The sequence below is a fragment of the Choloepus didactylus genome, chromosome 10 (assembly GCF_015220235.1).
Source record: "Choloepus didactylus isolate mChoDid1 chromosome 10, mChoDid1.pri, whole genome shotgun sequence".
Lineage (NCBI taxonomy): Eukaryota > Metazoa > Chordata > Mammalia > Pilosa > Megalonychidae > Choloepus > Choloepus didactylus.
This window is the reverse complement of record NC_051316.1, coordinates 33034357-33178535: the sequence shown is the minus strand read 5'-3', so window position 1 is coordinate 33178535 and position 144179 is coordinate 33034357. Positions and strand designations below refer to the sequence as shown.

Below are 144179 nucleotides of genomic sequence, written 5' to 3'. Positions count from 1 at the left end.
AACTCATCCCTTTTGCATGATTTGGAGAGCATCTAAAATGCAGTATAGTTTGTGGGCAAGAAGTTACAAAACTTAGATTGCAGAAATATGAGCCTGTAATTGAAATGCAATTAAATTTTTACTCCACGATGTCTATGGAGTAAAAGTATTCAATAGTACCTTGTTCCAAAATGTCAGAAATAGAATTAGAACGGCACTGAATTTGTTCTTATTTGGCTGTTTTAAAGACTGTGGCCGATTTAGAGTCTTCTAAACCTGGAGGCTTGCCAGATTCCCTGAACTCTAAGGCAATGCCTTGGATTTCCACAATCAAAGAACAGGGTTCAGAATATTGCACACTTAGGGAAGAAAAGACCCTGTCAAATGTTACTGGTTGAACCACAGTCACTCTGCTCAGCCCTGACCTAGGCAGAAAATAAATCTGCCCACTCCTGAGGTCTGATGACAGGGTTTTAGTGAACAACCAAAGAATAAGCTAGGAACAAGATACATAATTTGCAAAAACAACTGTGCCAATGAGATGAGGAGCAGAAGCATGGGATGGTAGTCAAATTGGGGAATTATCAGAACAAAGAACTGCAAGGGTGGTAAGAGAAGGAGAAGGTGAGGATGTGCTTGTGAGGCCGATGACTGTCCTTTTACCTTACACCCAGAGAACAATTTGAATGAGGCCCAGAAACTCAACAGTTGGTATTTAACATATCTACTTGGACAGATAGATCTGTCAACCAAAAGTGACCCGAATTACCTTAGGTTTCACCAGTTTGTGGGCATACAGAACATTCTGAAAGTGTTAGTAGGCAAAAATTTGTTAGTTTGCGGCTCCCACTTATATAATTGCAACACAATAATCAATTGTGTAATAATTAATATGAATTATGCTCATATCTTGTCTCCCCATGCACTCACATATTGTCTCCCCCAGTACTTTCTGGGCATCCTCAGAGATGCTTTGCATGAGTTCTAATAGTGTGTGTCCTTTTTTCTTCCACTTTGGCAGCCACTGGGATGTCAGGCATGGACAAAGCCAGCTGAGGACGGCTCCTCAACCCTGACGTTGCTGCTGAGCCCTCCAGCAGAGAGCCACCTTCTCTAATGCTTAGTCTTCCAGGAAACCAAGAGTGGTTTGTTCCCTGATGATGGCAGGATGGCCCTCTGTGCCCTTTACTCTCCTTTGTGGCATGTGTCATGCAGAAATGCAGGGATGCTCCCCGTTCCTTAGGACAGAAGCCTGCTGGGGGTATGAACCTGCTTGCCTCCTTCATTTCTCTATCGCTTCATCCAAGGATCTGAACCAAAAATAACTCCAAATTCTGAAGGCATTAATGAAAGACAAGTGTGATCTGTAATTAAGGGCTTGGTATTAATAAAGTGGATTGAATCTCTCTTCTCAGAGCTTAAATTTTAAGACATATCAACAGAATGGAAATTTATGTCTAGACTCAGTGGTCATGCTTCCAAGGTTTAGTGGATGGTTCCTATGTCCAGGAATCATCCTCATAAAAATACTCACTTTTTATAGATGATGCAGCACAATTAGGGATGCGGACAACATGCCCCTTAATACAGAGTTTGGTAAAAGCACACTGACCCAGAACATAAAATGAATGGAGTATTTCACATGCATAACTGAACAAAAAGGACCTAGGGATTTTTAAAGCTTTTTTTTAATTTTGCTTTTGCTTTTCTTTGTTTCCTTTCTGTGAGAAACAAGCACTATTCCGAAAAGGAATAAACGCTCACCCGATTGTGGAGAAGAAAAGAATTTATTCACGATCTTGCAAGAACGGGCGCCCAACCAAAATGTGGGGGGTGGCGCCCAGAACAATAGATTCAGCAGTATTTATTCCCTAAACCTAACCGCAAGTCCCTCCCCTGTTTCTCCATTGGCTGGATACTTCAGAGGTTACATTCTATTTGACAAGCCTAACTAGCCCGCGCAAATTTGAAACATGCAGCCTGCCCAAATTGGAAACATTTGAAATACTTTTCCTGTGCAAATTTGCAACATTAGGAACTGTTGGAACAAATCCCCACCCCTGACTATAATGGTTATGCCCAGGCCTCTTTAGAGCCAGTCTGGGCTAGTTTGGTAACAAGCTATGAGGCTATTTTGAGAACCTCTATTCCAAAGCTCTACCCTGCAAGGATAGTAGATAGTGGGCAGATAAGCAGGGGGACTGACTGTGGATAGTGGACAGATAAACAGGGGGACTGACCGTGGATTACAGTTTGTCTTTTTAACCTTCTACCAATTCCTTAACTGCCCCACCCTGCTAGGCACACCTGTCCTGTGTGAAAGCTAAACTTAATCTCATTCTCACACTTTCCTTTAGGATATATGGAAAACTTTGCTAAGGAATGTGAACTTCTTTGTGCTCCTTCAGGCAAAAATACTGTATAGTCACATGTTCTCATATTTGAATTTGACATTAAATGCATGTTACACTTAACTTCTTTCCCAGAAAACCAAACACAAGTCCATAGTCACGTGAAATTGAAGTTGAGAGTCTCTCTCCCAAGACACTCTGGCTCAGGATAACGCTATAACCCAGCCATCACCTGGGGTAGCCAGGAGTAGCCCTTCTTCCCATGTACTGACTGAGCAGGTGTCTGTTAGAGGGAGTGGAGGATGCTGGGTAAAGCAGGCCAAGCTCTCCCGCTACCCCATGGCAGAGAGGGCTTACTGATGATATGGATTTCTCTATAACAAAGAGGCCTAAATATTTTCTAAAAGGTAGTTAGTGAGTACATTAGATAAAATCTAAAAATTTCTTCTGTCCCAATTACATGTATCTATAAACATAAATTCCCAGGAAACAAATAAAATCATCCAGAGAACAAACCCCCCTCTCCCCCCCCATCATGAAAAATCTTGTGATCTTCATTTGCAGTTAATTTTTTCAACACTTGTTGTGTTGAGAATCTGAGTGTAAGGAGACTACAAAAATAAACAGACTATATTTTAAAACTTTTCAACCATGAAGACCATATAAACCACCTGGAGGCTTTGTGGTAGCTTGAATCATTGTTTACAGTTATTTGCATGGATGGATAGGAATAAACATTATGTGTAATTATGTGTAATTCTATACATCCATGTCCTTTGTCCTGTGACTTAGAATAAGAATAGAGTTTTGTGGTAGCTTGAATCATTGTTTCTGCAATTATTTGATGGATGTACAGAATTACACATAATATAATTCTATACATCCATGTCCTTTGTCATGTAACTTAGCATTCCCAGCATGTTCCATTCATGTCAAGCCTAGCAGTGTAACTTGCTAATGGATCATGGGTATAAGAGACAGTGTTAAGAGTTCCAGGCTGAGGCTTTGGGTGCTGTCACTTGTTTCCACTTCCTCTCTTGCATTCCTCCCATTTTCCATTTGAAGAGCAAGCTCTGGATAGCAATAGTACAGGAAGGATGAGAGACTCATGGAGCAAACCTGAACCCAACCTGGGCCACAGGATGGAGACCCCAGAACCCAGCCCAGCCCAGCCAAAGTGCAGCCACTCCACTCCATAGACCTGTGAGCAAGTTTGGGGGATGCTGGAAATGCAACCTTGTTGCAGAAATAGCTGACCAATAAACTCCACACCCTCATCCACGCAGAACACACATATACGTACACACAGTCCTTCACCCCAGGTGGCTGAGTCCATGGAGCATGATTGAAATTTATTTATGATCTAAAACATTCTAGAAGCATCTTTCTCAATGTATGCAGCAGTGGTCAACCACTGGCTACTTTCATTCTACAGCACAAGCATGCAGAGAGGTACAGAAATTTGCTGTATGATTTTCTGTTTACTTCCACTTTGTGCCACTATATAGATTTCCTTCATCGCTACATTACTAGCTCATCATGAGATTACATGATCACTTAACACATCAGTTCTTCAAAGGGGACAATTTCAATTACATGGAACATTGTCATTAAGAAGGAAACATAGTAGGCAGCGGAATTCCAGGCTTGATGTTCATACAGAAGAACTAATGATTACCTCCCAAGTCCACATTTCTTTAATTATAGCATCACGTTCAGGGAAGTTAAGTCGTTGTCAGCTGTCTGCTAGAATCTCTGAGCTTGAAAGGTTTGTGCATTTATGGGGGAAGGGAATCTGTATCACTCAAAATTGATACGTTGTACAAGAGAAGGTTACCATCAAAATGGAAAGAAATAGATTGCACTGCAGTCTTCCTTTTTAAAATAACAAATTCTCCCGAAAGAAAGAAAACAGAAGAGCAAATCATCTATTATTACACATTTCTGCATCCTGCACTCTCATTATACATACCCAAAAAGAATTCACTTTACAGAGTGTACACTCAGACATGAAGCAACTTGATTGCTAGTCCTGACAACTGCATAAATTAATGACAACTCACCACCAAAAAAAGATTGAACTCGATAGTGTTTTGAAACAATGTCTAATTTTTTTTGCAAGGCCCAGATATGATATAATAAATAAGTTTAGCTGGTGCCTCTTGAGCTAGAAATGACAAGCTATGCCCTAAATGAAAAGAAATACTCTTGTTTTCTGTGATTGTTTCCTCTCTGAAGAATAAAACAAATCTAATCTAGGCTTTTTACAAGATTACGATATTATGCTGGGCTCAATACTTGCTCTAAAAACCGGAGAGCATTGACCTATGGGGACAGGGGGTGGAAGGACAGAGAAGAGAGAGGAAATATATCCTACTAAGAATGAATGGGAATGAGGAAGTTATCCAAAGTGTTTCCTTGTTTGTACCAGGTGACCCTGTCACTCAGCTGACCTGTATTTTCTTTCCACCTTTGTGAAAGGAGTGTGAAAGGAGAGGAGTGTTTGCCAGTGAAAGGATCAGGCTAAAGTAACATTAGACAGTACAGTTTGATGGAAAAGGGTATCAGCCCGGGGCTGAGGGGTCTTGGTTCCTGTCCTAGCTTCACCACTAATTTTCCTTATATCTTTGGGAATGCTCACAAACCTCTGGGTCTGTTTTATCACCTGTAAAATGAAAAGCACCTAAATTACTGTGGTGATGTGGGGCTGCATGTACACCAGAAAAACATGGTCTTAAACTTAATCTGTTCCTATGGGCGTGAACCCATTGTAAGTAGGACTTTTTGATGTGGCTACTTCATTAAGGTTTGGTCCACCTCAATCAGGATGGGTCTTAATCCTTTATAAGCGGAGTGAAATTCAGACAGACGGAGAGAAAGCCACAGAAGCAAGAAGGTGAAATTCAATGGAACCCGGAGGAGAATGGAGAGGCCAGGAGAAGCCACTGTGTCCGTTAAACTGTTATGGACCCCAGAAGAGCCATGATCTTTTAATCCAATCTTGTGGAGGGAGACTTATTAGTCTTTTGATTAGGGTGGAACCTTTTGATTGAGTGTTTCCTTGGAGATGTGACCCACTCAACTGTGGGTGAGACCTTTGATTAAATTATTTCCATGGAGGTGTGGACCCTGCCCATTCAAGTTGGGTCTTGATTCACTGGAGGACTTAAGAGAGCTCAAGAGCCAACACAGATGCTGATGCTTGGAGATGCTTGAAGACACAGACAGAAAGATGTTTGGAGATGCTAAGAGATGAAGGTCAGAGTTTGCCCTAGAGAAGCTAACAGAGGATCCCCAGATCCTTAAAGAGAAAAGCCCTGGGAGAAAGAAGCAAGGACACACAGAAGCTGAGAGAGGGGACTGAAGACAGAAGCCCAGAAATATTTTGGAGAAAGCCATTTTGAAACACAACCTGGGAGCAAAGGACCAGCAGACACCAGCCACTTGCCTTCCCAGCTGACAGATGTGTTCCGGATGCCATCGGCCATTCTTCAGTGAAGGTATCCTCTTGTTGATGCCTTAGTTTGGACACTTTTATGGCCTGAGCTGTAAATTTGTAACCTAATAAATCCCCTTTATAAAAGCCAATCCATTTCTGGTATTTTGCATAATGGGAGCATTAGCAAACCAGAACAACCACCATGTGCCTTGCCATGTGACAAGCTAAGGACCAAGGATCAATGGCAGCCAGCTACAGAAGACCACAGTCTTTGGGGAGAAAGCATCGCCTTGATGATGCCTTGATTTGGACTTTTTCCCACCCTCAAAACTGTGAGCTCATAAATTCCCATTTTTTAAGCCAGACCACGACATGGTATTTGCTTGAGCAGCCATGGAAACTAAAACAACCACCTACTTCCAATGAGTGTAGACAACCACTGAAAAAAGATTTGTAGATATTCCTATGCAAGCAATATTATTTTGGCTAAGTGATGCTCACCAAAAGTAAAATGTGCCCACTTCTGTATTTATATTTATGGTTTGGTCATATATTTTTATTAATAATGTGATAGGTAATACCTGACAAAAGGCAAATGAGTCACTCTAAATAAGTAGTTCTGGTTAACACTTATTAGAATCTATTTTTTTCTAGATTCCAGACACCAAACTAGTTTTATAATCTGGCCTTGACTTACTTTTCTAGAGTCATTCTCCCACACCATCCACCATCTTTCGAGATACAACAAACAATTGTTGTACCTCAAGTGTACATTTTCTACCTTGATTCATGCAAGTTTCTGCCAGAACTCTTTCCCATAATAACCCCTGTCAAAAGGCCTGTTTGGGTCTTTGGAGAGTAGCACCCCCACCCCTCTGTGAATTCTTCTTTATGTCTAACTTCTCCTCTCTCCTCCCCAATTGTTTCCCAGCTTCTCTAGTAGTATCCTCTTCAAGGCTTTCCTCACAGGTGTCACCGGCCCTCCCTCAGCATACACTAAACCTACTCCCACCTTGCTCCCAGCTTCCGAATGACAGGGGTACAGATCAGCCCCTTCTGTGTCCTCCATGCAGGGCTGCTGTTGGCTTCAGCTAGTACCCATGGAGTCTCTGCAGAATCAACCTGCAAGGAGGAGTGAATTCTCCTTGGGGGCACATCTGTGAATTAACTCTCACTCATCTCTCTCCACCAGCATTCCACAGGGAGGGTTGCCTCCTAAGAAACCCCCAGGCAAGCACTATGGGTGTGCATTATAATTCATCACCTTCTGGAGGCCACCTGGTCTGGTGTAGCTGAGCACTGCCCCTTCTACCTACACCTAACCTATGGAGTAACCCATAGAACTGCTCTTACAAGCACAACTCTAATCCAATACCTGAATAACTCTCCCCAGCCTTATTACCCTGAAAATGCACTTGCTGTTTTCTTGGACCAGTTTTTATTTTAGAGAAAATCCGTAATAACTCTGGAGAAGTTTTATGGATGGTGCAAAATTCCTTCCATCTCTCTGATCACCAAGTTTCTACCTTGGTAGGGGGATGAGAGCTTCAATTCATCCTGCCAATGAGGAATAATTTTAAGTATGAGTGTGTGTGTTTCATAAGGATGCACATGACCAAAATTGCTCATACACTTAACCAAAGAGACCTGGAAAGAGACAGAAAAAACTTGCTTGTAAATTCTCACAACTACCTTTTTTGAAGTAAGAGTCCCATAGGTTCATCAAGGGTGTATCTCAGGAGAGACTGGATAATGTGGATTCACCTTATCTCTCACCTGACGCTCTTGCCTTGAACTAATGGAAGATTTAATTTAGATTTTGAACATTTAATTGAAATATTCTTATGCTCAGAATGATCCAATAAAAACAACTTCATTGCTCCATGACTCAAGCCTGAGATACGGCAAATCTGAAACTTTCAGTGGGCCCTGTGTACACTTTCCTAAGCAGGTAAACAATGAGCATTTCTGTATCTTTCTCATAGAAGGGACATGGATGGTGTTCTAGTTTGCTAATGCTGCCGGAATGCAAAACACCAGAGATGGATTGGCTATTATAAAAGGGGGTTTATTTGGTTACACAGTTACAGTCTTAAGGCCATAGAGTGTCCAAAGTAACACATCAGCAATTGGGTACCTTCACTGGAGGATGGCCAATGGAGTCCGGAAAACCTCTGTTAGCTGGGAAGGCATGTGGCTGGCGTCTGCTCCAAAGTTCTGGTTTCAAAATGGCTTTCTCCCAGGACGTTCCTCTCTAGGCTGCAGTTCCTCAAAAATGTCACTGTTAGTTGCACATGGGATGTTTGTCCTCTCACAGCTTCTCTAGAGCAAGAGTCTGCTTTCAATGGCCGTTTTCAAACTGCCTCTCATCTGCAGCTCCTGTGCTTTCTTCAAAGTGTCCCTCTTGGCTGTAGCTCCTCTTCAAAATGTCACTCACAGCTGCACTGAGTTCCCTCTACCTGTCAGCTCATTTATATGGCTCCACTGATCAAGGCCCACCCTGAATGGGTGGGGCTACGCCTCCATGGAAATATCTCATCAGAGTTATCACCTACATTTGGGTGGGGCACATCTTCATGCAAATCTAATCAGCACCAAAACATCTGCCCCACAAGACTACATCAAAGAATATGGCTTTTTCTGGGGGACATAATGCATACAAACCGGCACAGATGGCATAAGCACAGGCATTTCATACATACTACCTTCTTCACAGAGAGGCACATCTAGGTTCAATGGTAGGAAGTTAAAGTTACAAATATCCTCTTATATGCTGATTATTCCACTTACATAACTTTGCCTCTTTTTGTTTTTACAATAGTAGAATCCTTGGAATCCCCAAATACCAGGATCTGTGAGTCAATGGTTAAGTGTCCTGGACTTTCAGAACTTCTTTTTAACATGGAAGGATAGAATGAAAGCTGAGATGAAGCTCTCGGATCCAGGCTTGATAACAGCTTTGCCACTGACCCAATGTGTGTGACTCCGGGCACATCACTTTCCCTCTTGGTGCCCGATTCCTTCAACTGGAAAGTGAAGGTAGGGTAATAAGAGCTCCCTCCACCACGGGGCTGCAAGCAAGGGTCACTATTAATGCATTCCCCACACTCAAAAGCAGAATCAGACAGCACAGCACTAAAATTCAAACCATGAAAGTAAGGTAGTTCAGGATTCTTAAGTTAATGAGCTAAAGTTTTACTTAGCTTTCAAATTCAATGACAAATATATTTCAGAAGTTGGGTGTTATTTAACCTTAAATTGGAAAGAAGAGTCTCGTCGTGAATGTGTTGGGTGGGGCATCTGAGGATGTGTGGACCCTCACTTTTACGGCTACCTCATCTTGGACTGACACAAACTTGGGAAAGCCACTAACCCTGCCAGTCATTCATTTTCCCCATCTTCAAACTGGTGAGTTGGATTTGCTGCTGCTAGGTTCCCCTCCAGGCCAGAAGTGTAAATATTTGTATCATGGTGAGGAAACTATTCCTTTTTCCATAAACATCAATAGAATTTACCTTATAGCTCACTTCTTGGTGGCTGGAGAGCCAATGGTAGGCCAAAATTATTTCTACATACATCAATCTGAGAATCTTTTTAAAAGAAAATATTCAATTTCTTTTTCATTATAAAGTAAATTCCAAATTAAAATGATAAAATGATAAAATCCTCTACTATAGGATTTACCCTTGGGAAGATGGTTGCTGCAAAGGAGAGGCTAGGCCTCCCTATAATTGTGCCTAAGAGCCTCCTCCCAAATGCCTCTTTGTTGCTCAGATGTGGCCCTCTCTCTCTAGCTAAGCCAATTTGAAAGGTGAAATCACTGCCCTCCCCCCTACGTGGGATCAGACACCCAGGGGAGTGAATCTCCCTGGCAACGCGGAATATGACTCCTGGGGAGGAATGTAGACCTGGCATCGTGGGACGGAGAACATCTTCTTGACCAAAAGGGGGATGTGAAAGGAAATGAAATAAGCTTCAGTGGCAGAGAGATTCCAAAAGGAGCCGAGAGGTCACTCTGGTGGGCACTCTTATGCACACTTTAGACAACCCTTTTTAGGTTCTAAAGAATTGGGGTAGCTGGTGGTGGATACCTGAAACTATTAAACTACAACCCAGAACCCATGAATCTCGAAGACAATTGTATAACAATGTAGCTTATGAGGGATGACAGTGGGATTGGGAAAGCCATAAGGACCACACACCACTTTGCCTAGTTTATGGATGGATGAGTAGAAAAATAGGGGAAGGAAACAAACAAACAAACAGACAAAGGTACCCAGTGTTCTTTTTTACTTCAATTGCTCTTTTTCACTTTAATTATTATTCTTGTTATTCTTGTGTGTGTGCTAATGAAGGTGTCAGGGATTGATTTTGGTGATGAATGTACAACTATGTAATGGTACTGTGAACAATCGAATGTACGATTTGTTTTGTATGACTGCGTGGTATGTGAATATATCTCAATAAAATGAAGATAAAAAAATGATACGGAAATATATTTAGAAAAGGACAATAACCTACTATCTTCTCTTGTCATAACAATTTACTATAATTTCCTCCATAGTTTCATAAGAATACACATAAAATCATGTATGATTAAATGTGTAATAAAAATGGGTTTACACTCTTTATACCTATTATGCAACTTGCCTTTGTTCTTAGAAACCATTCTCTGTCAGCAAGTATAGATCTATCTGATTCCTTTTAGCAAATGTATCATATTCCTGTATGATTCTGTACCATAATATAGTCATCCTTTTGATAAATTTGTTTGGGCTAATTTTCCCCAATCACAAATTTTCTGTTCAGAACATCTTTATACCTACATCTTTGTACACATGAATGAGTCCTGCAGAATAATTAACCCAAGAGGGGAGTCTGAAATCATATTTCGGGGTGTGTTTTGGTTTATTAATAAACCAACACGACGGAATCCACTGCTTATTCAAATACAGCACAACAGGCTGTTGTGTGGCAAACGAGGGATGTACAGGATATAACTTATTATAAATGTTAAAATCTTAATTAGCCATTTGCCTCGAAATGATTATATCTTTTTAAAAATATCTGCCTCCCTTGTTTGCTATAAATATTCATTTAAATACATAAAATATACTAGGCAGCGTCTTGTCTGAATCCTATCAAGCAAATCCACTGAAGCGTGAGGGCTATATAAGCAGTGGAGCAGAAGCCCACACTATTACATGGATAAATGCTCTGGAATTACTGAAGCAAGACAAAAACAATCGGGGAACATGGGTTTCTGAATATGCTGAAGCAGCCATGCTTGGGGGTGGGAAAAGGAAAAAGGATTGCTCGTATATAGGAAAAATATGGTTCCCATGATATTCTGTAAAATCCAATGTAAGCGCTTTGTTGTGTCAGATAAATTGTTATGCTAGTTGCCCATCAGATATTTCAAATTCATCAAGAAGCCATGGTCATTTAGCAGACATATATAATGGAACATTTTATAGGATGATTTTCTTTTAATCACCCCAAGGTCAAATAGGGTGGTTGGTCTGCTCCCTAATAAAATTTAAATAGCTTTTGCCTCAGGTCAAAGGAAAGTCGTCTGTCCTATGAGGAAGTCAACTGTGGCATCCATAATAGCTGCCCAATCCCAAGAGGCTATTTGAGATTAGAGATTCTGTCAGGAAAATAAATAACACACACACACACACACACACACACACACACACACGTGCACTGCAAGTACCAGTTTCGTAACCAAGACAAAATTTTTTCACTCTTGTGTCTGCCCTTTGCCTTATTACAGCTCGAGGGAACAGCACAGGCTCCTTCTAGGTCCTTCGGGCTTGGCTTACCTCGTGATTCTGTCCTTACCCCCTGCAGAGGCCAGAGTTTCCCTGTAAAAGAGACCATAGTCAGACCCAGCAGCTCTGGGACAATCTCCAGGCTCCATTCTTATCCCTCAAGCCCTTTTGGTAACCCTGTGGCTTCGCTCCTATCTCCCACCTCTCTGCCTCATCCATGCCTCTGCTGTAAAATCCACTTAGCATTTAGTGGTGGCTTCAGCCTTGGATTCCATCTCCTGGATCATCTCTCAGGCCCATTCCCCAATGCTGAGCCAACATCCCAGGGCCCAAGGCCCTTATCTGGGAGAATATTGGACATATACAGTTGATAGGCCTTTAATTGGTCAAGTGCACATACACACATACACACACACGATAGCAAATGTATTTAACCAGGAATGATTTAACCTTCCTATTTACTTTTCAAATAAAACTCAAAAGATTTCCCCAGGAGTAACTTCTCTCCCTCCACACTTTGAGTCTATTTTCTCCATGTTAATACCTTACTGTTCTCCTGGCAGTAATGGAAGATGGTTGTGGCAGCGCTGATCATCCTGAGTTCAAGTGCATCAAGAAAAAGTCTCTGTCCCTGTCCCTGAATTCCCAGCAACATATTTCATTGTGTTTTACTGACTCTGAATCCATTGCATGACATTCCCTGAATCAATTGTGTGGCCAGAAATTTTTAAGCACTGATTAGTTTAGACCTTAGTTATGTATTACTTCCCTGGCTTCTTCCAAAGCACATTGGCTTAGGAGTAGGTAGAAACTCCAGGGAAATTTTGGATTTGTACCTGGCAAAAGAGAGAATGAATGTTGAGTGAATGAATAAGTACTTGTGCATTAAGATAAACCAGATTGATTGATTGATATTTTTGTGCCAATTATTTTAATTAAGAAGTGATTCAATCAAGAGTTTCTAAAGACTCACAGAATGAGATGGTTGACAGCTTTAGCAACTGTCTAGTTCCTGGGTAGTCAAAATGTGCTTCCTGTACTAAAAATGACAGCATCACCTGGCAGTTTCTTAGATTTACAGAATCTAAAGACCCTTGACCCTGTTGGATCAGAACCTGTGGTTTAACAAGATTCCAGTCTGTACAGTAAAAATGAAAATGAGTGAACTAGACTTAACTCTCATTTTCCATATCTGGAAACTGAGCCAAGGCAAATGAAGAGTCTTGCCCAAAGTCGGAAGACTAACAAGTGATGGAATTTGAGCCAGAATTTGAATCCGGGTCTCTTGTCTTTTGGAGAAGGCTTTAATCCAAGTTGACTCTACTTCTCGTGGTGAATTTTTCTTTCACTCAGATTTATGTTCTCAATCTATTTTTTTGTTATCAAAACATACAAATCAGGAGATAAGGCACTATAAAATAATGGTTCGGAGACACAGCTCTGCAGTAAGAGCCTGGATTTAAATCTCAGTTCGAGCATCTTCTACCTTATGAATTTGGGAAAGTTATTTGGCCTCTATAAAATGATGTTTCCTCATCTACCTACCTCATAGAATTATTATAGGAATAGAGGGATATAAGGCAACTCGGTATATCATATATGTTAAACACTTAAGTAGCCCTCTGTGTACATAGACCCCAAAATATTTTATTTTTACTACTATTTTCCACAGCATAACTTTATCTACATTCATCTTTTTTATCCGTATCTTTTCAGACATCAGCAATACAAAGATGGATAAAAATGAATCCTGACATCAAGGAGCTTATACTCTATCAGAGGAGGCAGAATAGCAACAAATCAAGCCGAGACAAAGGCCAAGTCATCAGCATTAAAAAATCGCCACCAAAGCGCAGATGAGGGAGCAATTGATTTCTTCCACAAAAGGAGAAGGTGGCATCACAGAAGAATTTCCATTGGCCTGTGCTTTGATGGAGGCCTAGAAGTTCATCTAGGTATTCGATTAAATTTAATTTTTGAGGAATTAACATACATTTGATATTGACAGTTAAAGGAATTAAAAACTAAATAAGGTCACACCCCCAAAGAATCATGGACTCATATAATGTCCAGCTAACACTGACTTCTGAGGGAGGCTGAGATGCTCATAAAGTTGTTCCCAATTCCTGTGCAGTTAAGTGGGACCATGTGGCTGGTTGTGAGCAAGGGGGGTGGAGTGAGGCAGGAGTGAGGTGTGTCAGTTCTAGAACAGAGTGTAGACGAGAAGGCCCAAGAGCAGATGTTCCAGTTTGTGGCAAGATGGCGGGAAGCAGAGCCTCCTGCCACCCAAGTTACACATGTAGGCTGAGTCAAAAATAAATTTTGGTGGTAAATCCCTGAGATCTGAGAGTCATTTTTTTTTACCACAGCCTAACTCAGACCATCCTGACTTACACAGGATGTGAATGATCACCGAAAAGGACTCTTCATTTTATGGATGAGGAAACCACAGCCTCTAAATAAGGGACTGGCCTAAGATAAAGTGGGAGGTAGGGGTTTTTGCTCAATCCACCTACTTTTCTTTTATTACCCCTATTTCTAATCACATTTTCCCTGCTCACACAACAGCATATTTCAGATATTTAATCTTGAAATCCTAACAAGGACATGTAAGTCTGGTGTGGCCAATGAAACCACAATATGTGATTGGGCCATAGTGCATTTCAGCATTACAAAAACAGTTGTGATTGCCTTAAGCAAAACAAATCCATCTGTGTCTTTGCCTTGTACTTCAAAGCCACCGAGCCATCTGAAATCAAATGTCTTAGGAATAAATAGGCTGCAAAGTTGAGCCCCAGAGAGTATGTCACTTTTAACCTCTAGCAAATGTTCACAGCTGACTGGCAAACTCCTCCCAACAACGTTTCTAATTGGAGGCTGACACACTTCTAACTAAAGCAGTTCCAATGTGCCACTATAATAACCTACTTCTTTTGATTGCATTTATTTTTAATCATTATTTTCCCTTCATGCCAGTCCAATTTAAGCTGCCAACCCAGAGAGAGGGGGAGGGGAGGACACGGAGGACAGAGAACTGTTGTCTTGGGCGGCACTGCCACCTAGAGGTTCTCCTGAGGAACTAACCCACTGCTGTTGAGTTAAAATGAGACTTTTCTTCCACTGCGTGGGAGAAAGAACTGAAATGAATCCCTCGGTTTCACTCAAACAAAATTTGTTATGAAAAAATGCATGACCGTGGTTGGAGTCTGTGAAAAGTATTTTTGGCCTAAAAGAGAGTAGTCCTTTAAGGAATGATACAGAGGGACAATTGGAAAGTTCTTTTCATTGCAAAGGTTAGATTTGATTTGCGACTTAAACTGAGAATTGATAGAAAATCATTTGGAAATGGATCGTTACAAAAGTCTGAAGAGCTCCATTTGGTTGGAACTACAATTTGCGAAAATAAAATTTGTTCAAAAATTATTCAGGCTTTACTCAGAAGATGAGGTATTACGGGGATAAGAAAAAGGACACAGCCAATGACAGCATGTTGCTGCTTAAGTTCTGCAAATGACAGCATTTGATGGATGTGTTCCTGATAGGTGTCACTCTTTTGAGGGCAAACTCAAAAATGTTTTGTTGCTATCGTCGTTTTGCAAGGTCTGTATTTGACTTTCTCCTCAGGCAAGGCCAACTTGTTCACAAATGCAAGCATCTTAAATAAACACAGGGGACTTGTATTTCATCAAGTAGTTATTTCAAAACTATGACTACAGTGAAAACACAAGTTCCAGGAAACAATAAATGAGGAAGCCTTTTGCAAATGCAATGAATGATTTAGTCAATGTTATTGATAATACTGCCAACAAAAGATGGGCAACAATCTGAGAAAAATCATTGAAGATCTCAGAGATTTTCACCTGCAACAGCTTCATGACATTTTCAGTTATGATGAGCTTCTCTTTGAATGTATGGAGCACATAACATCCTACGGGTCACCTTAGATTGTATCAATTATTTGGGATCAAAAAATGATCAATGAAAAGGTCAAAAGATCGAAGGCAAAAAAAGAAAAAAGATTTTGTACCACAAAAATCTTATTTCCCATACAAGTAGAAAATTCAAAGCAAAGCGAGTTAATAACCATACTCGATGGAAGACGGTCATTTTCAGAAGGGCAAAACTAGTCACAATTAAAATGACTGCTTATTCTTTTGAGTACCTTACCAGTGTTCTGGGATATAATAGCTTTTTCTTCTGGATCCATCGCCGGTTGCACTGAGCCAGCCCATTAGTTAGTCACCCATGTGGAATGTCCTTTTCCCACCCAGTGTTTGTCTGTGCCTCCCCAGCCCAAGCCTTGGGCAAAGGTGACTTTACTGAGGTCAATTCGTATGCTACGTCTGAGGTAGGTGTTCAATAAATATTTGAATAGGATCAATGGGGTATTTCCATAGCTTAATCAAGACAGAGACATTTTCAATATTGATGGGGTCCCCGGCAGCACTTCTAACCTCTGGTGGCTGAAGATAGAAAGTAGTCGATTGAATTCTGTAGGAATTCCTTGTTCTCCCCAGGATACCCTCTGGGAGAACTGGAACGCTGAAAAGCCTCAATAGTAAGGATTTTGCTGGTTCAAAAAAAAAAAAAAAAAAAAAGAAAGGTGAGGGTGAAGTGGAGGTCATTTTATTATAACTCCCCAAAGCTGCCACTGTTCCTGCAACGTTTTGTTGACAATACACTTAATTTTTAAGTCTCATTGAAATCTAAATTATCCAGAAGGTTGGTGAAAAGGATTTGAGATCCCAAGGGGACACCTTTATTAATCCCATTGGAACATAGGTTCTGTTTTTCTTTCAGAGCTACTGAATGAATGAATGAATGGATGAGTGAAAAAAAGAACCAAAATACAAATGAATGAAGAAACAAGTTGATCAAGATCTCCAGGGCCAGTCAAAAGTAAATATTGCCATAGGCAGCCCCATCTGAACATTCAGCCAATGTGCTACCATGTGAGGGAGACCATTTCCTAATTGCTCCCAGGCAGTGTCTGAAGCTAGGAGGTAGCTGTCCAGTGACCTAGCCAGGAGTTGGCCTGCTGACTCCAGCAAGCTGAGCTCCACAGAGCTAAAGAACATTCCCAGTCTATCATATCCAAGAGAGAGTGCCAATGATAAAAGCCAGAGTAGCCTGTCTAAAATGGGTGTCACGACAAAGGAGAACTGTGGGTGGTACTGGGAGTCAAGGTAGAGAACCAAAGTGAGGATCTAAAGGTGTCACAGAGCCAGAGAGGTTGAGCCAAGCAGTTTAGGGTGGATGGGAGGAGGACAGTCTGTGCTATCCCTAGAGACCACAATTATTTTCTTGACAGGGCTTTCTTTGTACTTGTGTTTATTTTTCAAAGTAGGTAGTCATACATGCATGAGGAACAAATCCCAAAAGGGTATACTGAATGACAGATTATCTCATTCTCACTCTGTCCCCAGTTTCCCAATCCCCCTTCCCTGAATTTCTTCTGTATCCTTCCACATAGTGTATGCATCTATAAGAATGTATGTCTACATCCTTATATCACAACCCATATCATACTGTACATATCAGTCTGTATCTTTTTTTTTTTCCACATAACAAGACATATTGGAAATGGTTCCGTAACAGTATATGTAGAACTGATACCTTCCTTTTGTGGCTGTATAATATTCCATTGCACAGATGTACCATAATTTATTTGACCAGTTTTCTTTGATATATATTTAGGCTGTGTCTAAAATTTGCTACAGCAGGCAATGCTACAATGATGCAAGTTTTGGGGTATGTTTAAATATTAAAAAAAAAAAAAAAACCGCATTTGAAATTGGGATAACTATTGCCAAATTATCCTCCAAAAAGGTGAACACTGCAACTTACGAGTGTGCCTGTTTCCCCAAATACTTGCAAACACAGCTGATCAAACTCTTTGAAATTGCCATGCTAATCGGTAGAAAAAAACAGTGTCTTAATATGGCTTTAAGAGGCATTTCTCATATGAGTGACTGAGCAAAGTTTTTTATGATAAAAACCAACTGGCTTTTGGGATTTCTTGGCATCATTTCGTAAGTGTGCAGTCAAAGGGGCTGATACTCTGTGAACCAAAGGAACTGGATCTGGGCTTTGAAACAACATCCCACTGATGCAGCAATGACTATGTGCAGACACATTTGATCCTCACAACAAGCAGAATTTTGTTCTTCCACAACATTATTATTCATCTGAGAAAAACCGGTTATACGGTTTTCCTAAAGCCACACAGTTGATATGGGGGAAAGCTAGGATTCAACTCTAAGTCAGTTGGACTCCACATTCTGTGTTTTGTCCAAGGCTGGCTTTACTAAACTGCTAACCTGGAGTGAAAAGACCTGTGAACTTGATTGAGATCAGAAAATCTGAGTATGTTTATCAATCTGTGGCCCACTACCCACATGACCTTGGGTAAATCATATAACTTCTTTTTGGGGGGAATGGGGATGGATGGGCTCAGTTTTCTCAACTAATTTGTAAAAAGCTGGAGTTGTGACCCTAAAATCCTCCCAAGTCTCAGATTTTCACACTTTGTAATATCCCAAAAATTCAGACATCTTAAACGCAAAAGAAAAGCAAAAGTCTTGCACTGTCCAAATGCATCATCATCGCCATCCTCTAAAACTTGAGTGCTGATTATCCTCCCATACCTCACTTCAAAAACAACCAGTCTTCACTCCTTTCTGAGTGCCACCAGCCCTGTGCATGAGCTATTTTTCTTCTTTTGTTCATCTCCTTAGAAGTGTTTCTCTATCACGTCACTCTTTTTCTTTTTCTTATTTCTTTCTCCCACTGCCCATGTATGGAGTCACCTTGTGCTAAGGAAACACACTCATACACACACACACACAACTGAAAAGAAACCAATTTTCTTCTAGACATCAGTTCATTTATGAGTTGCTCCTTTATTTCAAACATTCTGAAAGTTTATGTCTTTTCATATTTTTTTTTCTATAGATCTCCAGTTTGGATTTTTGGATTCTCTGGAGAGGCCCTTACATTTGGCTCTATCTCCTGATCATCTGGTGAGAACAGGCAGGTGGGGGGGAAGCAAAAGCAGAGCTCAGTGCCAGGCCTCCCAGGGCCAGCAAAGCCCTTCAGAGAGTGAAATCATCAGGCTCTTTATGGAAAAGATGCTTCATGGAGGAAAAAACTCTGCAAATTAGTGGCTCACACTCATATAACTCCTTGACTTAACTGTCACATATCCCCTCCCATTTGGTGGTCTGTGAGGGTGGCGATGTAGCAAAGAGCTAGAAAGAACGTCAGTTTTCAGACTGACTAGGGATCAAGCAACAAGCAAAGTATTTAACTTACCTTACCTGTTAATCTAAATAGCCCTTAATATAGATAAGATAGATGAGGAAGGTAATACTCAAGATAGGTTATGGAAATCAAGGCAACATCTGGGCCTGGCTGATTACTCAGCCCACACTCTGTGCAGTGACCTCTGCCCCAACTCAAGGATTTTGATGTCGTGAAGTCAGTTCCCATCAAGATCATGAATTCTCAAGAGAGCAATATTGCCCCTAAGGGAGAGAAATTAGTTTGGAGGTGAGGGACAAAGAGAGGGGGAGGTGAGAAACTTACGCTTTTTATCTATAAAGCACAGATATTCATGCAGCACATAAACAGATATAAAGTATATCTGGGGTATTAAAATGTCATGGGGGATGCAATTAGGAAAACTATGTCTAAAACGAGTCCTTGGGCGGGCCAGGGCAGTGGCGGGGGGCAATAATGAAGAAAAAGATTGAGAAACAGTTCTAGACAGATCTCTGATCCAGTACTTCAGTGCCTTGTACTGTATCGCACAGCCTCCTGTGCATCAAATGTTTGCATTAGACATAAAACACTCCTCAAAATCTAGGGTTGCTAAATTTGAAATTATCTATTGGTGGACTGCTTATTTTAAAACAGGAGCATTTCACTAGTTACTGAAGTCAGCCTCCCTTGCGGTAAGGGCACAATTCCAAGCATCCACTGGGCTGACCCAGGCTGATCGCCACCGTTAGATTGGGCACAAACCCATCTCCTCATCTGGCTCTTCCCGCTCTCCCCTCCTCCCTCAGCCTTTCCACTCTTCTTTCCTCCATATTACTCTCTCTCCATCTTCTCCAAAGTCCATGTCTGGAAATGGTTTGAACTGGTCCTCAGAGAACAAAGCCAGCCTTGGTGAGTTCACTGGACAAAAGGTGGAACCATCGTGGATCCCCTCTTCCCTCTTTACCAGCTCAACTCTTATGTATAAGGATGAGATCCGGGGAAATTAATTCAACTTAATTTCAATGAGAATTTACCATATATATGGAGGGGAGTTGGGAAGGAGTGATGTCGAAGAAAGAGAGTACAATTCAGGTCCTGAAGGAGCTGATAGATCTATGCACATTTCCCCCTTGAATTCTGGCTAAAAGTATTTTCTATGGAACTTTCTTACCCTTTTCTCTTTGATTTCTTCAGTCCTCTTCATCTTGGTTACATACTACAATAATTCAAATAGAACCCTAAATATGACTACCATTCTTTTAAGAATTTGGACTTCATTTTTCTGAGACCAATCCCAATTGCTGCGTTACTCTAAAGACTTATCAGCATTTCCATTTCTCAAAGTCTTTCCTACAATTAATCCCTGCCATTGAAGGTGTAATACATAGTTGTCACCATATACACCATATCTGTCCCTACTGCTGTCCTGAAAAATGCAGACACCTGGAGTAGAGTCGGGGAATCACTAAGGGCCCTCTCCTTACTGCTAGACTGAGTTCTTGAGGTCACAGAGTGTGTCTTATTCATTGGTTTGGATCCCCCACCCCCATTCCCACTACTCAAATTTCCTGGCTGTAGCAGGCATTCTGGAAATGTTCGGTGATGATGAAAAAATGAGTAAAGGAAGGAAGTAAGAGAGGAAGACAGGAAGGGAGGAAGGGGGAAGGGAGGAAGGAAATAAGAAGGAAAAAAGGAGGGAAAACAAGCCAGCCCACACTCTCAGTTCACAGTCCTACAAAGCATAAGATAAGGTGGTGCCCTGAAATGTTGCCTGAAGACAGGAGACCTGGGCTCTGGATCCACTTCTAAAACCAAACAGACAATCACAGGCCACCCTTAATACCAGTTACCTCACCTTTTTTTTTTTTTTTAAGTGTTTAGAATGGATAATCTCCTAAATCCCTCCTAGCGCTGGCACTCTGTAATTTTATCCTAGGCATCCGCTCATGGATGTGGTCAATGGAGAGGAAAGTAAGTGTTCCTTCTGTGCACCAGCCAGTTGGGAAATCAACAACTGGTTTGGAGGAGAATTCGAGAGCTTCCAATACCCAAGATTGAAGGAGAAAAATCTCTACATGGACCACAGTCTTTCTAAAACATCGAGAACAGCAGGAGCACTGTTCTGCAACAGGAAAAGGCCCCTCTGATGGTCATCTAGAATTTGAAACAGAACATCAGCCACATAATAAAGTCATCCACCCCTTCCAGGCGTTTCAGCTTTGTGAGGCAAGACAATGCAAAGAAAAGATGTTTCCTGTGATTTTGTTGTTGTTGTTAGATACACCTTATGATCATGATGTTGCAAGATTGTTTTTTCCTCCAAGAGTATTAAGACTCAATACATTTTGGGTGATCTTTAAGACATATGTTGCCTGAGGCAGGGTGCTATAGTGGACTAGACACACTTGGGTTTGAATTCCAGCTCTTCCATTTAGTCCCTGATTCAATTTAATGAAGTCAATCATTCACCTTTGCTGAGCCGATTTCCTCATCTGTTCGAACAGTATAACATGCGAAAACATGTAAAAAGCTTTCAGGACACAGTAAACACTTTGGAAATATTAGCTTTCCTGTCTACAATATGAAATGTGCACCCTATCTGTGCCTTGCCATCTCACATTCTATTTGGTGGCTCCCGTGGTGCCACTTTTGAAGACATCTAAGGATCCTTCATGACGGACTCAATGTCTGACAGTGTATGCTATTGTCACATTTGATTAATAGTTACACTGAGCATTCAATTCTACCTAAATTTTGACAGCATTGCTTCATCATCCTCTAGCTTCCATACTACTGTTGAAAAGCCCAGCCCTACACTATCTAAGTCTTGATCCTTTTTATGTGGCTTTTTTTTTTTTTTTTAAGTTTGGGATTTTTCTCTTTGTCCTAGTGTTTGTAAAATTCAGCATGATATGCCTTGGATTTCCTTCATTCTGCTAGACACTCAACGGCCCCTCTCAATTTGGAATCTTATGTTTCTCAGATATGAGAAATGTTTTTGAATTATTTCTTTGGTGTTTTACTCCTGTTCTCTCTGTTCTTTCTAGAAATATTACAGTCTTCCACATTCATCTCATTTTTGCATATTTTCTACACCATTTCCATTTCTTTCTTTTTCTTTTTCTTTTTAGTATATTTCTTCAACTCTAAATTCCAACACTTCTTTGAGACATTTTGTTCTCAGAATCAAATTTTTAATTAGTTTCTTTTTAATTCTGTATCATTAATTTCTTAGAGCCTCTTGTTCATTCTCCATAGAAGCAATATCTTCTTTCTATGAAGATATTAATTGTAGTGGGTTCATATATTAAGTTTTATTTGTTTTTTGTATTGTCTATTTCTTTTAAAAATTTTAAAACAATTTTTGTGGGTACCTAAATACAGTACAAAATTTGCCATTTTAACCACTTCCGTGTGTTCAATTAAGTAATATTAATTACATTCCCAATTTTGTGCTACCATTACCACCACTACCAAAACATTTTCTTTACCCCAAACAGAAACTCTGAATCCACAAAACAACTCCCCATCCACCTCTCACCAGCCCGCAATATATTTTTTTAAATTTACTTCTCTATGTATTTTCTCAGTGTTCCCACTGAAATTCCACTGTGACTAAAATGCAGTCTCTCTGGAGTTGAAACTTCTGAAAGGACCATTTCTGTTTACAGCCATTTGAATGGCTTCTGGAATGATAATCGTACACATTAACTGAGTGGCTGGTGAAAAAGCCAGTGGAGGTTAAGGGGCTGTGGAGACAGAGATCAGCTTCCCTTTGTCCACAGTGGAGTCCCTCCCGTTGGAAGCACCAGTTACACAGGTCAACTGATTGTTCCGAGCCTGTCTGACCAGGGGCACGCACGTGGAGGAGGAGCCAGGCCAGCCTTTGGAGCGAGGCACGATGCTGGAGGAAGTAGACGCAAATGCAGAGCTGAGGGTGGAGAGGAGACAGGCACGCAAACAGGAGTGCAAAGAGTTGCAGGCAGAAAGCAAAGCATGAGTAAAGGGCCAAGGTGAGAAGCTGCCAGGCATATGAGGAAGTGTCCCGAGCTTGAATGTAAAGTTTGGAGTCAAGAGAGACGGGAAGGAGGTAGAATATGGATGGTCTTTATTTAGCTGGTTAGAGTTTGGTGTCAACTCACAACAGAATGTAAACCCCCTGAAAGTCTACCTTACCCACAAGTCCAATGTACAAGTTTCCAATTTCTCCACATCCTCACCAACACTTTCTCCTTTTTTTTTTTTTTTTTTTAATTATAGCCCTCCTGGTGGGTGTGAAGTGGTATCTCAGTGGTTCTGATTCCCATTTCCTCAATGACTAATGATGATGATGATTTTCCCATATGTGCTTTTTGGCCATCTTCTTTGGAGAAATGTCTATTCAAGTCCTTTGCCCTGTTTTCAATTGGGTTACTCGTCTTTTTGTTGTTGAGTTGTAGCAGTTCTTTATATATCCTGGATATTAATCCTTTATCAATATATGGTTTGCAACTATTTCTTCCTATTCAGTAGGTTGTCTTTTCTCTTCCTTGATAATGCTGTTTGATGCACAAAAGTTTTAAATTTTGATGGAGCCAAACGTTTTGTTTTACTGCTCATGCTTTTGGTATAAAGTTTAAGAATCCATTGCCAAACCCAAGGTCCCAAGGGTTTATCTCTACTATTCCTAGGATTTTGCATATAAAATTTTATCCTTCCCTGCAATTTCAAATTGTGGTATTTTTGCCTAAATTTCCAGCTATGAAAATGTATATTAATATCTAGGCCTGGAAAGAAAAGATGCAATTTTTATTTTAAAGATTTAAAAAATCTGCCTTCTTGGGGATTCATTCCTAACTGGGATTTTTGAAATATGACCACTGAAGAGCCTTTTCAACAGGCTCCTTGTTATAGTATAAGCACAAAGATTAGTTTGCATTTAGAAAGAATCCCATTAACCCACCACCAATTTTACTGTCATTTAGATTCAAAGCCCCAGCAGGCTCTGGACTTTTCTTCATCCCTTCAACTATTTAATCCAATCAGCCCTTAATAAATGAAGATCCTACCTCTATAAAGACTCCTTTCATACCTGTCCATTCTAAGTTCCAGGCCCTCATTTTCTCTCTTCACTTGTTTCCTTCCTCCTTTTTAGTCCATCTAATACTATATCCCATCTTATATCATGTCCCAACTTTGTGTCCACTGAAATACCAGTGAGGGACTGTTATCATCCCTATTTTACAAAGGAAGAAACTGGAATACACAAATGTTGTCTCTTGTTCAAAGTTATCTACCTATTGGTTTGAAGCTGACTTCCAACCCAGGCAGGCTGGCTGTTAAAAGCTCACACTCAAGGGCAGTACAATACGCTGCTTCTTATTTACTTATACTTTCCAAAACCATCGTGTCTGTATGTCTGCTGAGTGTCTTTGCAAAACCTGCCTTATTTAAGCAGTTAATACTTAGACAATCCATTCAACAACTAGTTCTATTAAAGGACCAACATAGGGCAGTAGCAGCAGGCGAAGCAACTAAAGGGTTGGAGTGTGATGTCTCATTAAACAAATCCAAGGGCAATGAGGATGTCAATGAGCTAAAAACAGTGCTTCAGGACATAAAACAGGAACGCAGTATAATTGTGATTTAAAAAGCTCTCTCAAGAGAAATAATAAGCAGGGAGCCTCATCTCAGTTTGGAGGTTCAGGGAAAAATTCCTGGAGGAAGTGATGTTGAAGCTAAAACAGAGGATGAGCAGGAGTATGAAGGGGAGTGGGTTAGCGGTAGAGAGAGGTTGGGAGGTTGGCCGGAGCACATCCTGAGCATTTTCTACAAAAGTCTCGCTGTTCCTGGCTGCCATGCCCCAAGCTGGGCTACCTGCTGTCCTGTTGGCCAAGACGCCATGGTTGTGACTTGCAACTGAATGCTAGGGTCATTTTCTCGGGGAGATCTGGCACCCTTCCCTCCCCCCAGCCAGCTTGCCAAGACCAGAGAAGCTAAGTGTTTTGGAGACACGCTTTCATAAAGCCACATCCTAGAAGTACAATTACTTCAGGAATACAAGCAATAAAACTGAAGGAGACATCCAAAAGGCCAAAGGAAGCATACTTTATTGAATTTACAATTCAGAAAATATTTGTTGTTCCTCAGACATTTGCATTGCCATAAAATTACCCTTTATGCTATAATTATTAACGGTTTGAAGAGAAATAAACAGTAGAAACGAAATATGGCCCATGCTATGAAAATGTAAACCATATAAATCAAAATCATAAAACAATTACTTAATACTCAGAGGCCTACTTTATATATACATATGAATTTTCTTACACACATATACAATAAAAGGCCACAAAACCATCAGTCTGATCTGATCACTGTACAAATATGAAAATAAATCTCTATGTTTAACCTCAATTTTATCTCCAGCAGGAGGGTTGTGCAACTTGGGTTTATGCAAATCACATTTAGTATTAAATAATCAAATGTCACATATGTCATATAAAGCAGCAAGCAGAAAAAATAAATTATGAAAATGTATGCAGCTAAAAGTTAATAGTGAAAAATGTCTCCTCATCAAACATTCTTTTCCATGATAAAATTAAAATATTATCCAATGTGTCAGGACACATAAAACAGGAATGCAATATAATTGTGATTTTAAAAGCTCTCTAAAGAGAAATAGAGGCAAGGCGAGTTACTTGCATAAGAATGTAAAAATGTATCAAATTAAGTCTACGATACAGACATTAAATACTTTTGTTCTTACTGAAAATACATAAATTTGAGAACACCTTCATGAAATCACTATATTTGTAGTAGTCTCCCAGCAATGAAGCTGAAAGAGCATAAACAGTTTTTCTCTATTAAAAAAAAAACAAAAAAACAATTGCTAACCACAGCAATATGGTCTCTAATTTGGATTATGTTGCCAAAATACATATCCAGTTTTAAACAGTTAAAGATGATTGCTTTGTCCACCACAGGCACATCTCCTAATAAATTTGGGTGTACTGGCCCTACAATACACATGCATAAATCAAGATAACACTTCTGCATCAAATGTATACTCTTATTTACAGATTGTAAGACAAAAATATAAAGGGACACTTTAGGGGGAAATAAATAAAGGTAAACAGGATAACATTTATACTAGCACAGTTTTGTGCGATTGCATCAAACAGCCTGACACATGTCCCATATGTCAGCACATATTATCTATCAGCTTCATTCTAATCTCGGCTCAAGAGCTAACTATTGAGTCAAACAGCAGTAGCAAAACTTTTGTTTCACCATGTTTCACAACGCCACAAAACAACCACTTCCTCCCCTGTTTATATCAACAATTCAACACAAATGTCAAGTAATTCGTCCTTTTCGTGAAAAATGTTACCATTCTGGGACCAGAAAAATCACTTTTCTTCCATGAAATAGCTATTCATGGTGGGGCTGCTAAGGATAGACCCAAATTTTCACTCAAAAAAAAAAAAATTACTAGAGGTCCTCAATAGAGAGAGCTCTTCGTCTAACATACCTGGCCAATTTTCTTTTTTTTTTTTTTAAAGTGAAGCTTGGGGAACTTAAGGCTTGATCACAAAAAAATCATGAACATGAGAAAGTCTGCTACGTGAAATTATTTTAATTCAACGAAAAGAAATATTTTGAGCTTTATATAATACAGCAAATAAAAGCTACTGTTTAAGCTTCTTCAGCAAGTTACTTGGGACCTGGAACTATACAAACCGAGGTGAGTGAAATGTCTTGCTGTGAATAATTTAATTGCTTCGGGTGACTGAAACCTTGAGTCTCTGACCTGCCCTGAGAGCAGGTGTGACTCCTTGAGCTGCTAGACACATTTCCTGGGAAGGGCGGGAGGCACCTTCTCTCACCTCAGGTAAGGCAGAGTCTTACCTTTCTTAAAGGCAACTCCTATTTTAAAGATACCATCTTCCAAAACTGTTAAGTAACATTTCTTTCTTGTTTATTATTTAAGGGAGTTATTGCTGGCAACTAAGAAGTCCGGGGATTTGCATTATATTGGAGATTATGCTTTTAAACCATGGGAAGGTTTGAAATAAGCGTGCATATTTTTATTTGGCAAAATTTGAAATTGCTAAATGCTACTGTATTATTTTAATGATATAAAACAATACCCTAAAATGCACCCCTTGAAAGTGTACATTTCAGTGGTTTTTAGTGTATTCACAAAGTTTTACAACCACAACCTCTCTCTAATTCCCGAACATTCTCATCTTCCCCCCAAAAAACCTTGTATTCATTAGCCGTCACTCCCCATTGCCCTATCCCTGCTGGACCCTGGCAACCACTGGCTACTGAATTTTTGTTTTTAAGTGAAGAGTGACAATTTTCCTGGGCCTTGTAATTTTAGTAGTATATGACTTTAAAATGTTTTCATTGAACTATCTAAGATTAATTTAAATAATGAACTTCATAGCATTCTGAGACTATAAAACACCCTTTTTATATACTTCTATTTTGTATCAAAAAAGCTTTCTTTATACAAAATAAATAGATTTTTCTATTTCCATAAGAGCCTAAAACTACCATTTTTTTCTCAACTAATTTCTGTTCTTTTTTCAGGTGTGAGAAAAATCAATTTCCTGATATTTAAAAATCTTGGATAATCAGGGTCTTCGGTACCTGCAGGCCCTCCCACTCTCCTTCCCTGTTTAAGCACTACAGAACTTGAGAGGGCCCAGGGCCTGCAAGGGCTTCAAAGCCAAGCTGCTTGTTTTACAAACGAGGAGACAGATCCACTATAAGCTGGTGACATGTCCAAGACCACAAGACTATTTAACAGCAAAGCTAGGATGAGAACCCCCTTTTACTAGCACTCTAGCATTGAATATTTTAAGAAAATGGCGTGTTGGGTTATCTGCAAAACCAGCTTACTAATTATGTCAGTGTATTACTATCTTCTATAACTTTGATCTGAGCATATGATTTTTTTCCAAGTTTAAAAACATTTACACTTTACCTTTTAAGACTCTCTAAGGACAAGACCACATTTAACCAGAGGTCTCAAGTAGTTCATTGAGATGTGGCGAAGAAGAGCTGAGGGTTTGGAGGGACCACCGAGTATGATGAGATTGCCCACGGTGTAACTCTCCAGATGAAAGTGGCCTTAGGATACACCACTCCGTGTAAAAACCAAACAAGTCATGGAAATTCAGTACTCTGAAAATGAAGGTTTCATACGGCAAGGAGGCTTTGGATTTTTAACCATTACAACAATTCTTCATCTGTGATGACTTTCTGGAAGTGGCCCCAGTCAGGGTGGTAATGGATTTGCTATCATCCTCATCGGTTCTTTTTTTCACTTCCCTGAAAAGAGAAAATGAGAAGAGAGGAAGCAAGGGAGAGGGGGGGAGTGGGAAGTTAGAATGGGGTGGGGAGGAGAGAGAGAGAAGTATTACTCAACTCCAAATGTCCGTGTTGAGATTTTAAAAAAGTAATGCTGAGTGGCTGCCACAAATGGGCACTGTTCTAGCCGCTTTGCAGGGGTTGACTTATTTAATCCTCACAAGAACCATGTGAATTTTTTGTGATCCATTTTATATATGGGGAAATGGAGGCAACAAGAGGTTAAGAATTTTCCTTTAAGACACACAGAGAAGCAGCAGAGCTCGGATTCAAACAACGTAGGCTGATTCCTGTGTCTGCGTTTTGCACACATATATGCACACATGCACATACATGTACGCACACACACACCCCACCCCCTCTCCCCTGTGGTTTCAGGATGCTTTATAATCTGCCACAAGCACAGTTCAGAATGGGTCTAAAAGTCTATCTCCAATAACAGGTCCACACATGCTTCTTCACAAACTGCTTCCACAGCTCCTTCAAGTCTCTGCTCAGCTGTCACCTTCTCACTCAGGCCTTCCTTGACGATATTATTTAAGTTACTTCTGCCAGCACCACCTCTCCTCTTTCCAGCTTTATTTTTCTCCATAGCATGAATCACCTTCTAAGGAGGATATAATTACTGATTTATTTCATTTGCTGTCCGACCCCCGTCGGCTCGCATGCATGCCCCAGGAGGTCAGGAACGTCTGTCCTTTTTTTTTTTACTCATTGCTGTGTCCCCAACTCCTAGGATCATGCATGAGGCAGAGCAAACGCTCAGTAAGTATTTGCTGGGGGAAAGAGTATATGGATGAATATTCATATTATGATAAACTTGATTCATTTATTCATCACCAATCAGTTCCTTGCACTCTGCTGGTCACCGAGGATACACTGGTGAATAAATTGGACATAGTCCCTACCTCGGTGGAGTTTACAATCTAGCGTGTGTTGGGGGGGGGGGGGCGCTCAACAATAAATAAATGAATAAATAAATGTATAATTATAAATTGCACTAAATGCCATAAGAAAGGCAAATAGGGCCAATGGCAGAGAATAACAGGTATATGTTTGAGTGTGTGTGGGGGTGGGGTGGGGTGGGATCACAGCACAGCCTGCGGTCCCAGAGAAGAGCTAGAAAATTCCCAGGCCAGCAGGAGACCTTTCTCACCATGTACCTGCCCCTGCCCCAGCCCTTGCCCACAAAGCACCAGCTACCCCTGCACCTGGGAGTATCCTCCAGCTGCCTCACCTTTCTACACACTCTCCTTCTGAAGTCACAGTTTATCCCTAGAGCTCAGGTGAGGATTCTGCCTCTGGTGGCACCAGCTCTGCAAGCTTTTCACAGTCGAACGTTAGATAATTCCCAAGCTGCAGCACGCTCACTCCACGAGGGCCCCCAGGAAAGGAAGGCTCATGGTGTGCTCCTGACTTGAGTGAAAGACACCCCCATGTCCCTCAGATGAGAAGCTGAACCCGCTGCCTCCTCTTCTCCACCTGCTCACCCCTTAACACTCTGGAACCCGGCTTCCATCCCCAACTAATGCTTGTGACCTTAACAAAAATAATGAGGAAAACCACTCTTTAATGACATATGATAATGTAGACAACAGTGGATGGCTAAAATCCAGAAACAAAACAAAACTAAACAAAACAAAACATCTACCACTCCTTAAGTTTCTTTTAGAGTTAATGGCTAGAGGCAACACTGGGGGAAAAAGAATGCCTTACTTTTCATGACCTTATGAAAGTCCCCTAAGAGAAGATTCCTTCATAGTGTAGCCCCTGGGGTTGCTTGTGAAATAGGCAGATCCTGACGTCCCACCTTAGACAAAAAGGACAATCTCTGTGGATTTATCCCCAGAGATGGTTCCAAACAATTCCATCCTTCCCTGTTGGTGCGTGGAGTACCCCCCCCCCCCATAAACACACCCACATCAGGACGCGGAGCCAATGTCACCTTGATCAGGGCTGGTTCCATGTCTGCTCTGACCATCAGAATATGGAGGAAATGACGTTCTGGGATTTGCAAGCCAGGTGTTAAGAAGGCCTGGCCCTGGGAGCCTTGAATGGCCAGCTACGATGCCAGGGGCTCCTCACTGGGCAGAGGCCAGCACCAGGGCTCCAGGGCACAAGAGACCTCATGGAGCAAGACCACAAGGAAGACAGCACTGGCCACATCCAGCCTCAGCAGCCCTGGGACTGCCCCCGTGGGAACCATCCAGCTGAGGTCCAGACAACCCTGGTGATTGTGAAATAAGACAAAATGGTTGCTTTTGTAGGCGACTAGTTTTTTTGACTAGTTTTTCCACTATGCCACAGCGGAAAACTGAAACTACTGGCAAACTACATATTAATGCGCTCTCTAGAGCAACACTGTTCAACAGAAGCAATGCAATCTAATCATGCAATTTTAAACTTTCCAGTTAGCCACCTTAAAAAAATCTAAAGAGAAACATGAAATTAATTTTAATAACATATTTTATTTTAGCCAATATATCAAAAATATCATTTCAGCATGTAATCAATGAAAACATTATTACTGGGATATTTTACATTTTTTACACTGTCTTCAAAACCCAGTATATGCTAAAGACTACAGTACAGCTCCATTTGGATTAGCCACATTTCAAGTGGTTAGTGGTTACGGAACTGTCCAGCATACCTCCAGAAGGTGCTGCTATAGCCTAATTTTTAAAAACTACTGTACTATGAGTTGGAAAAAGACATCTTAGCAGGTGGGAAAAACAAAAAAGAAAACTAATTTTTGCTGAAACCCAGATAACAAAACACTATGCTAAATGTTTTCATGTTTTCTTATTTAATACGCGCACACACACACATGCTCACACCCACACACATACACGTACCCTGCCAAGCAACAGCGAGCATTATTATCCTCATGTGACAGATGAAGAAACAGAGATGGAGGGAGGAAAAAAAAAAGGAGACAACATCCCGTAGATAAACTAATCACACAGCTTTAGCCCTAAGATTTAAACCCCCAGAGCAACACCCTGGTGGACCTTCTCGATCACTGCACAGTCCATGGCCAAAAGTAGGCACTCAGTAGTTGGCTGAGTTATATACCCTGGAAAAGACATGTTCTTAGTCTTAATCCATTCCTGTGGGTGTGAACCCATTATAAATAGGAGCTTTTGAAGATGTTATTTTTAGATAAGATGTGGTCCAACTGACTGAGGTTGGGCCTTGGTACTATTACTGGAGGCTTTATGAAGACAAAGCCACATGGAGGAGAAGCAGCTGGAAGTCACGGGAACCCTGAAGAGAAAGGAGAAGATGCCACCATGTGCATCGCCATGTGATGGAAAAGCCAAGAACCGAGGATCACCAGCAGCTGGCTCCAGGGCGAAAGCATGGTCTTGAATAAGTCTCAACTGCAGACTTCTCCTAGCCTCAGAACAGTCAGCCAACAAATTCCTGTTGTTCAGTCAACCCATTGTATGGTATTTGTTTTAGTGGTCAGGAAAATAAGACATACTCATTAAATATTAGCTAAATGTTAATTAGTTTAATCCAGAAGAGAATCTAGTCTGTCTTATTGAACAATGTGGAGAAACCAAGGGTCCCAAAGAGGTACAGGGACTTGTATGTGAAAGTGGGGAGGGGGAGACTGAGGCTGGGGGTGGACAGGAGGGCATTTCCACACCTCGATAATCCAGGGTCATGGGTTAGAGCTTGTTAATTATCCTCTAAGGGCAAAAGATAGGGCAGCAAGAAAAGAGGACACTGTCCTCGCCTGGGTTATTTACAAGGGGTCAAGACCTGTGCTGGGCACACTGCATTCATTTCTCACTTATTCCTCACCCCAACTCCATGGGGGACGTTTTACTAACTCCATGTCATAGATGACAAAAAACTGAGGCTGAGAATTTTCTTCCTCCAAAACCCCTACTGCAGAGTACCTCAGTATGGAGGGCAGCAAATGAGTCATTGGAAAACGAGTTCCGTTTTTGGACCAAAAGATTTTTGAAGTGCCTTTAGATTTTTCCTAAGAACCCTCTATTTTAATACTTACCCTGAGTTCCTCTTTCTGTTCCAACTGCTTCACTGAAGTCCCCAGGCATAGATTACTATTACACCTGCCTAACTGATAAAGCTTTCTCCAAAATGCTCCTGAAATCTTCGTAAATCACTCTTTTAACATGCCACTTCCTCTTTCTCAGAAACCTACAAATCTTCCCCCAGAGCTCCATGATGGCATTAAGGCCTTATAGCAAGAAAATTGATGTTTGCCTGCCATTTCCTCACCTACAGTGTCTGTATGAGGTTTCTATTGCTCCCTAACAAATTACCACAAACTCAGCAGCTTAAACAACAAAAATGTATTACCTTTCAGTTTTGGAGGTCAGAAATCTGGCTGGGCTCACTGGGCTAGAATGCAGGTACCATCAGGGCTGCATTCCTCTCTGGAGGCTCTAGGGAGAATTCCTCTCCTTCCTTTCCTGGCTTCTCGAGGCCGCCCACATTCCTTGACATGTGGCCCCTGCCTCCATCTTTGAAACTAGCAAAGGTGAGTCCCGCTCACATCACATCACTCTGACCTTCTCGTCTGCCTTCCTCTTCCACTTAAGGACCCCTGTGATTGCACTGGTCCCACCCAGACAAACCAGGAGAATCTCCCTTTTTAAGGTCAGCTGATTAGCACCTCAATTCCACTTTGCCATGTAGGGAACACAGTCACAGGTTCCAGGGATTAGGAAATGGATATCTTTGTGGGGAAAAGGAGATTATTCTGTCTACTACAGTCAGCCTTCTGGCACCTAAAGACACAGATCCTCCCAAATTCAAAATACATTTGGTTCATCCCAATGTCCTCAAAATTCTCATTACAGCATTAATTCACAGTTCAAAACCTCCTCTGAATCTCATCAGCTCAAAAGTCCCAAATATCAGCATCAAAATCATCTAAATTAGGTTCAGGTGAGACCTGGGGAATGCTCTATCCAGGGGAATAATCCTGTGAAACTAAAGAAACAAGTTATCTGCAGCCAAAATACAGCAGTGGGACAGGCACAGGATAACAGTTACAGACGTTCCCATCCAAGAGGGGAGAAAATGGAAGAAGGAAAAGGAGTCACCAGTCCCAAGCAATTTCAAAATCCATTTGGGGAAGCTCCATTGTGTTTCAAGGCCTAAGAGTAATCCTCTGTGGTTTGCAGCTCCACCCCACGACTCTTGGCTCAGCCTGCTGGGCTCACAGCTCTTCCCCTTAAGGCACTCTGTTTTGTTTTTTCTCATGAAAGGAAGCAATGTTCCCTGCTGAGTGGTCTAATCAGCATGTTCCCTGCCTATTGAATGTTGGGGTCTGACAGCTGCTTTCATTTCAGATTCTCTGCCCATTTTGGTCAACGCTGGTAGTATTGCTGCTGATATGAAATTCTGGGGAATCTTGCAGGTTTCCCATGTATATCACAGGGATACACTCCACTAGACAAGAGGCTCTTCCACAGATCTTTCCTAGATAATCCCATTGCTATTTTTGACTTTGGATGAAGGGCTCAGAGCTATATGAGCCACATGCTTAATGTCTTCAAAGAGCCTTTTGTTGACTGAATATTCTGATCTTTTGCTCTTACTGAGATATTAGCAAAATGTTGTTCAGCTGCAATCTCAGCTTTTTCTCCAGAGCATGCTCTCCTAGTGAATTTCTTGATTTTAGTGATGTTTTGTTTTGTTGGGTTTTTTTTTTTTTCAATCCAGATAGGCTGAGAAATTTTCAAATCATCAAATCCTGGTTCCTTTTGGTTTCACAGTTCTTTCCTCAATCTAGTTCTTTCCTCTTGCATTTTACTATAAGCAGCTAGAAGGAACCATGACACCCCTTCAACATTCTGCTTGGAAACCTCTTGATGAAATGTCCAATTTCATCATTTACCAGTTCTGCTTCCCACTTAACTGTGGAATAAAATGCAGCTAAGTTTCCTGCCACTTTCCTGCAGTTTCCAATAGCACGTTTCTCATTTCCTTCTGAGCCCTCACCAGCAGCATCTTTATGCTGCTTCTATCAACAGTCTGTTTATGACAACTCAGATATTTTCTAAAATGACATGTATTTTCTCTACTATGCTCCTCATTTTTTTATGAGTCCTCCCTAGTGGGGATATTAACATCCATATTTCTATTAACAGGGTTTCTTCTGTCTAACTCCTCAAAATTTTTCTTCTAGACTTCCCAATGTCCAATTCCAAAGCTATTTCTACAATGTGAGGCATTTGTTCCTACAGACTGCAGCATCCTACTTCCAGTACCAAACTACGTATTAGTTTCCTGTTGCTGCTATAACAAATGTAGCAGCTTAAACAACACAAATGTACTATTTTACAGTTCTGTAGGATAACCTGCTTTTGCTGACTTTGAAGTGAAGAAAGGAGGCCAAAAGTCAAAGATTGTGGGTGGGCTCCAAAACCTAGAAAAGACAAGGCAATGGATTCTCCCCTAGAGCCTCCAGAAAGGAATGTGGCCCCCTGCAGACACTTCAATTTTAGCCTGGTAGGACCACGTCAGGCTTCTGAGTAAGACTTCTGACAGTAAGAGAGTAAATTTACATTGCTTAAGCCACTAACTCATGGTAATTTGTTATAACAACAGAAAATTAACACAACTTCCGAAATCAAACTCTTGGTCATTTAGTCATTCATCAAATGCCCAATCTATGCCAGGCTCTGGAGCCCTCAACCAGTGAGCTCTTGAGGGAGAGAGAGATGTTGAAATAAATGAATACAAGGTCCCAAGAGAGGTGCTAGCAGACATGTACGATGTGTTGCAGGAACGCAGGGGGTGAGGTATGGCTTCATGGAAAAGGTGCTTCAGGGAGCCCTCGATGTTGGAGGGACCTCTTGAAACAATCGGAATTTACCTTCAGTTACTGAGGGAAGGAGCATTCCAGGTACAGGGAGCAGAATGCAGAAAGGCAAAGAGGCTTGAAGAGCTTGGCCACGATTGGAAACTAAATTCACTATGTCTAAAAATTATGATTCATCTGGAGAAAACGATAAGAGACACAAGCAGAAGGGTCGTTGGGATCAGGCTGTGAAGGACTGTGAGCCACATGCTCGGGAACGTGGACTTTATGTTGAAGGTAGGACTCCAGTGTGGGGCTGTAAGTAAAAAGCCAGTATGAATTGGATTTTTATTGACAAAGATTACACTGATTACAGGGCAGGGGGTGAACTGATGGTGGGGAAACTCTGAGGCAGAAACTTGGGTGCCTCCTGCACTAACTGGGACAGGAGTTTCTAAGGCCTGGACCAAAGCAGAGAGAGGGAAATGGATAGATTCAAAAGACACAGGGAGGTCACTAGAGGCAGGTTGGGAAGAAGAAGGAAGCAGTCAGTACTGACTCTCTAGGTTGCTATTCATTTATTGTAATTTGGTACAGTGTGTGATCGTTAATTTTTTATAACAACCTGGCTGGGTTATGGTGCGTAGTTGCTTGGTCAAGCAATGGCCTGGTTGTTACTGTGGGGGCATTTTGCAGATGAGACCAGAACCTACAAGAAGCTGACTTTAAGTAAAGGAGACTACTCTCAGCTCTGGGGTGGCTCTCATCTGATCAGTCGGGGATCTTAAAAGGGAGAACTGGAGGTTTCAAGAATCAGAAGGAATTCTGCCTCCAGATTGCACCCGCTACTCTTCCCTGGCCTCGCCTACAGAGAACTGGACTACAGACTTCAATATCACTCCTCCAGGAATTTCCAGCCTCCAACCTGACGTTCAGCATTCAGACTTGCCAGTCCCCATCACCGTGTGAGCCAATTCCTTGTAACAAATGTCTTAATACATACATATATATCCTTTTGGTGCACTGTTCCTCTGGAAAACCCTGACTCGCAGAGAGGAAATACAGAATGGGGAATGTTTTGTTTTGTTTATTGAGATTGTTTACATACCACACAATTATCCAAAGATCCAAAGTGTACAATCAATTGCCCATGGTACCATCATACAGCTGTGCATCCATCACCATTAATAATTTTTTTTCAATTCTTAGGACATTTTCACTACTCCAGAAAAGAAACAAAGACAAAAAAAGGAAACTCAAATCCTCCCATACCCCTAACTACCCCCCCCATTATTGAGTCATAATTTTGGTATAGTACATTTGTTACTGTTGATGAAAGAATGTTAAAATACTACTAACTGTACTATATAGTTTGCAATAGGTATATATTTTTTCCTATATGCCCCTCTATTATTAATTCTAGTTATAGTGTCACACATTTGTTCTAGTTCATGAAAAAGATTTCTAGTATTTGTACAGTTAATCTCAGATGTTGTCTACCTCAAGATTCACTGTTTTATACGTTCCCAACTTTCCTTCTGGTGACATACGTGACTCTGAGCTTCCCCTTTCCACCACATTCACGTACCATTCAGCACTGTTAGTTATTCTCACAACATACTATCATCACTTCTGTCCACTTCCAAACATTTAAGTTCACCCTAGTTGAACATTCTGCTCATAATAAGCAACTGCTCCCCCAGAATGGGGAATGGTTTTAAAGAAAAAATTAATGCATGGAGATTTGGATAGACTAAAGCAGCCACATCTAAGGAACTTCCAGTGGATGGTTGTTGGGAATATGGATATAGAATTTTAAAAAGAGGTTGGGAGTAAAAATGCATAATGGCTGGTTCCAGAAGCCATGAGTATGGAAGCTAAAAAGCCAAGAGAGAGGGAGGGAAGGAGAGAGAAAGAGGGGAACAGTAAAGAGGAAAAGAGTGCAGAATGGAACCATAAGAAATACCAACATTTAAGTGGCAGATTAGTAGTGAAAAACTTCAACTTTGCCACTCACTTGCTCTGTTACTTTGAGCAAGTCAATCAAACATTCTAATTCTCAATTTTTCTCATCTGTAAAACGGGTATAATAATAACATGCTCACATGATTGCTAAGGATGAAAAGAGATAATGTGAGGAAATCATTTAGCATGAGCCCAATACAGCAAGCTCTGCATAAAACATCAGCCACTTTACTTACTTTATTACTTATTTTATTTCTATTATTTTATTATTCTTTCACTTACCTTTTTTTTTTTTTTTTTTAACTGCTTATTTCTACTTATTATATTGTCAGGGCTCACCTGGAATAACCTCCTCTTCTACACTGATTCAAACTTGGTCTTTCCTTGAGACTCAATTCAATTGCAACATCCAGCACTGAGCCTTCAGCACAATTTGCATCTCTCTCTTCTGGAAGCTAGAGGGGACTTCATCAGCTACATACCATGTGGCAGCCTGGTCATATGTTTCTGTTTTTTGTTGTTCTGTTTAATGATAAATTGCAAGGCCTGTCTTCTATTTCCTTGATACCGCTATTGAAACTAGTACAAGGCTGTGACATGCTGTGCATTCAGAACAATATGGACATTGTTGACCCTGAAAGCAAATATTGAGGGGGAAAAAAATATTATACCCACCTCTTCCACCTGGCCTTCAGTTTCTTTAATCCATCAAAAATGCAGGCCTGCTCCCCTTTAAGGAAATCAGATCGATACAATTCCAAACACCTTAAAGGTTTAAATCCAACCAAAAACTATCACATGCTTAACAACAGATTTTTAAATGAGTGTCTTGTGGGCTGATTCACATGAAGCAGGCCCAGCTCTTGGGTTCTGTTGCCACATCACACTGAGCTTATTTGTATTTTTCTCAAACTTCAAACCAATGATCAATTGAATGCCTACTGAACTTGAATCTATTGCAAAATGTTTAAAGCCTATGGTTCTGGTAATGGCAAATGTGCTTACCAATACCACAATGGTTGTCCTATCAGTGCAACAGGGAAACTGCATTTCTAGGAGAAACTTTTCTTGGGATTGCAAAGTTTTCCAAGAGAAAGCAGAGTAGCTGAATTGTTAAGCAAACATTTATGGCCTCTCCCTTCAAAAATGAAATTCCATTTGAGACAGTAAACCCATAAATTCTTCTAGCTCAAGTTTTATGACATAATACGGTGGTTGAAGGAGACCGTGTTTGGATTTCTTTATGAGATCTAAATCGAGAACTTGCATGCTTTGCATTATATGTAACTTTCTAAAAGCTGTAAAACTTTTACAAATGATCATTTTATCTGTGCAGACTACAACATTTCCATTTAAGACTTAGGTACTTCGACAAGCAAATCTAAAGGCAGAATAAAATTAAAGTCTTTGCATTTTTATTTATAATTTTTATATTTAACACACCACTAACATAACTAGAGACCTCAAAACAGGCCATAATGCAACAACAACAATAAAAAATAAACTCCTTGATAAGTGATTCAAAAGAAATCTGTCTGATTTCTTTAATTCTCTGAAGCTTGAAAAAAACAAGCAAAAAATAAAAACAAAAACAATACTATAATTTGTCATAGCACAATCAAAGGGCAAAGTGCTTTGGTTATCAAAATGTCTTCACATACCAGGTATTTTAAGCAAATGAACACAAGCCTGCATCTAAGTGACCCCTAAACAGGGCTGATCTGACACATCACACATGGGCACATGAGAAGAAAGGCACAGGTAGCTTGCGGCTTCTCCCATTTTTATGATGCAATAAAGAGAACTAATTCTGCTCTCCAGGAGTGATCGGGGCACTTCGGAGATATCGAACTTTACTATGACCCTGTAAGATATATCAGCATCAACTGGTGATTATGCTATTCAATGGAGCCCCACTGAAATTATACGTAGAATCAGAGAATATCAGAACCCAAAAAGGCCTTAGAGAGTTTTTTATCAGCCCCTGCCCTTATTTCACAAATTAAGTGATGCCTAAAGTAAGACAAAGGGACTTGGGGGCAGATTTAGGATGAGATGTTGAGTCTCCTGACACCACAATCCTCTAATATGCTGGGTACCAGCCAATAACCAAGTACAAGGCCTGACCCTGCAGCAGCCTCTTCCTGCTGAACCTGCCAGAGCAGCAGTTCAGAGCTCCACCACCTTATACTGAGGTAGCACTGAGCTCTTCTCTAGCCTTGGGCTGAAGATGTTCTAAAGATCCATAGGTGTTAATGTAATGATTTCCCCACACCCATCTCCCCAGAGGATACCTGTCACTCCTGTGCCAGTTTGGATATATTATGTTCGCCCAAAAAGACATGTTCTTTAATGCAATCTTGTAAGGACCAACTGATCAGTCTGTTGATTAGGGTGGAACCTCTGACAGAATTATTTCTGTGGAGGTATGGACCTCACCCATTCAGGGTGGATCTTAATTAGATCACTGGAGTCCTTTAAAGAGAGTTCACACAGAGAGCAGAGAGGACAAATCACTTAAGGGAGGCTGAGAGAGCCCCAGGGTGAAACTAAGAGCCAACACAGATGTCAACACTTGGGAGATGCTTGGAGATGCAGAGAGAAGGATGTTTAAAGATACTAAGCTAAGAGATGAAGCCCAGAGTTTGCTCCAGGGAAGCTAAGAGAGGACCTCCGGATGCTTAGAGAGAAACGCTCTGGGATCAAGAAGCAAGAACACACAGGAGTTGAGAGGGAGGAGGTGAAACACATCCTGGGACCAGCAGACACTAGTCATGTGCCTTCCCAGCTGACAGAGGTGTTCCAGATGCCATCAGCCTTTCTTCAGCGAAGGTATTCTCTTGTTGATGCCTTAGTTTGAGCATTTTTATGGCCTTAGAACTCTAAATTTGTAACTGAATAAACCCCCTTTATAAAAGCTGATCCATTTCTGGTATTTTGCATAATAGTAGCATTTGCAAACCAGAACAACTCCCATCCAGGAATCCTCAGCTATAAATTAATGAAACACCAATGCAACTGTGGTAAATTGAATTACGCCCCCCAACAAACTCGTTCTTAATCTCAATCCCCATGCCTGTGGGTGTGGACCCTTTATAAACAGGACCTCTTGAAAATGTTATTTTTAGTTGAGGTGTGGCCCAACTGAATGAGGGTAAGTCTTAATCAGGAATATGGGAGTTCTATAAAGAGGACCTGGAAGTCAAAGAAGAAATGGGGGTACAGGAAAATGTGACAGGAAAGCCAAGTAACCCCAAGATTGCCAGCCACCAGCACCAGAATGCTATGGTCTTCAGGGAGAAAGGAAGCCTTGCTGATATCTAGATTTTGGACTCCTTAAGCCTCAAAACCATAAGCCAAACGAAGACAACCACCATTGAAAAAGGGAAAATATCTCCAATTTGGAAATTATTCTGTCATTAGGAAAGTCAAACATTACATTTCATGAATTCTCCTCCTTTTACTAAATGTATCCTGTTTAGCCAAAATGGCTGGTGTTCTCTATGCCCATTATTTGATCCAATATGTGAAAGTTTTTGCTTGACCAGTGTGATCATTAACTCATGACTCTCTTACTAATAGCAAAAAAAATTATGCAATTCAATGGACTCTAAACATTTGAAAATGTTTGTCTTTTTTTCTGTCTATTCTTGGTCACACTCAAAATGACCACTGCTTGGCTTTAAACAAAATGGCTATCTCTTTTTGACTGATATCAAAGGAACGTCTTCTAAGCCCTGCCACAAACTGCGTAAACTCAAGCAACCACCTCACTCCTCATCTCTCTCAGGTGAGGGCAGTCGTCTACACCAAGCCCTAGCCCAAGAATTTGATAAAGCACTCTAAACACCAAGTCATTAACTGGGTTAAGATTCTTGAAAAGCCTCACAAATAATCAGGAAAATAATCACATGCTTTGTCTGCCATTAAAGATCATTGGCCTGGATTTTTTAATGCGCATTTTGAATTCTGTATATTTAATCCCTCTAGGCTCTTTAGGAATCACTTTTCCATTTGAAGCAGAAAACTGGACAGAAGAGATAGGAAACAGATTTCATTATTTCCCAAGAATATCCCAAGGAATTAAAACACTTACATTTACATCCACGTTCTTTAGCAATGGCAATTTTCACTCTAATCTACATCCCCAAATGTTATTTATTATTAACATTACCACCTTAGCTCAATAATTACCCAGGTAATAATTTTTGACAAAGTGTTTCCAACTGGCAAAATATACAATTTGCTTAGTTGGAGGGGTTTTTTTTTCCATTTGCCCTGGAAAATGTCACAATACATGGCTGTATTTATAACAGACTCTTGTGTTTAATGTCTGGTTCCTGGAAATGATTCACTCAAGTCACCTGCTTTGTGTGGAAGTACAGGGATTTTGCCAATGTTCACAATAAGCAAGCAGCATTATCAGTTTTTATAAAATCTGTATTTATTTGCTATGCCTGCCAGGAATGAAAGACGGCGCTTTCCAATGTATATTCTAACTACAGGTTCTGGTCAAGAAATTTGAGATAGGCACGAGCTAAATGAAAATTTAACCCAATATCCCATTTTCCAAACATAAGGCAAAACTTTACCGAGCAAGATGGAGAACAGCTTCCACTATATTCGAACCATCTTTGGCACTTGTTTCACAGAATAATGCCCCATACGTCTGTAGAAAAGAAATATACGCAATCAAATGAAGTTTAATTGGGCTTCCTAGAATTTTAGCTTTTAAAAATGAAAATATAACATTTTCCTGTTGAGCATGCCAAGAGTGACTTTTACATGAGAAACTGGATTCCAAGTTTATATATTGGAAAAAAAAAAAAAAAAAAAAAACTTTGGGCATATTCATTCCAGGAACAGTTTCCAGGTCAAAGGATTTTCATTTTAAAAAATCATGTTTCATGGTTCTCATTTTCAACAGCCATACACAGGATGCTAAATGTTCTCGATCAAATCATGAGAGCGAAAAAATGATAGGCTAAGATAACTGCTCACTAATTAAATATCCATCAAATGTATGTGTCCTTTAGGCCAGCAGCTAACCCTCTTTCTCCTTCACATCTTTCCCTATTGGGATCCGGTAACCTTCGTGTTGCTTAAACTGATGGACATTTTCCAGTCCTCTATTATTCAATCTCTTAACAATTATGCAAATGATCATGAATCATATCACTCTGATGCTTCAAACCTTTCAATGTCTCCCATTCCTCTTTGGGTAACATTCAAAAGCCATGGCCAGTAAGGCCTGGCTTATAGGTGGCCCCAGCCCACTGCCCACCTTCCCCCCTCACTCACAGTGCTCCATACCCTGATCTTCCCTCTGTTTCTCCAGTGCTCCAAATTCTCTGCTGCCACAGGGCCTCTGCACATGCCATTTCCATTGCCAAGAGTATCTCCCCACCCCCATCAACACGCTTCACCAGAATGAATCCTTTTGGGTTTTTAGGTGACCCATTCATGGAGATCAAATTAAGTCACATCTCGAACACTCAGAAGCCTACATTAGGTTTTCCTATTACAAAGCCTTATAGCACCTTGTATTTTTTCCACATAGCACTTCCACAGTTGTAATTTATAAAGTTATTTTTGTGACTCCTTGCCTAACAAGCTGGAGACATTTTCCCTTAGGAAAAAACAGAATGTGCCGGGGTCTGGGTGTGTTAGGAAGTCCTGTGTGGGGCAAGGGGAGGATCTGATGGTTGCTCGGGAGCAGAGAGAGCAAGGAATAAACAGCTGCAATCGAATCTTTACCTTGAGCCCCAACCTATGGGAAATCTATAAAAAGTCATAAAATGAATGTATTTCTTATAGGAACAGGTAAGGCTGTTGAGTTCTATATACAGGATGTTACGGGGTGGAACAGAGATTGACTCTGAGGATATGGAAGGCTGGAGGTCATGAGATGCTGAGACAGACAGAAGCCAACCCTGGGAACTCTGAGAAATATGAGAATGGAATAAAACTGGCATGCGGCCAGGAATTACTAGATCTTTAAGGGGCCATGGGGACCAGAGTTGGGATTACATGAGTAATCATGGGGATTACATGAGTTGATGTCTCCCTCAGATGCTAAACGAGGTCAGGACAAGACTGCATCTGTTTTGGGCTCTGCTCTTTGCTCAGCACACAATGAAGTGTTTGTCACATGGTAGACACAGTTAAACGTGTTGAATGAATCTCTTCCACATTTCATTGTCTATTCTTGATGTTTATCATATTTGGGTTGTAGTTCTAACATTTAAAAACAAGAAAGAGTTTCTAACTTAATGTGTCAAAACTGACAACTTCTCTTTTCTACACCCACAGCGTAGTCCTTTCATGATGCCGGCAACAGCAGGATACCAGCATCAAATCAGGCTGTTACTATCTGAACTATTTATTTGACCCAAGGTACATTATCTGAATCCTTGAACAGGTAAGACAAGTCATAAAAGGGCCACACAGCATTTTAACACAGTGATGATAATGGGCCAATAAACCTTGTCCAGGGTAATAAATCTAGACAGGAATGAGCTTCATCCTCAAAACAAATGCAAAAATAATTTTAGTCTGTTCCAACTGAGCACAAACCTTAGGAAAAAAAGAAGTCTCCCAATTCCATTCTACCTTCTCTGTCCCTTGACAAAGTAACCCTCTGGAACCAAGTCCATCTTTTCAAAATAGGACACTCATTCTTTTTCCTTTACCTAGATTCTAGGACCAGAGAAGGATTCTAGGAACTGGGGGTGTGGGGAAGAAGACAGGGTAATTTAGACTCTTCTTTGTCAATGATACTCAGTAGGGAAAAATGACTAAGCAAATGTTTTACTCACAAGGGGCCTAGTCCATGCGGTGATTACACACTTGAATAGGGAGAGATTCCTGGGGGTTTTGCCTCCCAGGACAGAAGCCAAGCCTCATCCAACAGGGTGGAGGTTTACTCAAAAAGCCTCTTAAGCAAAGGCAGACAAAAGTGAAAGGCACTGGCCCCAGAGCTGGTGAGCTCCTAAGGTCACCTCCAGTTTGGACCCACTCTCACGCTTACCATGGCCAGTTTTTCTCCAAAGTATCCTGGAACACACTTTTGTCCCTCTGTGGCAGCAGGATCACGAAGATCAGCCTTGTTTCCTACCAACATGATAGGAATATTTTCATGGGTTGCGTCCTGCCATGAAGAAAAGAAAAAAAATTGTGCATACATCATCTACTGGACAAATGACGATATCCACAAGAACAGCCATTTTCCAAATGCCTCTGGTGTGTCACATGCTTTATATACAAAATATCCTTTAACATCAAAATATCCCTAAAAATAGTCATATTTCCCTGCATTTACAGATGAGAAAACAGAAATTCAAAGAGGTGAAATAATAACTTGTAACTGTGGGGGCTATCTTCTAAAGCTGGTTCTTCCTGATTCTGTAGCCCTGTTGCTATACCACACATCCTCCTTCAGTGAATGAAAAAGGTGAAAGGCACTGGGAGTCATCAGTTTCACAGCAAAGGGAACATCTTCCTATTTCTTATCTATAGTACACAGAGCATGACAAACCAACATAAACTCAAGACACGTGACCACAGAATTACATTTGGCTGTGATGCCCAACTAATTTTGTACAACTTTCACTTCAAACAGTGGTGACTGCAACTTCATTATCCCAGGTGCAAAAGACATAAGCAAGTCTGTAACTTTAGTGGGACGAAAATGGAGTTTGAAAGTTCCACACTCACTACTATCCGGTTTACAACAAAAGAGTTCCACACTCACTACTATCTGGTTTACAACAAAAGAAAAGCATGAGAGTCCTAAAGGTCAACATCTTTCCTTATGGAGAGCCAATGACCAACCATTCAAAGTGGAAGATCCTAGGACTAAAGCTTCCGAGTCAGCGTATGCAAATTGCACTCTTTCCCAGCATTCACTAAGTTTGAGATCCCACACTTCACACACCTGGCCACTCACTGGCTGCGTGATCTCAGGCAAGTCTCTTCATGTTTCTGCCTCAGTTTCCCTATCTGTGAAATGAAGGGCTTAAAAGGGACATAATCCATCTCAGCAGGATATGAAGCAAATAAAGGAAGATCACCTGACAATCAGAGGAAAACAGGGTTCTGGTTCCTAAACAAAAGAAACAGCATCTCTAACAAAGACAATTAGAAATTACTCCTGTGGTGCCTAGAGATGTCTAGGAATTCATTTGGGATGGCACCATACCTGACAGGGGGTCAAGAAGTGAGCCTTAAAAATAATAACATTTCATTAGACCTCCTTTCTCATCAGACAGCTTTCCTCTGACGGAGGGCATCAGAGAGAAGTAAGAGCAAAGGTGAGATGGGGATAAAAACCCCTCCTCTAAACCAAATGCTCTATCCCTGAATGTGTTCACTGCATTTTTTTGGTGACCTCCTCAGGGTTTCAAGGGACATCATTGGGAAACCACTAATCAAATATGCATTTAAGGAAGCCAAGGATCTGAGAGTCTAAATGACTATACAAAGTCATAAAGGTAAATACTGGCACCTCCTACAAGTCTTGACTTAAACGTTGCCTTCTCAGTGGGGCCACCCCGACCACACTAATTAAAACTGCAGCTCATTTCCACATCCCGAGCCTCCTGACCTCACTCTTTCTTTTCTATAACATTTATTACTTTCTATCATACCATTTACTGTATTTATATTTGTTGCTTGACACATGTCTCCCCCCATTAGGATACAACCTCAACAAGGACAGGGATCTTTGTTTTGTTAACTGATATATCCCAAGCACCTAGAACAGTATATGCATATTGGAGGGATTTAAAAGATATTTTTGAATGTGTAACAATTGGGAAGAGATCTCCCACCTCAAATCTCTCCATTAAGCCTTTACCCAAATATTCAATAATAAGTTTTTCACAACAGGTAAATAAATGGCCACAATAGCAGAGATCCATGTTTTTATCACAAGATTTTATAAGCTAGTGGTTTTCAATCAAAGCATATTAACTTTCAATTCAGGGGGTCCATTTGCCACTGGCCATTCTTCTGCTGCTCGACCCTCTCTTTGCCACACCATTAGTTCCTACTCAGATTTATGGCAGCCATTTAAACTATCCCTATGGAATGCCCTCAAATTGGAAAGTGTGATCCATGGGGATGGTTCATTATACTCATCTTTTTTCTACTGTGAAAGTCAAATGCCAAATGGTATCTAATTTTCTACTTCCTAAAAAAATTAATTCATCTTGAACACAGATGTTTTAGTTTCTTTGGCTGTTCAAGCAAATATCATGAAATGGGTCAGGTTAAATGATGTAGATTTATTGGCTCATGGTTTTGAGGCTAAAAGAAAGTCCAAATCAAGCTGTCATCACGGAGATGCTTTCTTCCTGAAGACTGGAATTCTGGTGCTGGCTGCTGGTGATCCTTGGTCCTGGGCTCCTCTGTCACATGGCAATGCACATGACAGCCTCTCTAGGCCTCTCCATTCTCTTCTGGGTTCCACTGGATTTCAGCTTCTTGTTTCTGTGGCTTTCTCAGTCTCTGTCTGAATTTCATTCTGCTTATAAAGGACTCCAACAATAGGATTAAGACCCATCCTGACTGAGGTGGGCCATACCTTAACTGAAGTAACCTCATCAAAAGGTCCTACTTACAATGGGTTCACACCCACAGGAATGGATTAGGTTTCTTCCTTTTCAGACCCAATGGAAGGGTAAAACTCATAGCCAAGAGGGTTACTTACTTACCATGTGTGGGTACTTAGCCCTGGCAGTTGGGGTCATGTTATGTAAGGGCTTTTTCAACAGTGTGACTCCTTTTCTTGAGCAATTATACCACAATCCAAAGTCTTAAAATGAGACTACATCCAAATGTTTTAATAATAGTACAAATCTGTGATATAGATGACAAACATCTGTGGATATGAGTTATCTGCGATTGCCTGTATTCTCTGGACTTGTTGCTCTACCCCAGGCAGCTCCATGTGTCGCAAAGTAGACACCTCGCCTTGACGTGCTAACAGCACTCTGTATTTCCTTTCTTTACATCAAAGGCTTCTTTTATGAATCTGCTGCTCACCTTGGTGCTTTATAAAAGGAGCAAACTGTTCAGTCAGGAAGTCCAACTCCAGCCCCAGTTCTGCCCCTAATCACTAAACAGCCATAGGCAAGTGGCAGAGACTTTCTATGCCGCAGGTTTCTCATAGAAAATAAATGAAAATAACAATGCTTCTTGCTTTGAAACTTTCTCAGATATATTACAGAGATGAATATAACAAACAGAAAATTTTGTAAAATAGTTATATAAATGTAAACACACTTCCATTGTATTTATAACAATTTTACACATGATATTCCAGTAGAACAAAATGTATACTTATTCAATATTGCCTAAGTCCATTGCAATCAGTCATTTTTCACATCATTCCTTGAGTCAGAAAAAGAACAATCATTCTGTTTTTTTTACAGGGTATGTAATAGGACCAATTGTATAATACAAAGGCTATCATGAGATCAAACAGCAATCAGTTCATTATTTAGCCACTATTTAATGTTAATGTCTGTTAAAAATTATAGATGATATACTTACTTGAGAAATTGTATTAGCCACTAGTTTTTTTTTCTTCAAGAGCATGTACTCAATCATAGCCTGAGCTTTGGTTTTTATGTTGATCTAATGTCTGTTGGCAACATACTAAATGTGCTCAAAATCATTTCCTATTTTAAAAACATATACCATAAATCTCAAAGGTATGAAAGCTCTTCAGATGAAAGATACCAAAAGAAAATACAGATGTTACCATATGTTTAAAATATCAATCAGTATTTTGGTGGTATCCTGGGATGTTTGAAGACCCCAAATCTCGACCGGAAGAAGGTTGAAGACATAGTTCCTAGAGAATTTGGACCTCAGGGCGTGCTTATAAACACATGATTTCACCTATTCCTTCTCTTGGGAGGAAGTCCCTCTACACATCCCACCAGCTCCCCATCCTACCATGCCGTCTCCTTCTCACTCAGAACCACACTTGTTTTACGTTAGATGCATCTTTACTTGCTTCCTACAGGCTTCTGATTTTATCTCTAAGAAAACCCAGAAGTTGTATTCCTAGAAGCTCCCTTTACCAGTGTCTTGGCTTCATGGACTTGCCCAGCAACTGAGGACCGGACAATACTGCTAAGTATCATGGAAACTCTGCCCCTAACACCCACTTTTTCCTGATCGCTTGGATCAATGGTTCCTAATCAAGTTCACCGTGATAAAGAGGAGCACGAGCATTTTCCAGGATAGGTTAGCACTCCCTATGTAATTTTCTGCTTCTCCATTTTGACTTCTTACCTCAATCATATCAACCCATTCTCGCACATCGAGGAAGCTTTTCTCACATGTAACATCATACAGCAGCAAAACACCATCTGCTTTTCTGAAGTAAGACTTGGCGATACTTCTGAATCTGGAAAAGAGGAAAGCACAAGACAAGGAGTGGTAAGATTCTAATCAGTCAGTCAATTTAGTGCCACCTCATTCTTCCTCTCTAAAATAAGTTCCCAATGAAAAGAATCTAATGGTAACACATTACTGTGAAATGGCCATCTCCAGGGTCTTTAATGACCCAGTGAAAGGTAACAGGATGAGACTCTGGCCTTCTGATTCAGAAAAGCCAACGATTTTCTCCACCAAACAATTCTGAGTATGATAAAAATTTCAACCTTAGCACCAAGCTACCAGAGCCCACATTAAGATATAGAGGAGGGTGAAAGGACACATGCATTAGAGAAAAATTATTTTTGGAAGGAAATGGGTAGGGAGCTTTGAGGGTGGGTGAAAAAAGAACCAACATCTGTTGATACCACCATGTGCAAGAACTTTACACACACTGGAGTGGGGAATTCAGTGAGGGAAAGAGCATATGTCAACACATATTCATATAACATATTCTAAAACCAAGTGCAATATTTTATAAGTACTTTTAAACAGGGTCCTGTTAACCACAAATGTTTTTAAAATGTTAAGACACCCAGCCTACCAGAGATTATGATTATAAGGTCCATAAAGGCAGGTATTTTTATCTGCTTGCTCACAGTTGAATGGTGTCCAGTATAGAGGACAGCATCTAATACTTACTTCTTTTTAATCATATTTTTTATTGTGGAATATAACGTGTATGTATGTATGTATGTATATACATACACACACACACACACACACACATACATACATACATACATACATACATACATACATACATACATATATAAAACATATAACTTTCCAAGTGCAACCCAAGTAGTTAGACAGCAAATTTCAAAGAATGTTATGGGTGACAGTTCCACAGTTTCAGTTATTTCCTTATTGTGAAATATAAAATATATGCAATAAGGTAGGATCTTTCAAAGTATGATTTAACAAATAGTTATATAGGAAATTTCCGAAAGTGTTATGAGTTACAGTATCATACTTTCAGTTATTTCCTTATCATGGAATACATATACAAAAAGGTGCTAACTTTCAAATTACAATTTAACAAGTAGTTATACAGCAAATTTCAAAGAATGCTATGGGCTACAGTTCTACCATTTCAATTCTCTCCTTCTAGCTATTCTAATACCCTAGCAACTAAGAAAAAGAAAATTATATAGTTACTTTTTGAACAATTGAATGGGTTCTGTTCCCCAAAAGTCAGACAAGATTAAAACCTATGCATGATGCTTCTGGTCACCAGCAATTAGTACAAGATAAGGTATCCTTATGACGTGCAGGTCTGCTAATTAGTTCACGCCTCTGCCCTGGAACTGAGGGGAGCTAACAGGTTCTCTTATCAATCATTTATCATTGCACAGCTAAGCAGCTCTTCAGACTTCACTGCACTCAGGAGTGTGGCCTCACTGAAACTCTTTTTAGGAGACGGCGCTCTCTTGTCCCCAAGGAAACATAAGCTCAATGAAAGCATAAAGGTCTTCCTTTAAGATGGAGGAGAAAAGCCTGGGAAAGGGAAGTATTCTTGACATGTTAATATGAGTATAAAATAAATATCAAAAGTCTAGCAAGTCTTGTCTTTGTAAACCCAAGCAGAGCCCGAAACACGGGGATGAGCACTTGCCTCTCCTGACCAGCTGTATCCCAGAGCTGCAGGACGGTTCGCTCTCCATCCACAATGAGGGTTTTCATTTGGAAATCAACTCCTAGAAGGTGATTTAAAAAAAAAAAAAAAAAAAATGGAGAAATGACATGACCTATTCCATTGGGTTTCACTGTCAAGTCTACTTTAGATGAGACTGTGGAGAGCCGTCTCCCGGGACGGGCATAGCGCATGCGCTGTAAACCTGCTCCAAAGTCCCCCCGCCCATCGAATGAGCCAAGATGGCGCCCATATCCTGCTTCCGCTTATGACGTGCACACTCACTATTCCTATCTGCCAATTGAGTGCATATGCGCGGCGCTAGATCATTGGTTATGAGTAGAGTACTTAAGAGTTTGCCCAAGCGAACCTCGGGGAGACAGCCCACTAGGAGCCGTACCTGACGGCCACATCGAGGCTGCTCTCCCGCGAGGCACTCTGCCCCGCGTGGAAACCTGTAACAGAGAATGCTTATCTAGCTTCAGTAAAAGACTTGCTCTTGCAACCGCCGTGTGGCTCGAGTCGTGACTTCCAGCCAGGTCAGTTTGCGTGGTCTGCATCTCTCTCTCTCATCCCTTGTTTCTCCCCTCGCCGGCCGGGGAACAGGGGTCGAGCGGGGCGGCGCCGGACAAGTGGTGGCCCGTACGGGGAACGCTCCTCCTCCTGCCTCGCTCTCGACGGTCCCTCTGTGAGGAGAGCAGCGCTGCGCATCGAGCTTACGGCGGACTTCCCGCGCCTGATCAACGCGAGAAGGTGAGTGCGTCTTATTACATGATAGTTAGGGCCCGTGGGTTTTCAGGTGACCCCGGGGGACTCGGAAGAGCTCTCCGAGTGACTGAAGTATAGTGCCGACTGCAATCATGGGGCAGTCCGGAAGTTCACCTCTCTTAGCTCCCTTAAAGAACCTTTTGAAACAACGGGGTATCTCGGTCAGGAAAAGCTCCCTTCAGCGTTTTCTTGATGATGTTGATACTTTTGCCCCTTGGTTTGCCTGCACCGGCAGCCTTAGCCTACCCTCTTGGATGAAGCTCGGTCGCGACATAGACCGAGCGCGCCAGACGGGCGTGTGTATGGACCCGATTCTAGTACCCATATGGGAGACCGTCCGTGCGGTCCTTGAACTAGAATCGGCTGCCGGCCTAAGCCCGTCCTCTGCCTTGCAAGAAGCACGGTGCGCGCTCCAAGAAACCCAGTCAGTTTCGTCAGCGGACGGCTCCTATAAGGGCAAACCGCCGGAGTCCAGTGACTCTGACTCAGAGTCAGATAGCGATACTGGCGAGGAGGCGGAAGCATCCCCGCTAATTGAGTGGGAGGAGCCTCCCGCCACACCCGTGCGGCCTTCCGCCCCGCCAATGTCTACCGCTGCACCCCCAGGGACACCCCAGCTCCCAACTGACGCCTTGGGCGGTCCCACCAAAGGACCTCGCCGAGAGCTCCCTCTAGTGGCCATGCCCAGTAAATGTAATTATCCTTTGCTGCCAGACCCGGAAACCCCGATGGGCCGGTCAGGGGAGGGGCAACCTTTGCCGTACCCCCCGCCCGAGTACACAGGCCCTCAGGACCCTTTGCCATTAGGTAGTGGTGGGAGACATTTCTGGAGATGGAACCCTTTCACAACATTTAGACCTTTTGGCATGCTGGGTGGCTACCAGCCACTTGAGCCGCAGCCAGTCTCAGAAATGTACCCGGTTATTATCAATCCCCAAGGTGGCAATCAGCACGAATCATATGATTACAAACTATTGAGGGAATTGAGGCAGGCCGTCCATCAGTATGGCCCCAATGCCCCTTATACCTTGAACATGATCGAGAACCTCTCTGCTCTAAATCATACACCCGCAGATATTTTTCAGCTAGCCCGTGCTTGCTTGCCGTCAGGCCGATTCATAGATTGGAAAGCATGGTTTGAGGAGTTAGCTGAAGAGCAGGCCGCAAGGAATGCGGCGGGGAGACGTGGCGGGTGGAATGCTGACATGCTGTTGGGGAGAGGCGCCCATGCCCAGAACCAAACGGGTTTCCCACAAGAGGTCTACGCCCAGATCTTCCGCTGTTTTGTGGGTGCCTGGAAAAAGCTAACAGGTAAGGGAGAGGCTCAGGCCTCACTCAGCAATATACACCAAGGCCCCACAGAACCATTTGCGGATTTTGTAGCCAGGATGCAAACCGCAGCTGAGAGAATCTTCTCAGATCCAGGAGTAGCAGAGACTGTGGTTAAGCAAATGATTTTTGAGCAGTGCAACAAGGAGTGCAAAGTTATCCTGGCACAAAACAGAGCAAAAAATTTGACAGAGTGGGTCAGGCTCTGTAGAGATACTGGCAGCCCTTTAACTAATGCAGGTCTAGCTGCCATGCTAGCTAGCTCCCTACAGGTGGCTACAAAAGGCCCGAGAACCTTAAGGGCAAAGTCTAACGGGTGCTATGGCTGTGGCCAATCAGGGCACTTTAAGAGAGATTGTCCCAATAGACGTCAGCCCCCTGCCACTCAACGGTTTGGCGAACCAGGTGCAGTAACCAGGCCGTGTGGCCGTTGCCACAAAGGCCCTGACCCGGTGCTCAGCTGGGCCAGAGGCTCTGTTTGTGTTTTTCCCCAGGAACCAGGACGTCAACCAGTGTGGGTTCCGGAAAGACTGGTGAGAACCGTGACATCACCTGAAGAAGCCAAGGAACAGCTGTCAGAAACGCCAACGAATATACAACCTGAACCATTAGACCAAGCCTCCGACCCTGCTGATGATGGCGACGACCGACAAGACGATAATAGTAGGACTGACCACCCCGCGGTTGCCCAAAAAGAGGATCGGTAACTCTGTTCTTTGCTCTCCTATAGCAATCCTTCTAATCTGCCTTTTTCTTTTTTTTAGTGGAACTGTGGTAGCGCAGGAGAGTGGTCTTTGGGGCCTGTGGCATCATCCCCCGACCCTGGCCCCATTCTCTGCTGGGTCTCCCGCCTCTCCTGTGTTTTTCACTCGTACCGTCTCTAGGTCTCCACCACCTGCCTTCTGACAGAAATATTTCCTCCACAAGCTTCAACGAGTCCTTCCCCCTCACCAATGACACACTGATCCTCTCTTTTGCTAACCTCTCTGTCAAGGTTGTCAACACCACAGTTGCGGCGAATGCTACTTGTGAAACTGGTAATGGCGAGTTAAGTAAGGGAGTCTTGCTTGAATTTCTTAACGTTACAGGGAAGAGCCGCCAGTCTTGTGAAGGGATCTTGAGTAAAAATGAGACTCAAAGGTGCCTTTTCCTTCCGGGGTTTGCTCCTACAGTCTGCAACCGTTCCAAAGACCCGGATGCCTCGCCGCCCCGCTATCCTAGTGTATCGCCCAAGTTATGTCTGGCTCCCCGTCAAGGCAACCGACTGGGTTGGCCCTGTTTCTCAAGTTGTTTCACTTAACAATATCCCCTTCTCTAAGTCTAGGCGTCCAAGAGGCATACCTTACCCGAGACGTGCTACGCCGCCACAATCAGATGCTGAACTTAAATTTCCAGGCCATTCAGAAACTCCTAGCGGAGATAGATGAACTTGGACTAGAAATAGATGGACTCTGGAGAGTTCTCCAGCAGACGTGTGATACCTGATGGTTATTCGGGAGGCTTTGTGTCACCCCGGTTAGGGTGAACTTGACAGAGGAGCAGCAAGATGTCGCCGAGTGGCTCAAGGACACTTATCTCCCCAACTTCACCAATCTCTCCGACCAAGTGAAATCCGACCTTCAGGGACTTGAGAACATTAGGAAATTGAAGCCTGTTAGTTTCGACCTTTCCACACTGGGCGAGACTGTAAAAAATCTGTGGGACCAAGTCACCTCTTGGTTCTCTTGGCCCAATTTGACTAATTGGATTCTCTTGATGGTGGGACCATTGGTGGGATTAGTCATTGTTAAATCTTTGCTAGAACGCCTGTTTCAAGCGCGGCAGTACCGTGTTACCACTATGATGGCTATGTCCTCCACCTTTGATACCCCCAACAGCGACCATTCTGATGGCCATACCCCATCCTGGCCGCCTCGGGCGGGGCACTCGGGAGCGAGGTTTGTAGCTAAGCGCGCAGCTGTGTCCCGGGTATAACGGGCGATGCCAGCAGTCATAATTTTTGTCTCAGGTAGGTCCCTAAGGCAGAGTCATAGTTGTGGCCAGACTTGACTCTAGCCAATGCATAGGGACGCCTAGTGACACCTCCGACTCTGGTTAATGCTATCCCTGCCCCCGCCTTTGTCCCCCAGTTGCAAGGCAAAGCACTGCAGGGAGAGTCATGTTGTTTCCAGCTCACGGACTCTCCTGTCTCCATATGAGGTGAGCATTCTGGTCGGTGCTAGAGGCTCCGCCGCTAAATGGCTGAGACCTAGTCCAGACTCCCCAAAGCACCGGAACAAATTGTGAGCCATCTGGGTTCACGGGAGCACACTCATCACTGGGGACACTGGGTCGATATAAATAATAAAGGGGGAGATGTGGAGAGCCGTCTCCCGGGACGGGCATAGCGCATGCGCTGTAAACCTGCTCCAAAGTCCCCCCGCCCATCGAATGAGCCAAGATGGCGCCCATATCCTGCTTCCGCTTATGACGTGCACACTCACTATTCCTATCTGCCAATTGAGTGCATATGCGCGGCGCTAGATCATTGGTTATGAGTAGAGTACTTAAGAGTTTGCCCAAGCGAACCTCGGGGAGACAGCCCACTAGGAGCCGTACCTGACGGCCACATCGAGGCTGCTCTCCCGCGAGGCACTCTGCCCCGCGTGGAAACCTGTAACAGAGAATGCTTATCTAGCTTCAGTAAAAGACTTGCTCTTGCAACCGCCGTGTGGCTCGAGTCGTGACTTCCAGCCAGGTCAGTTTGCGTGGTCTGCATCTCTCTCTCTCATCCCTTGTTTCTCCCCTCGCCGGCCGGGGAACAGGGGTCGAGCGGGGCGGCGCCGGACATGAGACAAAAGCCATTAACGCAAAGCTCAGCGAGGCAGAGAGGAACGAACATTGTCTTCAAGAGGCGTGAACTCCAAACACTAATTATAAACCAGTCTACAGTTTGGGTGTCCTGGGTAAGGATTTAAACTATGGGCAAAGGGAAAATCTACATTCTATTTGCCCAGAGCTGAACTCAGTCACACACACAGACATGCACGCAATGCATGCACATGTATGTAGATGTGGCATGATCTCTAGTAACTGAACCAAATACTGTAGTCTTTATGACTCAGACTGAAGTCAACTTTCAACTTTGTTACTTGAAGGGCATATCAGAGAACCATAAATTTACAAAGATACCCATTATGGAGAGGGTAATCGATCTGTTCTAACGTTTCTGTTTATAAAAATAAGAACTCTTCAAAGGAAGAAGTAAAATAAATGATAATTTGCATATCATCAACTCATTTCAATGATTATTATGCAAACTAGGAAAACCAGGATACTACTTCTTTCCTTGTTCTGAGAGGTATTACTCACGCAATCTGTTGTGAAGAAGAGGAAAGGAACATACAGCTGGCTATGTTTTTTTTGTTGTTGTTGTTGTTATGGAAACTTTCAAGCACACACAAAGAAGTAAGAAGAAGTTAATAAAACCCCATGTAACCCATTGCCCAACTTCAAAAGTGATCAAATTTTGCCCATCTTGTTTCATCTATCTTCACACATGCAGCTGGCTATGATTTTTGACCATGAAGACAAACTCACCATAATATCTGTCACTTTACCAACATCAAATGATACAGTATAAGAAAGGTTTTCCCTGACCACCCTGTGTAAAACTGCCTCTCCCCACATCTCATATATAATTTTTAAACTTTTTTTCCAACCCATATCCCTTCATTGGGGCATAAGTTCATTGAGGGCCAGGTTTCTGTCTCCTTTGTTCATTGTATACCCTTAGCACCTACAACAGTGCCTGGCTCATAGGAGCAGCTCAGAAAATATTTGCTGAACTAAATGAACCTGTCATCTCAAGCATTAAACTTGGTTTGGTTGATCTGACTAGCTAAGTAGACCCCTCTGTCCGTTGTCAGTCATCCTTTCCTAAAGTTGGACCATAGGTAAAATAGAAGAGGATCATTCTATAGATAAGATAGGTAGACAATTGTATGAGAGAGAAGGGGGGGAGAGGGAGGGAGGGAAAAAGAGATCTGTATATCTGTGTACATAATCCACAAAGAAAATAAAATGAAATAAAGAAAGGCATTTTCCTATTATTATATGAAATGGAAACCATACCTAGGGTGGCATTTGTATTTCCTCGAAATTCATTCTTGCAAAGTCTCATGAGAAAACTAGATTTCCCCACTGCGGCATCCCCGGCAAGCACAATCTTGTACGCCTTCTGTGAGCTGGGAGATTGACGGTTCTCAACTGCCGGCTCTGTCTAGGGGAAGAAGTCACAGTAGGTGGTAAAGGGAGTATCAAGTTTCTTCCAAATAAATAACACGGCACAGAAACCTGACAGTGTCCATGAATAGAAGTGCCTTAAAAACGACCTACCTGGGGTGAAAGCACTGAGATCGGCTTTCTTGAAGAACTAACGAGGCTGCCTTCGCTGGTGGACTCTTGCAGCTTCCAGTCTAAGATGGAAGCCACACCTTCCGAACCATATGTCTCTTCATCCCTTATTTCAGGAACCTATTTTATTTTTTGAAAAAGTCAATGGTTAAAAAGCAAAGTCTGTCATTACATATATACATCATGGGTTAAAGAGAAGAAAATATGCAGCAGGATCTACAGTCGATGCCATTACAGAATAGAGTAGCCCCAAGAAAGAGCATTGTACTGACTATGCATCAAATTCATAACCCTCAAAAAGGATTCCCATGATGGAAGGTAAAATATAGTGATAGATTTCAATCAGCAGTCAGGCCTAGAAGAGCTGTGATTTCTGGGGCTTACATCTGTGTCTGAAGCATCACCCCCAAAGCTCTCCTGAGCACACTGCGACCTCTGAAAGCACCTCTGGTGTTTGTATTCCACTTCGGAGTCGTACTCGTTGGAATCTCTCAGCGTAGACAATCCGCTGTCAAAGCAGCTCTCGGGCAGACTGTCAACTTCACAATTCATCCTCTGCATAGGATCGCAGAGGGCCAAAGAGTCACAGTCTTCATCCACATAGGAAGAGCGGGATGACCTGGCCACACAGGAGAAGAGCGCCTTACCTGAGGGCCGACAAGACTCAGGAATACACAGGCAATGGAAGGACAGGGGTAGAACCAAGAAGACTGACACGCTCACTTTCACCAGAAGCCATGGGATGGCCCACGACTAAGCATCCAGGGGAAACGAAAGGTTCAAAGCAATGCCAGCTCATTCTATGCAACAATCAATTAAAATAAATCAAACATTTAATAACTGAAGTTATTTTAATCCCCTTCCTTATTTCCTGATTCAAAAATAATTAGAATGCTCAAGATGTTAATGCAATTTCAAGTTGCATAAATAAAACTGTTGGGAGAACAAGTGAACTTTCATGCTAATGAGGTCAAATCATATTCTAAACAGTGTGTCCATTTCTGGATAACACCTCTACTTTAAAGGGATGCTGAGAACCCAGATGGGAAAAGCAACAATGATGACATGAGAATCAAGTTTTACTCAATGTAATTATTAACGGTTTTTCACCTCAGATATGTGAAGAGCTGACACATGAAGAAGAATACATTCTCACAGCTCACAGAGTCAAAACAAGGACCAAAATAACGGAAAGATTTCCGGGAACCCACATTTCCAATCAACAAAAAACTAGAAAAAAAACAGCAGGCAATTAGACATGTGTAGTAGTGGAGTGGTTTGGGAGATGGGATGAATTTTCTGCCTCTATTGCGCTGACGCTTAGTCTGGACAAAACCTTATGGGAGATGTTTCGGTGGGAGGTGCCTCAGATAAAGTTTAGGGGCCAACTTCTCTGGATCTTTCCATTTAGGAAACTGTAAGATTTTATAACTGAAGGGGAAATTAACTTCAAACAGGAGAATCAAAAGAAACTGCATATTTCCTTATTTCCTTCTGCTTTTTAAATTGGATTTTCCTAAGACTCTAAGCCTACATTGAAATGACAACTTTGGCTCCGACTTCTGGAGTGCCTGCTATGCACTGGGCCCCATCCAAGTCAGTTTCCATACATGATCTCATTGGAAAGGGGGACTGGGAACTGGATAGGGAGCACAGTCACCAAATATGAGAAATAATAAGATGTCTATGCTTAGAAAAGAGAGGATGGTCTTAACAGAATTAAGTGTGAGCCATGTAAACCTGAGAAGTCAAAAATTTTTTGTACCATTAGCAAAAGTTTAAAACTAATTGCAAAAATGCAAAAGTGGTTTAGCCACTGACCTTTACATATGTTGTTTCACTATGAAGTCACAATCCTGAGTCAGGAGGTTTTATATCATATCTCAATTTAGCTAGCAATAAGCGTGTGTGTGTGCATGCATGTTCTGTTTGTTTTAATGTTTATGAAATTCTCCTTCTAAAGCTGGCTTTAGGTCAATCTCCAAGGAACATAAGAAAACCATTCTAATCACAATGTAGTTCAAACTACTTCAGCTCCATGTCCTTGGTCCTAGCCAGAACACGGTTGTGCTGGTTTGAATCTGTTATGTACCCTATAAAAGTCATGCTCTTTAATGCAAACTTGTGGGTGCAGACTTATTATGGGTGGGAGCTTTTGATTAGATTGTTTCCATGGAGATATGACCCACCTAACTGTGGGTGAGATCTTTTATTAGATCATTTCCATGGAGGTGTGGACCCCGCCCAATCAGGGTGGGTCTTGATTAGTTTACTGAACTATTTAAGAGAGCTCAAGGGTTGACACAGATGCTGACACATGGAGATGCTTGGAGATGCAGATAGAAAGATGTTTGGAGATCCTAAAATAAGAGATGAAGCCTAGAGTTTGCCCCAGAGAAGCTAAGAGAGGACCCCCAGATGCTTAGAGAGAAACACCCTGGGAGAACAAGCAAGGATGCACAGGAGCTGAGAGAGAGAAGCTAAGAAAGATAGAGCCCAGAGACATTTTGAGAAAGTCATTTTGAAACCAGAACCTGGGAACAAGGTACCATCAGGCACCAACCCCAAGCCTTCCCAGCTGACAGAGGTGTTCCGGACACCATAAGCCTTTCTTCAGTGAAGGTATCCTCTTGTTGATGCCTTAGTTTGGAAACTTTTCTGGACATATAACTGTAAATTTGTAATTTCATAAATCCCCTTTATAAAAGCCAATCCATTTCTGGTATTTTGCATAACAGCAGCTTTAGCAAACCAGAACAACTGTTTAATCTATTTCTATTTTTGATAAGGAGTGAAGGAGAAGTGAAATCCTTAATTGAGGAATCACCTCTATGACTGGACTCCAAGTTATAAATCTAAGAACATGATCAGAATCATACAGATCAGATTTTCTCAAACTCAACTTACATACACACACTTTTAAATAAATTATTCTTGCATGCCTCAAGTGTGGACTTAAATGTTTTCATTACAATTAAATATGTAAAAATAGAAAACAAATTATATTTTTGTTAAGAGTTCTTATGAAAACATTCACACACTCACACACACACAAAACCAAAATGAATTTACAGACTAAAATCACATAAAACCAGAAAAGACAAAAAAATTCAATTTACAACATCCTTTTATTTCAGATTAGCATCAAAAAGAAAATTTAATGTTCAACTTCTTATATAAAACTAATAATCCCGAAAAAGGAGCACCAGCTCAGGCCACACTGGCCCTCAAGTTACCAAGTCACGTCACACTTGAGACCATGAACGCTAAGTTCAGGTCACTCTGCTGGGCGCTGGGGACATGACGGTTTTGTCCCTTAGAACCTACTGCTGAGGAGCTGTTAGTCCAGGGTTTATGAGCCTTATTCATGGTTTCTCTTCTGTTCAAAAAATAAATCCTGGTGACATTTCTAAATAATTTTCAGGTCTGAACCTTTTCAAAAATGAATTCTGGTGAACTGAATTTATTGTCAAATTTCTGAAACAATTTTCAGTCAGGTACCTTTTCCTCCTATTTGCTTAGAATGAATTTTAAATATTCATCCATAAAAATGGCATCACACCCATCCATTTTTAATTTTAAAAAGTATTGCAATTTTTACATTTTAATAAAAAAGCAATATTCAGTCTTCAATAAAAGCAGCCCACTGCTGCTGTATCAATAAACGATTAGAAACTTTTACTTAACTCATCAATGAACAATAAAAATATTTTCTACCTGAATAAAATGTTCTTAAAAGTTATCACCAATAAGCCTTGGTAATTGACCTTGAAAGGAGGCTTGATCGTTTTGCTATTGCTGGGATAGTAAATACATTATTCTCTATGAGAAAAGTTCCCAAATGAAAAGGGGATGAATATGAATCAGCAAGCTCCATCAGAAACGGAGACCTGGAAAACTTCAATGCAGACCTTCACTTCTACCTTCAAACGTTGATATACTCCAAAATTAACTTTTGAACTAGCAACACTGGACATGTGTTTGCTACACACAAGCCTATAGTCATGTAATTTTAAGTGTTTATTAGTAGGTGTCAAATAATAATAGGACCAATATAATACTTCCCTTGATTAAAAATAGAGCTAAATTCTCACTTTCTGTTAAGCCTCATGACTCCTTTATATAGATTATCTCAAAAACATCCACTAGTGCTACTGCTATTCATTTTGAAACTTTCCTTTTCCTCCAACATGGCTTACTTAATATTAGGTTGAGCTATTAAACATTTATAGATCATGCCAAATAATCTCAACACCATAAACCACAGTAATTATTCAAGCAGATTAGTACTACCAGAATACATTTTCTTAATTCCCCATCTGCCATTCCACTGGTTTCTCTGAAACACCTCTTACCTGGTCTACTTCTAAGAAACCACATGCAATTAGAATTGATGTAATGGGGAGCATACAAAAAGTCAAGTCATGACAATATCTTAAGAAACCAACTTTGTCCTCTCCGAAACATTTTACTTTTAATTTTTACTTGTTTCATGTTTCAGAACTTTAAGGTTAGAGAATAGAAAATAGGAAGAAATTGGTGCCCAGAATATATTTTATTATTTTAATTCATCTCTAAGGAAATTTACTTTCCTTTCAAATTTGATCCAAAACTGGAACAAAAAGAAAGTTGGTGTTAACGTACCTGTCATAGACCAGAGGTTGAGGCGAATGAGCATTAAATCTGGGGCTGCTTCTAGGAATTGTGTTACCTGGAGATATATTGTTTATGCGCTGTAATACATAAATAATCTTTTGTTATTTCATGTAAATGTTTTCAAAAAACTTTTTTTAGCTGTAGCACTCTATTTAACTTTTTCAGCTGTAAATAAAGTTTGGTAACATCCCTGAGCAAATGTGAGCATGAAAATCAAGGAAAATATTGAAGCAAGATAACTGAGCATAGTAATCTCTCTTGTGCATATCTTATCCCTACTGCATATTCCGTAAGGCAGTATTCTGGTTTCCAACAAACTGCCAGGACCCTGCAATGCCAACTTCCTCCAATTCTCCTCTTCTCGAACTCTAATTTGGCTTTGCTACTGGTTCCCTCATATCCAAAGGTTTGGCACTGGAGACCCATGCTTGAAGCTGACCCCAAAGGGTTAAGGCAGATGCAGTCCCAGGAAGGTCCTCGAAATTCCAAACGGGAGCTTGGCTTTTCTGTGTAGGAAGGTTTGGAATCCATGATGCTTCTCTGATAATCCATATCACAAAGAAAACCGAATGTGTCAAAACATCTTACCCTCCACTCACCCAGGACAATATTTTATTTTTACCTCCATGGGACTTTGTATTTTTCCTTATCTTAATGCTATCTGTGCACATCTTAACTCCCTACGAATTACAAACCCTTCCAGGTCAAAGCCCACAACTTACACACCTATCTCTTGCATTCTAGAACGGTTAACAAAATAGTTGGTTAACATCTAAGGATATTTGCAAAGGGGTAGCACATTTTTAAATTTAATTTTGCCTCCTCTTACTATAGGGAAATAGCTTCTCACTTTTTTAAGGTTCCATCTGAAGTTCTGTCCTAAGAAAATACATGGTTTTCATCACCTTCAAAACACTCTACCACTAGGAAGGATAAAATAAATCATAAAATCACAGTGCATACCAAGGATCTGTTGAACTTGCTGTAACTGTTTTCTAAGGCACTCCTTAAGCCATCATTACTGTCATGAAGTTTCCGGTTAGCTGTTCTAGAGTTTAAATTAAAAAGTTAAGTATTAGTGGAGGTCAATTTCACCACTTTCTTTTCAGGCTGTAAGGTTCAGAATATGGAATTACCTACTACTCTTTGCAACTTTCTACCTCTTCCCTTGGAAGCTCATACATACACTGAGATCATAACTAGTGGATGATCACCTTAGTGCACCTTAGTGGACGCATCATCTCTCTTTAAGGGTCTCAGCACATTTTAGGAATGGATGAATTGGCCAGCATCCTGTGCTGCTCTCTAACCCCTCCCTGTGCACCCTGGTGGGACCAGGTGTGGATGTAGCGTGCTGAATCACACCTCCTTTTCCTGGTTACTCCTGAGTCCTACCTGGCACCAGACTCGGGCAATGACATCAGACTGATCTGGGTTCCAAAGCCGGTGTAGGCACTTGCTTCCCAGGTGACATGGGCAGGTCTTAACCTCTCTGAGGCTCCCTCTTCTATAAAATGTGGATGATAACAGAGGCCTGCTTTGTGGAGTGGCTAATTTTGCTTCAGATCTGTTCCATCGTCACTTCTTTGGAGGACACTTCCCTGACCTTCCTGTTTAGGCCAAAGTTCTCTATTATTTGCCCTTAGAGGGGACGAACCTTCTTGCTGCAGACCTCTCTCATTTGGCACTTTATACTGACTTCAATAATTATTGATCAGTTTCTATTTTCTTCTCCTTGACTAGCCCCATAAGGAGAGAGATTTTTCTCCTACTTGCCCCTCTATCCTCAGCTCCTGCCTTAAATGACTCAAAAAGCTGCTGTGCCAAAAGAAAATCTGCTGAGTCAATACAAAAATGAATTAAGAGGATTTCTGTAGTAAATGAACTCCGTAATTTCCATATGTGAGACTTAATAAGTGTTCAAATAATGGTGGAGAAAAACTATTTGGGGCTTGACCTTACTTCATTTGGGGAAACAAACTAGAAAATCCAGTGTGGGGAGAAAAGACACAAAAGGGGAGAGGGAGGTTGAGGGGTTTGGGGAAAGGCCCTGAAAGGATGGAATCACCCACAACTGAGTTATGAAGTTGACACAGCAGGCATAATAATCCCACCTGAGGAAGAAAAACAAGAAATAATATATATCTAGCTAAGCACAAGTCGGGAGGGAATGATTATGCATGCATAGTTCTGTGATCTGGGCAACATGAGCAGCTGGGCAAGCCCTCAGGGTACTGAGCTGAATGAAACTGGTTGAGGGCAGAGCTGGGATTCTTTACAGAGGTTTTATGAAGACACACTGGCCATGACGCCTAATTTAGAGAATTATACTCTAGTCCCTAGATTGAAATAGTTTATTTAGGATTACGAGCATCACAAAGCTAAGTGGGTGGTGGTGATGGCAGCACAACATCTGTATGTAATTAACAGCACTGAGTATGTATCTGATTGTGATTAAGAGGGAAAATGTTAGAGTGTATGTATGGTAACAGAATTAAAATGTTAAAAAAAAATGTCCATGGAACTTCACTACACAGTAAACTCTACATGAAACCATGGACTACAGTTAATACTACAATTATAAAAATGTTCTATCATCCATTATAACAAATGTTCCACAGCAAAGCAAGGTGTTAATCATAGGGTGGTGTATGGGAATCCTGTATTTTAGGCATGATTATTCTGTAAACCAGCAACTTCTCCAAAAAATAAAACAGAAAACAAACAAACAAAAAGCTAAGTGGACATGCTAAATGCACTGCAGTGAGAAGCAACATATACTGGCCCCAGACCCAGTCTTTAGAAAGGAGCAACTTGTGTTATATATGGCACATATTTTATTAATAATTTAAAAAAAAAAAATAGTAAAAAAATGTAATGAGCATTTTACATGAGAACTTACTGGAGGATTTCAATTTGCCTCTCAAGACTATTTCGATCTTCTGTGTACTCTCGGATTATTTCCAGATCCCTGTAAAATTATATTTTAGGTTTGAATGAAAATCATGTTGAGTCCTGCCCCACCTCTATCTGCCTTCCCAGACCTTTTTTTTTGCCGTTTTCAAAGACATGCGCCCCTGACCTTGGTTCTCTGTTGCACGGCTGCCCTGCTCTGCTCCTCCACAGCTTCAGCAGCCCCACTGACAGGCTGTGTCACAGGCTGGCAATCCTCTCCCTCCAAGATTACACACACACTGCCCCACCCTGCACTTCTTTGAGCGCGGTTCTGCTCCACCTGTGACACCTTAAACATGAAGCTCCTCCTTTTCAGCCAACAATTCCATCCCTACCCGTAATGGCCTGGCTCTGACCCTCTTTGGGAGGAAAGCCTGTGACCTTCTCCTAAGTCCCCAATCCCCAGGCACTTCCAGCAACCGGCCCCTTTCGTCCACCCTGCTCCTCACCCTGAACCTTCTCTGCTAATTCTCCTTTCTTGTGATCCTCTCTCTAGCCCCTGCCTTGCCCCCACGCCTACTCTCCCTCCCTCCTCAGAGTAATCCACAGCATCGGACTTTCTTGTCTCACTATCAACTCATGCACAGCAATTCCTCTCTTGCTTTATTACGAAGCTGTGGCCTCCCCCTCACAATGTGTACTAGAACATGTTCCACCTGCCTTTAGCCTCTGTTCCAACTCAGCCCCATTTCTAAGCAGACAAACTCCATTACTGATTTCCCAAACGCTTAGGATATCATACTCTGCCCAGTATGGCCTGTCCACATGCTTTCTTAAAGAAAAAGCTAAAAGTTTCCCAATTGACTATAGGAATTCAAGTTCCCAAGGCAAAATTTAGTAGCTTTTACATAGTAGCCCTAAACTAGTTTTTAAAGTCTTTTTTTCCTCCTCCTCCTTCCCACCTCCCCTCGCGCTTACCCCCTCTTCCCTCCCCCAGCCTTTCTTCCATTGGAAACTTCTCTCTCTGCTCTGTGCTCTGACCACTGTACCCAGACCAGTCTTATGGTAACAGAATTAAAATGTTTAAAAAAAGTCCATGGAACTACACTACACAAACAGTGAATCCTACATGAAACCACGGACTATAGCTAATAGTACAATTATAAAAATGTGCTATCATTTCCCCTTGCCCTTGGCCCCTGCTGTGCTTCTTGCCTCACCCGGAACAACCCTGAGAAAATGGGGATAATGAGAGTCCCTGTCATCGAATGCTGTGTGGACTGAATTAGTCCATGCCGGCTAAGGGACACGCACAGTACCTGGCCGAGGGCACCCGACCTCTTTTCGTTCCAGACGCTGTCATCACTGCTGCCTCTTCCCACCTTAACCCACCCAGACCTCTCCTTCCATCCACGCTCAGCTCAAGGGTCTCCTCTCTTATAAGGCTCGTCACTTCTTCTGAACTAAAAGAACACTTTTTGACGATCACATGGAGACTCATCCAACCTGGGCCACTGCTGGTGGTGGTGGTTTGACATTATTTATCTCTTATGTTGTTTAACTCTATAGAGCCTTTTTACTTTTTACATAACTATTTCATGGCTTTCTATTACATGACCTTAATTCTGATTGAAGTTGACAAACAAACAAAAACCAAGATATTCTGCTCAAGTACTAGGGCATACACACATACAAATGCATAGATACGCTTTTATATTTACATATCCCTATATAAATGCCCAAGTATACATCACTTAAATAAAAATATATATGTGTGTGTATGTGTGTTTGGTCTTATATTATTAACAACATACTGCAAAACTAAAGCATGGGAAAATACAACTACTTGCTGAGGTCAATTTGTCCCATTTTTATGTTGTTTGGCTTGGATTCCTACCTTCAGAGCACTTTAATAAGCACTGACTATTGACATTTTAGCTATATTCTTTTGCTCTCCATTAATTCAAACATTATTAAGCTACACACAGTGTTAAGCAGCGAATAATTAGAATAGTTAATCTATTTGTTAAAAAAAAAAAATTAAAAACACAAAAATCACCAGGAAATTTGACCCTGAAAGTAAAATCTTTAAAAAGTGAAGAACTGGTTAGCAAAGTTAATAAATGACTCTTCATTATTAAATAGCTAAGTTTCATCCTTAATAATGATCACCTGTGGATAAACATTTACCCAGAGTAAAAAATAAAATGTGAAATTCCATACCTTTCAGAATTCAGGCTCTGATCAGCAAAATCACTTTTCAATGCATCTAATTCACTCTGAAGAAAGGCTATATTTGTCTGTGCTTCTAAAAGGTCTTTCTTCACTTTCTGATTTTCCTAAGGAAAACGAATAGGGCAGGTCATTAGACTCAGAGTTTCTTCCATCTGAGAAGAATAAAATAAAGTGTAGTGGACCCTGCTCGCACACCACTCCCCCACCCCTCCACAATTCCTCATGGGGTCCAATGAACAAACTATCAAGTCACTGTAATTGAGAATATAAATTATTAAAGCGTCAACTTTTTAAATCCTTAAAGCTAGACTTTTTTTAAACTTGACATTTGGTGACAAACTATAATAGTCAAGAGTTTACCATGATGCACTTGAACATGTTACTGGAAAATTAATGGAGGCTAAACATTTGAATACTTGTTTTACCTAACGAGAGGGATAAAGGTACCAATAAACATTCCATGGAGTTATCAGTACCTATTATAAGGTAGACCAATTACTTCTTACAATGAGCCCTTTTAGCTTACATTTTGAAGTTGTACACTGAAAATAAACCAGTGCAATTAGGAAATTTCTGCAGTTTTCCTCAAAAAAAAACAAAATCTATCACTGGAAGCTTCTGATTCACAACAATACACTGAGCACATGAATTTGTCTTCTTTCCCTCCTGAGACCTCATTAATACGAAATGCCAAAAGAAATGAGCCCAAACCAGTTAAAATCATAGAAGAGGGAACAGTCACCAAAAAAGGGATTTCAATACATTTCTGGAAACTGGAAACTGGACGGAAACGTGCTGATGAAGGAAAGAGAGTGAGGAAGGGGGTCCAGGAGAAGTGTAAGCCTGTCCCATCTCTTACCCCAGCAGAGAATGGCTGATAGACAAAGTCAACTCCAAAGGCAACAAGGGAGGGCTTGTCTTTTTAAAAAGAACTCAACGACTCCTAGGAGGAAAGCCAAAGCCCTCTGAATAGCCATTATGCTATTGGGGTCCCACATCTCACAGCCAGCTCCATCCACAGACCCCCTAGGAAGACACCTTCTCAGGGCAGAGGCCTATGGGGCAAACAGATATTTACCTGGCTGTATGGGAAGCCTATAAACACTACCTAAAATGATCAACCTAACCCTTCTATTTAAAATGTGAACAGATAACCAAGAAGTACCAAGTATGTGAAAACAAAAAGCAGCAAGAAATAGAAAGACCAAAATAAACTCTCAAAGGAGTCCCAGAGAAATTTTGTATCTGGACAAACCTTCAAAAAACTGTGAGAACACAGACATAGTCAGATATGCAAAGACTGATAAACTGACATCCCACATACCCTTTCTGAAGAAGTTCCTTGAGGATTTACTACAGCAAAATGAGGATGAAAATTCCAAAAGCTGAAAATTATAATATGTAAAGGTTGTGATTAAATCAAGAATCCAATTTAAAGAAATTCCAGAATCACATATGGATAGCAATATAAAAAAGCAATAGATCCAATAACAACTGAAACCCAGGGGATGCCAAAAATAATACTGTCAAGAAGAAAAATGAAACAAATTCTATTGAGAAGAATAAATAAGAAATTGTAAGGTATCAGAGTGATTTTATAACAATGGCAGAGGTTTCTCTTCATAACAAGAAAAAAATCAACAAGAAAAATCTAAAAAATAATAATAATAATTGTACAAGAAAGTCATGATCCAATCATAAGGTGAACTAAGAGGTGGCAAAATGTGGAACTGGTGGTGTATAAAGAGAATTTATTGGACCATGAAGCCAAAAATGTATTCTTTTGAATGGGATAGGGATAATAACTGGAGAGAAAGAAATACAACCCTAGCTCATTTCCTGGCTCTGTAGTGAAAACAATTAGAGTCATAATAAAGGAAATGTTCTTTACTGGCATTAACTTTTAGAATCAACCGAAAGGCAAAATAAAGAAAACCAACAATGATAACAGAAAAGATGGGAATGTTATGAAAGATAAAGATATGGTCGATAGGAGAGGGGAAAGGGACAGAAGGAAGAAAGTTGGAGGAAGGGAAGAGTGAAAACATTCCTTCCTACAGAGCCAGAGATTCAGGCCAGGGTAATGTTACAAGAACATAGCGTTAACTAAGTATAGTTTAAGAACAGCCAGCAGGAAAACTAAAACTAGCTATATATGCATCAAAATTTGGGAGGTGGAGATAGCAAAGTATATATTCATCCATCACAAGAAGAAGTCATAGATAACTAAAATTAATAAATCAGAAATAAAGATGAATTAATGTGATTTAGTCTTTTCAAAGTAATCACCAGATCTACAATCAGAAATGGCTGGAAACGGCTATCTGGAAAGTATACTGGTGGTGGAAGTGTTGTTTTTCATCACAAACATGTTCTACAATTTTATTTTCTTCCATGTCATTATTGCTTTGATTAAAAAAAAAAGCATTCATAGTAGGTATGGGTATAATTGGAGGGAAAAGGGCTGCATAAATAATACTTTCCTCAAAGGAATCTTAAAGACTTTCTCTGACTATAGTGTTCATTTCCCTTCAGCCTCCATTCCCGGAACATGGAAATAATAGCGTAATTATGTTTACAAAATAGTAGTCTAGAAGGAAATGAATCTCTGTCACTGAAAAGGGCATTCTTACCATTGATAAATCATAAATTTGTTTTTTTAACGCAGCCACATCTTCTTTTTGACTTATGTGTTTTGATTGTTCTTCTAGCTGAAAAGAAAAATAAAAGTATGTTTACAAACCTACCTTGAATTTATCTGATTAAATCTAGAAATATCTTTGAATATCATTGATATGGGGATTCTAGAAGCCTTTAATTTTCAATTTTATACAACTTTATAAATCATTAAACCATGTATAATCTAGGAGGATTTGAGTTTTTCTTTTACATAATTTGTTAAATGAGTTTTCTTTGAAAAACTGAAAAGTTCTTTTGGGAAACCAGTCAACCATAAAGCAGCCCAGTCCTTGCTTGTTCAGTTAGGCTGCACATGAGTCTGGATCTTTACACTCTCCTAGAACTTCATCTGCACTTAACACTTTCTATCTCATATTAGAGTCATTTGTGTGTGTGTTTTCCGTTCTGTGCTGTAGTCTAGGCTTTTCAGAGTCAGTCAGTGTCAGATTCACCTATGTTGCCTTCACAGTGAAATGCTTATTAAATGACTGAACTAAGTAACATTTAGACATGACATGAGGTAAGGGATATGCACACATAATATTACATAAATATATTTATGAGCTTTGCTTGCTGGTGAACTTAGAAGTATTACCAGATTAAAGCAGTCCAGGAGCATCTAAAACATGGAAAACAAAAAACTCCTTTCTTTTGAGTATCTTCCATCCCCAGGGAAATGTGGGGATTTGTGGGTGTCAATTTATTTAAAATGTGTGTGTTCATCAAAACAAATCTCATATCTCATCAAGTCTAAGTACTCTGATGCTGGAGCCTTCTTCAGCTTGCCAGATAGTGTTCACCAAAGCTCTTCACACAAGTATGTCACAATTGCCACATGACTATCGAGGATCACTGATTCTAAGTTGCATTTTGATTCAGAGAGGAGAAACTGTGGAAAGACATGAGTTTCTTAGAATCAATGACATAGTACGATAATTATAATAAAATCTGCAACCTTTTCTATGTGGTTCTTTACAGTCTTTAATGCACTCTCACAAATCATCCCTTAACGACCCTATCAGGCAGGAAGCCTGGTAGAAGTGAGAAAAACACAAATAGTGCAGTAAGACGGCCCCCATCGCTTATTGGCCGTGTCTGTTCCTTTGAACAACCTTCTTAACCTTCTCTGGAACTCAGTGTCCTCACCCCTAAAAGAAGGATATTTGCACATCCCTCAGTTTCAGAATTAGATAATTTTTTAATTATAAAAAAGAGTTTAATAAACTGGAAAGTCAACAAAACACCCATTACTATGGTTAGATAAGGACAGTCATACATGAATCCCATTTTACATGGAAACTAAAACTCAGAAAGATGAAGCCAGGTGTGACAGGCAGAAGGTGGCACAGTCTAGACAAGAACTCTGGCTTCTCACTCTCCACTCAGGGCCCTTTACTGTGTGGTGCTATCTGGTCTTCACTGGATGCCGCAGCAGCGCAAGAGCCTCTGTGTCTATTCTTGCAAGCGCTTTCTTAGCGTAGAGGTTTGAGAGGCAATGGAAATAAGTGAGGGCAGTGAATAGGAGAATCTGTGGCTCTGGCATCAACAGGTCAATTCAAATCCCGCAAAACAAACCATCTATATGTTCTAATGACTTGTGAAAATTAGACATGAGGTTGACAACAATAATAATTTTCCAAGAAGAATACTAGGGAGAACTCTTAAAGATCTCAGCAGAAGTCTTAAGTTACAACAGCCTACAAAATCCAGTTAATCATCACTTAATTTCAGTGACTCTAAACAATGGAAAGGGCATTAAAGTTTATCAAGCAAACAGTGAGAGAAGCAAAGTGATGTCCCCAAGGTCATAATACCACTTTTAGAGATGATTATTTTCTAATTATCTGTCTTGGATTTAGTGAAGATCTTTCCATTAACCATGGAGACAACCATATGCAAGAAGTGAAATCAGTGCTGTGCTGGAACCAGTGTGTACTAGCTGATGACAACCCTTCGAAGCATCTCCTCCTGACTCTGCATTCAGTGATGTCAATCTAGGAGCTTGAACTCAGTCATTGTGAAATATTTATATCATGGAAATTGGCAAATGCTACAAACTGGGGCTTGCCACACACCCGAGAGCCATTTGTTAAAAATTTCTCAGCGCACCACTGAGCAAAATAGACCCTGCTCATTAGAAACCAAACAGAGAGCAAAGGCCAAAACTCAATCACATCTTTGTTCATACATCAGTGAGTTTTCTCTCACCTCTTGCTGACCAGTTCTTGCTGGAACTTTCTATATGGAAGAGGAATATTCATTTCATTCAGTAGTCACTGAAATCCTACCATGCACCTTGCAGTGAGCTAGGGGTAGGGATAAACCTGTAACCACGGAAGACGGTGCCTTCTGCCATGGAGCATCCAGGTCACTGGACACGTGAGACTTGGTAGGAGAAGACTAAGGAAAGCAAATGGGGGTCTGATGGACAATTGTTCAAGGGATCAAAAATATTTATTAGCTATATGCAAAAGAGTCCGTGGCCCCTGGAAAAAGGAGAGGAACTTAGGGGCCCTTTAAAAAAAAAGTCTTTCCACGGAGCCTAATTATACCCTGAAATCTGATCCCAACTGTCACTTAAATATTATTGCAAACATTTTAATCATTAATGATGTAAACACACTGGAATACTGAGGCTATTCCTAAAAGTCTACGTTCTACATACCTACCTTTTTGAGTTTTTTTATGGTCACCTGCAGATCTCCTACTTCTGCTTCATACTGACGTCTGAGGTCACTAAGAGCTTCTTCAGCTTTCCGTTTTTCCTAGAAAAAAAAATATTGTATTGCACATTCACAGGATTGATTTAAATAAGCTGAGCCTCTTTAAATAACTATCTTCAAAACCCCACAGCTGAGAAATCTTTGTGTCAAACTAATGCTGAGCCCAAGTCTCTTACCCGGGGAAGGTGCAAAAGGATGGAAAAAGTAAACAAAGTAATTTTAGCAGTATAGCAGTTCTGGAATTTTCTGGAATTGAAACTTACAAAAGTGTAAGAATTGCAGCATCTTCCATAACCTACATACATACATCATCCTAGAGTGACACCTCTAAGACTTTACCCCCACTGTGATAGATGGTTTAGCACATCAATTAATTAATGATTACTATAATTAATTAAAAGAGATGCCATAGGCAGGGGTTCCAGGAGCTTGGCAAAGGGAAGAGATGAGTTATCAGGGAGGGCTTCATGAGGGGTAAAAGATTCAGGCTGAGTCTTGGATTACTAGGATTGGATTAGTAGGATTTGACATTCCAGACAAGGAACAGCAGAACCACTGGTGGAAATGAGCACAGTGTCTGGGGGACCGGAGCAGTCACTCCAGTGCTTCCAGTGTGTCCTCTTCCAGGAGAGAATTTTGTGCCACATCCTTGGAAGTCACAGCCCCCTGCCCTTTCCTCCAGGGGAACTTCATGGGACACAGTTGAGAAGTATCAGCCATAGTTCAAGACATGGGGATTGAGCATGGAACAATGCAGATAAAGCCATGTATTGGGGAAGACAGAATATAAAGATAATTTCAGGAAGTGATGCTAAGAAGAAAATAAAAAAGGAAAGGTGACAGAAAGCCACTTAGATCAGGTGGTTAGGTAGGGTCTCTGATGGCACAGCTGAGCATCTGCATGCGTTCAAGGGCCTTTCTGCTCCCTTATTGCTTATCTAGTCTGGGCAAGTTACTTAACTTCTTGGTGCCTCCATTTTCTTACTGGATTACTGTGAGGATTAAGTTAAATAATACAAATAAATTAAATAATCTATTTAAAATGCTTAACAGAGAAACAATCTGGGGTAATCTATTTTGAAGCAGGTATCTTGACTTCAATACAGCTTTGCAGAGAAGGTACATATATCACTCACTTTCCAGGTGGATGAAGATGTTGAAGCTCCACAATGAGGTGCTAACTCAAAATGAACTCGGACACCACTAGGCAACTCTTTTCACTGGTTGCTTGGCAACAATGCCAAAAATAACATCTTTTCATAATTTAAAAATATTGTGGTGAGGGCTCAATTAAGGAAATTATCACCATCCAACTTATTCCACTCCTCACCTGCAACAGGTAGATGCTATTAAGAGATTATTACATTAACGTAGATGAGAGATGGTAGTGGTTTGGATGAATTCTTCATAATCTTCCAGAAAATAGAGGAGGGAATACTTCCTAATTCATTCTATAGAACCAATCTTAACCTGACACCAAAATCAGACAAACATTAAAAGAAAACTACAAATGAATATTTTGTACAAACACAAATGCAAAAATGAGAAACAAAATTTTAGCAAATTGAATTCAATGTCTATGTATATATTTGTATATATACATCATGGCAAAGTGGGGTTTATCCCAAGAGTGCAAGTTTGTTTTAATGTTCAAAAAATCAATAATTTGCTAAAATTTTGTTTATCATTTATTTAGTAGTGGTTCTGGTAGATTCCATCAGATTTTCTTGATAGATGACTACGTAATCTATGAATAAAGATAGTTTGACTTCTTTGGTTCTAATCTGGATGATGTCTTTCATTTCTTTTTCTTGTCTTATTGTGCTGGCCAGAAGAATAGAAGTGGTGAGAGCAGAAATCCTTGTCTTTTTCCCAATATTACAGAGAAAGTATTCAGTAACATTAAACGTGATAGACGGGTTTATCCCAAGAGTGCTAGTTTGTTTTAACATTCAAAAATCAATGAAATGAACTATATTCATATTCTAAAAATGAAAAACCATACACTCATTTCAATAGACACTGAACAAATATTCAACAAAACCCAACATCCATTCCTGATTTAAAAAAAATAAATTAAAAAATCCTCAGAAAACTAATATAGAAGATCCTCAACTTAAATGAAGGACATCTATGAAAAACATATCACTACCAAACAGTTAAGCTTACCAATGCTATAGGAAATAAGACCAAAATACAAAAATCAAATGTATTTCTAGACATTAGAACAAAACAATCAAAATTTGAAATTAAAAAAAACATCATTTACAATAGCATCAAAATATGAATACTTAGGAATAAATCTGAGAAATTAACTATAAGATCTTTATATTCAATACTACAAAACATTGCACAGAAAAATTAAAGAAGACCTAATAAATGGAGAGATATATCCGGTTTTTGGATTGGAATATTTACTATTGTTAAAATGTCAACTCCCTTCAAATTGATCTATAGATGTGATAAAAGCCTCCTTCAAAATCCAGGAGGTTTTTTTTGTAGAAACAGACAAGCTGATTCTATGGCAATCGAAAGGGCCTCAAATAGCCAAAACAACTTTTGAAAAAACAGCTGAAGAATTAATATTACTTGATTTCAAGACTTCTTATAAAGCAACAGTTGTTAAGACTGTGAAATTGGAGTAAAGACAGACAAATCAATGAATAGAAGAGAATAGGGACCTCAGAAATAAACCTACATGAATACAGTCAACTGACTTTGGACAAAGTGCAAACAGTAATCCAGCGGACAGTCTTTGCAAAAAATGCAGTGAAAATAACTTGATAGCCACATGCAAAAAAAAAAAAATAATAATAATAATAATTTCAATGTATAAACACCATATACAAAACGCATGCTAAATGTAAAACCTAAAACAATGAAACTTCTGAAAGAAAACATAGGAGAAAATCTTCGTGAGCCTGGGTAGGCAAAGATTTCCCAAGTAACATGCCAAAAGCACAATCTGTGAAAGAAAAAATTAAGAAATCGGACTTCATCAAAATTAAAACCTTCCACTCTTCAAAAGGCACTGTTAAGAAAGGAAAAAGATAAATCACAGTCTAGGAGAAAATATTTATAAAACAGATATCTGATAAAGGATTTGTATCCAGAAGATATAAAGAACTCTCAAAACTCAACACTAAGAAAACAAACAGCACAATTTAAAAAATAGGCAAAAGATTTTAACAGACACTTCACCAAAGAAGATACACAGATGGTGAATGATATTCAACTTCATTTGTCATTAGAGATATTAAAACTGTGATGAGCTTCCTATACACCTTTTAGAATGCTTAACATATGAAACACTCAAACATTGCTGGTGCAAATGTACAATGGAACAACCACTGTAGAAAACAGTTTGGCAGTCTGTTAAAAATTTAAACATATACCTACACATATAATCCAGCCACTCCATGCTAAGAATTTACTCAAGAGGAATAAAAGCATATGTCCATACAAAGACTTGACATGAATGTTAGTGGCAGTTTTATTTGTAATAGCCAAAAAGCTGGAAATAACTCTCATATTCTTCAAATGATGATTAAACAAACTGCAGTATAGCCAGACAATAGGGTTCTACTCAGCAATAAAAAAGAATGAACCACTGATATATGCTACCACACAGAAGAGTCTCAAAAGAACTGTACTAATTAAAATAAGTACAACACGAAAGAATATGAATACATACTCTATAAATCCATTCATATAAAATTCTTAAAAATTCAAGCTAAACCATAGTGACAGAAGAAGGTTGCCTGGCAAAAAGGGGCAAGGACAAGAAAGGAGAAAGGTATAATAAAGGGGCATGAGGAAACTTTTTATGGTTGACCTTGATTATGGAAGGTTTTCATAGGTATATCCATATGTCAAAATACCATAGTATACACTTTAAATATGTGCAGTTTATTATGCGCCATATAATTTCCAAGTGTGAAACGTGAAACAATAAAATATACACTATATACACAATAGTAGTCAAGGTCAGGGAGGCAAATGTGCTAGAAGATGATGAGAAAGTGAGACTGTTTCTACATTTTCCAGATTTTAGGGGAGCAGAAAGGAAAGGGGTGACAATCATCAAAGCAAAGACCACCACTGGAGCCAAAGCACAGCAGTGAGCTTCTATGCCACTGGGTTGGAGCTCTGGGGTGAAGAACAAGCTGGGGGCTGAGGCAAGCCATGCCAACTGGAGGAAAGTCCTAGAAAATCTTCAATTAGCCTGGATGGGTTATCACAGAGAGACTGTGTTTAGAAGGTGTTGGGTAGAGACTAGGATGGGGCTGGAGGACCCTGCCAGGGCTGAGCCCACATCCATGTCCAGAAGAAAGAAGGCAGCGAGTGACCAGCCAAGCCATGTCTGCCATGGCTATGGAAGGAAGTGATGGTGCAGGTGCCACGGATTTACCACCACTGGACTAGAGTCAAGGAAATCAGCCAGGAGGACGTCATAACTAACAAAACACAAAGTTATAAGGGCAAGACAGGAGTGAGGGCCATGGCAAAGTCCCCATCACCAACAACAAATTTGGAAGATACTTAGCCAAAAGAAGCAAAGAGATTTGACATCAGACTAATACATGTGCTTTAGGTAAGTGTTTGCTTAATGAATGAATGAACAGATTGAATACAGTGGATGGAGAGAAAAGAGGCAGGAAAAATGATTTCACCGTGTTGAGACCACAAAAAAAAGTTCCTGACAAAAGAGTGGAATATCTATTGCATTCAACTGGATCATGAATCTGGAACCAATTACACTGTTGAGTTGACTTCCAAATTGTTACTAAGAGATAAAGGATAACAAAGAGACCCAGGGGAGTATGTGTGGTGTGCCGGTTAGTACATATATTGTGTTCCCCAGAAAAAGCCATATCATTTGCTGCAATCTTGTGGGGGCAGATTGATTAATCTTTTTGATTAGGGTATGAACTCTTGATTGGATGTTTCCATGGAGATGTGACCCACCCAATTGTGGGTAATACCTTTGATTAGATTATTTCCATGGAGATATGGCCCCACCCATTCAGGGTGGGTCTTGATTGGTATCCTATAAAAGAACTCACAAAAGGACCTCAGGGCAACTGACAGTGACTTTTTGAGAGCTGAGAGAGACATTTTGGAGATGGCCGCCGAAAGCAGTCTTTTGCTGACACTTTGGAGATGCTAACCCAGTGTTTGCTCCAGAGAAGCTAAGAGAGGAAAAAACGCCCCAAGAGCAACATTTTGAAGAATGCACAGGAGCTGAGAGAGGAGTGGAACACAACCCGGGATCAGCAGATGCCAGCCATGTGCCTTCCCAGCTAACAGAGGTTTTCCGGATGCCAACAGCCTAACTTCAGGGAAGGTGTACTCATGTTGAGGTCTTAAATTTGGACATTTTCATGGACTTCAGATTGTAAATTTGTAACCAAATAAACTCCCTTTATAAAAACAAATCCATTACTGGTATTTTGTGTAACGGTAGCATTAGGAAACCAGAACATGTGGTAAAGCAGTTTCAGGTAAAGCATCTGAAAGGAGTCGAGAACACACAGGGAAAGAGAAAGAAGCGGGCACAGCACACCCACCCCTTCTCGGGCACGGAACTAGGCCCCTGCTACAGAGGATCACACTCCAGCCTCCTTTAAAGCAGGCAGGTGGAAGGAGGGAACTGAACTGTGAACCCCAGTGGGGACGTGTTCTTGGTTCTGGTCTGCGTTCTGGTGGGTGTGAACCCACTGTAAATAGGAGGTCTTCATGATGCTGCTTCAGTTAAGGCATGGCCCCAATGAATCAGGGAGAATTTTAATCCAGATTATGGAGTCCTTCATAAGCAGAGTGGAAGTCAGACGGGGAGAGAAGTCATGGGGAGCGGCCAGAAGACGGAACTCGAGGGAACCGGGAAGAGAAAGGAGAAGATGCCGACATGTGCATTGCCACGTGACGGAAAAGCCAAAGAACCCCAAAGATTGCCAGCCAGAAGATACCGACCTGGGGAAGAAGCAAGCCTTCTAGCCTCTGAAACCACAAGCCAATTAAACCCTGTTGTTAAGTGAGTACATTGTATATTTGTTTTAGCAGCCAAGAAACTAAAACATGGCATGATCCCATATTAAAGATGGGACAAAAAAGGCTCAGAGGTGAGGCTATTTCTCAAGTGCCACCTAAACTAGGCAAGGACTGAGACAGGATTCAACCTGAGGTCTATTAAATGTCAAGGCTCAGGCATTTCTGATCTATTCTACAGCCTCTCAGAGTTAATGGGACAAATGAATAGACAAAAATGGAATGTTTAACCTAACCTTTAACTACTTGAAGAAATATGTCTATTTTCTGCTTACAGTAAACATTAATCACCTAGATATTTTACAAGGAAAAAAGATAATTGTTTCTTCAGTGGAAATCACTGAGGCCGCATCCAATTTTCAGCTTTAAAGAGTTCCTACAATATGAAGAAAAGGTGTGTTTCATAACAAAATTCCAATGTTCAAAGATAGGATTTTAATTCCACTGTAATCTAGATTTAAAGTTGGTGGTGGGCACTGGCAATGAGACAGTGGTGTGTTCAAGTCAAGCCATCTTCTCTAATGCAGGCTGGCTCTGCCTCCTGCAGCCCCCAGCTCTCATGTCACCTCTTCAATGCGACCTCTGACCCCCAGCCTAGAGCAGCCTCTACTCTGACACATTGAATGACACACACTGCTTTACTGTCTTCACGGCACTGCTGCTGTCTGAAATTACCTACTTTATTTATCACCCATTTATTATCTGTCTTTCTCTCTCTATCCTATTGTCCCAAGAGACAACCACTAAAACAGACTTGTTTCTCCTGCCCCGAAACCTAGAGGAGTGCCCAGTATAGAAAAGGTACCTCATAAAGATTTGTTCTATGAAAGAGCCAATTCCAGAAACTCACTTCTTTCCGCGTCTTGTGTTCTGCTGCCTGAATCCTCTGATCCATTTCCTCTTCCAGCTCACTCAGCTGCATGGCTGCCTTGTCCTGGGCTCTGAAATCCAAAGGACGGGTGCCTTCGCATTATACTCTCAGACTTGTCAGATGAAGAGGAAACTCGGAACTCATCTATTTCAAGCCCCATATTATATACATGAGGAGATGCACACATTCAAAATAATATCCCCTAGTCCTTCCTTCCACATGATGAAATGAGATTGGTACTTTGTCCATTTAAGTGTAAAATTATGTTAAAACTAGACATTAAATAATGAAATTAGATAAAATGATATTAAATTAGATTGTAGGAAAGAATAGGTAAAGCTATCAAATCATTGGGAAGCTCAATAAGTTCCAAAAATCCTATTTGCTGTCATCATTGAGCTACAACATTGGATGTAAAAGAACTCCCTGGCAAAAAGATAGTTTAAAAACAATTTTGAAATTGTATTATGTAAAATTCCAAAGTTATATACTAAAATTAGAAGGGAAGAAGAGATCTAAAAATACTTATTTCTATTTGTCCTCTTATAGATAAGGTTTCCTTCTAGAAAACTTCTGTTTCTTTTATTAACTGAATTAAATCTCTATCTCTATACAGACACAGCATTCCGATTTGCTAGAAAGTCAGAAATAGAAACATTTAGGTTAGAAGGGTTCCAGGATAATTTTACTTCGCCAATTGTCTAGTATGGAGATGTGTGTCACTTTACAGTAGTTGGGGTTTCAGATTAAACCCTAAAAAAGAAAAAAAAGAATTGTTTTCTTCTGTTTTCTTTCAGCTACATATCTAATTTTTAGGTTTTCACATGCAGATGCCTTGACCACCCAGAATTCAGAAACCGTGAATTCTCAAGAGTCAATTCACCTGGACCAAAGACATTTTATTAATAAAAGGTAGAGAGCAGAGCTTAAATATAAAAACAGGCTCCCATCTTCCTGTTTGAGGAGCTTCTGCTACACCCCCCAACCTGCTTTTAACTGATTTGCTCCCTCACAACACAATTTGTTCATGTATTAGTTTAATTTCTACATAAAACTCCAAACAAGTGTTGGAGAGTCGGGAAGACCCCAAAGTAAATTTTTGAACAGCTTCTCACTGTTTTCTGCTTCTGTTTATTTTCCCCTCACATACAGACTTCCTCAGGTTATTTTAACCACGTTTGGAAAGAGAGCTTGTTTCTGTTTTTAAGTACCTGCTACAGGAATTACGTATCTCCATAGCAAGTTTTTTGGTCAAATCTGGGACAGTAAAAAGCTAAGCCAGAAGTTCCTTCTTGTTTGTTATGACCACTTTTTCAAGCCACTCCTTCTAACCATCCAGTCCCCAAGTCTGGGACCTCTCCTGAATGTGTTCTCCCTGCCATTCTCATTTCTCAGCAACTCTTGATTCTTTTCTGTTTTTTTGTGTGTTTGTTTTGTTTTGGTTGTAAATCAGGGAGCCCATGAAGAGCATTTGCCCCGGCCATTCCTAATTCTTGGCATGTTGGAACTGTACACTATCACCTGGCCCAGGGACCCCCAAACAAAGAGAAGATAGAAGCGGCTCTTCCACCATCTCCCAACCAAACACGGAGCTGAGGATGGTCCTTGGCTAAGAACGTAAGGGAATGATCACAGGTCAGCATTTAAACAAGGAAGCGAGGTCTTCAACAGCTAGGAGGAGAAGGACAAATAGAAACTGCTGGCTCAGAATGGAGCCAGGCTCCAGATCCCAGCCAGAGAGCACAGGCTTTGAAAGGAGAAGGCGGTTAGGGGTAAGACACCAGCAGAGCTCATCCTAATGTGACGCACTAATCCATGGGGAGGGAGGTAGTGATGACAACATAAAGGACACTGCTCCCTTATTCCCTTTGGGTTTACATGCAACTGTCCTTAGAAGCTGTGTGTGTGTGTGTGTGTCCACATACTTCTGTGTGAGTCTGTGTGTACCTGTGTGTGTTTTAATAGCTATTCACCAGACAACCTGAAGAATCCACGTGTCTGCCTGCCAGTCGCCCCTTAAGGGAAGCCAACTCCGGGGCTCGGGTTCTTACTCCAGAATTTTCTCCAACATTTGGAGATCAGAAGACCACCCTTTATTACCCTCATGCAGACCCCTAGAAGGCAAACTTGAGGTCAGGAACTGAAAATGTTCAGAAGAAACCCCCCATGAGGAGTTTAACTCTTGCATGCCTACGTTTTCCCTTCTCCATTTTAATTCCCTTCAGTGACTTCAAAGGGTCAACTATGACATCTTCATCTTCTTGCTGAGGGGGAGAATAGAGAGACAGAGGAGCTGAAAAAAAGTGGAAACTGCAGCACTCACCCCCCACCCCCAATGCAGTATGGGCAGCACCCATCAAAGGGGTGTATTTGTAAGTTCCAGACACCAGCGGGGTGGGGTGCACAGCAGCTGGGAGTGTGGGGAGAAGCACGTGGCAGTGAGAAACGTCTATGCAGCACAACACCCAGGATGTGTAACAGACAAGTACCCTCCCTTTCCCAATAGTTTGGTCCTGCTGGGGAAAAGGAGGCTGACACTTGGAATGCAACAATGTAAATGCTGCTACCACATGGGGTTGCTGTTAAAACCAGTAAGCCATCCTCTGTAAGCCAGTTACAGCTTAGATAAAGTTACTGTATTCTAGTGAGGGTGTAAGAGGTTTTTGGCTTTAGCTCAGGTGGGAGGGCCAGGTGAGCAGGGCTAGAAAGAGGGAAAGAAGCCTTGCTCCACCCCCGCCATGTGATGGGTGCTGTGGAAGGGGCTGCTTCCCTGATGTCATCTACATAGTCTCAACACCCCGAAGCGGTGAATATTGTCATCCTCCTTTTGCAAATGCAAAAGTTGAGGCTCAGGGAAATGCAATAACCTTCCCAGGGTCACACACCCGTAGGCGACAAAGCCAGGCTTCAAAGGGAGTTACGCCCACCTCTCGGGACAGACCATTTCCTGTACTTCAATTACCTCGATGTAGGATTTTTCTGAAAATGTCTCCAAATTGTTTCACATTTAATTACTGGCCTAGAATAGTTGATATAATGGGACCACAGAGCCCTACTGACTGATTGCTGGCTGACCCCACAAGTTACCACCTGATCAGCTTCCCCTCTCAGCGCTATCATAAGGTGATAACGTAGCTCAGTCCGTTTGCCACACGGGTCAGAGAGCAAGTTAAAGGACCACCTAGAAAGGATGACTTCCATACCTCTTCACGGCAATGGCCAGGTTTTCCATTTCCATGCTCTGAAGCTTGATCTCATGGATAAAATTCGTTATAACGTGTTCATATGGCTGAATAAGTCTCGATTCCACAAGGTTGATGTTTTCATACAGGGTACTAACTTGCTCTTTTCTGCCAAAAATAAAAATAAAAATTATTAGTAACCAATAAAATAACATAAAAAGGTAAAATTTCAGAGTGTTTTTAAGAGACACATAAGTAAAAAACTAAGGTGAGAAAGAGCAACAATAATAGAATGACCCAGAATGAAGAGAAAGCAGTCAGAGATACTGCTGCGTTATTATTGATGCCAGAAGACAGAGACCTATAAAAGCCCTGGAAAAGAAAAGGGAGGGATTGACAGGGAAACACATGTTTTTGGTCACAGCTGTTCTGTTTTGTTTTGCTTTGTTTTTTTAAATAGAAAGGTAAATAAAGTTCAAGAAAAAAATTAGTTAATATGAAGCCATCTACTTAATTCCATGTTCCTCCAATCTCTCATAAGATGTGTTTTAGCCTTTATAGTCATAAAAGTGGATACACCTATTGTTTTATATTCAGTTACAAATTATTTCATAAAAATTAATATTTATATATGTATTTCTATGTGACAGTCCACATACTTTATTACCTTTTATTAAAATACAGAAATGTCCAGAAGAGCTATTTCAGTAGAACAACTGACAAGACTTGGTAACTGATGTGATGGAGGATAAAGAGAAGAGTTGGTGAAACTGATGATGTCCTTGACTCATAGTTTAGGAGAGGGAGCTGGTGCACTAGGCAGAATCTAGCATGATCTATGAACAGTGCACTCCTTATCTGTAGTTAATGAAGCTCAGCTACCTCAGCTGCTATCCATAGGCTGCTTTCACCATGTGTGCACTTCACCACCAGCACCACTGCCCCACCGAAGTTCTCCAAAGCTTCTCTGGAGTGATAGTGGCTTACTGTCCTCTGTGGGCGGCTCACTCCATCAGAAACCATCCACTCCATCCTCCCTTCTCCTGATCCCACTGGAGAGCCAGGCTCAATATTAGTCACCCCAAGCTGTGACTGTGCTGTGACAGTGGCAGCACTTCTTGAAAATAAAGAACATTTACGCCAGTGGAAAGAAGTGCTGGGAATTTAGGTAACACGAAATTCTTTGGGTCAGAGATGATAATTTACCATAATCCAGCATCATAAAACTCCACCAATTCTCATCAAGTTTAGACACGTTAATGATAGGCAATAATCACAGCAAAGCTAACCACTTTCACACATTGAATTATTTAAGAAATCATCTCCAGTGGCTTGGATAATCCTTACATTCAGTGATCTATTGCTATGACTGTAAAAGTCCTTCTGTCTCCTGCCCCCTACCTAGAGAGATTCCTCCCATATATAGGTTAAACACTGGAAGTTATCACCAGTATCTAGGTGTTAATCATATTCCGGCAAATTTTTGGACAGGCCTCTCCAGGACCCATGACGTCTGAGAGCATTTCACAGTCACCTGTGGGGCCAAATGACACCAGAATGACAGCCACAGAGGACCACTGAGAAATCCTTGGCACAAAATCCATGCCTATCAATCACCCAGATTTAACAATGAGTAATGTTTGCCACATTTGCTATTTACTTTGCTTAAATATTTTAAAATAAATCACAAACATCAGGACAATTCACTTCCTCCACACACAAAAAATCCATAACCACCCATTCGATCAACGTTTTCTGAGCTTCTGCCCCATTACTCCATTCAAGGCAGCCTGCTGTGATGCTATGAGGCACGAGAAAGACTGAGGTAATCCCAGGCCTCAGTAATTTAAAGGCTGTGCACACAGCCAACTCCCAATTGGGATAGAGGACACAGTGAGATATAATATGATTCATGACTGTACTAAAAAGCTCTCCTTAGCACATACTATTTCCCAGGTATTCTGCTAAGCAATTTGCATGCATCATATTTTTGAACATTCACAGGAACCTTTACAGTAAGTACTTTATCAACCCATTTTGCAGATCAGATGGGGCTAAGTGGCCAAGGCCACACAGTGATCACGGGGCAGAGTAGGGATCCACACCCAGCCTGATGCTGGAGGCCCTGTGATCAACACATCATATTGCTTCCCAACTATGTTGAACATCTGAACTCTGGCTGAAGAAAAGGGATTTGAAATCAATCCACAGAACTATGAAACCTTTCAACAGATGAGGTATATATTTACTCAGAAGCTTAGTTAGCCCCAAGGTGGTCCACGTAGCTGTGAACTCTCCCTCCCAGGTCTGCTGGTACAAATAAACTGCTTGGTCTGTGCAGAGGCCAATCGTGAGTCAGAAGAACTGCTTAACTGAAGCTTTACTAATAAAACTGCAGTTGAGCAAATCTCTTCAGTGGGTGATACAACACATAGAAAGCTGCCCTCCCTCCCAGAAAGGCTGAGTGCAAATACTATATTTATTAGAGTGGTTAAAAAAAAAAAAAGCCTATTCTTAAATAGCCCCATGTTAATTTCAAAGTACATCAGGATCTGTCACTTCTTTGCCTTTTGTACTTTACTGATGGGCAGCAGTGTGCGAAGCATAAAAACCTGCTTTTTAATAGGCATCTGGCCATCAGGGACGGCTATTAGGATGTTGTCACCCCAAGTCCTTGCTTACTGGCTGATTTCATAACAATAAAATTATTCAGAAGTGGGTGTCTCAGTAGATTCCATGACTTCCTGCAAATTTCTAAAATGAGAAAGAAACATAACAAGTCACAAATTCCACTGGGTCCTTGATGGTCCTGGCATTACACAGAACTGCAGGAATATTTTACAGTGAAGTGCACAAATAGAGTAATTATAAAAAATGTCTGCCACTAGCAGAAAATACATCACAGGATTACCTGCTGTGCCAGAAACTGCCTGGATGCTCTCCTATCCAGCGGCTTCTTGCAGGGCCCACAGGGAGACTTTATTTCCCCAGCAACTCCGGTAGGTAGGTTGGATCCATGTGACTAGTTCTGACCAATGGGATGTGAGTAGAAATTGTCAATTCCAGGCTGGCCCCTAAAATCATTTGCATTATCCTCAGCTCATATGTCTCTCATTCTCATAATCATAGCTGGTGTTGTAGCTTCCTATTTTCCTTTTTTATCATCCTCTTCCAGACAAAAATATTTCATCTCCTTATTTGAGCTTCATATTAACTAAGTAACAAATCTTCTGGGATCAGGGTAATTCTTTACCACTACCACCCACTACTCTCTTTAGAAGGAACATTAACACAGTGAAGCGAGCATTTATTGTGCACCTTGTATATACAGTCCAGGCACTGGTCTAAGCATTTCAATGTATTATCTCATTTAATCCTCTCAGTGACCCTATAGAGAAGTTATTTCTAGTATCTTATTTACTGCAGAGGAGACTGAGGCAGAGGGGTAAGGAAGGTTTGGTAGCAGTGCTGGGATCACAAACTCCATCCATCTGCCTCGAGCCTGGCTTTCCTGGGAGGAACTAGCTTTTCACATCAAAAGTAAGTGTTGACTGGTTTTTTTCAGTCCCAAGTACATGCCTCAATTTAAGAAAATTTGATGTAATCAGATTAAAAAAATAATTATGTTGAAAATTGCTAAAAGGATTATCCATATCACAAAGGGATTCCTTTAAAGAATGAAGGCATGGCTGAGGTTAAAATAAAATAACCTTATAAAATATGGTTTACTTAGAGCTTTTCAGGAAAAGTCCTATTGTATACAGTGAGGCACCCCTTCTTCCTTTCCCCATCTCTCGGTCTGTGTGCTGCATTTGATCTGCTCCCCTGGAACTGGACAACAATCTGGGTTGTGCTAGGAGAATGCAACATAACACACCTGGTGGTTTTTACACCAGATCAAAAAACATAAAACAAAACGAAAACAAAAGACACTTTAATCATGGCAAGAGGTAATACTGGGTCTCTCTATGCAAGATTTAGGCAGCCAGACACCCATGGATTCTTCAGGGCCATGACTGGTGACAAGGAAATATTTTGCTTCACTCCAGAGAGTGCAGCAGTCACTGGCCTCTCCCAGCGTCCTTGCTCCTGGCGTCAGAGGTTAAACAAGCAGAGCCTGCACAATGGTGCACACGAGGCTGTTTTCTTTTCCTTCTGAACCTGAACCAGCTGGGTGCATGTGGGTGCTGAGACGGGGCCCAGTGGTGACGGGGCTCCATGACACTTTTAATCCATTAAGTCCCATGCCTCATCCAAGCCAATCACATCTGGACTCACAAATGCCATGAAGAACTGTTTACAAGTGTGCAGGACAAATAGGAGGTAAAGATTAAGGGTCATTGTGTTAGTTGCTCAAGACAAAAATATAACAATCCTTACTTCTGTGCTGAGCCAGTAATACTAAAAAAGAAAAAAAAAAAAGTCTAATTTCTGTCTGAAGAAAAGAGATGAAATGTACCCCAATCAGAGAAAAGTACACCCGGAATTACCAATCGGCCTTAGATGTTTAAAATCGGAGCCTATGTCTCATCCTGTACAGTATATATAAGATGATTTCTCTGAAAGAGAAAAGTAACAGCTAGTTATTGATGAAAAAGTCAAAATTTAACATTTCTGAATGATCCCTGGGAAATAATTATTTTTAAATTGCAAATACCCCAACTGAAGTGAAGGGGGAAATTATATGAACTTGGAAAAAAAGAGGTATACGTAAGATGTGTAAAAAGTTTTGAAGTCACACAATTAAAAAAGATTATTGTTTTATTTAAAAGAACGCACAGATGCCTATGTTCGTGTATTTGTAATGCAATCAGGCTAGTATTTAGAACACCTGGACACCTCTGGTCTCAGAACACCCCTGGGAAAGAGTCAAGTGCAGACAAACCCACTCCACATTGAAGGACATGCTGACCTACAAGTGTTGTTAGGAAAAGTGGCCCTTGGAGTCTAATCTTGGTGCTGTAAGCAGTAAACAGATAGCAAACCTATTAATTCAAACTATGTGCTACAGAGTTCTAAAATCCAAGGCAATGTTTTATGAACAAAAGCAAATAAGCTTTAAATTCCAAGGTCTATACCATTCTTCATTAATGCTGCCACAAGAAAACTGACGCCATGACCCCTTAACATCTGAGCACGAAAAATTAAAACATCCATAATATCCAGGAGGTGCCATGTTAGACCCTGGAAATAAAATGCTGAGAAACAGACTCAGTCCCTTCCCTCAGAAAGTTCACACGATTGACAAAATGCCCTGATGGCAAACAACAGGTGACCATGGCCAGTCTGGGGGGTGGGATTACCTGGGAAGCTACATTTGAGCAGAGGTAGGAAGGATAAGTAGATGGCACCCTAGGCAAAAAAGGGGGGTGGGAGATCCCAGGCATCAGTAACCACAAAGGCTGTGCAAAGCTTCAAGGCAGAGGTGGGTGGGGAGCAGGGGAGGGGCCAGCAGTTTGGTGAGGCTGGAGAGCTGAGTGGGGTGGGAACAGAGCAGAGGCATCCCAGGAGGCTGGAGGAGTCAGGAGCCAGGCCAGTTAGCACCTGCAACAGGTAAGAGACACAGAGGTTTATTCTGAAAGGGCAGAAAGGCACTGGAAGAGATGGCATGATCAAGTTTGCATCGTAACTATTCCCATCTTCATCCAGTTTGGGCTGAACCAGAATTGAGCAAAGGATTTTGAAATAAATTTTGCAGAGATAAAGGTAAATCTAAAGCCATTGTAATTTAATCCAGAAATGTGGACCTTCAGGAGTTTTCACTTGCTTCTACTTGCCTTTAGTATAGAATCAGCAGAATTAAAGACAATAGTATCACCATTTCTCTTTGGGGATAAGCCTAATAGTTATATTTCCACTATATGTAACACCAGTTGACCTTTATAGATGCCTTGAATGAACCATTCTGTCATTTGGTCTGCAAATGGAAAGGCTTATTCTTTTTCCCCACACCAGTTAAGTAAAAACTACTGATTTCAAAATGTTTTTTTTATTACATAGTACCCACACTTCCAGAATAAACTCCAACTGGAGAATAAATTCCAACAGCCCAATCCAACTATGCTGCTAGAACAGGGCAGCATACTTCTTTCTGAAGTTTGTCTTTCTTTCTGGACAGAGTGTGCCTTTGCGCACCAACAACCTTCAAACCCGTCACCTATGGATGGAAGAGATCCCAGTCTCTGTTCTCGCAGTAGGTCTCCCTCATTCATTAACTCAGTTACAGAATGGCTACCTGGCTCTCTCTTCCAGAGAAAACACACAGTGGTCTCATCTACTTGGTGCCACCAGCCTGAGACTTGGGAAGACAAGCCAGTCCGGTGTCCTGGGCTCTCCTAGTGCCTGTTTTACTGCTGTTTCGACAAAGGATGATCTAATCCAAGTATTAAACCACCAGTGCCTGAGCCAGGGCCTCCTACCCAAGTATATCTCAAGCAGTAAAATTCTTTCCGGGTTTGTGTCACCCTGAAAAATATTTTACTTACATAAGTACTTATTTTGGTAACGGTTCCCAAAAGGTTTTAAAAGTGTAAATTTCTGGAAGATGAGAGTGTTAACTAGATTCATTCAAGGTCTAGGAACAATTCAGACTGCAAACTGCCTCCTATTTAAAATCACTGACATTTAGTTACTGGGAGTTTGCCAACGGTGAGAGGGAGATACAGAAAGCAAGCGTCACTGTGTTGAAGGTTTGGAGAAGGTACAAACCGCAAACAGCAGAGGGCTTCTTAAAGCATGAATGAACAGTAAATGGGATAAGTGTGATGGTCTGGCTGAGTTCAAATACTTCCCCCACCACATCCTGGCTACGCGACTCAGGGCAAAACACTTAACCTCTAGAGCTCCACTGTCCTCACACATAAGGTGGGTTTAATACTGGAACCTGCCACACAGGGTTGTCGTGAGGATCAACCCCTACTAAAGCACAAAGAACAGTGCATGGCACACTACAGGTAATCAGTAAATGTTAGCCATTGTTATGATCTGCCTCTACTCTTGATCCCTCTGCCCAACCAGGTTAGAAAGAAGTAGATGGTTGTCTCTCATTGGTGTCTGTGTTGTATTTTGAGAAAGGGCTAAAAATGGTGTGGTCTGGCAGCCCCATGAACAGAAAGTGTGGGCGCCAGAGCGGGGAGCACTGAAAATGAGAACTGGGTCAAGACCAAAGGTCCTAGGCAAAGCTCCCCCAAGTCCAGGAGTCAGTTTTAACTTTTTCAGTAAAGCATCCAGAAAGAAAGAATTTCAGGCTTTGCAGGCATTCAATCTCTGCTGCAGCTACTCAGCTCTGCCACTGTAGCATGAAGGCAACCGTAGATGATAAATGAATGAGCAAGGCTGTTCCAATAAAACTTTATTTATGCAAACAGGCAGAGGGCCAAGTGGGCCTTCCTTTGCTGACCCCAGATATGGTCTATTAACCTAAAGCCCTGAGCATAGCAATGGGGATGAGGCAGCGCAGACCTCTCCCTTCCACCCAGGAAAACTGGCCTGTGCTCACACTCTGCCCCTAGGTCCATATCAATTTTTTCCATATGTGGAGATCACATTATTAATGTGCTATATATGTATTTATATATATGTATGAATATACACCTCTGTATTTAAGAGTATTTATCTAACAATGCACATTTACTCACTCGGCATCCCTCTTATGTTAATGTTCCCTGAATCAAGTTAAATATAGACATCATCTAGTAATGTTATTGCAAGTAAATGGTATATTATATTTATTTTTTACTGGAAATTTCTATCTTGGAAAGATAGATAGAGGTTTGAGGAGAAATAAATAGTATCATATCAGTTTTTCTGCAAAATTTCCCTTTCAATAAACTCTGTCATCTTCCCAGGTTCACCTGGGATTATCCCAGTGTATCCTCATTGCCCTGCACCGTGTCTGCTTTAGCATTTGTCCAGAATTTTCACTCTTTATCCAAGTATTAATTACTAACATTTGTATTAAAATAATCCAGGCTGAGTTAGTATGGTTCTCACTCTTTCCTTCCAGCTTCTGTCATGATTTCACCTAGTAGCACGTGAGGCATCCTTATAGTGAAAAGTCTTCTCATGTGGCTAAGTCAGAAATACGGTCAGTGATAAACCAATCTCTGCTTTCCTGGCCCTTTCCAGACACAACGTAACTCAAACTTGCCTTCAGGGGCAGGAAACAGAGCACTCACTGATAGAACAAAGTAAGCTTGGGCAAAAGAAGCTGGCAACAGGGGATTCGCTCAGGTGACAGATGGCAGTGGGAGGGACTGGCTGCCTCACTGGCCACCTAGAGAATCGGCCAGCAGAGCTGCCACCTGCAGGATGTGCAAGGCCGCCAGGCAGCCACTGGGTGGAATGAGTGGGAAACTGGGAAATTATAGGCCTGGTGTACATGAAATAGGTACAGAAAACAGAAGTTGGGCAGCCCTGCCACAGATCAATAAAGAGTAACTGGAATACTCTTCCTATAATGATTTAACCATTTTTAGTAGAGTTCATATGTACTAGTTATGTTATTGGTGTAATGCTTTTATATTTTGCAATTAAATCTTTTGGCAGCAATAACCTTAAAAAACAAACAAACAAAAAGGTGCATGTTTAATAAAAAAATGAAGTACCAAATTTCCTGTTCTCCAAAAAGCTGATGATAAATGTATAACTTGCTCAAAATTACACATTTTGTCACAGGCAATAGTAGCCAAGATTATACAACTGTCAAAGGCAATAGTAGCCTAAAGAGACATGATGACTAAATGTAATTTAGTATCCTGGATGGGATCCTAGAACAACAAAAAAAGGACATTATTTTTAAAAGCAAGGAAATGTTAATAAAGCATTGACTTTAGTTAACAACAATGTATCAGTATGGGTTCCGAATTGTAACATGTACATCATACTAACGGAAGATGATAATAATAGGGGAAACTGGGTCTAGGTTATATAGGGACTGTACTTATGTTTACAATTTTTTTTTTTTTGTAAATCTAAAACCATTCTAAAAATTAAAGGCTATTTTAAAAACCTATGCGGGGCTACACTGATATGACCACACGAAGACAGAAGACACAAACCTCCTGAAGAAGCGTCAGCATCCACTTCTTTTCACAGAACTATGCTCAAAATCTACAATTTTACTCATGCAGCTGCAGAAGGTTCAGTTACACATCACACTGTGAAGTGTGACTTTTCGCTTAGATCAAATGAATATCTTTCTAAATTAATTCTGTGCATTTTCAACTCAAAGTCTCCTGTGCAAATGCAAAGAGTGAAATTATAGCTGTGTATGTTTTCTCCATTAGCAGAAAAAGACCTTTCAAAGATAAATGAGGCTAGTTTTATATCAGTGCGATCAGATGCTTCAAAATGAAAATCAATGAGTTCATTCCAAAAATGGCTTGATTTTTTCATCCACTCCATGGAATGAAAGTAAAGCTTTTGGAATTTCACGCTGTTGAGATAAAAGTCTACCTTATTGGTGCATGTTATTAAAAATTTAATTAAATTTTGACTACTACTAAATTTAATTAAATTTAAATTTTAATTAATTTTAGTTATAAAATTAGTTTAAAAATAAAAGTAAAGCATTGTGGCAAAAATTATATTTTCACTAAATTTAGAAATCTATGAAGTAGAGGTATATCTGGAATTGGTGATCATTTATATAGCAACATACAGCAACATACAATCAGGCTGTGATATTAAGCCAATTGAAGTAGAAGCTGTAGTTGTCAAAATCTCAAATATGTTTACACACAAAGTTAGAATATCTAAACTAAATATTTTTGTGATGGTCACTTTCTCTATTTGCTGCCTGTCATCATTCGGGTTTTAGAAATGTTTGAGCCTTTGAAGAGCTACATAGAAAAACATCCCAAATGTCCTAAGTTTTTTTGGAAACTAGTCCATGAGCTTTCATTACATTTTGTTCAAAATCAGTTTCAAAACTTTAATCAAACTACTCAACAAGTGGAGCAAGAAAAACTACCTTCAGCTTTGGAAGTTTTCAGCAGATTAGAATTAATTGAAAACTAAGCTTTAAAACAGGAAGGCACCAAGAAACTAAACAGATTAAATGATGAAAGCTCAAATGGCATACACGTTTAATTGCAAAATTCTGCAATTTCTCGACTTGTGGGAAGAATCTTTTGATGGCCCTCCTATTTGTAATTGATGAAATTTATATACTGTGTCAGAATACAATGAAATTGAAAAAGCCTAAATTTTTAAGCATCCAAATATGGAAAAACATTCAAAAGAATCACAAATAGATGACTTATTTGACAAGTCTTGTTTTACAAAAGTTGAACTTTATAAAGTACTTGTCAAAGAAAGTTCTTTGAAGGGAGGCAAAAACAGAAACTGTGGAAATAATGAACTTAATATTTACACATCTAAATAACAATTGTAAAATAAACAGAATTGAGACTATCCTCCATTTACTCAAATTTGCTCTTAAGCTTATCAGATACCTCAGCACTTACAGAGTGTTTTTTAAATTAAAAACCATATGCCCTAGAAAGAAGAGTCAATTGCTAGTATAAACAATTCCAAATTAAATAATGATTAAAATGTAACTCTAAAGAAGATTAAAGGCAGTTTTTTTAAAAAAATTAAAAATAATAAGACCACATTGAAAAAATATATATTCTTCAGAAAAATATATATGGCATTAGAGATAAATATGGGTAAAAATTGATTAAAATACTTGAATATGCACCAAGACTAACTATTTGACTTGTATTAGTCTTAATGTTCTGATAACCGATATAAAGATTTCCTATGCTTTAATGTACATAGTTTTTTAAATTTTGGAAATAATTTTTTTTTTTTAAAAAAGTGACTAGAACTATTTTAGGACCACCTCTATAATAAATGCAGTGTACCAAGCAATAAATTGATATTTCAATAAAATTATATAATTTAAAGTAATTAGTCCCCCCTTTTCATTCTCAGAAAAGTCCCAGTTTGGAGAATCAATTCTATGACCACCCTACTTTCCGGTGTCATTTCCTTCACCCTCCTCTCATTTCATTTTCTAGGCATGATTAGGTGCTCAATGTCCTCAAATATTTAGTGCCCAACATTTGATACATAAATAATCAACAAAGAAGATAATGTTTGGATCAAACGTGTAAACTTGGTCAATTTCACATCATCCCATCCTTTAACTATTCAGTTTTTCAATTTTTGAGACTGAAAAAGAAGGGGAATCAGCTTTATCACTCCCTGATCAAATGTATTTTAATATTAGTCCTACTAAAATCAACACCTTCTGCATTTCATATATAGAAAGTGGACCTTGCACATTGGTCAGGGCTCCCCTGAAAGTCACCTCCTCCATCAGACCTCCCTCACCTTCCCAAACACAGATACTCCCTCCCCAACTCCAGCTCCACCACACCTCATCAGGGTACAAAGGTTTCTGTGGGTGTTTCAGTTACCCCATCAGCCTCCACATCCCTCGCAGCACCCAGCACCCTGAATAAATGAGGCAGGGATCTGGGGAAGGAGCACCCACTGTGGATTAAAGTGGAGAAGGGAGCATTTGGAGCTGGATCCCAGGCAGGCAAAGGACTGGTGCAGAGAGGACAAAAGAGGAACACTGGTGAGAAGGGGTAAGCAGATTCTGAGCCTACTGGGGCCCAGGGCAGGGAGGCGACAAACTATGGATAATCTGACTGCCAAGCTAAAAAGCGTCAACCCCCTTCTGAATGCAATGAGAAAGGAGATTCCAGAAAGCTCCCGTGCACACCAGACATGCAGATACACACACAAGGCAGACCCTACTCTTTACCCCGCTGGCTGCACTCTTCTTAGTTTATTTTCCCCTTTTCTCCTAGACATCCTTTCCAAAGGGGGAGGCGGCCGGTGTTTACCATATAGCCTACTTTCAGAAAGCTAAAAGGAGTCAATACTCTTCAACTCAGAAAACTGTCTTCCCTGTGGGGACTTGTAACTAATATTTCTGATAGGCGTAGGCTCCTTTGTTGACTTCCACCTCAGCTTTGTATTTTTGTGGGTTGAGGCTGCTGAAATCTGAACTCAAGCTAAATGGTTAAACCACTGTTTTGAATCCTGAATATATTTCCTCAACAATAAACATAGAAGCATTCTTAACAAAAGAAGATTCATGTTTAAGTTTATGAATATATATATATATGCCTGCAAACCACGAATTAAATTACATGATTGCATTAGATCAACACAAACGTAAAATATTAGATTACACAGATAACCCACCACCAGCCTTTATAAAAGAGAAGAATTTGCTTGTCTTCCTAAAATTTCCAAATGATTTATTAATATACTACAGAAAGTCATATAATAAAAGCACAATTTCTATCCTAAAATTAGCTACATTCTGGGATATAAGTGCATTCTACTTGTTCACTTATCAACAAATGTATTCCCTGAATTAGCATTTATTTTGTATTGAACGCCTACTAAGAAGCCATTTTTGAATGGCTGGCATTTAAATTATTACTGGTATTTTGGAGGAGTAACTGCTTGGTGTCTAAACTATAATCATTTTCTTCAACAGTCAAATATCAAACTTACTCTAGAGTATGGATGATGCCAGCAGGAAAATTTCTTTGGAGACTGTACTGTATGCGAATAGTTTTGGACTTTCTGAAAAGCCTCTCTAGAAAGTTACATGAGCTTGTTGTGAAAGAGCATGTAACTAAGCTAGAGTTCCTTTAACATGATCACATCTTTGAATTATCTTAAAACTATTTGAAAAATGGCAGTGTTTGCTTAGTTACTATACAAAGAAACATTTTAAAGAGGAAGAATTTTTTTTTAAATCTACTTCCTATTTTTAGTAAGGTTAAATCACAATGAAAAATAACTCCCACCTGCATTTGGGAGTCATCAGGGACACCCCCTTTTTGAGACATGTATCACTGATCTTTACCTACCTTGCTATCTAACTATCAAACATAAAAATAACCAAAAGACAGTCTTTCAGTCTCTCTACTTTATGCAAAAAGATAGCCCGAAATAAACCAAATTAAAGCAAAAGTACTTGTAGATATTTTCCTAAAAAGGTTCCTGAATACATTCCCGCTTTGAAATAAAATGTCGTTGAAATCTTTAATTTGACATTACGCCCAGGAAGATCCTTTAAGAGGCCCTGGCTCTCATTCAGTGATGCCAGGGGGTTATTTTCCACAAGGTAGAAGCTTCCTGAGATAGACACCACTACTCATCAGCTGTCTACTTCTTCATCACTTTCCTGACATCCTGCTGGAACATGTAATTACTTTTTCATTTGATTTTCTGCAGAACCAAAGGGTGATTTTCAGGGATGTGATTATAAAAAGAAGGGAGCCAAAAATCCTATTAAAATCTGGCCTTTCCACATTATTCAAGGATCAGTTCTCCTGCCAGCACTGCAGCTCACTAAGAGAGCAAACCACCATCAGATTGCAAACCCTATCTCCTAAAGGAATCTGGTCGCCACTCCCCAGGGGAGCCAAGAAAAGAAAAACTGGTCCTCTCTTAATTGAGTCCTCCTCTTAACTCACATCAGGGGTTCATCAGATAAGGAAAAAGCCATTTCAGTAAGCTGTGTATTTACATTGGTCTCCATTTACATTTTTCTTCCCAAGCCTTTACATTTTCCTTGGTTTCCAGTTCTGTTTCCCTGCTGTTTGCTTTGCTAAAGCTGCCAATGTGCAATATGCCAGAAATGGGTTGGCTTTTACAATGGGCATTTATTAGTTTACACACTTACAGTGTCCCAATTAAGGCATTTATTAGTTTACACATTTACAGTGTCCCAATTAAGGCATCAACAGGACGATGTCATCTCTGAAGAAAGGCTGCTGGCATCTGGGACACCCCTGTCAGATAGCAAGGCACATGGCCGGCGTCTGCCGGGATTTCGTTGCTTTCAGCTCCTGGCTTCAGTGGCTCTCTCAGCTCCTCTGAAGGCTTTTCTCTAAGCTTCTCGGTGTGTTTCTCTCTCTGAGCTCTCTTGGCTTTTTATCTCTTTTATCCTCACAAAGGACTCCATAGAGGATTAAGACCTATCTTGAATTGGGTTGCTCACTCTCAGTTGAAACAACCTAATCAAAAGGTCCTACCCACAACAGGTCTGTATCCACAGGGATTGATAAGGAACATGGCCTTATCTGGGGTACATAACAGCTTCAAACCAGCACACCTGTGGTATGAGCTGCACTTCTCTCTCGCCTGCTTGGTTAACATCTCCTCTGAGCAGTACAGTTGGCTCAAAGGCTCTGAAACAAAATGGAAATAAATGCTAAATAGCTGCTTTAAATCCAAGTTCTAAAGAGGGAGTTGTAATAACGCTACTTCAATAATCTTGCTTGAGTCGACCAGGAGAATCCACAAAGTGGTGGAAATATATGTTTACCTCCATGTAGAGTTTTTCATTGCATTTGACCAAGATACTACAACAACAACGACAAAAAGCATTACAAAGAATTTCGATGTCCAACTATTAGGTTACCCAAGACACAGGTGCAAGCACATATCTTGACTGTCACAGGTTCATGTCAGAGTAAGTCCAGCCCCCAACCCCTGGCGAGACGCCTACTTCTTACGCGTATTCATAACATCACAACTCCAAGTGCCACGCTTATCTTTGCAAATAGCATCATTCAAAAAGATAGTTTAGAACTCCAGTGTACGTCAGGGAGCTTTCAATATGAACAAATTTGAGAACGGAGTAAAACATCTGAATAAAAATCGAAAAGGAGTAAAAGTGCAAAACATCAGAAAAATAATTTCAAAATGAGGGCAGCACCCCAGCCATCTGAAACTCAGGACAATCCAGAAGAAGGGTGAAAGTCAGAGAAGAATGAAAAACAGCCTCTGACACCCCACTGCTTGGTACAGAAATAACCTGCATTCAGACAGGGGTTTGCCTTGACTCTTCTTTTAAACACAATGCTAATACACTTGATTATTTGCTTTTTGAATCTTCAGCAGATGAAGGTGCCCAAGAAGGAAGGAACAGCTGACAACAGTAAAATGAAACCTGACAGCGAGAACAGAAAGGACACACAGGAGTTCAAAAAGCCATGCTGAGCTACCATCTCAACAAATCCTGAGGATATCACTGTTTTATATCCCAGGATAAAACTAGCCTTCTTCATAATGATCACCCTGAGTTATCAAGGAAAGCTTAAATTATTTTGCAAAACTAAAAGCAGAGCATTTGATGCATCAGGGTGCTTAACAAAAGACATGTCACAGACTTTACTGCAGCACGATTTGTAACAGCCACAAAGTAGAAACTACTGAAATGTCCACCAGTAATAAAAGGGATAAATCAATTGTGGTGTCTTCATGAAGTGTAATACTCTACAGCAGTGAAAAAGCTCACAAACATAATGTTGTGAGAGAAGCCAAATACACTGTATGATCTCGTGTATGTGAAATTTTGAAAAAATTAAAAATCAGGCAAAGGATAATTACTTCACTTGGGAGCTATAGTGATTGGAGGGGCTTGGGCAGTGAGACAAAATGTTCTGTTTCTTGATTTGGAAAATGCTTGAGACTTCAATTTGTAAAAAGTCATCAAATTGTACACTCATGCTCTGTGCACTTTTCTGTGTGTTTTATCTTTGAAGAACACATTCACAATAGAGTCGATGACATATAAATTACTTATCTTCCTGGTAAATTCACTCATGAACCCTCCCAAATTCATAGTTCAAATTACCAGAGGCAACCCCAGGCAAACTTTTTGAATTATGTAACATTTATCTTTTCTACTGCGGTTCGACCTTCTTTTCCTGGGCCTTTTCCACGATTTTAAACAACTCCCAAGCAAACATGGCTACATTCCATACCTTCATTTTCCATTCCCTTGGCAGATGCCCTTCTTGAAAGCAGTTCATCTCAAGCTTTAAGGTACATATCAACCACCTGGGGATTGTGTTAAAATGCAGACACTGCTTTAGTAGATCTGTGATTTCCAGAAAAGATTCTACATTTCCAGAAAAGCCCCCAAATGGTGCCAGTGTTTCTGATCTGAGAAAGCCTTAGACAAGATGTGATTCCAAACCAGTGTCTGCTGAGCTCTTGGGAACCAAACAACACCTCTCATCCTAGAAGCGGCTCTCTATGGCTGAGGTTTAGGAATTATATCTGGTGAAACATGTCAGGGCTTCCCTCGGCTTCTCAAATTCCTTCCTTGTTGACAACTACCAACTCAAGACAAAAGTATTAGTTGGGGCGGGCATAATAAGAATCCGATCCTGCTCTAAGGGATTTCTTACTGATTCTCACGAAAATGTCAGTCATTCTTGCCACAATGCCTTTCAAAGAGCAGGTGCTCACCTGACAGTTGCAGAAGGGAGGGAGGAAGGCGGGAGGAGGGAGGCAATAAAGCAAGCAAATGGTTAGTTTGCCTGGAAAGCCCAGCGATGTAAAATGTTGGCATGGCTGGGCAGATAGCTAAGGCTACCGAATTCCAGGATGTCTGCTCTGTGAGGTGCTCAGTTTAGGGTTACAGACATTTTGATGAAGGCTGAGACCACAAGGAGGATGCAGCGGCAGACAAAGATGAGAAATAAACCCTCTTCTCCCGGGGGGGGGGGGGTTGCATCTTGGAGATGTAGGATGAGCATTTTCTTGGCACACAGAAAAATTTTGATAACATCAAAGTCTTTCAAGGAATTTGAGATGTTGTTTTGGATTCTTTAGGCATTTGGAAGGGGATACAGAGATAACAGTATGTATGTAGGAATTTTTACAAATTCAAATAAATATTTGAAAAATTTCTGAAAGATAAGCTGGAAGCATTCAAATATGCTCTCTGATCTTTCAAAACTGATGCTCACAACATAGGGAATTTCTAAAACTGTCTTACATATCACTCAACATAGTGGTCACTTTTTAAGGCCCCATGTGCTGAGCTATACCATAATATTTTCATTCTAGTCAGGAGTCATTAGAAATGTAACAAGGGGACTAATAGATTTGTAGACTTCTGTGGACTGACAGATTTTTATTAACCTGGAGTCAGCTTAATCATTATGTTCTAATTAGGAGAGGGGCAATGTGTTGTCCTTGTAGACCAATATAAAACTTTGGCTTCAGTGTACACAGAATCAGTCTAATACCCATTTTTGTCTTTGCGCCTTGCTTCAGCCTCCCACAACCTTGTCTTCAAAGCTAGGACTGCTCTGCCACGAGGCACGTTGCTGTAGCATCAATTAGCACATTCACTAGGTCAATAGAGGAATGATGCCCAAGTGGAAGCTGCTTTACCAGCAGGTAAATGCTACACCCTCCAGGAGCAGCCGTCCAATGCAGAGCCCGTGAACATCCTGGGCAGCAAGCCACGGGGGGACACAGCGCTGGCCACACTTCCCGCTCGCGCCTGGGTCTTCCTCTCCTTGGGCTTTGACTTGGTTCTCTCTGATCTTTGTGTGTTTTCCCTCGTCCCCCTCCTCAGCAGCCACAACCGTTACACTCCCTCCCTTTCAGCTACCTTCACCTTCTAAAATTAATAAAATAAAATAAAATCCTCTATTTTTGTTTTTAAAAACATCTACAGTTGTTCTAGGCTGCATTTCTGTCTATCAAGGATCTGCTAGGCTGTTCTGGTCTGGGAAAACCTGATTTGGATAACCAAGGAACAATGCCTAGATGACAGAAAATTACAACCTACACTAAGAAAAACAAAGTTATGGCCCAGTCAAAGGAACAAACGTACATTTCAACTGAGATACAGGAATTGAAACAACTAATGCTAAATCAATTCAAAAGTTTAGAGAAGATATTGCAAAAGAGATATAGGCTGTAAAGGAAACACTGGGCATATATAAGGCAGAAATTGCAAGTTCAAAAAAACAACTAGTAGAATCTATGGAAATGAAAGGCACAACACAAGAGATGAAAGACACAATGGAAACATACAACAGCAGATCTCAAGAGGCAGAAGAAAACACTCAGGAACTGGAGAACAAAGCACCTGAAAGCCTACATGCAAAGGAGCAGATGGAGAAAAGAATGAAAAAATATGAGCAACGTCTCCGGGAACTCAAGGATGAAACAAAGTACAGTAATGTACGTATCATTGGTGTCCCAGAAGGAGAAGACAAGGGAAAGGAGGCAGAAGCAATAATAGAGGAAATAATTAATGAAGATTTCCCATCTCTTATAAAAGACATAAAATTACAGATCCAAGAAGTGCAGCGTACTCCAAACAGAAAAGATATGAATAGGCCTATGCCAAGACACTTAATTATCAGATTATCAAATGTCAAAGACAAAGAGAGAATCCTGAAAGCAGCAAGAGAAAAGCAATCCATCACATACAAAGGAAGCTTAATAAGTCTATGTGCAGATCTCTCAGCAGAAACCATGGAGGCAAGAAGGAAGTGGTGTGATATATTTAAGCTACTGAAAGAGAAAAAACACCAACCAAGAATCCTATATCCAGCGAAGCTGTCCTTCAAATATGAGGGAGAGCTCAAAATATTTTCTGACAAACAGACAATGAGAGACTTTGTGAACAAGACACCTGTCCTACAGGAAATACTAAAGGGAGCACTACAGGGTGATAGAAGACAGGAGTGAGTGGTTTGGAACACAATTTTGGGAGATGGTAGCACAAAAATGTAAGTACACTGAACAAAGGTAACTATGAATACGGTTGAGAGAGGAAGGTGGGGAGCATGTGAGACACCACAAGAAAGGAGGAAAGATAAAGACTGGGACTGTGTAACTTGGTGGAATCTAGAGTATTCAACAATTGTGATAAAATGTACAAATATGTTCTTTTACGAGGGAGAACAAGCAAATGTCAACCTTGCAAGGTGTTAAAAATGGGGAGGCATTGGAGGAGGGATGCAATCAGCATAAACTAGAGACTGTAACTAATAGAATCATTGTATTATGCTTCCTTTAATGTAACAAAGGTGATATACCAAGGTAAATGCAGATAAGAGGCGGGGATAGGGGAGGCATGTTAGACACTTGACATTGGTGGTATTGTCTGATTCTTTATTCTACTTTGATTTAAGGTTATTTTTCCTTTTGCTGCTTCCTAGCTGTCATTTTTTTTCCTCTTTCTTTTGCCTCTCTACCTTCTTTGACTCTCCCTCCTGCCTCGTGGAAGAAATGTAGATGCCCTTATATAGATAATGGTGAAGGTGGTAAACACATAAATGTATGACCATGCAGAGAACCGTTGATTATTCACTTGGGATGGAATGTATGGTGAGTGAACAAAACCATATTAAAAAAAAAAAATGGGTTGATGACAAAACCTCGAGGGCAATATACTGAGTGAAATAAGCCAGACACATAAGGACAATTATTGCAGGGTCTCACTGATAGGAACTAATTATAATATGTAAACTCATAGACATGAAATATAAGGTACCAGGATATAGGACGAGGCTTAAGAATGGGGAGCGGTTGCTTAGCATGAGCAGAATGTTCAATTAGGATGAACTTAAATGTTTGGAAATGAACAGGGGTGTTGGTAGCAAGATGTGAGAATAACTAACAGTGCTGAATGGTGTGTGAATGAGGTGGAAAGGGGAAGCTCAGAGTCATAAATGTCACCAGAAGGAAAGTTGGAGGTCAAAAGATGGGAATGTATAAAACTGAATCCTATGGTGGGCAATGTCCATGATCAACTGTACAAATACTAGAAATCGCTTCCATGAACCAGAACAAATGCATGACAATACAATTAGAAGTTAATAATAGAGGGGCATATAGGGAAGAAATATATACCTATTGCAAACTATATACTACAGTTAGCAGTATTTCAACATTTCTTCATAAACAGTAACAAATGTACTATACCAATACTACGAGTCAACAATTGAGGGGGGTTGGTTAGGGATAGGGGAGGATTCGAGTTTCCTTTTCTTTTTTTCTTTTTTCATCTTTCACTTTATTTCTTGTCTGGAGTAATGAAAAGTTTCTAAAAATTGAACATAAATTAAGTGTGGTGATGGATGCACAGCTGTATGAGGGTACCCAGGGGCAAGTGATTGTACACTTTGGATCTTTGGATAATTGTATGGTATCTGAACAATCTCAATAAAAATGAAAAAAAAAAAAAAAGAATCTGTTAGGGATTTGATCATGCCCTCCATAAAGACAAGCTCAAGTCCTAACCTGCATTCCTGTGGGTGTGAACCCACTTGTATACAGGACCTCTGAAGCTGTTATTATTACTTAAGATGTGCACTCATTTGGGAACAGGATCTCCACGGATCCTATTTGGATGAGGCCAGTTGAATCAGGATGGGCCTTCAACCATATGACTGGAGTCCTTACACACAAAGGAAATTGGACACAGAAGAACAAGCCAGAAGTCCGCGGAAATCAGGGGAGCAGCCACAGGAGAGAGAAATCACCATGTGATGGAGGATTGCGGACACTACGGGCTTCAGGAGGAAGAAAGCCTTGCCAGAACCTTGATGATGGACTTCTGGCCTCCAAAACCATGAGACAATAAATTCCTGATGTTTAAGCCGCCCATTGTGTGGTGTTTGTCACAGCAGCCCTGGCAAACTAAGACAGACTCCAACATGACCGTTTTTTAATTGTGCTAATAAGTTATCAGGATTGTTAGTGGTTTTTCTAAGTATTTTCATTATGAAGTTGCACAGATATTGAGTGGTCTGCCCCAACCCTAACTTTATTTTTCATTAGCCTTGTGTATCTTGCAGAGCATTAGTTTTCTCAGGAATGCATATACTGTGTTAGAGCAGAATCGCCTACCCCGTAATTAATTCATGAACATCCTCAGGCTAACCGTAGCTGCTGGACTCAAGTACATGCTATGCCAATAGATCCCAAGGAGGAAAAAGGAAAGTATTTTACACCACAAAAAACTAACAGTAGCTCAAAAAATATGACATATGAACATCTTAGAAAATGCATTTTCTAAGCAAATGTTGGTTTGCTCCATAGGAATTACTCCACCTCAGTTCATTACAGACTGTAACTCTGTTCTATGGAAGCCGCAACTACGAGGTGACTACGTCATATGTCAGGGGATGAAACAGTGCCACAGGCCATGCCTAAATGAATGGACCACAAATCAGTAAATGCTGCTGACAACCCCACACATGCCCATGTACCTTCACATCAGGTAACTGCAGGTGACCAACAATTGGTGATGTTTTCACTCCTGCATTCGGATTTCACAATGGATAGCTCATTTTGACCTCTTTTGCTTTATATCCACACATTTTAAAAACATTCTTAGTCTAAGATATCCTTATAACCAAATGGCCATTTAAACATGCTTCATGATTTTATAGTGTAAATGACTACAAAAGGGAATCAAGGCTAAACATGCCCATAAAATGCCCCAAAACTAAATTTGAAAAAACTGAAATTGAAGTGAATGGCTGTCCTTGAGGTAGCGGTGAGGGAGCTGAGAATGTGTTATTATCTCAGTGATTTCAGTTTGCACACCTCAAAATGGAACACAAGCCTGGCACATGTGAGCATATTAAAAGGACAAAGCTTGACAGAATGCATATTTTCGATTGCTCCCCAAAAATAAGAAACATAGATTTTGTAGCTCTTCTAATAATCCAACAATGAAAAAAAAATACCACTGCAGTTAACAGAAAGTATAATATCCCATAAGTAAATTCCCTCATTTTCAATCAGGAATCATTCCATTCTGATTGATTCGTTTTTACATGTGTTGAAAACTGTGACAGCCAAGTATTTGCAGCTTCACATGGGGAGGAAAATGTCAGCACAGAAAAGTGTTCTTGTTATCGTAAGGCAATCAGAGCTCAGCCCTCATCCTATGAGGACAGTCCTTTAGGGTGGCATAACCTGGAGGAGAAAATACTGCACAACAACATCTAATGAAGCTGCACAAGGTAACTCCGCAGATGCAAAGACCAATGACACCCAAGAGCAAAAAACAGAGTGAGAACAGTCTGTCTTTGGGTCAAAATACTATTCCCCAAACTTGGAAGGGGAAGAAGTAGCACAATTAATGCTCTAAGTTAGCATGCCATGGAAGCACATGCTCATATCAACATCAATCTTCAAAACGAGATCACACTTTATACCTGATTGAACAAGGCACATTCATGGATTTGAAACAGAAATTGCAAACTGGATACGGTACTTTTCCCACGTTGGTGCACTGACCTGGCCAGTGTATTCAAAACTGTGAATTTCCAGGTAAAATCTACATTTCTCAGCTTGTCTTAGAAACTGGCCCCAGCAGCCACACCTGGCCTGCCCCTACGCGGATGGGAGAGGAGGGGGCTGCCCCCGGCCAATGCAGCAGACACTCTCGCTGGCCATGGTCCCCACCTCACTGGATGGTGCTGCCTGCCCAGCCCTAGGCTCTGGGTGTGTGAGTCCTGCTCCATAACACCAAACACACCCCATGGTGTGGGAAGAGGGGGAAGGAGATTTGGAGATTCCTCGGCAGGGGCCTAGGGTCTCTCTCGCTGAGGCTGCACCACTACGTCAGATCAATGGAATGTTGGCAAGCTTTGGCCTCCTGAGGGAAGGTATGAAGACATGACTTCTTCAATCTAGCTGGTCTTCTTGATTTCTGACCACCACTGAGAGCTGGCTGCAGACCAACCGCCTCAGGATTCCTTCTACTCACTCTATGCCCTCACTGGTCTCGTCGCCTTCTGGATAGAGAGAAACTGGCCGAAAACCTTTGATTTTTGATGGGATATTATTCTAAAACACCCAGTGCCTAGTGCAATCCCAGCTACATTCAACAACAAGATGTTTGTTGAATGAATGAATGGATGGATGGATGAATGAAAAGCATAAGAAAAAGGAAAGAGGAGTTTCTTCTTTCTGAAAATGACAAAGAAGTTCCTTGTTTAAGACTTAGCAATAGAAGATGAACTTCTTCCACTGTATTATGCCCTGGCTTTAAATGATGGAGGATATCAATATGCACTGAAAAATGGGAAAACCAACATTTTCCATACAGTAGAGTTCCTGAGGATGTCAAGTATTTTTAGAACAGTATTTCTCAAATGCTGTTGACTAATATGTAGCCCTTATTAAAGAAAATAATCCCTATGGATTCCGGAGTTGACTTAAATATTGTTTATATAACATTACTTCACTATGAATTAAATCAGATATAAACTCCTTAGGCTTATAGTTCTATACGTTTATAAAACCAACACAAATTTACAAAATCAATGAAATCAGAATCAGCAATATTCATCTAATCTGACAAGAGGGGCCATTGTGCTGAAACTAAAGCACCATTGGCAACGTCAGTGTGGTTCTGACAACTTCTACCTGGCTCCTTGCAGCACACTGACACAGCCATAGGCCACGGGAAACCACATTCTCCTGTCACTTTTCTATTGAGACCGCAGCAGATCTTCCACTCTCCTAACCCCGGGTTGTCAGTCTCCTTCATTTTACAGGAACATAACAGTCACAGACTGAGTCCACCTTTCTTCCTTCCTGTTAGCCCACAGTGCAAAGGGATGCCAAAACAACATTCAACACAAACACAATGGCAGGCTTTGAAATTATGCAGCCAAATCTGTAATGTAGGAATCATGCAAGTGATTCTGAACAGGGTCAAATTAATCTGTTTCATATTATCTTCAAAATGAAAAAAGAATATTTTGTCTCCCAAGACCCCAAGTATCCATGTAAAGACCCCCAAAAGATCTGTGACATCCAGTTTGAGAAACACACTGGCTTTCTGGCACTGCCAGAGTGATGCGTCCATTCATGATACTTCACTCCAGATCCTTTGGAAGACAAAACCTGTGAGTAGTTAAGAAAGAGAAACAATACGCTCCCCGAAGTTGAAGAACAAGTCTATGTGGCCTCCCTGGTGCCTGGTACCCTAGCAGGCCCATCAATAATGGACGAATCGAGGAAGGAATTAAAGAAATGTATTTCAGCTAGTACATCTGGATAGCTTGTTTTTATAAGAAGCATAGATTGAGGTCTTTAAGTGGTAAGATTCACTTTTCCCTTTTTATAATTACTCTGACAGAAGTATCTTTAATTTGGACGACCCCAAGTATTTGCAAAACTTGTGTGTTTGAGGAAATCATTCTGAGAAGACGTTACGTGTTGCAGATAAATTCCACCACTGCAGCTTCCCTCTGAGAGACAGTGTTTACTTTCCATTTATAACCTCATATGTAACTAATATAGTCAGAGAGAAGCAGCCCAAACACACATGATAAATAATCTCTTCCCATTTCTTCCTTCTGACTACACACTGCAGTCAAGTGCGACCGAAGTTGTAATAGTTATACCTGCAGTGAGAATTTACATACCCTCCTAGGAGAAAAACACATCTTGAGCCACCACAGCACTCTAAGTGTTCCCATCATCTAAGTGTTCCCATCATCTTGTTTCAGCCTTCAGTCTCCAAACATCCAGCCAAGGAAGATTAGCACGATGCAGCAGCTTCCCTTTTTATGAATGAAAATGGACTATGCAACCCAGACAGAAATCAAGAAAAAGATAAAGAAATTTAAATTCAAGAAGTGATAGGCATGTTACGACCATGAATTTGAAGAGCAAATTAGAATAAAAGAGCAAAACAAACTTTCAGGTTAAAATTAAGCTAGAGAAGATCCTTAAACCCTTTCTTTTTGCCCAAACTATAAGGACAAAATAAATCATCTCTCTTCAAATTCAGAGAGCAAAGCTCTGAGAAATCAATGTGATCTGAGGGTCAGGTCAGGTCAATGCACACATGGCCAAAACTGGAAGTTCTTCAAAGGAGCAGAAGGAAAGAATACCTGTCTCTGGCCAGAAGACCCCAAAAAGAAATTCCCGCCTTGAGAATATATTCAAATATCAGAACCAGAAAGACCACCGCTAGTGAAGAGAGCCCATAAAAACTAAGCCATGCAGACCCTGTGGGAAAGCTCAGGAGCCAGGCTGGGAAGGTTCAAAGCAGAGAGCTGTGGTTTTCTTAACAGACAGGTCTCTCCTCTCTCCACGAGGAAATCGATAGACATAATTGCAATAGAGGACAGATTAAAGAGAAAAAACTAAAGCAACAGGCCAGAAACCATTGGAAAATAAGACCCATATATTAGGACCTGGGTTCTGAATCCAGAAAAGGCAGAAGAATCTCTGGAAAGCCTGTGGCAAGGGCACTGACAGATCCCAACACAGGGTTCAGGGAAAACGTCACACGGGGTCAAAAACACCTTTGAGCTTCTCCCAAGACTGTACATCTAACTCATCGTCGTGCTCCAAGGCTGGAACAAATCGCTGTCTCCAGGGATGAGCACCAGATGTTACTGGTCTTGTACATGGGAAAATATATTTATCTTTAAACACTACAACCTCTCCAAAGCACCAAGGTGCTCACATTTGATCTCAGTGAGATCAGAAAGTGAAGCACTGGCTCAACACTCACATTTCCAGCCAGCTCAGGGCACCAAGCTCAATGAGTAGGAAGAGAAGGGGAACCAAGGCAATAGTTCACCAATTAATTAATCCCCCCCCCCATACCCATCTATCCTTTGGCCTCTCTGGTCCTCTTTCTTGCTCTCTGGCTCACTCTCTACGTGTGTTATCTTTCCCTGCTTCAATCTCCCCCTTCCCATCTCAGCAAGCACTAGACAACGTAAACTACTTGAGCTCATGATGCAGCTCCACCCTCATAAAACAAGACAAGCAGATGGAAACAGGCTAAACTGAAACCCTACAAGGGGAAATATAAAAGAAACCTTTGACCAGTACTGAAACTTTGCTAGTGGCAAAGTGGCTACTTGTTTTTAAAATGTCCTAGTTAAATGGGATTGCCTGAACCTTTCCTCTTATTTTAATAGTCACCATCATACGGACACGCTGCGCAAACTGTTTTGCCAGTTTGTATACAGTTCACACATGGGGAGATTTGGTTCTTCTCAATTAAATTCCTTGTTTCCAAATTATTCAGTAACACCGCCCTCCCCTTCAACATTATAACTTCAGAAACCATGGGAAAGAGATGATCACATAGGACTGATCTTGCTGTCGGAACCAATCTGGCCCAGCAGTGTCTTACAGGTCACCCAATGCACTGGCACTTGTTACACGCAAATACCCACTGGCTCTGCCCCCGACTCGGTTATCACTGAGGTAGCCGTGCCAATTCACAAATCCATCACTGTTCCACTAGAGCAGGACCCTCATGTTTCTGTTTGTGAGAATATGGGTCTGTAAATTAATTTATCAGAGGGAATCAATTCACACGTAACATGTAAAATCACTACAGATGAGAAAATCCCAGGAAGCTTCAGCTCTTACTAGAGGAGAGAAATGAGCCCGACCCCTCCCTCAAATGCTGAATGCACATATACCCCTATTTTCCTCTCTCCTTGGCAATCTCTGAACACCACACCCAGCTCACATCCAAATGTAGTTTCATTGTTTTCCATGGGCAAATTTGAGACAGGTGACCATTTGCAAAAGTATTTAAAAAAAAAAAAGAAGTGAGGGAATCTACAAAAGAGATGAAGTAAATGCACAGAGAATGAACTAACTGCACTCTCAAGGTACAGTCTTGTAACCAAAGAATTAAAGAACATAAGTTTGTTTGATTCATTCTGAAAACATTTATTGAGTATCTATTCAGTATGAAATTCCCTTTCACCAAGCCAATGACCCTGGAACCACAAATCGGCTAGGCAACGTTATTGTGAGCTGTGCTCTCGCTCTCTCCCACCATAGTCTCTCCCCCAACTTTTCCTCTCCTGGTACAATCTTCCTTCCTGAATTCTCCCACATAACCACCTCTCCTAGCCAATTCTGGTTTCACCTGGTGGCTGGCTAACTCCAGCTTACCAGCAAGTGGTGATGTCCCTTCCTGACCTTGCAGACCGTTTACAAACACTGGGCTCAGGTGAATAGGTCATGCAACTCCCTGGGACAATACTCTTTCCCAGTCTAAAGGAAGGGGTCCCTCAGTTTTCTAAGAGAAAATGAATTCATGATTGTATTGCTGCACATCCCAAGGGCCATTTTCATCCTTTTACAGTGCAATATTATTTGCTAATATCATAATTATTGATGACTGGGAAAATGACAGTATATCGATCCAAGAGCTTGAATGAAATTTTTAATGGAAATCGTGTCAACACTACTACTCTACAGGAACCAAACATTTTTAAGTATAACATCTACTCTTCTCAAATTCGATGTGCTTACCCACAGGAGGGATATGGGGTAGCATGCCACGGAAGATGAATGAATTGCCAGCTGGGAAATAACACCACTAGAAGAAATGGCATGCCTTCCTGGAGAGACAAGTTTCCCCTTAGAATAAAATAGAATATTTTATAGTAAAACAAGCCTCAATGTATTATGTAGTAAAATGAACAAATACACGAATTTTTTAAAGACAAAAACTGAAAAGGTCAAAGAAATCTCCAGTTTGCAACAGTCTGTTGGGCTATCTCCAACAATAATGGAGTTTCCTGCAAGTAACTCTCTTGCCTTTAAATGTGCCTTGAAGAAAATTTTGAAAAATATTTCCCCCAATCTATGAAGTTCTTGAGGGCAGGAACCGCATTAGCTTTTTCTCTTTGTCTGGGGGACCTAAGATAGTATCTAAGACAGTACCTGGCACATAGAGCACACGCAGTGATGCCCGTGGAATGAATTTATCTGAAATAATGCCAAAGGCATTATCAATAATAAAAGATTTTCATCAGACTTGGATGGGAGGAAGGGAAGGTGAACAGCTGTAGGAGGAAGTAGAGTAGAAGCGATCCAATTTACCAAAACAGCTAATGGCTGCCATGGTAACAATCAGATGAAGTAACTCAGTTTAGTTCTTTTCCACTCCAACAAGTACAGGAAGACAAATATTGTACTTGTTAATCTCACATCAGAAGGGGGTGGGGCTTAGGAGACAAGTCTACCAGGTGACACCGGGGCTCATAAAATTGAATAACCTTTGAAGAATTTGGAAAGGGATCATAATAATAACACTACCACCAATAATATTAGGTGCTGGTTTGTTTGTACCCTGATCCTAAAAAGGTTACTTTAATCCTTTAAAGGTTAAGTGTCAGATATTTGCTGCTAGGCTTGACAAGTGTGAAAAGTAGTTCTGTGTGTGTATATATACAAAGACATATACATAGACATATGCAAAAATATATAATCTTAAACACCATGCGTATTCACCCTGCCTCATTTATAAAATTGTTACTTTTTAAATTAGTTGGGCTCAAACCAAGTGAGACATGAAAGTGACTCAAAGAATATAGTTATAGCAACGTTTCAACTTTTTTGATTCCCTGCTGGAGACACGAATTCATTTACTTTAGTTCATCTGACATAATAGAAAAGTTAACGCTGCACCCACCTTCTCTACACAATCCCTCTCATGCTGCAATGAGTCATTCTACATGTTCAATATTCCCTCTACTTTCCAAACCGGAGAGAGAAGTTGGGAGGAGGAGGAAGAGGAAGTAAGGACTTCCAGCCCTGCAGCTCTAAGTTGTGACCAATAAGCAAGACCTCTGAAGGCTTCCAGGCTTATTTTCTTTTCTGATCCTTAGGTCTCAGCTATGTAAATTGTGAACCAAAGTGACACCTCTCAGATCTCCTTAATAATGGCAGCCAGAGCTTACTACAGTTTCAGCTAAAATCCAAACAAAGAATAAAAAAATACATTTTATAGTATTAAAATGTTTGTATTATCTGAGGAAGAAGTAAAAAGAGCAACACGAAACATACCATGACATTAAAGCAGGGAAAGAATCTCAAAGAAAAAAAAAAAATCTGAAAAAAATCTCTCCTTCTACGCCTTGAACTCTCATCCACAGACACCCTTTCTCCCTCAGTAGTAAGTTAATGATTCGGTAATACATTATCTGTCTGAGCCTCAGGGGCAGAGAAAGTATCATTTGATTATTTTATTCTGCTGTATGAAAAGCAAGGGTTTTTCAGTTCACATCTGGGATGGAATCCCTGCTCTTTCATTAAATAGGCATTAACGGGGCCTCAATTTCTGACTCGAAGCTTCTCCATCAACCACAAATAATAAAGCTCACCTCCCAGAGTTGTTCCGAGAGATAAATGAGTGAATAAAAATTGGCAGGCAACAACATTCGTGGCCAGCAATATAAATGTCCAGCAGTGCTTTCTTTTCTACGTAGTCTTAAGAAAGCAAAAAAACTCAAAAACTACGACAGACGGTGACAAACTGCTACACAGCCCGCGTCCCGGGGCGCAGCTGGGAGGCCTGGAGAGGAGGGGGACGTAACCAGGTCGCGGGGAGATCTGGGGAGCGCGCTTAAACCTGGGCCCGGGAAGAACCTCCGAGCGCAGCGGCTTTCACTCTGCCCCGCGTGATTAACAAAGATGCCTTTGGAAGCGCCCGGAATTCAGCAAGGAAAACTTTCTCCCCCAACCCTGATTCCTAAACACAACCCCCTTCCTTAATTCTAGGAGATAGCGTTTTGCAAAAGTTAAAGCCAGGGTATGAACAGCGGAAGGCACCTCAGGGTCCGCACACACAGAGGGTAGGAGGGAGCGATGGCAGAGCGCCAGGGAGGGCAGGAAGCGCCACCATCACCCCCCGCCCCTAACACTCACGCACCTGGGAATGAACTTGGCTTCGTCCCCGAGTCGCTCCTGGAAGTCCTGCCAAGCCCGGCAGGGGCTCGCCGAGCCCCACGGAGCGCCCTGCACCGTCGCCGCGTCCTCCTCGCTGTCCCAGGAGTCGGGCCCCGCCTCTGCAGCTGCGGACGCGGGCTCCCGCGGCTCCTCACCCCGGCGCCGCTCCCTGCGGTGGGTCCCGCGGAAGCCGCGCGCGAACTCCTGGAAGGTGATGGCGCCGTCGCGGTTGGCGTCGAGCCGCTGGAACACGGCCTCGGCGTCGGCAGGTCGCACGCGCAGCTCTGCGCACAGCGCGCTGAACTCCTCGCGCTCCAGCCGCCCCGAGCGGTTCGCGTCGCAGGCCGTGAAGACCGAGCGCAGCCGGGCCAGCTCCTCCCGGTCCCCGTGGGCCTCCATGCCGCCCGGCGGTGGCGACCGAGAGGGCTCCGGAGCGCCGCGGGCCCCCCTGCCCGCCCCGGCTGCGGCGACAGTGGGAAGTCCGGAGCCACCTAATCCCGCAGGTTGCCGCGGCGAGTTCGGCTCGTCCAGCTGGTTTGGCCAGTAACGGGAAGGAGAGAGGCGTCTGGGCGGTCAAGGGTGGCCGGCGGCGCGCTCCGACGCTAGTCCCCGCGCAGTGCCCTTCCGGCCGCCTGTTGGCTCCGGGACCGGTGCGAGCGCGCCCCTGACTCTGGGATCCGGAAGCGGTGCAGCGGGGCCACCCCGCGACCGAGAGCCGGGCAAGGTAGCGCGGGACACTTTGCTGGCTCCGCCCAGCCGGGGAGGAGGGGCGCATGGCTCCGGTTCCCACGCTTCCAAAAGCTGTGCTGTGCTCTCCGCGCAGGGTCCTGGCGAGACCCTGGGTTTGAGGTTCTTGAAGCTGGGTAGTCCTGGACGAAACTGGGGATGCGGCAGTACAAGACATAGCAGAGGCCCCCATTCGCTGATTTTATTGGCTTTTATTACCTATTATCATCCAACATTCACATCCAAATAGTTAATAATACACATTAGAAATCACGTATATCTTCCAGATCCCCAAATCCAAACAATTTTTCTCAGTCCTTGCCTCCTCAACCTGAGAGAAAATTAATGACTAAAATCGCTTGGCCGTCAGCATTCTTTACAAAAAGACTGGAATAGTTTTGTGCTCTGTTTTTTCCTCCTTTTTTAAACAAACCTTATGGAAATTATATATCCAAATGTATGTTCCCTTTGAGATTTTAAGCACTTATTGGAACACTTCTATTCTTTCTTTAACAGTGATTGCTTAAAGATTACAAGGACTTAAAATTCATCTGTTTTTGTTGTTTTTTTTTCAATCTTGTCTTCCCCATTGTCAGGAGACACATTTTCTTATGGCTTGTGTGTATGTTCCCTTAGGTGATTTTCATAGCCTGTGAAATGCATTTAGGTTATTTTTGCTTCATTCACATTATCCATTCCCTCAACATTTTCGACTCTTTCATTTACCATCATTTCTTTTAAAGTTATGACTCTATTTCCCTTTTATCTCAGTACTGAATTTCTTTAATGCTTATTACTTTGATTTTTGTAATATGATAAAAAGTAAGTAGGGGATTTACCTTTCCCCTCCAGGTGAGTGTTCTTAAACATAAAAGTCAAGTGCTAAATATCTGAGGGACTGTTTCTCCTTGAAAAGTACAATAAACGTGGTCAACACCCATCCACAGCATCTATCAGACAGTAAATACTGCTGATAGTCTCGATCTGTAAATTTAACGGGAAAATTATGAGAGGAATTTCATTAGAAGTTCTGATCTTAGCAACCTAACCCTCTCAGCTTTCTAAGTGGTAAATGAACATATTTCTATACAATTGGACAGCTAATATATTGAAATAAATTTGATCATTAGTGTAGTATAAATTGTTATTGATTTTGGCTTTATGTGCCTTTCTGTTTACTCTAAAGACTGATTTTTCCATATAAACTAACAAGTGAATAGCTTGGTAGAACTTTAAATCTTTACAAATATGCTTATTAAACTGAATCTTGAAAGTATTATCATTATAATTTTGGAAAATAAGTATCTGTGTCTTTCAAAATAGATTCATATTTTTAACTGTTTAGACAGAGGTGCTTTCTTGAAGACTGCTCATTCACTCCGAACTTTGTGCTCATTATTTCTGAATTCTTATATTCTTTGACTGGCTTCTCCCTTTCTCTAGTCATCTTCAGTGAAGATTCATCAAGAAACATGGATTGTTTAAAATGTCTTGTTCTTTACACCTTCCAATTTCTACTGACATTTTTTTCTTCCATTAAGTTGCAGGAATTTATTTTAAATAACCTACAGTTGATTAAAAGGGAATTCATGATAAAAATAGAAGAAACTGAGAAAAGATGTCAAAAATGAACTTTGTACACACTGAACTGAAATTCCTCTAAAACTAATGATTATAGCAAAAAATGTCTTCACATTATAATTCTGCTTTTTGTGTTGTTTTTCAGACCTACTCTATCAATTATCAATCACTGCATAACAAACCAACCCAACACATATAATTTAAAATAGCAACCATTTTATTTGTCCATAATTCCATGGCCTTCCGTTTAGATAGGGCTCAGCTAGATAGTTCTTCTCCTGGCTTACCTGGAATCCATCCAGTGGTTATAGTCCTAGTGGCATGATTGGGGCTGGATGATCTTAGATGGCCTCACTCACAAGTCTGGCAGTGGGTGTTGGCTTTTGGCTGGACCGTGGATCTTCAGGAGCCTAGCCTGGCCTTTGTTGCACAGTGGCAGTTTTCCCAGAGGGAAAGCCTCAGTTCACAAGTGCTTTTCAAGCCTCAGCTTGTGTTATCTTTGCTGATGGTTCATTGACCAAAGCAAATCACACGGCCAAGCCCAAAGTCAATGTGGGAGAGGACTACACAAGGCCATAGATACAGAGAGATGTACTTCATTGGAGGCCCTTACTATCACAATATGCCACAGGTAGAGTACAGGATGTCCTCTAATATACTCTCCCAGGCTCCTGTCCTCCTGCTTGTTCTACACAACCATAGCTGGAAAGCCCTTCTTAAATGCAAATTCTGTCGTCATTTGCTAGCATAGTAGTTCTCAGCCGGTGAACATTTTGTTCCCCAGGGGTCATCTGGCAACATCTAGAGGCATTTTTGGTTGTCACAACTTGGGAAAGGGATGATGCCCCTGGAATTTAGTGTGTAGAGGCCAGGGATGTTGCTAAACATCCTACGATGCACGGGGCAGCCTCCACAGCAAAAAAATAATGCGGCCCTGTGGTGTGTTGAATATAGTGTAGTGCAGTTTGGACATGTTCTTGGTCTTGGTCCACATTCTGGTGGATATGGACCCATTGTAAATAAGATCCCTTCAAGATGTTACTCCAGTTAAGGTGTGGCCTCGCTGAAAAAGGTTGGGCTTTAATCCAGATTGCTGGAGTTTCACACGGGAAGAGTGAAAGTCAGAGGGAGAGAGAAGCCAGGAGAGGCCACCATGTGTGTTGCCATGTGACAGAAAAGCCAAGGACCAGGGATCGCTGGCAGCCAGTCCAGAACACCACAGTCTTTAGGAAGAAAGCACTGCCTTTCTGAAGCCTCAGCTCTGGACTTTTCCTAACTTCAAAACAGTGAACCAATAAATCCCCATTGTTTAAGCAAACCCATTGTTTGGTATTTGTTTTAGCAGCTAGGAAACTAAAACAGGCCCAGAATGTTAATAATGCTGAAATTGAGAAAGCCTGCTCCCCAGCTCATAAACCTTCAATTGCCACCCCCCACCCCCCCACCCCCAGGGAAAAGAAAGCCAAGAGTAAACTCTTCATCCAGGCATTCAAAAGCTCTCTACTATTTGATCCCACCTCTTCCAGTTTGCTAATGCTGCTATTAAGCAAAGTACCAGAAATGGATTGGCTTTTATAAAGGGGTTTATTTGGTTACACAGTTACAATCTAAAAGCCATAAAGTGTCCAAGGTAAGGCATCAACAATCAGGTACCTTCACTGGAGGATGGCCAATGGCATCCGGAAAACCTGTTACCTGGGAAGGCACGTGGCTGGTGTCTGTTCCGGAGTTCGGATTGCAAAATGGCTTTCTCCCAGGACGTTCCTCTCTAGGCTGCAGCACTTCTCCAGAATGTCACTCTCAGTTGCTCTGAGGTCCTTCTATCTGTGAACTCTGGTATAGGATTCCAGTGATCCAATTAATACCCACCCTGAATGGGCATGGTAACACCTCCATAGAAATTATCCAATCAAACTTTTCACTCACAGTTGATTGAGTCACATCTCCATGGAAACATTCAATCAAACAATCCCAATCTAATCAACACTAATACATCTGCCCCCACAAGATTGCTTCAAAGAACATGGCATTTTGGGGGACGTAATACATCCAAACCAGTGCACCACCCTATATAGCCAAACTTTTCTCCTTTAGTAGCTCCTGTTCTCACCCAAATGTGTAATACTTCATTACAGGATTTACTTAATAGCTCCTTATTCTCATGGAAAAATATAAATATCAAGCAGATGCTTAGCTTTTCTCTCTTCTACCTAACCAAGCCCATTTCCCAGCCTCAGTGGAAGAGTTGGATCCTGCTTTTCCCACCAACATTTCCACAATTTGGTTGTGACTGATCAATTACACTGGCATTGCTTAGCATTGTATTGCTGGGCTCAATTAACAGTTCACAGGCATGCTTTTGAATATCTCCAGCAGTATACTCAGGGGAAGGCCAAGGTTATATAATCCGCCTCTAATTACTTCAAGAAATAAAGGAAAGGAAGGAGAAGAAAGAAATGGGAGGCACTTCTTTTCTATTTCAGCATCCAGAAACAGCTAGCCAGGAATTGGGGATAACAGAGCAGCCTTTGAGAAACGATGAATTGGTTGGTAAGAGATCTTGCCTCTAGTTATCAGCATGACTTTTAGAAATATCAGCTTGCTCTGTGTGGCTGCTCAAGGATTTTAAAAATCAGAGATAATCTTGTCAGAGCATGTTTCTCAAAGTAGTGAGAAGATATTCTTAGAAAGAAAGATTTTTGCCAGCAAATACATTTGTAAAACACAAATTTGGAAAGCAAGCCTACCTATTCCTTCTTGGATGAGATAAAGCTATTTATATTTGCTTAACCTAATATTTCCTAAATATAGTAGACTATCTTTGGAGGTTTTATTTTGTTGTTCTGTTTTTGTTTCTACTTCTATGAGCTTTCCATTGAGTTAGTACTCTTGAAAACAGACTTTAGGGAACCCCATGTTGGACAAGGACTGGGATTATGAGTCAGGAGAGAGTCTCTTTCTACTGCATTGTACATTGCGCAAATTCCTATAATGGTGAATGAGCCCCACCCCTCCACCACGTAAGAGGGAGAGGCTTTTAATGGAAGCCTATTGTCATCCAATGTGTAAGATTTCCTTCATGTACAAAACATTCCTTCCACCATGAGTTCACATTGCAGTTACTCTGCCCCAGCGAGATCCTGTATGCTGGCTAAAATGAAACTAGATATCCAAGTAATGGCAGAGCACTGAGGGATCAATTAGTAGCTTCAGGAACTCTCTCAAACTTAACACCTCTGCAAGGCATGAATCTTAGTTTTCTCATGAATATCGACTCATGGCCACTGTTCCTCAGCATGTAATAGAATAAGTTTTGAAGATTTTAAAAAAGAGAAATATATCAGCAGACTTACATCATAGTGATCTACTTACCATTGTATAGGTATGAGAAAAGAATAATATGATACCCACATACTCCCCTACCCAGAATTAGCAAATGTGAATGTTGCATATTTGCTTCAGACCTTTTGTTTTAAAATAGACCATTAAAGATCTAGTTGAACTTCTTTATTGCATATGTTTCTATAATCAATATATAGCATTGTTCTGCGTGTGTTGTGTGTCATGTGTGTCTGTGTGTTGGCAGTTATCGGACTTAAGCAATTCTTTCAATATAAAAATAATGAAATATTTCTATAATGCCCCAAACAGTATCAAACACTATTTCCTATCTGAAATCAGAGCAGAGTAGACTTTGAAGGTAGAACTAGGTGAGAAGTGTCAAATTTTAAACTTCTTATCCCATTATGTGGTGACCAAGCAAAGCTCGTATTTCATTTTTCCATATTAACCAACTGCATGTCTCATCCATCTTGCTTTCAGTTGAGACAAAAATTTGTATTTTATATTACATACACAGGATGGAGGGAGAGAGAAAGTCAAATCCAGTGAAAAATACATCAATCTCAGTACGGCTTTGGGACACTGAAAATTAAAAAAGCAAACTATATGGTAAGCAGAATTATAAGCTGGTCCCCTAATTCTCACCCTTTGGCTTACTGGTTCTGTATAATCCCCTCTTCTTGAGAATGAGCAGGACCTGTGAATATGATGGGATCATCACTCCCGTGATCACATTATATCCTGTAAGACACAGTCATAGCGGACTGGTACGGCTTTGAAGACGTGAGCTGCCATGTGAGGGGGCCAGATGGCTGGACCTGAAGTGGCTTCTGGGAGCTGAGAGCGACCCCAGGCTGAGAGCCAGACGAAAGCAGGACGGGACAGGACAGGGGCCTGAATGAGCTTAGAAGAGGATCCCATCTCCAGATGAGGACACAGCCTCGGCTTACACCTTGATTTCAACCTTGTGAGGCCCTGAGCAGAGGACCCAGTTACGCTGTGTCCAGACTTCTGACCTACGGAAACCGTGAGGGAATAAACAGCTGTTGTTTGAAGCTGCTAAATTTATAGTAATTTGTTTGCAGCAATAGGAAATAGATGCACAAACATAAATTAGTTTTCTTGAAAAGGAGAAAAAGGAAAGAGTCAAGGGTTTAAGAATCAAAACTATGACAAGGCTGGCAGCAAAACATGATGTGTCATATCTCTGAAAACTATTTGTTACTTCTAATTTAACATGAAGTAGCTTTTGAGGATTTTCATTTTTGGTCCAGTAAGTATAGGCTAATGTTGCCTAATTTTATTTTATAACACTTTTTGTAAATATAAATGTTAAAACCTCTACAGCAAATATTCCTCTGCAGAATAAAAATAAAGTCATGTGTTATAAAGCTGTGAAGATACCTAGGAAACAACACTGCTACTCAGAGTTAAATAATTGTAATCATTTTTAATGAGGCAAAATTATATACAGTAAAATGCACACATTTGAAGTGCAGTTTAATGAGTTTGGACAAATGTATATATCCACTTGTCACTCAATTGTTATGGAATAATTTTCATAATCCCAAAAAGTTCCCGAGTCCCTTCCTAGTTAATCCTCTATCAAACCCCAGACCCCAGGCCACCATCAATATGCTTTTGCTCACTATAGATTAAATGTGTTTTTCTAGAGTTGCATGTAAGTGTAGTTATATAGTATATACTCTTCCATGCTGACTTCTTTGGCTCAAAATAATGGTTTTTAGATTCAGTCTATTGTTCTATGTTTCATTAATTCATTCCTTCATACTGATGAGTAGGATCACACTGTACAGATAAACCACAATGTATTTATATGTATTCCTTTGTTTGTTGACATTTGAGTTTCCAGTTTTTGGCTTTAGTGAATAAAGTTGTTATAACTATTCCTGTACAAGTCTTTGTAAGAAGGACCATATGTTTTCATTTGTCTTGGGTAAATACCTAGGAATTAGACTGATGGATCATATGGTAAAGTGTATGTTTAACTTTATAAAAAACTAAATACTGTCCACAGTGGTTGTACAATTTTACATTCCCACCAACAGTGTAAGAATCCAGCATTCTAATGGATGTGTAGTGGTATCCCATTTTGTTTTATTTTGCATTTCCTTGATGACTAATGATGTCACACTAATTTTCTTATGTTTATTAGCCATTCTTGAATCTTCTCTTGTGAAATGGCTGTTCAAATGAATAGCCCATTTTTAAGCTGGTTTGCCTTACTGAGTTGTGAAAGTTCTTTATGTATTCTTCTTTATATATTCTGGAAAGTCCTTTGTCATACATATCTACTATGAAAATCTTATCTCCCATTCTATGCTGTGCCTTTTCATTTTCTTAATGCTGTCTTTTAAAGAGCAGAGAGTGATAATTTTGATGAAATTTATCGATGTTTTATGGTTTGTACTTTAGTGTCCCATCCAAGAATCCTTTGTCTCATGCCTCGTCTCAGTTCTTACCCACAGTTTCAAAGATACCCCTTTTGTTTTCTTCTAGAAGTATTATGGATTTAGTATTTCCTATTACATCTATGACCCATTTTGAGTTAATGATTGAGAATTGGGTCATTTTTTTCCTTTATGTATATCCAACTGTCCCAGCTCTATGTTTTGAAGGAAAAAAAAAATCATTCAATCACCTTTCTTAAAAATCAAATGATCATATATGCGTGGGTCTCTTTCTGGACTCCCTATTCTGTTCCATTTATTGGGATATCTATCCTTTCACCAATACCATACAGTCTTGATTACAAAGATTGACAATAAGTCTTGAAATCAAATGTTGTTCTTTTTCAAAATAGTTTTGGATATTCTTGGTTCTAGGTATTTCCGTATAAATATTATATCAGCTTGTCAATTCATACACAAATATATCCTGCTGGCATTGTGACTGTGCTGAACCTTATATTTACATCAATTTTTAAAAGAATTAATGTTCTAACAATGTTGAATCTGCCAACCAATAAGCATGGTTTATCTCTCTGTTTATTCTGGTTTCCTTGCATTTCTCTCAACACTGTTGTATAGGTTACAGTTTACAGGTTTTCCACATATTTTATTAAATTTATCTCTAAGTATATCCTGAGCTACTTCTGCTATTGTAAAAGACATTGTATTTTTAATTTAATTTCCATTTTCAATTGTTTGTTGCTAACTCACAAAAATTCAATTGATTATTGTGTAACGATGACCTTGTATCCTGAGATCTTGCTAAAGTCACTAGTTAGTTCTATTGGCAATTTTCTAGAATTCTAAGGATTTTCTCCATACACAGTCATGTTTTTTTTTTTTTTCCATTCTATGTACCTTTTTTCTTTCTTTCTCTTGCCTTGCTGAATTGGCTTGACTTCCTGTATAACGTAGAATTTCAATAGTAGGAATAGATATCCTTGTTTTCTTCCTAATCATGGGGAGAAATAATTCCACTTTTCACCACTGTGATGTAAGCTATAGGTTTTTCTATAGATGCCCTTTATCAGATTTAGGACATTCTCCTCTGTTCCTACATTGCTGAAAATATTTATCATGAATGGATTTTGCATTTTGTTAGATGCTTCTCGCATCTGTTGAAGTGACCATATTGTTTTGCTCCTTTTTTCTGTGAATATGGTATATTATATTGATGGATTTTCAAATTTTAACCAATCTCTCATTTCTCATGTGCTCTCAGGGCCTCTTCACGCGGACTCTCCAACAGAGCAACTGAACTTCTTATATGGTGGCTCAGGGCTCCAGGAGTGAGTGTTCAGAGAGACTCAGGCCAAAGCTTCCAGGCTTCTTACAACCCAGCCTTGGAAATCCCAGAACATCAGTTCTTCCACATTGCATAGATCAAATGGGTTGCTAAGGTCAATCCAGACTCAAGGGGAGGAAATTTAATCTCCATGTCTGCATGGGAGGAGTAGGAAAGAATTTGAGGCGGTCTTTAATCCACTACACCTTTCGTGCTTTGAGTTTGTCTTCATATTACACCCTATTTTAATTTTTCTACATCTCTGGAAGTTTGAAGTGGGGCGAAATAGTTCCCCTATCAGTTCAGTCCAGCATATTGACCACCAGTCCTCTTCCACCTGAGACTTCAGCTTAGGTATCTTTCCTCTGACCTCCCAAAAGATTCCTGAGTATCCCCATAGGACCCCATCCCCACTCCCGTTCCCATTCCTGTTCCTGCTGCACATGTGCCCTGCCCTCCAGGCATCCTGCTTCCCAAACATTTAACACTTTAAGACTCTATGCTTCACACATGCTTTTCCCTCAAAGGATCCTTTCTCTACTTTGCAACTGTGCTAAATACTTTGGATACAGTATCTCATTTAATCCTTTAAGCAACCTTCCTGTGGTAGGTTTCCCAATTTTTGAGACAAGGAAACTAAGCCTCAGATTGCATGCTATGACTAAAGTCATCTGGCTAATCACTCAAATTCAAACTCAGATCACCTGATTCAGGTTTGTTGCATGTTTCCTTCCATAGTGTCTTAGATTTCCAGGTTGCTGTGACAAACACCACAAAATGAGTTGCTTGAACAATGGAAATTTATTGGTTAACAGTTTTGAGGCTAGAAGGCCAAAATTGATGCATCAGCAAGGTGAGCTTTTCTTCCCAAAGTCTGTAACATTCTGGTGCTGGCTGCTGGTGATCCTTGGGACTTCTTGGCTTGTAAAAACAACCTGCTTTGCATCACACTGCAATGTCCTCTCTTTCTTTTCCATGTTCCATTAACTTCCAGCTTCCAGTTCCTCCCCATAGTTTTCTCTATGTCTGAATTCCTTCTGCTTATAAAGGACTTGCATAATCCAAATTGAGACCCAACCTCCTTTGGTTGGGCCACATCTTAACTAAAAATAACATCTTCAAGAGATCCTATTTACAGTGGGTTTGCTGTCACAGGAAAACTGATCAAGACCAAGAACCTGTCTAAATTGGGTACATAATTCAATTCACCACAGAATGTAACAGATGCCTCCATGCTCTGCCCCATCACCTCAGATTCCCTGTTCTTTTTCACCCAGCAATCAGTACACACATGGTTTTGTTGGGAACTGCCCTCAAGCTGCTGGAGTTTGCTCTCCTGAGTGCCCAGAGAGTCACAGGTAGCTGGCAATTTGCATCCCCTGTGGAGATAGTCCTGGTAAACAATGAATGGTATAACAATGAATGAAATACCCCAGCACCCTTGCCCCCTAAGTAGAACAACTCTGAGATTGGCCACAGTCTTCTTAACTCCCCAGTGGACGGAGACGAGTCACCCACTGGGTGATGCTGCCTGATGTCAATGTCACACCATTGCTTGTCCTCCCTCCCTTCCCAGTTCTAACCTTCTACATTCACTTGAATCCTCCTCAGTCTGGGAAACCCAGCCTAAGTGCACAGACACTTCTTTGGCATGAAATACTCTCTGAGGAGATTCAGGTGGGAAGGTGTGGTGGTGTCTGACGTTCAGGTGAGCACACTGTGGGATATGTGGGCTACCTCAAGCCACTGCAATACCCTGGCACAGTCCTGCAGGAATCAACCTCACACTTCACTTGAGATATTGCTGTAATTGAGATATTGCTGCTATACATATAAAATCACTGTACATACAATTATTCACAGAGTATAAAAGAGGAAATATTTCATCCAGAGTTCCCTGACTTATTCTTCCCGCATAATATGTTTAGTGACTAAAGAAAAGTACATCCAGTGAGCCAATTCATAATCTCAGGCAGGAGTTTAAGTACATGACAAACATATAATGCAGACAGGCAAAAAAAAAAAAAAAAATTAAGATTTAAAATTTTATACTTTTTTACTTAATGTTTTTTTTCAGGGGGGTGTTTGGCATAACAAAAATGTGTCAATATGATGTTGAAATTTAACATGCAATTATTTCTTGATTATTTCTGTTTAAATAAAAAAACAATTCATATCTCACTTAAATGGGAAAATTTCTGGGCATATTTAACTAAGTGTAGGTTCAAAGCCTTTGTTGGTAGCAATTCTATTTTCCTAGAAATATTAGCAAGTAGGGGCAGAAATTTCATGAAATACTTTGACTGCTTCGTAAGCTTCTTGTATTTTGCTCAGGTCACGTGTGAAGGCACAACCATAGAGACGGAGAATCTTCAATCTAAAAAAAAAGAAAAGCCCACAGATTATGTGGTGTGGATACAGTTGATTTTAGATTCTAGGCATGATAAATGCATCAAAAGTCTTTAAAATAACCTTGACTAGTATTTTATGTTCTGTGAAGGAGAAAAATAGCATCATACTCAAGAATAACAAGTGTATTTTTTAAGTTGTTACATGTGAGTGTTGAGTGAGAAAATACTGAGACTATCTAAAGCTACAGACCAGCTACATTCCCGAGGAAAGGGCGTTAGGCCCTTCTGTGAGGGAGAGTCTAAAGCACAGGTTGGCAAATACAGTCTACCGTTTTTTTTTTATAAGTCCCTTGAGCCAAAAATGATTTTTACATTTATAAATACAGTTGAAAAACAAGTAAAAAATTACTTGAGGACATGTGAAAAGTATATAAAATTCAAAGTTCAGTATCTGTAAATAAAGTTTTATTGGAATACAGTCACACCAATTTGCTTTCAAGGAACAAAAGCAGAGTTGAGTACTTCAACAAGAGACCAAATGATCCAAGGAGCTTAAAATGGCCCTTTCACCCTATGGCCCTTTACACAAAACATTTGCCAATCCCCAATCTAAAGGAAGAAGTGAGAAAAGGCACGTTTCACTTGTTTTCATGGCACAAATTAACTTTGTGCATTTGCAAATGTAAGAAAGGAATAAGTTTCGTTTTCACATAGAGACAGCATGGAATAAGGGAAATGGAGGCAAAACCAGTTTAAACAAGCCCCAGACAAAGAGAAGAGAGAATCTGCCTGATGTAAAGAGATATGAGGTAGTATCAGAGGCGGGAACTCACAGCAAAAAAAATAAAAATTTGGGGGGGATTGGCTAATCAGTTCAAAATCTCAATAATGAGCTAGTTGGCTCTCTGGGATTGGCTGTACAAATTAAAATCTCAAAAGATGAATTAGTTAGTGTTCTCGGATAGGCTGTAACCTCTGTAGTACCCAGTCAATGGGGAAACGGGAGGGACTTGCGAATTAGGAGTAGGAGATTTAAAGATCGCCATTCTCTTCCTCTGGCGAGCCAGCCTTCCGCGTGTTTGGCTGGACACCCCATCTTGCAAGATAGTAAATAAATTCTTTTCTCCTCCAGAACCGAGAGAGCGTTTATTCCCTTACAGGTACCGCTTTATTTCCGACAGCAAAGAACCTCCTTATTTTCAAATTGGTTCTCTACTCTCAGTGACTAACAATCCTGTAAACCTAAAAAATCGTAAGAATTCAACTTTCAGCAAAAGAAGTGAAGCCATCATAAAGCATGAAGGCAAACTGTGGAAACTGTATTAATGCTCATTAATTTAACATTGTTTTAATAGGAAAATTCTGTCTACCAGCATCCACAGAATTTTGTGCAATTTTGTCTGAAGGCTAAGTTATTTTTTTTTATCATATTCTACGAGGATCCTATGATAAATTCTCCTTGGAATGTATTAATTTTGCCTCAGGGAAAATGGCCACACCACCTTTCAGAAGGCAAAAAGGCCTATGTCATCCTTTGTGTTTCCTATTTACCTTACTTACCAGGAAATTCCCACTTAAATTTAGCATATAAATGCAGTAGTCAGCTTGCTTTCAATTCTATTTTAACTCTTTCTCTAAATGGTTTCTGATATAACACTTTTTTAGTATAATTGTGAATTGCTCCACTGTATGCATGTGTTTAACTGTAAAAAGTCTCAATGACTTTTTAAAAGCAGGCAGGAGATAAATTATAAATAATTAGAAACAACTGTCATGTACTAATGTTCATTTTAATTTTGGTAATATCAGAATGATAAATATGTCAATATTTCCTTGTTCTTAATTTTCTAATTATTTTAGAGCTGCTTAGGACACTCACCTTTTACCAAAGCTTATACTTAAACAACAGACAAAAGTGTTCTAAGACCATAAATGGATTTCTTCCCAGGGAAGCCTACAAATTTTATTTCAAATACTTGAAAATTACTTTTAGCTCCAGGGAATGCTTTCTGTGCATTTTTAGATCAGACATACATTTATATTCATCCAAAAGAATGGAGAAATTTACATTTCTTTGTAGAATGAAAGTACTTACCAATTCTACAATATGAGATGTTAAATATTAATCTATTTTTGAAGGCTAAAAAAGATAAAAGCTCCTGTTCCCAGAACTGCAAAATGAGACAAACTAGAAGAGTCAGAAAGAGATCCATAAAATTCTAAAACTATTCTTATTCTTTCAGAAAAGATAATTCAGCGTTCAAAGGAAATATACAAATAAAGACCTTTTCACCAATACCCTAGAGTCTCAGCTTAGCAGTGAGCTCTCGGACTCTAATGTTTTCACTAATGTAGCAATTGAAAATACAGAATCAGGATTTTAATGATGTTACATGTATTCATTAATTTGCAAGACTTTAATGTTGTAGAAAATTGGTGAATGTAATGAAACCTAGCTTTAAAAAAAAAAAATTTAAAAAAAGGCAAGAGGTCATATTTGCACCATGCAAAAAAATAGTGGAAGATGAAATCTTTGCTTATCGACACATTTGTTGAGAATGCCAAAACTTTAGAGATGATGCTTCAAAAATGATACAGATTTCATTATCAAATTATTCATTATTAGTCATATACTGTATTATCTATATCATTCATATATATTATCTATATCCTTCATGTATACTATATTCATATATTCATAATTGAAGCTCTGAATTTGTGTTCTCCAGTGATAAATTCTAAATTACATTTTTAGATATTTACAATTGGCAAACTAAACTTTCTCAAATTGTTCCATTATTTTGTTTGTTTTAAATCTAAAAAGGTCTAGTGCTCCATACAGACATACTTGCACTATGAATCTCCCATTTTATGAAAAATTAATTTTTTTAAAAATTTCAAATTTCACTCAAGAAGTTCAGATTTCACAGCATAGACTAAGACCAATTAAATAATTCTTGAAGGATGGAACCTATGAAACGGTTTTTCTTCCCTAGCTTGTTGTATCATCTTAGTAAATGGTATTCCAAGGACAGTGGTCACCCTGACAAAAAGGTATTTCATTTTGTTTTCAAATATTATTTCTTTGATTATTTTAAGAATTCCAATGTAAAAAGAAACATATTTTCTGTTATTTGAAAGGTCATGAAAACTTGTCTTAGCCTTAACTGGACTTATCAGAAGATATTTCCTGGGAAATACTTAGTGACTGTTACAACTCTGTGTCAATAAAATAGAAACAACAATGAGGACTTACAAAGAAATACAGTATTTGCATAGCTAACATCAGGTTTCCTCTTCATTTTTTGATCACATTTAAGACTGAAAGAGATACAAGCGGGCAAAGTCAAAGTTCTCTTACCGTCTGCAGTTTTTGCAAAGCTTTTTAACCACATCCAGGTTGACCTTCTCACAGAAACTGAGTTTCAGACATTCCAAACTAATGTGACAATAATTAGCCAACAAACAAACTCTGGAAATGAGAAAGAGGAAGAAAAAGATATTAAAATAGGAAGTTAAAAGTGCGTTTTTACAAATAGTTTTCAAAAAGTATTCAACCCTTAAATTTGCCATGGCCCTTGACATTAAATTACCCCCACTCCTCTTCACCTCTCCCCTCGCCCCTCACAGTCTAGAATGCAAAGGGAACTTCATAAAACAAATACTCACACAGTGAACACATCTACTAAAACTTCCAGACCACAGAAAGCAAGCAAAAAACTAAAGATGTAAGAAACAAAGGGATAAAGATGTCAGAATTTCATTTTGAGATGCTGAAATGACAAGAGTAGATGAATCAAGATAATTATCAATAATTTTATGTGTATTTAATAACAAGGAAGGGAAAGTAACTATTGTTTTAAAAATTTTTTTGAGGTAACATATATATAACATAAAATTTGCCATTTTAACCATTTTTAAGTGTACAATTCAGTGGCATAAATTACTTTTATATTGTGTCACCATCACCACTATCCATTACCAAAATGTTTCCATCATCCCAAAGAGATACTTTGAGCCTATTAAGCAATAACTCCCCATTCTTTCCTCCCCCGAACCTCTCTCATCTACTGTCTCTATGAATTTACTTATTCTAGATATTTCATTGTTCATTTAAGGCTGCTGTAACAAAGGACAAATTTGCTTAAGGCTGCTGTTACAAAGTAACAAATCTCTGACTTAAAACTGAAATTTATTGTCTCACAGCTCTGGGGGCTCCAAGTCCAAAATCGTGCCTGTTCCTGAAGAGCCTCTGGTTTGCCGGCAATCCTTGGCTTGCATCTCTGCCTCACTATCTAGCTTTCTCCCCTGAGCCTGGTGTGTCCTCTCCCGTTCTTAGAAGGACATCAGTCATACTGGACAGGGCCTCATCTTAACTAAGAACATTTTCAAAGACCCTGGTTCCAAACAAGGTCACATGCACACAACTGCAGGTTAATGCCTTTTTTGAAATTTGGATACCTCATTGGGTTCCAGTGAATGATTAGATGAGCACCATCAACAAAATAAGCCTTCCCTGTCATAATTACGAAAGTCCAAATGTCTTCAAAATGGGTTTACTCAAACTGAGGAATACTTTTTGCTTTCCTCTTTAAAATATACTTCTTAAAAGAAGAAATAACCACCTTTCCTTAAATTAGTAACATCAGTTTAATGTCCCATGAATAATACATGTTCTTTGGAATAAAGAAAAGTTTATGAGTATTATAAACAAACGATAACGGCCAACACTTACAGAGTGCTTTCTATGCACCAGGTCCTAAATGTGTCCCTATCTGTTCCAGTTTGCTAGTGCTGCTGTTATGCAAAATACCAAAAATGGACTGGCTTTTATAAAGGAGGTTTATTAACTTACAACTTTACAGATCTAAGACCATAAAAGCATCCAAACTAAGGCATCAACAAGAGAATATCTTCACTGAAGAATGGCCGATGGCATCCAGAACACCTCTGTCAACTCGGAAGGCACGTGGCTGGCATCTGCTGGTCCTTGGCTCCCTGGGTTCTGGTTTAAAATGGCTTTCTCTAAATGTCTCCCTCAGCTGCACTGAGCTCCTTCTGTCTGTGAGCAATCTTATAGGACTCCAGTGATTTAATTAAGACCTGCCCTGAATGGGCAGGGTCTACATCTCCATGGAAACACTCATTCAAAAGTTTAACGCCTGCCCTCATAAGACTGCATTAAAGAACATGGCTTTTGGGGGGCATAATATATCCAAACCGGCACACTATCTTAATTCAATCTCCACAATGATCCTGTGAGATAGGTGCTGTTATTACCATCCGCACGCTACTGATGAAGAAACTGAGGCACAGAGAGGTTTAAGTGACTTACCCATGGTCACACAGCTAACAGAAGTTTTGGAGTTTGGCCCAGGGAAAGTATTCCGCCTCTTGAATTAAATGCAACAAAAATTCTCTCAGACTACTTGCATAAGAAGGAAATGAGTCTTTTCCTATTTAGATATCCTTATGTTTCACACAAAAAGATTATCTGCTTCTCATTCTTCATAGTCTATGAGCAAAGGAGTAGGCAGGATTCTGCTTCTGTATTAATGTTCCTGTTCATTTCTGGCCTGAACCTAGTTGATAACATAAAAACCCCATGATGGATACACAGCACACAGAGGCAGGTTTCTACTGTTTCCATAACGAGCATAAGAATGGTATTTCGTGTCTTCTTCTAAGAGGCCAAGTTCACTCATGTGAGAAGACAATGTAACAATAGTTTTCTATTTTTGTAACGTTTCTCTCTCAAATCATTGAACCACCATTGGAAGTTCCCATCACTTTTAGAAAAGTCTTCTTTTCTCTCAGAGTAAATCCTGCTAAAATAGGACAGGCTCCACTCAGGAGGTACCACTGCTCCAAAAGTTGTACCTAAACAAGAGCCACGGGGTCTCCGAATGCCCGTCACATATTTACCAAGTTGATCACCTCTCTATAATTACGCTACCCAGGTACTGGATTGGGTGTAGTAAACAATGCACTGTAACTGGTTTTGAATTCACATTTGAGTCAACTGAATGTTTTAAGACAGAAGTAAAATATAAATGGAAGGTACTGAAGTGGTATGAACCAGATAATCCTGTAAGAGAGTGCTAGGAGAGCCAACGGAAGTGGGGATGTTACTATAGCTACCAAGAAACACAGCCTGGAGAATTTCAGTGTCAGTAAGATATAAAAAATGTGGTAAAATAAGCTCTTATGTCTGAGGTCATTCTCTCGGTATTTTAATCAGTGGGATCTTGGCCTTTGGGCACAAACGAGAATGAAAAAAAAAAGTGTCTTCATTCTGCCTGTTGGCAACACACTCCCTTTATGAAGCTCTTGGAGCCTCTGCTGGATGTTGGCTTAATTAGAAGCACAACCTCCTTCTATGAAGATAATTCTCTAATTACGGAACTGACCTGGCCTGTCTGTCATTTCTGGAAGCCAACCATCATCGATCACCCAGGGAAAACGATGGTTCTAGCTGAAACACACACTTTCATTAGCTCTATATCACCCAAGGGAGCTACTTTTGTCTACTGAGTACAGATCTAACAGGGGCTTATCATTTGCCTCAGCACGACCCACATTCACTTTTTTCTTCATTATATTTCAGTTGGGCATTTAAAAGTAGAAAGCAAATATGCATAGTAAGCTTATCAGAGGGATCAATAACCACAAACCATTATCCAGATACTCACAAATAAAAGAAAGAAAGAGAAAGAGAAAGAAACTCCCATCTGCAACAGGGCGTAAACATTAACCAGAAATTGAGCCTAAAGTAATTGGGATTCAAGGCTACAGTGAGTAAATTCATTGTCTCCCTTTCAACTTCTTTGTCAGTTTGGTTTTTCTATCTGTGGAACTCTGACATGTTTACCCTCTCTACCAACTGCTGCATAAATCATGAAGGAGGTAGTAGACAGAAGTAAAATTGGGAAGAAAGATGACATTGGTGAAATAGCAAATGGGGATGGATGCATGTCAGTTTTATAAATCCAGCTGAAGTTCCTAGGCCCAGAGATCTGCAAGTGTAGGGGTACATATCTATAGTAAATGAGTGAATAATACTTGGAAGTTTGAATTCATGTCTATTCAATATGGCCGTATTTCTTCCATTCAGATCTATTTCCAGGCCCTCTATTTTATATATGCCTAGTTCCACAGAAAGAGACCAAGTACAATTGTTATATTTCTTCTAGAACATCAGTAGATCACACCTTAAAATGCAGCCTTAAAGCAGATGAGTTCCATAAAGGGCTTTTTATGTGACTCCCAAATTGATAAAAGATTGTCTCATATATTATCTCAACTTAGGGTTTTTCAGGGTTAAGATATACACATTGTTTTAGGTTCCTAGGCTTCTCAAGTAAATGCCATGAAATGGGCTGTCTTACACAATGGAAATTTATTAGCTTAAGATTTTGAGGCTCAAAGAAAGTCCAAATCAAACCATCATCAAGGGAAAGCTTTCTCCCAAAGACTTTGGCACTCTGGGGCTGGCTTTGCCACCATCCTTGGCTCCTCTGCCACATGGCAAGTTACATGGCAGCATCTCCAGGTCTCTCCCTTCTCTTCCAGGTTCTGTCGATACCCAGCCTCTTGTTTCCTGTGGCTTTTTCTGTCTGAATTTCATTCTCTCACAAAACACTCCACTAATAGGGTGAAGACCCATCTGATTGAGGTGGGCCACACCTTAACCATAGTAACCTCATCAAAAGGTCCTACTTAGAATAGGTTTACACCCCCAGGAATGGATTTACTTTAAGAACATGTTTTTCTGAGGTTCATAAAGTTCTAAACCATCACTGGTGTGGATCATAGCAATACATTTTAAGGCACATATCTTTTGCACATATTCAAGAATATTCTATCCTTAAATGTACTCAACCTATTAACAAAACCCAAGAGAACCAATTGAAAAACTTTTAATAATATGATACAGTTGGATGAAATCTACAAAATATTTAAAAGACCAAGCATTAATACCATTATACCTATAAAAAATACTGGCAAAGCTATGCAAGAAGATAGAAGTCTCAACAGCAAAAGGGGCAAAAAAAAAAAAAAGTTCACAAGAAATGCAAAAGAAATAAAAGAAAGGAATTTAAAATTCCATTTGTAACATCAAAAATTAATGTCAAGAATCATTGGCAGAACAAATTAAAATAAGACACCCTTCCATAATGTTGGCTATATATTTAAGAGAACAATGACGTTTCCAATGATTGACAAAACAGGCATTTTCGTATACTACTATTGGAAGAATAAACTGGTACAGTGGTTCTGAACAGCAATTTAGTAATACTTATTGAAATCTTAATAAATGTTCATATCACAACTTTTGGACTAGTATTCTACTTCCAGGTCTTTATATTCATGGAATAATCTAAGAATGCAAACATTTGTGTACAAGAGTATTTATTACTACATTATTTCTCAAAAGTAAAATTAGAAGGAACTTGAATGTTTGACAGTAGGATATTTAAATATATCACATTTATATAATGGAATATTTTGCAAGAATTAAAATAATTTTTTGAAAAAATGATGGATGACAGAATATGGTATAAGTTTAGATGGAAAGGACACAGATACAAAATTATATTTACAGCATGATCCATATTTACATGTATTATAACAGCTAAGTCTCAAATTCATTACAATACATTAAAATGTTTCATTTGAAACATTATGACAATCCTAAATCAGGGGCCAGCACACTTTTTTGTAAAAGGTCAGACAGTAAATATTTTAGGCTTTGCAAGTCAAGGACAAAATCAAAGATATTATATAGGTTCTTAAACAGCCATTTAAAATTATACCAAATCATTCTTAGCTTGTAGGCCTTTAAAAGACAGGTAGCTGGACAGTTTGCCAATCCTTGTCCTATATTAACTTGGGAAATCCTCAAGTAAGTGTCTGACTTAAAATGTCTTACTAGGTATATTGGAATAATAATACCTGCCCTGAACATCCCACAGGATAGAAATGTAGGGAACCTTTGAACAAATGTAAACTATTTTTTAAAAAATCACAATATGGGACAATTTACTCTCACCTGAACTTCCTTTTCCTTTATTCTGCCCATCTAAATCCCACCAGTCCTTCAAGGACAATCTGAGATTAAACCATTTTCCAGCAAGCCACTCATGCTCTTAAAGCTACAGAAATCTCTTTCTTCCTTGAAGTATGCATGTGCCATTTAGCTTTTGCATGTGTCTGATATTTTTTCTTCAAGTTTGATGATAAGTATCTTGTCATCAAATATATATGTCTGATATTTTTTCTCTCCCTCACTGCAAACAGCTCACCATGATTATTTTGAATTTACTATAAATTTGAAATATGCCTATTAAATTAAATTTCAGGAACTGCACTCAGAATCTATTCTGGGAATACTTAGCTTTCTGATTCCAGGGAATGAAGACTTAACCACAAAGTAGTCCTTTCTTTGAATTTTTAAAAATATATATACTAATCAGAACAAATAAGTAAAATAACATCATTTTTAGTGCTTCCAGGAAAACATCATGTTTTAATGACTTAATGTTTTAAGTCATCATGTTAATGACTACTTAGTACTTTACTAATAGGAAGATTTTATTTCTCTCCTTAACATCATCATTATCATAAAAATTCATTAACAAGTATCTAATTGCAGTTAGTATGGGGCTAGGCACTGAAATGAAGATTTTTCCCCTCATACTTTATAACAGAACAGGATTTTAGAAGTCCTATCCCCTTATGTAAATGTGGATATACATACTCACAGAAAAAAGAAAATCCAGTACTTTCCATCCTTCATCTACCCTTAAATCTAAATGCACCTATCTCTGTATCTTTACATATATCTGTGTCTAGCTATCAATGTTCTTTCTATTCATCTATCTATGCTGTATTATAATTATGCTGTGTTGGGGATTGCATCACATTCCCCACGAGACATGCTGAAGTCCTAACCCCCAGCACTGTGGGAAGTAACTCATTTATAAATGGGGTCTTCAAGTCCTAACCCCATTCCTGCAGGTACAGATTCATTTTTAAATAGGATCTTCCAAGATCCTATTAAGATAAGGCCACCGTGAATCAGGGTGGGCCTTAATCCAATGTGACTGGAATCCTTATAAGCAAAAGAAAGTTGGACATAGAAGTAGAAGTAACAAGAGGAGACATAAGGCAACAGATTGCAAGTGACAGAGGCAGAGACTGTCAGTAAGCTACCCCCAGAACAATACAGACTTCAGAGAAAGTATGGCCTGCCAACAGCTTGATATATGTATTTCCAGCCTCTAAAACTGATAGCTGATAACTTCCCGTTGTTTAAGCCAACCCGTCTGTGGTATTTGCAATAGCAACCCTGGCAAACTGAGACATGTTGTAATATTTATTCTCTTTACCCATAATAGTCCAATTTATGTGTACATATACACTTACACTCTCTATACAAGTAAGCACAAAAGACCATTTGTAAAACCTCAGGCTCCCATCTGGACCACAAAGGCCTCAATCTCATATCTCTTTGTCCATGGGGACCCTCTTAAGAACCTACTGCAAAGCTTGGTATCAGAGACTATCATAAAGGGCCTCTGACCTTTCAGGACACAAAAAGATGGAAAGTCACAGGAGTGATCCTGTTCAAGATATCATATTAGATATGCTAAGATATTTTTTCATACACTCAGGTGCTCCACACTTTAAGGAAACCCTATGTAAGAGGGAGTCAAACTTATAGAGTAGGCAATTTAGGAAATTGCTGTTTATTTTGCAAATAATTCAAGGCAAAATTCCTAAAGATAACAAGCTTCCAACTATGCACTCAGAATGCTGTGTGATTCACAACATTTCAATTCACACATAATTTACTGTGGTATAAACTTTATAGCCAGGTCTCAGCCTAGTCTTTAATTTAACAAAAAATTATTTAGCAATGACCTCATGCTAGGAACTACTGTTTCCTCTATAAGCAAAACCTAAAATCTTTAAAGACCTTCTCGGGCTGGGCCCCAAACCTGTAATTTTTTTTTTACCTTTTTTTAATGCCAGAATCAACAGAATCCACAATTAAATACATAAATCAGAAAGTCATGGAAATAACTTGTTGTGCCTGTTCCATATTGTGCTTAGATCAACTCAGGAACCTCAAATATTATAGTGATACAGCATTTATTAAATTAGATTCAATTAATTTACTCAAAAGGCTATTCCCTGTACAGCACCCATCTTTTTATTTAAGATATCAAGTAATCCAACATGACAATCATATGCTAATTTAAGAGTTCTTTTTGTACTGTAGTGAATTCCTAAAATTGAAAAAGGTTAAGCTATTGTTGCAGTGCGAGTTTGTTGTTTGGAGTAAAAAGAGAATAAGGATGAGAGCTTAAATCTTCCCACAATTTTGAGTTCGTGAAAGGCTTCCCCAAACATATTGTCAAATTATAATGGACAATTCCTCTCAAGAACATGACATTTTGATTAAAAATATAAGAAGAAATGCAGTATTGTTCTTTTCCCATTACTTTATTCAGAGCAGTATTCAAGGCAAGAGTACTTCAGAGCCCAAAAAGAAGACAGTAAAAGACAAAAATGAGCTCAAAAAACTTAATTCAACTGTTTACATCAGAATCTCCCTTCACTAGTCTCCAATCAACCAATACCACAAAGCTCACAAACACCATGAGATTTCAATCTGTTCTCAGCCAAAAGTATTCTACTCTTCAAATTCACCAACAGGATATAGAATTGCAGTCAATATTTGACTTGTGAAAATCAGCCTGTCCCATGGTCATACAATCTTTTGACTACTGCTATTTGGAGAAGGAATGCAGACTTCTCCTTCCACATAAAAGGAAGCCAGTGAGATGTAGTGCCATAAAATCAGCAAACCAGGGTCCATTACTTACTAGGTCTGTGACCGGTGTCATTTCTCTTTCAATGCTTAGAACCTAAATCACTCTTCCTATAAATTAGGGATAATGCCACTTCTCACACAGGGAAGATGGGAAGCTAATGAAATACCACGTATAACAAGTGCCTTGTTCAGTTCCCGGAATATGGAAGGGGCTCAATAAATGATAGCTATTGCCATTATCATTACAATTATCTTTCATTTGTTGAATAGTTTTATTGATTACTGTAAATATTAGTTCAGTGACTAAAGTGGCAAAAGATCCAGTTAATGGATAATCCAATGTGCAACCTCTTTCTATCATATAGGTATATGGGATTCTTTCTCCCGGTGAATGCACATTTCAGAGCATTACTTCAGGAAAGTAGGAAAATAGAGAAGCTGGGAAAGCATTACTAGTTTTATGCTCTGACAATGGAACATGAGACCAATGGCAAAGCCAACCTGAGTTGAAGAAGTCTTACCATTTTCAGGCCAGCAACATTAAGTACAGTTATTTCTCGTAAGTTCTTCAGGCTCCTGACCAGACAGGCCTCAGAAACCTTGGGGACCCTTCCGATGTTCAGGGTCTGCAGCTGTGAACACTGCAGAGTCAGTGAGCCTATACATCTGGCCGAGACAGCAAAGCAGCTGAACGCTTCTACTTTGTGGAGGCTGAGAAAGAAGAATCAGTAAAATATACATCTGTGAGCACATGAGCGGATCCCAACAGTTATCTTGCTTTTTCTTGGTGGAATGTCTGCATTTGAATGTCACATTTTAGAAGCCAGTATACAGTACTAACAACAAAAGTGAGTTTATAAATTAATCAATGAATGAATAGTTCATTAAGTGTGGTAATCTCAGCAAATCCATGTCACACTAAAATCAATAACAACATATATGGTTAAAGGTACCTTCTGGTAGAAGCAGCACAATGTTAGTTTGTATTAGATACACCTACATTATAGAATAGCAGTGGAGGTTTACAAATTTCTACCAAATTGACTACGTCGTAAGAATAGGGACCATTCCCAATGCCACCAAATTACTTACAGAACATATAAAACCTGCCTGCTTGTTCTCAAACATTAAGGCTTGCAGATATTAGCAGATCTGGTAGCTGGTGCTCTGTATTTGTCACACATATTTCTCTGACTACAGTTACTACTCACATGTGTTTCGGGAGCTTCCTCCTAAAATACTTCAGGGCACAGTACAGGCACACAGAATATAAGAAATACATCATCTACTTGGTATAAGATTGCAATTGTATGAGTCAGCTGTGAAGGAATCAGGAAAGTCCCACAAGCCACTCTTTTTGTTTGACTTTCAGGTAAATGATTACCTAAGGCAGCGGCTGTCAAGATGAAGTTCTGGACCAGTAGCATTAGCATCACCTGGCAACTTGCTAAAAATACAGCTCCTTGGGTGCTACTCCATTCCAACTGGATTAGAAACTCTTGAGGGGGTGGGTCCCAGTAATCTGTGTTTTAACAGCTGATTCCCAGGCCGTCTCAAGTTTGAGAACCACTGACCAAAAGAATCTTCCTAATGCTATCCAGGTGATTTTAGGAGTTAGCAAAAATACATGGGTTCTGGGTCCATTTTGCGCAAGTAAGTCTGACTTAGAATAATGAGGTTTTTAATCATACATATCTCAGAGCCAGTATAACATAATAAAAACCTATTTAAAATATTAGTATACTTATATGACATTATTTCAAAATCAATTCATATTAAAATTTGACTTGAGTTATTCTTACAGTGGGTCATTAATTTATTGCCCCATCCATCTAGATAGGATATACGGAGTTAAGGAGTTTAAAAAAAAAAGCAGAAAAAGAGTGAGCATTCAGGGATGGTGTGTGTCTATCATGTGTTTATAGGTTTATTTGTTTGTGTGAACAAAATTCAGAAAGAATAACATACTACACTATTGTGTACTATAATGAAATACGATATAAACAATTACAAGAACATTTTCCCATAGGGAAATAATCTTCCAGTTATTGAAACAAATATTTATTATATTATTTATATTCTAACCAAGTAACTCATATAGTCCACTAGAACTTATTATGAGATATGATCTACACTGAATAAAACTCAGGTTTTACTGAAAATTATCAGCATAGTGTAGGAGTTATGTACTTCGTGTTAAAAGGCCTGTGTTTCAGCCTTTGCATTTTTATAGTCTGTGTTCTCAGGACCACTCTGACACTTGGGATCTTCATCTGAAAAATGAGAATGTTGGATTTGAAGAGCTGTAAGATTTCTGATAGATTTAAAATTCTACCAGATGGGGAAAATGGGCTGGAAACACAAAAGTTCACTTGCGAACTTGACTCTCAGAGAAGAGGAAACATAAAGCCAGGAACTGAGCATCTCAGCTCTGGTCCTCTCCTGTTGACCACTGGGAGAATGGGTGGGGTAAACAGGCCCAACAGGACAGGTGGCCCATGGGAATAAACACTGGGAAGGCATCAACAGCATGGCGTGAGGGAAGGCTGCCTTCCTACAAGTCCTAGGTGAATGCAAAGATTTAGAGGACATTGATACCTAAGAAAAAAATATAATTCCCCCTGTGATTCGGCCCACCTCAGGAAGTCAGTGAGGTAAGGGAATGCTCAAAACATTCAGTCATGAAATCAGTCCATCACCATTCCATTTTGATGTCTTTCATATACTGCTGACTCACTGTCCATCCCCTATTGCTGCCCTTTCATAGATTTTGATCTCTACCCTCATTAGCTGAACTGGGACACTTATGTGTCCAAGTAGGCTCCTCAGATACCCCAGCAGCAGCAAGCCCTCAGCATTAGATGGCCCCAGAGACTACTCAGCTTGGACCATCTCCAGTCCCACCTTCCTCTGGTCATCTTCACCCTCCTTTAATTGACCCAAAGCAGGGAGCCTCTGCTCAAAGCAGTTGAAATCAAATACCCAAGAACAGCCTTTTTTCTTGTTATCATTATATACTTTGCAAAGAATAAAACAGAATTCAGTATTTGTAGGAGACCCAGGTTTGAAGCCCTTTGACACATTCAATAGCTCCTGACAGTTCTGGTTTGTATGTTTTTTAATCTCCTTAATAGTGATGATAATACCTACCATGGTAACCTGAAGAGATAAGGCACTGTAAAACAATAAAGCACTAGGCCCAGTTTTGTATTCATAGTTATTTTAATGGCATGAAAATATATTCACACAGATGAATACTGAAGTGTTTATGGGTGAAATAATATTATGTCTGGGATTTCCTTAAAAACATCCCAACAACAGATGTAACCTCTCTCTCTCTAAGCCAACTCTTGGAAGGTAAACTCACTGCCCTACCCCTACCTGGGACAGGACTCCCAGGGGTGTGAATCTCCCTGGCAACATGGGACATGACTCCCAGGGATGAGCCTGGACCCAGCATTGTGGGAACTGAAAAGCGTTCTTGACCAAAAGGGGAAAGAAATCAAACAAAATAAAGTTTCAATGGCTGAAGGATTTCAAATAGAGTCAAGAGGTCATTCTGGAGGTTATTCTTATGCATTATATAGATATCCCTGTTTTTAGTGTATTGGAATAGCTAGAAGGAAGTAACTGAAACTGTTGAACTGTAACCCAGTAGCCTTGATTCTTGAAGACGGTTATATAACTATACAGCTTTTACAATGTGACCATGTGATTGTAAAAACCTTGCAACTGACACTCCCTTTATCCAGTGTATCAACAGATAAGTAAGAAAACAAAAGCAATAAATAAATAAATAATGGAGGGGGGGATAAGGGGTGTAGGATGTTTTGGGTGTTCTTTTTTATTTTTATTCTTATTTTTATTTTTTTGGAGTGATGAAAATGTTCAAAAATTGATAGAGGTGATACATGCACTATTATATGATGATACCATGAACCACTGATTGTACACTTTGGATGATTATCTGGTATGTGAATATATTCTCAAAAAAAAGGAAAAATACAGGTCATAATGATTAAATACTGGCATTTCATATGATGGAACCTAATATAATTCATCCATAGATACATACTTGTTTGTAAAAGATTTAAAAATAAATACCATTAAGCATGCTCTCCCTAATCAGAGTAATTACTGACATTGAGGTTTAGAGAACAATATGGCTGGCAATAAATTTTAAAGTGCACTCATAGAAAAAATAAAAATAAAAAATAAAAAAATACATATCCCAGCAAATTAACAAAAAAGTGAAGGGACTGAAGAAACAAGATTGACAAAATATTGGTAATTTTTGAAGCTGAATGACAGGTTCATGGAGATGCATTATAAAATTCTATGTTGTTTTTTAATATTTACATAATAAAAATTTTACAGCATAGTTTGAGAGACATAGAAAAAACAAGTATTAGACGTTACCAAGTATGGAGGCTATTGTATTAAACCCAAACTCTATTTTTTTAATATCATGAATCAAAACCCCACCCTTTTCCTGACTCATGAATTGCTAAGGTGACTTGAACTTTTCAAGACTCCCAATTACCTCCAGGCTAAAACTGACTTAAGTTAACAAAATTCTTGTTAAAAGACATTGGTGTTAAGCAGTGAAATTCCTAATGGTAAAAATATAATCAACATTTTATGACTGTTTTTTTGATGACAAGTCCTATCCAATTAGGACATTTCCCTAGTCAAAGACCCTTTTTTCTCAAGGGAGCTTTACTGAAAAGTAGTGGGCGTTGATTAATTAGTGAGGTTAAAACAGCCTTCAGAAGCAAGGTCAAGATGACATTTCTATCTGCATCAAGGGGATGAAAGAAACCTCCAACACAGTACTCAGAAATCTTGGTGTGAAAAATTCAGGTAAGACCATCAACAGATGGGAGAAGAAAATATATTGATCTTAATAACATCAACAGATTTTCCTTTAGGTGCATTCTAGCTATTGAATTTATATAAATATTTCCTTAAACTTTCCATAACATGACCACATTTTTCCTGCAGAAAATTCTTTCTCCCAAATTCATTACTCCTGTTTGAAGAAATAAATCCTTAAAAAATTCCAGAAACCAATACTATAAGCCAACCAATACAGGAAATAAGAAAAGAAGCAATTATCTGACAGTCTTGTCTTCATGGTGTCTGTAAAGGCACTGAAGATTTTTGCAAGCAACATTGAATCAGTCTGCACAACAAAAGGAAACGGACAACATGAGAGACCCTTTAACAAAATTCATCATCCAACCACAGATCACCTGGTAATCAATGAGCCTGCTGATGGAAAGGGGTGAAAACTACCTAGCCTTTTACTTCCCCTAAAAAGAAAATTTCTGAAAAATTCTTTGCTTTATCTGAACAATTCTGCATTTCCCAATGATTAAATTCTTGGTAGAACACATCAACTTTCAAAGCCCTCACTTAACTTTATGTACTTTATTACAGTCTGCAATGATATCAAACTGCTGTCAGCTCCCTAAAGACATTCAACTGCTCAAACTAATATCAAGATATCCAGAAAGTGTAAAACTAAAATAGGAGACAATATTTAACACTTACCCACCACCAAGGCCAGTTTTCCTCAGACAAGACTTCACCTTCTTCCTACACTTTACACATGTAAACAAATAATTCATCTAAGAGGAAGACACGAATGTCTATACTGTTCCCCATAAATAGGTATTAAAACTTTCATGGTTAACAGGGGGGAAATGGGTTCAGAAGCTGCTTATGTAGCTTACTCAAAATTTGAGCAACTGTTAGAGGCCATGCTGGGTTTCAGCACCTCACGCCTTTTTCTACCTCTGAGGTCAAATTCAGCCTTACATTATCAGCCAAACGTTTAGAACATCTGCTATCTACCTCTAAACTCAAGAGTCACAGAACTAAATGAGATAATATAGAACCTGTGTTAAAAGTGAAAAAATAAGTAATGGAAGTCTAGGGAATGGCAGGAAGATCCACCTGCTGAAATTAGTCTCAATTTCACTCATTTGAGATCACTGAGAATGTACACGTTGCCTCTCAATCCCAAGCTTATTTCTCAAATCTAAATACTCTCCGATGTGCTTTTTCTTTCCACTTGATGAATCAACTAACAGAAACTATAAACCCAACATAAAATTTCCTTTTCTCAATCTGAATTTTCCCAGAAGTGTGAATAAATCCAAGAGAAAAATGTTGTGTTCATAAAAGGATAATGCAAGACATATGGAACTATGTGCTTTCAAATACCTTGTAAACTGTTCTAAAGCCTGTAAGCACTCTGAAAACGTATACGTGCACGTTTATAGATCCCTGCCAACTTACACCAAAGGAGTCTGATGGTAGGTATATAAAAGTTGAAAATAATCATAGCCAGGAAATTTGGGTATAAGGCAGAATAGTTTTCTACCATCCCATGCCTTGGCTGAAAAGAATGTCACCCAGACCAAGTGGCTACAGAAATTGCTCCAAATTTAGTTGACCAGAGACTGCAGATCTGGGACCATTATCATTTAAGCCCAGAGAAGCTGTCTGGTCTGGAGCCCAGTGCCCACTCTCCTCAAAGAGATTAACTGAAAACCCACCATGCATTTCCACTCATGTTTTCATCAACGAATACCCAAAGTGTAAATCTCTAGCCATCCATCTTCTCCTCCACCCTCATCCCTTCTGCTTAGTACTTCTGGGGTCTTGACCCAGCCTATCCCTCCAACAGCCCCATCTAAACCCTCTACTGAGCTCTCTAGGAATACTGCTCCATACATGAAGTCCTCTAGGAATTTATCTGCTTCTCTGCTTAATCCCTCCACCCTCCACTGTGCTTTAAGCAAGACTCCTCTAGCAGATACTTGCTCACATTTCTCCTAAATGGCGACCATTTATTCTCTCACTGTTGTGTAGCTCAAAAATAAGATATGAGGTTTTTGTCCTCTGTGCTCCCCATCATCACTTGCTAACAATTACCACTTCCCCTCCCATGTCATGCACGACAACCTCTCCCTTTCCTCTTAGCTGTCTGCTGTTTACCAACCTCCCAGCTGATAAATTTACCCTTATCCTCTGATCACCAACATTCATGAAAGACTTTGGCACCGGATCACAGTCTTTCTCTGTGCCCCAAGTCCTGCCAACATTCCAGAGAACTTCAACAACCAGGTGGACCATCCGTCCAACACCATGACCTCGGTTTCCTGACCTGCTCAGCACCTGCGAGCTTCTCCTCTGCCCCTTTCCCCCACCCCCAGCCACTTGCTCCTTCAGTCAGGCTTTGGGCTTTGTCATACTCTGAAATGGTTCGAACATCAAAATCACCTATTAGGTGCCTATCTCTAAACTATGAGATGCTGATCCCCTAGCGTATAACCTGATTGGTCTCTGGAACAATGCATATCTCTGAGACACCTGAAACTCAGAGCTAGAGCTCAGCAGATATGAATGTCAGTATTAGTGCATACAGCCACTGTCAAAAAAAAAAAAGCTGAAAAAGAGCCCAGACTTCAATTAGTGATATGAATGAAGCAGGTCTGGTTAAGACCAGGGCAAGCAAGGCCAAAGGGCAAAGGTTGAATCTGATTGTGTTTTAAAACTTCAACTTCCATATGAGACCAAGGGAATAGCTATCTATTTGGTACAGGATCTAAACTTTCTAAATGGTACAACTCTACAGTCGATTTGTTCAAATACCACAATTGCATGGAACTTTGAATAGGAAGTGAGATACGGTAGGTTAGTATAGGCTGGAGTGAAATAGTGACACATCTCAGAGTAATTTGGGCAGATAATAAAAAATATATTTACAGCCTCCCCCTCTCCAGCCCTGAGGATCTGGGGGAAGGTGCGGATGTGTTGGAAATCCTCACCTGGACTGGTGTTGATTTTGTCACAAACATTGGGACTGGCGGTTTGATGTGCTGAGCCCTTGAGCATGGGACTTGCCCTTATGAAGCTCATTACCGCATAGGAGAGTCTAAACTTGCATGTAATTGTGCCTAAGAGTCTTCCCCTGAGTACCTCTTTGTTGCTCCTCTAACTGAGCCATCTCGACAGGTGGACTCACTGCCCTCCCCCCTACGTGGGACCCGACTCCCAGGGGTGTAAATCTCCCGCAATGCACAATATGACTCCCAGGGATGAATGTGGACCTGGCATCGTGGGACTGAGAGTATCTTCTTGACCAAAAGGGGGATGCAAAATGAGACGAAATAGTTTCAGTGGCCGAGAGATTTCAAATGGAGTCGAGAGGTCACTCTGGTGGACATTCTTATGCACTATATAGGTAACACCTCTTAGGTTTTAATGTATTGGAATAGCTAGAAGTAAATATCTGAAACTACCAAACTCCAACCCAGCAGTCTGGACTCCTGAAGACAATTATATAATAATGTAGATTACAAGGGGTGACAGTGTGATTGTGAAGACCTTGTGGATCACATCCCCTTTATCTAGTGTATGGATGAGCAGAAAAATGGGGATAAAAACTAAAGGACAAATGGGGTGGGATGGGGGGATGATTTGGGTGTTCTTTTTTCACTTTTATTTTTTATTCTTGTTCTGGTTCTTTCTGATGTAAGGAAAATGTTCAGAGATAGATTGTGGTGATGAACGCATAACTATGTTATCATACTGTGGACAGTAGATTGTACACCATGGATGATTGTATGGTGTGTGAATGTATTTCAATAAAACTGAATTTAATAAAAAAAAAAAAAAAAAAAAAAAAAAAGAGAGAAGCCAGATACAAAAGAGGAAAAAAAAAAAATCACCTATTAGGGCATCCCTCATTGGGATCTTGGCTTCTTTTCTTCGAGCCTGTTAACTATTCCCACTATAACCATTCTTCCACTTTAGCAGGGCCTCTCAATAATTGTCTTGCTTATTTTGACCCCTACCATCAGCCTTCTAGTTTTCCACTTTCATTCTCTTCCTGTTTGACTTCCATGACCCATAATTTCATTGACGACCTGGCCAGTTACACTTTTCTGGCATAATCAGAGTCTTAAACTCTGTGTTCTATGACCTTGCCCCAGAGTAAGTCACACAATATTTGTGTGGTCAGTGTACTCTCGATGACTACTTCAAATCAAGGTCACTCTTCTCTACATGTCCTTACTGACAAAGCTCCCCTCTTCCTCATAGAAAATGACCTCAGCTTCTGCGTCATGGAGACCGCTGAAGCCCTCCACACTCTACCACCGTATCTTTCCATGTATTATTTTCTCTTTCTCCACTCCTCTTACATTGGTCAAGCA

At 40.2% G+C, this 144179-nt stretch overlaps 1 protein-coding gene and 1 long non-coding RNA gene across 4 annotated transcripts; both read right to left on the bottom strand.

The window, feature by feature from the left end:
- Nucleotides 1-24880: 24880 nt before the first annotated feature.
- On the bottom strand, nucleotides 24881-112070 carry LOC119545430 (ras and EF-hand domain-containing protein-like). Of its 2 annotated transcripts, XM_037850916.1 has the most exons (17): nucleotides 111335-112070; nucleotides 81817-81963; nucleotides 78593-78683; nucleotides 71641-71736; nucleotides 68926-69003; nucleotides 66281-66396; nucleotides 64065-64133; nucleotides 62126-62210; nucleotides 61151-61239; nucleotides 56891-57125; nucleotides 56489-56626; nucleotides 56225-56372; nucleotides 49997-50078; nucleotides 48235-48349; nucleotides 43958-44077; nucleotides 41520-41596; nucleotides 24881-28133 (listed from the first exon to the last, which is right to left on the bottom strand). In XM_037850916.1, exons 1-17 carry the CDS (start codon nucleotides 111748-111750, stop codon nucleotides 28028-28030), a joined length of 2208 nt encoding a protein of 735 aa, XP_037706844.1. In that variant the 5' UTR covers nucleotides 111751-112070; the 3' UTR covers nucleotides 24881-28027. The 2 variants fall into 2 exon arrangements, with proteins under 2 accessions (XP_037706844.1, XP_037706845.1); XM_037850917.1 differs by lacking the exon at nucleotides 41520-41596.
- Nucleotides 112071-122827: 10757 nt separating this feature from the next.
- Nucleotides 122828-135499, bottom strand: LOC119545433. 2 transcript variants are annotated; one of them, XR_005219075.1, is made up of 3 exons: nucleotides 135471-135499; nucleotides 126469-126579; nucleotides 122828-123133 (listed from the first exon to the last, which is right to left on the bottom strand). It is a non-coding gene; the product is annotated as an uncharacterized LOC119545433 (long non-coding RNA). The 2 variants fall into 2 exon arrangements; XR_005219076.1 differs by lacking the exon at nucleotides 135471-135499 and adding an exon at nucleotides 126777-126813.
- Between the last annotated feature and the right edge of the window lie 8680 nt (nucleotides 135500-144179).

Excerpts from the sequence above, each read along its gene's own strand:
- LOC119545430 (XM_037850916.1), bottom strand. The coding sequence starts at position 111,750 with ATGGAGGCCCACGGGGACCGGGAGGAGCTGGCCCGGCTGCGCTCGGTC. Across the intron at positions 71,737-78,592 it reads AACACAAGACGCGGAAAGAA|GAAAAACGGAAAGCTGAAGA; the intron begins GTGAGTTTCTGG and ends TTTTTTTTCTAG. Across the intron at positions 50,079-56,224 it reads AAATACAAATGCCACCCTAG|GAGTTGATTTCCAAATGAAA; the intron begins GTATGGTTTCCA and ends ATCACCTTCTAG.